This window comes from Triturus cristatus, chromosome 12 (assembly GCF_964204655.1).
Source record: "Triturus cristatus chromosome 12, aTriCri1.1, whole genome shotgun sequence".
Classification (NCBI taxonomy): domain Eukaryota; kingdom Metazoa; phylum Chordata; class Amphibia; order Caudata; family Salamandridae; genus Triturus; species Triturus cristatus.
The window spans coordinates 103,975,936-104,120,114 of record NC_140595.1 but is presented as its reverse complement, the minus strand read 5'-3'; the positions used below and the strand labels follow the sequence as shown (position 1 = coordinate 104,120,114).

The 144,179-nt window shown below is 45.9% G+C and overlaps 2 protein-coding genes across 2 annotated transcripts; both read left to right on the top strand.

Moving 5' to 3' along the window:
- Nucleotides 1–3,947: 3,947 nt before the first annotated feature.
- NDUFA7 (NADH:ubiquinone oxidoreductase subunit A7) lies at nt 3,948–44,829 on the top strand. The gene is made up of 4 exons (XM_085636931.1): nt 3,948–4,056; nt 19,663–19,712; nt 39,454–39,603; nt 41,875–44,829. Exons 1-4 carry the CDS (start codon nt 4,006–4,008, stop codon nt 41,969–41,971), a joined length of 348 nt encoding a protein of 115 aa, XP_085493057.1. The 5' UTR covers nt 3,948–4,005; the 3' UTR covers nt 41,972–44,829.
- A 36,844-nt stretch (nt 44,830–81,673) lies between these two features.
- On the top strand, nt 81,674–118,933 carry LOC146772751 (uncharacterized). The gene is made up of 6 exons (XM_085637437.1): nt 81,674–81,822; nt 94,981–95,103; nt 100,678–101,055; nt 106,232–106,288; nt 112,192–112,340; nt 115,101–118,933. Exons 1-6 carry the CDS (start codon nt 81,717–81,719, stop codon nt 115,134–115,136), a joined length of 849 nt encoding a protein of 282 aa, XP_085493563.1. The 5' UTR covers nt 81,674–81,716; the 3' UTR covers nt 115,137–118,933.
- The last annotated feature ends 25,246 nt before the right edge of the window (nt 118,934–144,179 follow it).

The window sequence follows — 144,179 nt, the reverse complement described above, 5'->3', positions numbered from 1 at the left end:
AGGCCGTGACTGAGGTCAAAGGATGAAAATGTTGAGATGGACCCGGGCTGGAGTCAGTCCGAAGGCTCGGAGGCTGTGACTGACTGGAGGCTACGGGTGCGCTTGGAGGCGGGAAGTGAGTGAATGAGTCTAGGCGGCGAATAATGATGGGAGTTGTGCTCGAGGCTGTAGGTGTGAGTCCAGGACCGTGACTGGGAATATGGTGCCTGTGAGGAAGGTTTGACGTGAGTCAGTCTGTTGTGAAACCGGAGGCTGTGAGCTAAGAAAAAGGGAGACCGCCCTGTTGGCTTTCACAATCACCCACTGAGAGGTGGATCCAGGCCAGACTCCCTGGGTGCTAGCAGGCTGGGAGGGGGAGTCTCCGAGGAGCCTCCTGTCCGGGAGTCAGCAGACACCTTGCCACATCAGACAGGCCCCCGGTCAACTATTCTTAGGGGGAGGGGCCCTCTGGACGAGATGTTTATGAGGGTGGCGTGCTCACGGCCGCTGTGTGAAGGTGAGATGCCATGCCCACAGTGGGTGGGCGAAGTTCTCATGGTCTCTCCAGGGTGAGACGTTGCTCCCTGTGTTAGGCTGCTCTGCTCAGCCCTGCTATGTAGGAGAGAGAAGCTCCGCATTCACGGTTTTGGCGCTAATCGCTCACATGACAACACTGGAAAGATGTCATAGGGAGTTTCTGCAGCGGAAAAAAGCGAAATCCTAGTTGCTCGAGGGCTTCCCTACATCACCCCACGTACGAAGGCCGAGGAAGCCTTCGCTCGCATCAAATTGAGTAATGGTAACACCAGGGCTTTAAGTAGGATGACAAAATGGAGAGAAATTGATGCTGTAAGTTGCGGCACTTCTGACCTAGATGGGAGGCACATGACACCCATGAGCACCCAAGGGAGGGGGTGGCAAATGGCGTGTACATTTCGCGGGCGCTTTGATGTTCGCAGTGGCCGCGCAGCTCACTGAGAACATCAAAGCGCCCGCGAAATGTACACGCAGGCTGCCAAATGGTGCGCGCGCCGCATGCACTGTGTGAAAGTATCAAAGTATCAAAAATTCAGTCAGAAAGTCTCAGTGAGTTAAACACTCGCCACTGAGAAATCTAGTGCTCTGCAGGTCATGCGTTCAAACTTTAGCTAGGTCGACTCAGCCTTTCAGCCTGCTGAGGTCAGTAAAGTGTGTATTATTTAATTGAGTAACAGTCCCGCCTGTTATTTAAAACACTTAGAAACGAGGTATGAAGCACTCTATAGAGTTATTTGTAATATTACCTAGAATATGGTTCTCACTTTCGTTTGGAAATATAATTGTCAATCAATCTGCAACCTGTATCAGGCATATTTCTTTGCCATGTTAATACATATAGGGACATATTTACAATGAAATGCAGGAGCACAGGGCTGCGCCAAATTTGCAATGCCACGCTCCTACATTTCCAAAACGCTGGGATGCACCGTATTAACAATATTGCGCACTCCTGTGTTTTCCCTAGCGCTGGCAGTAAAATTAGCTGCCTAGCGCCAACGCAGGCACCGTTGCACCATAGTGGAAGAGTGTCTGCATTGTAGACAATAATTGTTTATGTGCAGGAAGGGACACCTTTCTACACATGAACAATGATTCATGGTGTTTTGCTCTTTCTATGTGTGCTGCAGTGCAGCACACATAGAAAAGGAAAACCAAGGAGAAATAAATGCATTTCTCCTCATTGCGCCACTCTAACACCTGCTCTTGCATGGCGTAAGTTTTTGGCGCTGCCTCAGATTTATACATACTTGTAATTCTGGGGCAGCGTAAAAAAAATGGGTGTTGCGGTGAAACGCCTACAGCAACACCCATTGCACACCCCTTTCACGCAGTGATGCTTGTAAAAGGGCTGTATTTACAAGGCAGCATTAAGCCACAAAAAGTGGCTTAACGCTGCTTTGTAAATATAGAGAAGGGCATAGCGTCACCAGAACCTCACAAAAATTACGTTCTGGTTGTGCTATCCCTTTGTAAATATAGCCCAAAGTTTACAGGGAACAAATTAAGGGGCATGGCACGCTCCTGCTACATAAATAGTAGTCATTTTACATTTGAAATAACCTTTATTGCAAAAAAAAAAAATACCAAACTGATGTTGCACTATTGTTGCTACATGCATAGTAAGGCGTAGTACTAACCACTTTTGCTCTAACCTAAGTGCATCTTCCACATTTGAAAAGTTGAGTGATGAGCATTTCAGCAGTTTTTCCCGTTGTGTGAATTCGACAGACGAATGTGAAATTAGCTTGCTCTAGGTTCGCCCATGTGTAGATCTACGGCCTGGGGCAACACTCACCTGCTTTATTCCAATAACACCAGCAGCAAACACGGAGATGTGTGCACTATGGCGTAAGGGTCTGCATTGACGCAGGGCAGCATAGAATGCATCAGCGCCGGGAGAGGGCACAGCAGCGCCGCATCGCAGTGGCTATGGCACTGTTCTGCTCTCACCCATTCAAGCAGCGCAGCAACTTTACTTGCTGACTGTGCTGCGTAATTTCTTAGTAAATCTGGGCCTCAATGCCTACAAACACGCAGCGCAGCAATGATGAGATCAATACAAATAAAAACTGGTCTTGCACAGTTTTGTTCTCCTTTCTCGTGTGTTCCAAAGGTTGAAATACCTCATTTAGGCACAGCAACTTTGCAAGAGTTCCTTAGGCACTCACACGAGACATGTTAGCGCATATCTGTCTCTTAAGGGACTTCCAGGAACACCCCTTTCGTTTTTATTATCGAAGGCACCCATGTCAAGCTAAGTTTGTTGTGTTTGAGAGCTACAGAATACTGGAAGAAAATCCGATTCATTTTTAAGACGATGGACTTCATCATGGGTAAAAATGAGGCGGCAGCTCTGAATAAAGTTAGAATCAAATGACAAAGGTGTGCCACTGCTAAGGGAACCCAGTGTGTATTCAGTGCGCTGGAGAGGTGTGGCACGCGAGGGCTCGAAAGTGGTCGATTTAGTCAAAGAGGAAAAGAACCTTCAACGGCTTTGCGGCAAGAGCTGCAACGTGCATCTCCGAAAAGCGAAGGAGGGTCCCACTGCCCCGTCCCCAGCACAGACACGTTCTGCCCTCTACTAAAAAATACATGCAATTAGGGCTAAAGCCCTTAACTTTACTTTAAAAAACACACAAAAGGGTCTTCTGACATTGACCTCCATTGACAGGAGAAACTCTTGGAAGGGACACAGTATGAAACGCACATTTGTTGGTGTGATTTTTACTGTAAATAGTAGTAGCATGGTAATTATAGCTCCTTGAAAGGCAGAACCCCTCACTTTAGAACTGAAGGGCAAACCAGCAGAGGAGCCTGCCTGCGGCGACAACTGTTACTCTCACCAATCACAACAAGTCGTGCCAGGAAGCACCCGCCCCTTCTAGTAATCTAAACAAGAAAAACAAGCCCGGCGCAGCGTGGCGCGCGCACGCGTGGGGGCGGGGGAGCGTTAAAGTGAATGTAATCATTTCGCGGGCGCTTTGAAGTTCGCAGTGGCCGCGCGGCTCACTGAGAACATCAAAGCGCCCGCGAAATGTACAGGCAGGCTGCCAAATGGTGCGCGCGCCCAGCGCACATGCACTGTAGTTGGGGGCCTGGAAAGCACTCGTTTGCACTTCCAAATCCCCGTTTTCTATAGCTCTCGCCAGAGCAGCGCTAAAGCGCTGGCTGAGGCGAGACCTAAAAAAGAATCAGAGGATGGATCCCCCGATTGAAGTCCCAATTGAAGTACGGACAATTTCCGGCGGGAGGCAGCTAAAACAAAGACATTCTTGGCTTTAAAAATCAGGAGTCTCCTTCCTGAATGGGTTCTGTTGACATTTAAGCTACTATTACTCTACCTGCTGGTTTGATTTACCCGTTATAGCTCTCCCATTGGTTCATACCTGCAATAGTCTTTCTTTCATATCTATCGTCCCTGTGCCATTGATATTGCACCAGTCCTTCGTCTGTTGCGATGTTGCCTGGCCGTCCTTGGCATTAAAGATGGCGACGGCCACTAAGTTGATCCAGAGGCTGCGAAATTGGTTTTCAGGGGTGAGAGCTGGCATGACGGGAGTGCAATATGCGGGAGTAGCATGAAGGAACGGGGCATTCATTTTCTAGCGGCAAATTTGCTTTGAAAGCGTTTTGTACCAACCTCTCGTCTTTATCCTCTGTGTCAGGTACCTTTACTCTCTGGATAGCTTTTACCCAGTGGATGGTTTCTTCCTTCATTAGGTCGTTCAGAAAGCTGCGCGCGTGATATTATTTCTATATACTATACACCATCCTTCCGTCATTCGAATTTTGTGAAGTGCCAATTCGTCCCTCACGAACCCGAGTCATGCTACCACCTTTTCTATTCGATCCTTCCCACCTTAAATAGTCTTAATACGGTAGTGCTTTAAATGGTTGTACTGAGCACCGGCACTATTTTATTTTGAGAGGGAGAGTACTTGCACTTCTCAAGAGAGATGTAATACTTTTAATTGGGGAGTACCGACACTTCTCAGAAAGAAGCAGGTACTCTGGTACAAGATACTGCTATTTTTCCATTTCAAGCACTGCTTAAAACGTTTGGCCCTTCGAGTCTCTCTTGCTCTTCGGGCAAGTCTTATCAACTTGCAACTCATAACTTAATAGATCTGGTCTTACATTTTAATCTAGCTCATCTAGTTTGAGTGTCACCACATGAAACGAAAGTTCACTCTTTGAAATGAGGCATCTTCCTAGACCATAGCTGCTCGTCATTTTAGTTCTTCAACAACTCGGCAAAGACGATCACCCATTAAGGTGACGTACCTTTAAGCATAGGCTCACATTGATTGAGTGTTAGTCATAGAAGTACTGTTTTGCTATGGGGTCTTCTTTATAGAGTATAGACTCGTCCAGAGATGGCGTGTCTCTCAGTTTTACATCCTAGATCATATAATCACTTTCTTGTTATTGGGCAATGGTCTCAACATGGTCGGAGGGTTTCTCAGTGGAAATGTTCTCCCACATTGGAGCATATTATAGTAGTATGTACCTAAATGCTTATCTGTCAGACTGTAATGATATGGCACGCCTGGCTAGACCTGTGTGTAAGGAAAGGGGATATGATGTGCAAAGACAAAAAAAGGGGCAGACCCTGTCTCAATGTGTGTAGTAAGGCGTGAGAAGCTTTTGCTTATAATGCACTGGTTTTTAATAGGCATTTTTTGGAAGAATTGCCGGTGGTTAGAACGTGGGGAAGAGTAGGTACATGTGTAAGCATTAAGCAATGTTCTACTTTGCAGGTGCAAACGTGGGGAAGAGTAGTAGCCTGTCGCAATAGGAAACATGGTGGAGATGATGGTGTGGTGGGTAGTTACAATATCTGCTTGAGGGTGCTCTGGGATCTATCGTCACTGTACGAATGGGAAGGGTGGTGCTGGCCACAGATTTAGGTACTTTCCTCTGACTGGCATGTGGTCCTGTTGGTTAAGTGATGTAGCATGACTGGGTGTTGGACGTGGAGGAGTGCTGGGCTGCAAATTCTATGTCAGGACCGGAGGCTCCGATTATGCTTCTCAATCTTTACTAGCAAGCTCACAGCAGCCAATGAAAAACAAAGATAAAACCACGTGACAACCATAGAGTCTCTTCCATAAAAGGTCCCTGTCAGCACATAGAGTCCTCTTTCTTTGCTGCTCCGCAGCCAGTTAAGTACCTTATGCATTTTCTCTTATAATGTGATATTTCTTCAGTGCTAGTTTATTGAAAAGTTCATACGCTGTAATTGTTATTATTACGAAGCGCTGCTTTGTTGCGTGATTTGTTCATTATTAGTGACTAACTATTACGAAGCGCTGCTTTGTTGCGCGATTTGTTCGTTGGTTATTATTAATTGAGTTATTGCTTATTTGAGGCGCTGCCTTTGATGCGCGTTCGCCGTCAGTGCGAGTTGTGTGGACGGAGGTCTTAGCCTCCTCGAGTGTATATGTGGATTACTTTTCATTTTCAGTAGCGCGAAGCGCTGCGGGCGTCTCCGTATCCCGTCGGTGAGTTTGTCTCACGTCATTCGGGTTTGTGGAGCGGGAGGAAGGGGAGCGAGGACGCGCGTCTGCCTGACGCGCAGTCCTCTTTCACTATCTATGCGAGCCTGAGCCAGCGCGCATGCGCGGCGGCCATTTTGCCCGCGAAAATTAGTCGGGCTTAAATCGAACACAGAGCAGTGTGTGTTAACTGTTTAAGACCCGTATTTGTTCCGTTTTTTTCGGCGGAAAAGGCTCGTTTTGGCTCCCCAGACGCCCTTCTGTTTCTACAGTCAGTGGGGCTGTATAATTCAGCATAGGCTTTGCCTAGAGTGGGATTGGTGATTTGTGTTGTGCAAGCCCTCCCTCCCTCCACATCTAAACTTTACCAGTCGGTGTCTTCATTGGTGCCTGTATTGGGGGCTTGCCTGGGGTTACCACTCCCCCTGATCTCCTGTGTGAGAATATTGATTGTGAAATTTGACGATCTTCACAAGTAATCCTCAGGGTCGTTAATTGCTCACTGTGTGGCAACTATGTCTGAATATTATGAAGAGGATTATTATTATTATGATGACGAAGACCCTTCAGGGTCTATGGAATATGACCTCGTTGAGGCATTGGACGCAGGTGTGCAGCAATCTGTCAATTCCGCATTGGTGAGGGCGATCGCGCCATTGAAGCGCCATCTTTGCTCTTACGCAAAGAAGCAAGGCTGGGTCCCATCCTCAGCTTCTCGTCCTACACCTGGGGGTAAGGCAAGAACGAATCCCCATGCTGCAGATTTCGCTAGGCTCGCACGCTCGATGGCGGAGCAGGAGCGTTCTTCTCCTAGGGAAGCGACAATTACCGAGATCTCCCAGGAGGATGATGGCCAAGATACCACACCTGATCCTACTACGGACGAGGAGGAATCTCCGCGCCCTTCCAAGAAAGCACGGAAGGAGAAGCACTCTGGCCCGTCCGCATCACCTAAAGTGCTCACGTTCGAACCAGCGGACATTATCCACCCTAACTCATCTGCCTGGCTACCAGCGCAAGAGGTAGCAGATTATGTTCAAACCCATCTACGTCAAGCATTTGATACGGATGTACGGGCACGACTACGGTCGGAATGCCTGCGACCGGAACTAGCAGATAAGGTGGCGGCTACCCCGGAGGTGGACCCGTCCATGTTGACGTACTTGAAAAAGTACTCAAAAGATCCTAAGAAGGGTTTGGACAGGTCCTGGCGATCCTGCCAGGATAAACTACTAGACGTCATTGGCCCCCTGACCAAGATTCTCGAGATCGGCTTTAGGGCCAAAGAATCCTCCATTGCAATTAGCCCTGATGAATTGATCGGATGGGCACAGCGGGCAGTATGCCAGCTGGGCAATGCTAATTGTGCATTGTCGACGGAACGACGCAGGTCCATTCTACTAAAGTTAGATCCCAGGCTGGCCGAATTATCAACGTCGGAGTCGGGCCCGCTAGCCCAAGGCCTCCTGTTTGGTCAACCCTTTCTCAAGGAGCTCACCAAGTTTGTTGCCACATTTAGTGGGCTTGACAAGGCCCAGGGTTCGTTAAAGCGGGCTTTCCGCCCGGTTTTTGGCAGGGCCGGACGCTTCTGGGGGCGCTCGTTCGGCCGGGGATATAACCAAGGCTCCCAACGTGGACAGCAGAGAGGTGGTTATCAAGACGGCTCGGCCAACACCTCCAATTTTTACCCTTCACGACGTTCCAGGAACAGGTTCCGCAAAGGTGGCAGAATTGGAGGAAACTCCAACAACCAGCATGATGCCGGAAATTCAGGTGAGCCTCATTCCCTTCTCGGAGGTGACATTGGGGGGCAGAGTGGCATATTTTCTAGACAAATGGCGCGAAATTTCGCAAGATGCATGGGTGTTGCAGACGGTGCAGGGGTACAGGCTGGAGATGTACGCCTCCCCTGTGCAACACTCCCGCCCCCCCCCTCTGTATTTTTCCCGACAAGATCAGAACTTTATCACGGCAGAAATCAGTTCCTTGCTGCAAAAGGGCGCAGTGGCGCCCTCCGAACTTCACCCTCACGGTTTCGTGAGTACTGTCTTTCTCGTAGACAAGAAAGGAGGCGGTTCCCGCTTAGTGCTAAACCTCAAAGAATTCAACTCGTGGATTGTTTACAGGCACTTCAAGATGGAAGGGATCCATCTACTGCGCGACCTTCTCCAGGAAGGAGACTGGATGGTCCGTTTGGACCTAAAGGACGCGTACCTCTCCATTCCCGTTTTTCCACCTCACAGGAGGTTCCTGCAGTTTGTCTGGGGGAAGGTGTGCTACGAGTACAAGGTCCTCCCGTTCGGTCTGTCGTCAGCACCGTGGTGCTTCACGAAGCTTCTGAGACCGGTGGTGGAAACTCTCAGGGCCCGGGGAGTCCGCCTCATTATATACCTGGACGACATAATTATTTTGGCATCCTCCCCTCAGACGGTTCAAACGCACCTCAATTGGGCGATCAATCTATTACAGAGCTTGGGGTTCATTGTCAACCCGCAGAAATCAGTGTTAATTCCCTCTCAGTCCATCGAATTTCTGGGGTTTACGATCAATTCAGTGACGTGTCAACTCTTACTGCCGATGACAAAAATCAAGGCGATCAAGAAAGAGTTGCGGTCCATCCTACTCCGGCAGACGACGTCCTTGAGATCTTTAGCCCGCATAGTCGGGCTACTGGCTTCTTCCATCCAAGCGATCTTCCCGGGCCCCCTTCATTATCGGGCCCTTCAGAGGCTCAAGATCCGCCATCTTCGGAAAGGTCTCAGTTATTCAGAACAGATACCTCTCTCAGAGGAGGCGAGACTGGAGATGGATTGGTGGTTAAACCACATGGAGGCCTGGAACGGCCGAGCGCTATTCGGATCGACCCCGGATGTGGTGATCGAATCAGATGCCAGCCGGTGGGGTTGGGGAGCCCGGTGCGGCACGTTGTCCACGGGTGGTCGCTGGTCGCCAGACGAACTTCATTTGCATATCAATTGCCTGGAACTGTTGGCTGGTTCCTTTGCGATCAGATGTCTGTCACCGCAGAAAGCAGATTGTTGTATACTCCTTCGGATGGACAATATCTCGGCGGTGCGCTACGTCAACAAGCTGGGCGGTACCAGGTCGCGGATGTTGGCGGAGATCGCCAAGGACTTCTGGCACTTCTGTCTACAACACAGAATTTCGGTGGTTGCGGAATATCTGCCCGGTTCCAGCAACCAAGTGGCCGATTGGAATTCCCGCCACCTACAGGACTACAGCGATTGGAGGCTGTTGCCCACAGTGTTTCGGCACCTCACCCACCTTTGGGGCCCTTGCCAGATAGACCTTTTTGCGTCTCGACTGAACAAGCAGGTTCCCCAGTTTTTCAGTTGGAGACCGGACCCGGAGGCGTTAGCCACGGATGCATTCCTGCAGGAATGGCCGAAGTCCCTCTGTTACGCGTTTCCCCCGTTTCTCATGATCCCACGGGTTCTAGCACGAACAAGAACCTTTCAGGCGGAACTCATTTTGATCACTCCTCTATGGAGGGCTCAAGCTTGGTTTCCGGTGTTACTGGACATGTGTTGCGAGATTCCGATCCTCCTTCCTCAGTTGCAGAACCTATTGCTGGACCCTCTTCAGAATCCCCATCCTTTGGTGGCCTCGGGCCAACTTCCTCTCGTTGCTTGGCGGGTTTCAGGGACAGGTGGAGTGTCCCGGGCCTTTCGCGAGAAGCTAGTAACTTCATCAAAGAAGCTTGGTCGGCCAATACTCACAAGCGATATGCCTCATCTTGGAAAAGGTGGTGTGATTGGTGCGCTCAACGGGACGTGGATCCCGCTAAGGCGCATGTGTCTTTAATGGTCAACTTTTTGGCTTCTATGGCGTCCTCCGGGTTGGCCTACAGGACGGTCAACAACTTTCGGTCCGCCATATCGGCAGGGCATTTACCTGTAGATGGTAAGCCCATTGGGGAACATCCTTTAGTTTGTAAATTACTGAGGGGAGTCAGGATGGTGAAGCCCCCTTGCCCAAAGTACTCTCATCTGTGGGATGTCTCTCTTGTCCTCCGATTCCTGGAATCCTGGCCAGCCAATAGGTTCTTGTCTCGTAAACAACTCTCAGCTAAGCTGACTATGCTTTTGTGTCTCGTTTCTTGCAAACGGGTTTCTGACGTCCGAGCTCTGGATTTAGCGGGGCGTAGATTTACCCCGGAAGGGGTGTCCTTCACCTTGTCCAGGAGAACGAAGTGTAACGCGACTTCAATCACATACCCGGTTTTTCCTAACAATCCTAAACTGTGCGTGGTGCAATGTATTAAGGATTACGAGGTGAGTACTGAGGAGTTTCGTGCTGATATGCAGGGGCAACTACTTATTGCTTTGCAAAAGCCTTTTCGCCCAGTGACGCCAGCTACCTTATCGCGGTGGATGCGCTGGCTCATGAGCGAGGCAGGGATTGATATCTCCAAGTTTGGGGCTCACTCTGCGCGCGGAGCCATGGCTTCCAAAGCGTTTGTAACGGGTGTGAGCCTAGTGGATATCATGAATGCAGCTGACTGGTCTAATGAAAGTACTTTTAAAACGTTTTACTATAAGCCGATTGTCAATGTTGCTTCAATGGTGGTGGCTCAGCTTTGAACAAGCATAATCGGAGCCTCCGGTCCTGACATAGAATTAAAAATTTGCGAACATTCGTGACAAGAATTTTCAATTCTATTAAGGACAACGGAGGCGAGGATTATCCCGCCCAGAAATACATTGTCTAACGTACTGCTAACGTACTGCTATTTCAAGATTATGATACTGTATGTATTGAATCATGCTATTTTGCATTTCTGTGTATTTTTCCCCACCCAAATCTCGCGTGATGTAATGCTGTTACTTTTACAACCTTAAACGGTTTTTACGGGCTGTTTCCTTTCTTTCAGGAACTGACAACAAGTAAACCTGATTGTGGTCTATCGGCGATGAATCGCTTTGCAGTTTGTTGTTTCGCTCTCAAGCAAGTTATCTGGACCGGGATCCAGTGCGACGTTCGGCCCCGTTGGGCACACAGTTCGTTGGTGGGAGAAGACCCTAGCTGTCGGTGATCCTCAAGAGCAGGTCGTGCATGGACTTATGTACTGTTACAAAGAAAGAGGACTCTATGTGCTGACAGGGACCTTTTATGGAAGAGACTCTATGGTTGTCACGTGGTTTTATCTTTGTTTTTCATTGGCTGCTGTGAGCTTCCTAGTAAAGATTGAGAAGCATAATCCTCGCCTCCGTTGTCCTTAATAGAATTGAAAATTCTTGTCACGAATGTTCGCAAATTTTTAATTGTTCGTGTGCCAGAGAGTGTGATGGATTGAGTTGTCCTTATGAGCATTAGTGCAGTGCTTGTGGAAGGTTGAGAAGGTGTAATATTTTTTGCTTCATGGTTATTGTTGCCTTATTTTGATATTATCCTGTGTGTAAAGAAAGAGGAGGATGACGTGAGCTGGCATGTCTGGTTTGTCCTGTGTAAGGAAAGGGGATATGTCTGAATCCATGGGCTGGGTGAGCATAATGCAGAATGTTAAGTGGAGATGATGTGAGAATGCATGGAATGTTGTTTTCCTATGTGCTGATGAATACTGGGATGTGTTTTACAGTTGGAGGCATAATGGTGATCTAGCAGGACCTATAAGGCTGTGTCTTTCCGAAGTGCCTAAATAAAGAAACATGCATTTTTGGCTACAGGAGTGGCTCCAGACTCTTGTATGAAGATCCTGCCCTCCAAATACAACACAGCAGAGACCAGATCTCTTGCTTGTTCCATCTTGTGCTAATGTGAACCTTTCAAGGTTTGAGGCAATTGCCTTGCCAGTAAATTGAGAGACTTTGTTATTGCCCAGTGACCGGATGGAACAGTGATTTCCTTGAACAAAGGCTGATATTATTTACAGGACTTTGCTTAGGCTAGTGTCGATCAGTGGGCTAGGACAAGACCTTTGTGGCACAAGAGTTAGTCAGGAAAGCACTAGATTGAATGACTCAAGCTACTGCAAGTAGTGTCAGTTCTTTTGAGATGGCACTTCTTCCTGGTGACTGACTGACCATCTCAAGCCATGTTAATGGTGTGCCTTGAAATGATGGTAACCCATTGGAAACCCTATAACCTATTCAAGCAATGATTGGTTGATGCATGGTGTTTCACTGCTCCGGGCCAAACCCACCAGCTTAGGTGAGAAAGGGCAATATCTTGCTTTCCTAATCTGACCATGAGCTGGTGGTTATGATTTGGGGAATGCCCTCTGCTAGGAATGAACAGCAGCTAAGGGTCACAGCCTACTGAGTCATTCTCATCCTTTTTTATTTCTCCATTTAATAATTGGACACCTGTGAAACAATCTCAGTGGTGAAGTTTGAGTCCCAATCAGTCCAAATGAATCGCTTTGTCGTGCTTCCTACTCTTTTTGTTTATTCATGTGGGACTTGATAAACGAGCTGAGCCGTGCAGATTGTGTAAAGGGAAGAATTTGATTCTTTGAATGTAAAGTGTGTTTAAAATAATGGCTAGACCTTCTTTATACTGTCGATGTGACCCACATTTTACGTTCATCGAAATTGTATTGTATTTTACAATGATCTTTAATTAAAATGTAAACTCATTACTCTGCCCTTTCCAATGTTTTTTGTCAGTTGGCATTGGCAGCTAAGGTATATTGAAGATCCAGTGGATGAATGTGACCTGATTCTGACCTTTGTTGAGTGTGTTGATTTTCCATGAACCAAACCCTGAAAATCCTTTTTAAATGGTTCTCATGTCCGTCATCTGCATGGTTACTTCTACTTGGGCAATACATACCTGACTTGTCCTACTAATAATATACTTTTATGTTCTTGCATGGGACTACTTCTTAATAAACTGCTTCTGAAAGGTTAGTTAAGCTGGAAAGGAGTTGGTCAACCAGCCAACTGACTACATGTTAAGAGTTAAACCAACTGCCAAGCCAGTGTTGGCATTTTAACCAACAGTACTTCATATGCTGTGACTTTGGAACACTTAGGGCCTTATTACAAGTTTGGCGGTCTTCCTGCGGTGCCGCCACCACACCGCCCGTAGGAGGACCGACAAAGCCGTGGTGCGTCCGCCGGATTGCAATTGTAATCCATGACGGGCAGTGTTGCAGCAGTCTCACAGCGGTGGGCTGTTAGGCTCATATGAGAGCCTAATATGAACCATACCGTCATGACAGCACGTTCGAGCACTGTGTATTCCACACCGTGCAGGAACTGGGGTGCAATTCCAGGGAAGGGGGCACAACATGTGCCCTCTACATGCACCCACCCCCAGGCGCCCTGTTAGGGCTCCCTTAGTTGCTTCTCCACTGCCCTTTCCATAGCGGGCTCACCGCCATGAAAAGGGCAGTGGACAGGCATTCTCAGAATATGCTCAGCGGTGCCGCAGCAACACCACCAGCATATTTCTACTCCTGACTGCTGTAGGATCCTGGATCCCCCAGTGGACACAGCGGTCCTGTCGTGGTCCAGCCGCCATACTCACAATACTGCAGGCGGGGCCACAGTGTGGGGGTGGATAGAGCGCCACTGTGAGTCTGTCGGTCCTATGGACCGCCGTACTCGTGATGAGGCCCTTACAATGGAGAAACAGCAAAATAAGCCCAAACTGACTATCTGAAGGAGTAACACGTGAGATGGTGCAAACTGCCAGCACTGAAAGTCACATTTCTGGGTCATATCTGATGTGAAATATAGGCAGACATGGAAAAGAGTCAATCAAATAGCATAATCCCTGAAAATTCGGTAGGATTGAGGAATAGTTGGAAACCTCACTTGTAAAAAGGCAGCAGAGCTGAGGGAGGGACTACGCATACCAGATTTGCCTCTGTTAAGTAGGTAGGGCTAGGTCATATTCAGTGATGCTGGGCTAGTGACTATAAATGACAAGCACTGTTTGACATAACCAGTCACTTGTCAAGATCATCTCTGAAATTCTGGCCGGACATGAGTCAGTCATGCCAATCTTGCATTTGAAATGATAATAGGTTTAGGTAGGGCAGAGTAAGTCACTTTCCAAATCACCTCAGAACTGGCTGATTCATCTCCAACACTGCTTCATTACAAGAGGAAAATTATGCAATATTTTTGACACAGTCATAAAACTGTACCTAAATTATATATCTCACTTGTACTTTAAGAAAACCAGGTCAAGTTGAGATCTTGTGGGTCTAGTAATTTTATGAGGTTACCTAACTTTGGCTTCAAGTGGTAATTTGTTGATCTTTGAAGCCCTGATTTTACTGATTTCAGTGCCATCAAATTATCAACTGAGTCCAGTGCTTTTCAGTGTACAGTTTGGTTAGGACTCTTACCTTTATTTCAGTAGAGGATCCTCATTAAACATTTGAGAGGCTTATATCAGCGCTGCAGCTCCTGACACAAAGAGGGTGTAATGAAGCAGAATGGTATTTTACCCAGTTATACTTTTTATGTGGTACTGTTGGAACAGGAGGATCAGGGGTGTAAGGAGCAGATGGCGATCCTGTTATCTGCAATAATTATACCTTTACAGAACTATATATATTTGCATCTTGTCTAATGTATGGACAAAAATCCTTTATAGGGTGTGGTATTTTTAAGTAAAAAACATAGCTTTGCTCCTTTTAACTTATGTTGGGCATCTTTAAATTTCACACACCAATGCCTTTTTAAACTGCTCCCTCTGATATTGCACACTTCTTATAATGTTTTCTTTTTACTTATGTTTCTTGGGGCAATGCTGACGTCTATTAGAACATCCCCCAAAAATTGTTTTGTGACACGTTGGAGCCTATCACTCTTTTCATTTTACTTGAACCAATGGATCTCATGATCCTATTTAGTGAGTCTAACACTTAATATCATGGCTCAAACATTTAGGGCAAATTTCTAAAGCTGAAGCACAGCTCACTCATTGGTTTTTTTCTCCATGGCCAGTTTCTCATATAGGCATTCAGGCTTATCGCCTTTCAGAACAGTCTCATTCATCATGCCATCATGTCTCACTTTGGAGCCCAGTCACTTACTTAGGAAAGCCCTATTGGTTCTGTTTAGGCTCGCATACTGAAGTGCGCCTAACTTCGCAGCGAATCTCCGAGCTTCCAGAGGTACTATTTTGGACGGGTGTTGAAACTTGCTCGCAGTTTGGTATTTTGTACCAAAGGCCAGTGTCGCTTCTTGGATAACAGTCTCCACTTGGGGATTGTCTTATTTTGACCCTTCCTGTTTATGTACAAGAGCACAGCCTCATTCATTGGGGCAACAAAAACCCTGCAGAGATCGAGACCTAATATCAGGGCCCGAGGAGCATCCTATGAGACTGGGCAATCTTAATATTTGGAGTCCATTCTTTCTAATGGATGCAAATCACCATTCTTGGAGCATGGATTCACTCGTGTGATTAGTTGTGTACTGTGGACACAGTCGACCACAGACTCAGTTTTCACCAGTCTGAATGACACCCTTTATTTTAGTTTATTTATTTAAAACATTTGTTAAGCACACTGTGACCAGGCTGGTATCCTGGCGCTGGTGGGGACTCGCGGCGGACAAGAAGGGAGAAAGGCGAAAGCTGCAACTGAGATAATAACAAAAGAGATAAATGGAACAGTAATAAAGTGCTACAATATGAAAAGAAATGACTTTGAGAAGAGCCACGTTTTCAGGGCTTTTCTAGATTGCAGGAGATCCATCAAGGATCTGATGGGAGCAGAAAGCGGATTCCAGATTTGGGTTGCTCTAACTACCTTGTCTGGTCTTCTTGAATTTTGGAATGCACACAAGGTTGGCAGTGGCAGAGCAAAGGCACCTCTCAGGGGAGTATCTTTATAATCTGTTTTGGAGTGGTACTGGTCCACTACCATGGAGGTCTTTAAAAAAAAAAAAAAAAAAATACAGTGATTTGAGAGCTATACACTGTCGTAGCGGAAGCCAGCGTAGGTCTTTCAAGGACATGGAGGCAGATGACCTCCTAAGTCTATTTAAGGCCAAATTGGCAGCAGAGACCTGGGCTTTGTGCGGTCTATTTAGGAGAAAGGATGTGGTCTAACGGCTAAGGCGGCCAACCTTGAAGTTGGGGAACCGGGTTCTAGTCTCGGCAGGGACACTCAACATCCTGTGATTCTGGGCAAATCACTTATTCTCCCCGTTTCCTAACAAAAAAGAAATGAATGTGTCTGTCTGTAACGCAACTGGTGCTCTTATAAAGCACTCTGATACCTTTGGATCTTATTCTCGCTGTATAACCCCCTCCCCTCCCCTCCCCCCCCCCACGACAAAAGAAAGAAACTCGGGTGCTCCTAACAAAATGACATTACAATAATCCACAATCCAACCTGCTCAGAATAACACTTTGAACAATGAGTGTTTTTAGCAGTAGGAGGGAGCAGCGGGAGAATCTTCAGAACACTTCGAACTAGTGAAAAACAAGTGCCAGCAACTTAAGTCACATGTTTCCATGGACAGCTTGTCAAACGTAAACCCATTGGTTACAGACAGCTTCGGAAGATGATAGCTCTACAGCAGAAGGCACAGGCCACAAGTTCGAAGGAATTGGAATTAGGACTTTGCTAGAGGAGTAGCATAAGAGCTCTGTTTTTTCCTGTTAAATTTAAGGAAATTAAGATTGAGCCATCTAATGACATTCATACAGTTATGAAAAGCAGTGACAGATGCCGGTTGGCCGTTGTCTAAGGACAAAATAAATTGTGTGTCATCTACATAATTCATCACTCTGAAATTATGAGAGTGATCAGAGGTCTTACATAGATGTTGGACTAGACTGTACTCAAAGCTGAGCCTTGCGGAACTCCGTAATTCAGATTCTTAAAGTCAGAGCAATAAGGGGAAATTGCCTGAAAGCGATTGAATAGATAAGAACACATCCAATTGTATGCAGTGCCACACACACCGATCAAAACAAGTAGATACATGAGCATATTGCGGTTCACCGTATCAAATGAGGCTGAAAGATCTAAGAGCACCAGTACAGCTGATTAGCCACCTTCAGTCTGCATTCTGAGTTCATCCAGTGCCATAAGCAAGGCAGATTCATTGCCATGATTTGACCTAAAGCCGAATTGCTCTCCCTCAAGGAGAAAATTGTCCTCCACAAATTGAGACAGTTTCCAGCTAACAGAACGTTCCAGTATTTTTACCTGGATAAGGCAAGAGAGCAATTAGTTAATAACAATCCCTGGGGCCAGGTAGGACTTTTTTAGTAAAGGAGTAACTATCGCCTTCTCCCAGGCTAGAGGAACAGTGCCAGATATGAGTGACTGATTGCAGAATTGCTTTAATGGTGGAAAAAATTAATCCCCTTGCTCTTTCCAGACCCTATGGGGCAAAGGGTCGAGAGGACAGCCAGAGGAGGTAGACATTGCAATGTTATAGAAAAGATCCTTCGTTAAGGGATCAAACTACTCCAATTTATGCCCTTACTGAGGGGTATCCTTACTAATAGGGAGGGACCTCAGATCTGGGATCATTTAGCAGATGGGTTAAAGTAAACTAATGGTTTCCAAGATCTTACAGATCTTATCCTCAAATTAGAAAGTTTGTTACAGAGCTCCTGTGAGGAAGTTACTGCTTGGCTCGTGCACTCTGGATTAGACATTACGCAAAATGTCAAAGACCTTTTTAGCTTTATTAGGGCGGCTAGAATAGCATTAGCATAATAACTTGCCTTTACTTGTCCAATCTCTCTTTTGTATTCATGTTTTGAGTTTTTTTAATGTCTTTTTATCTTCTTCTTTATATGTTCAGCGCCACCTCTTTTCAAGTTTCTTACAAGATTGTTTAAGTTGTTTCAGAGATGCGTTCTGTCAATGAGCAGAGTGCCTGCAAGAGGTTTTTAAACTCTTTAAAGGAATAACTGCATCTAGGGTTTTCACAATGCTGTTCTCATATGCATGATAGTTTTCATCCACGGTGGAATCAGGGATGCCTACATTCGGCAGGTAAAAATGGCTGCCATGTAATGGTTTTTAAGTTTGTGCCAGGCTCTGCCAATATGCCATGGTGCCTGTGCAGGTCTAGGGGAGTTGAAATAATCTCTGTGAAGATGGAAGGTAATAAGTACATGATCTGTCCAAAAGGGGAAGGGGGTTCCCTTGGTAACTAGCCCCTCTGTAGCAAAGATCAGATCAAGGGTATTACCACCCTGATGTGTGGGGCCCTGACTAGTTGCTGCAGACCCATAGCATTGCGACATCATTGTAATTCCTTAAAAGCACAGGAGAGATCTCCCTCGGCCCACAAATGAAAATCTCCTAACACTAGAAATCTCGAGTGAGTGAGGGCCAGGTTGGTAATAATCGCAATCAGAGATTGCAAATATCTGCGTTAGTGGCCAGGAGGATGGTAGCAAAGAATGCCAGAGACAATACAACCTTTTTTGGTTGTAGGGGTGAAGACCCGCAATTCAGGGCCAGATGTTTTGTCAAGGGTGAGGGTGGCAGAGTTCCAGCTTTCCCTGAATGTTATCTTAACTTTTCCCCCCCTTCCTGTTAATACAAGGTTTATGGAAGATTTTAAAACCAGGGGGACACGCCGGGCCCAGGTCAACAGCTGAGTTCGGGGGGTGTTCAGGTTTCGGTGATAACCATCACAGTTGTCACTTTGTAACAACAGATTAACCTCTGAAGCATGTTTCACCAGGGATCTGGCGTTGAGTAAGCCACATTTAAGTGAGATAGGCTGCAAAGGCTTCCCAATACCAGGAGGACTCACTATGGAGTCACTGAAGACAGAAGTGGAAATGGGATTGACAGCCTGCTAACCAATGTACAGTAGTTTATTCCTGGAATTCCAGATTCCAGAGCTCGAGGTCTTCCGGGGGTCAATGGGGAAACCGACAGCATGGCTGGTGCTGTGCGTGGACGGACGCAGATGGGCTTGCCTTTTGGCGCGCTGGCGGCTCACCCATTGCCTAGGTTTGCTGCGCGGTCACACCTGCATCTCCTTTAAATTTCAAATCCACCTGGGCGACTAGCCCTTCATCCAAGATGACGGCCACTGGTGTCCTGCTCTAACAGGCAGAAACACTTCAGCACTGACCAACTTTGCCAAGCCAAGTCTAAAAAAAAATGCCGGTTACAATCAAAGTGCAAATTTAAAAAACAATGTATTTGATGGCTAAAAAGAGCTAAAGTGAGCCTGTGCAGAAAACTGCAGTTAGCAGCAGAGTAAAGGTAATATCGATAGCAGCGTTTTACCCTCAGGGGAGCGCGTTATTGATGTTAACAGAATCCATCCAGTTTCAGTTTTCGCTTTCTGGTTAAAATATGTTTTCCCCAAATCGTCATATTGTTCTACTCTGCACCCTGGAATCTTGAGATCTCCAATTCAGAACTAAATTATACTATCACTCTTCTTGACATGCAATTAAAGTTATCAGCAGCATTAGTGAACATGCAACGGCAATAAAGCCACAGGCTAAAAGGCAAGAGTGTATAAGTTAGTTTGTTTTTATAATTGTTAAATACAGAGCTTTACTCGCGACCCACTATCCAGGTAAAATTTTCGAAACATTATTTCCGTAAGTAATGCTGTGATGCAGTTTTCACAAAAAACATTTTGAAAGTATAGTATTACTGCAGTCTTTTTTTTAAAACCAGATTCAATCTAATTCCTTTATGGTGATTTTTTTCTTGCAGCGCGATCTTCAGTCCAAATTACAACTCCGATACACTGAAATATCAAAAAGGTAATTGTTTTCAAACCTCTCTTATTTATGGCTTCCAAATATATGACCTCTTATGCCTAGTGAAGTGGTGATTATTGTGGCAGGAACAGATTCCTTTGATTGGAAACAAGAATTTTGTGAATGTTGTGTTTAATTAAAATTGTTACTTTATACTCCTGTTCATTTCAAAGGTGCTTGAATTGATATCGATTGACATAACTTTTTTGGGGGGAAATCATTGTCCCACTGTCCGAGGCTAGTCAGTTACACTCTACAAAAAGACCTCTTTAGAGTCTTGCTTTGACCGGATAATTATTCATTTTTATGAAAGTTTGGGCTTGCATTTTAAGTGTTCTCTCCAGTTTCCTTGTGGCATAAGAATTTGTGATATTGGACTTTCATTGACTTTGAAGGTTGCCTTTCAAGATCTACTTTTCAGCAGTGGTTTCAACCTTGAATCTTTAAAGGACTGAGGAACGAAGTCTTAAGTTTATTTATTTATTTATTTAGTTATTTTTGAGATTTATACAGCGCGTACAATTGCCCGTAGGCATCTCGGCGCTAGAAACTTTGAATGTATTCCCGAGGTTGAGCCGGTAACTATTCTTGATCAAACAGCCAGGTCTTTATCTTTCTACGGATAACTTAATCTAGCACAAGTCATTAATTAAAAGGAGCATTCTCTTGGAAAGTTTTGGCAAGTATTACGTGGTGAGCCTGCATGTAATTATAAAGTGTAGATTTTTATGATGGTTAAGGGTTAAAATAAGTGGGGGCGGGCGTAACTTTTTTTAAAAGTTGCCTACTTCTGTGATCAGGATTTATATGCTAGGTCACCGTTCCAATAGAAAGAGCGTTTTTGTTTTGCTAATAACTTTGGTGCCTTTTGAAAAATCTTCACAAAACTTGCCCGCAAAAATGTGCTTAATATATTACTTTGTAATATATTACACAACTGTTCTTTGTAAAGAGCTAAAGGTTGACGTGATGCTACAGTTAAGTGTTGTAATTCTATCAAAACGAATGTATAAACACCAAAAAAAACACTGAAATTCACCATTTAATATTTTACTGAGCTGACTAACTTGCGCCACCACCATGTCCAGTTTCTGACCTCACATATCATATCACTCAAGACGTGTTAAATAACAATATCATGTCACTCAGGATATCTCAAATGACATTGATGGCATCCCTGATGACATCATCCAAGCTTCTGCTTCACAAATAGAAATTGTTTAGTACTGGAGACCAGTCTCCTACAGTATGGTAAGAGTTATGTGGTGCACACTTTAGCTACCTATGAAGTTTTAAGTGCAAGCAGTAATTCATTAAAGGAAGGTAGAGACTGAGCGTGAGTAATAGTTGTGCGTTACTGATGGGTTGTGTCTAGACTTAAAGGCTTGTTTAGAAGTTTCTGCATGCTAACATGAAAGAGTTGCCCGTATGAAAAGATTATTGCAAACGTTCAGACCCGTCAGATGATGTAATCTGTGATATGTTCAGTGATATCATCAGTTATGTTTTGTGGATTGTCATCAGTAATGTAATCAATAATATCATTTTACATCTTGAGTGATGTGATAAGGCAAGTCATATTTTTGAAAAGAAGGGGACCCCTTCATAACAAATAGACTTGCTATACGTAGGGACAGACCATATTAGGTAAAGAGAACTATAGCAAGTTTCAATATCACATGTCAAAATATTCTAGGTATATACTCCATGTAACCACCAGTTATACATTACACATAAATCAAAAATACATAATTATTATGAAAAAATATAGTTTTATTTATCCTCAATTTCCATTTTTTATTTTTCTAAATTCATTTTAAGTCATTTGATTGAGAAATATGCAGTGACAATAAATATTAACAAAAGATAACATATGAAATAATTATACTGAAACAAATCATTATATTCATTAAACAATTAAACAATTCAAACAGATGAGAGTGAATATCTAGTTGATGGACAGTTGATGCAGGCAATGCGGTAGATGTGAGCTACGCGCGTTTCGGCAATTCTGCCTTCATCAGGTGACCGTCTATTGCAATATAACTATATGAAATATAAAATAACACGGTGGTTACTATTTCTATATTATAAAAATACCTAGAAAGTTGATCATTTATTCAATCATAAACATAATACCAAATTAAACGGCTAATTTATCTGTTTTTTATCAACAACATTATTCATAAATAATACATTTAATTACATATCATTGATTTCAAGAGATGCATTGATTTTCACTGATGTAGCATTACTTGGTCTTATAGTTTATCTTCAAAAAAACAACTCAAATTATGGTACATTCATCAATCCTATCGTACTGCAGAAAATTATTATTTACATAAAATATATACAAAAATAATTCTAAATATACTAAACTATACTAATTACAATACTAATAAAGAGTGTAAAATTGATAGAATGAAAAAGAAAAAAGAGAGAAAGAGAGAGAACAAGAAGAAGAAGAAAGAACAGGATGAAAAAGATGAATAAAGAAATAGATTTAAAGAAAAAAGTATACATGCACATGGCCCAACAAATACAATGGTTGCAAATGAAAGATAATTCATCAATAATCTATTTAAAGGATCTTAATATCCTACAAAGATATGGACCTAACAAAAAGTTAGTCTGTAGAAGGGAGTTCAGTATCCAATTCTGGAATCAATTCTGAATTTGGTATACATGCAACTGATACTAGAGGCTGTATTCTTATAATTAAGGTATAGTAATGACTGACTTACTTCATAACATACGAGCTTAGTTGAATGAGTGGTAGCGGAATTCCAAGCAGGGTGTTAAATAACTATAAAAACAGTAATTCAATAGAATCAATGTTAGTTCTGTGACCTAGTATCAGGGTAAGTTAAAATACTAGTATCATATGTTGCTACACTTACTAGAAAACTTAAGTTGTAAGATCCTAAGAATTTACGTATGGTTAGACGGCTAAGAATATAATCACAGTATTCTAGTAGTTGTATGTCGATTCAGCTGTATTTTTGATTTATGTGTTATGGATAACTGGTGGTTACATTTAGTATATACCTAGAATATTTTGACATGTGATATTGAAACTTTCTATAGTTCTCTTTACCTAAATAAGGCAAGTCATAATCAGGACATGGCGGGGGCGCAAGTTATAGTTAGCTCAGCAAACAACTGTTAAATTTCAGTATTTTAATTTTAAACATAAGTTTGATATAATAGTACAACATCTACAGTCTCATGTTCTGTCTGAGGCCATGATGGCTTCGGATTGTATGTATTGCAAACTGTTTTCTGTGAAACACAAGTCCTTTAGTGGTGGTTAGCGAAATCATTTGAGGTTGTTTCAAAAGGGTGTGTTTTTTTTTTTTCTTTTTTTTTGAGTAGTGTCTCTTGAGTGTCTGAATATATGACTGCTTTGTTCCTATCGAATGACTGCATTATTATTATTTTTTGTTTGAGCCAGTGAGAGTGTCCTGTGGGAGTCCCCATGTCAATTTTACTTCCTGTTTCAGGAAGTTGTGCTCCATTTCAAGGAATCGTTTTTTTAAAAACTTTGAGCCCTGAGCTTCCTCACAGGCTTAAATAACAAAGGTGTCTTTTTAGGTGTTAGTTACATTTTGGCATTTGTAGGTTCACGTTACATAAAAACCAGTACCGAGGTACCTGTAAAGAGAGACAAACCGAATGTCCTTGTCAAATACAATTAGTTTAATGTGTATATGGGAAGACTCTGTGCTCAACCACTCCTTTGTCTACTCACCGAAACCCAGTGGGCATCCAACACCCCAGGTACAACTACCTCGCATCTTTTATTTTAGTAACTTTTTTGGGTCAAAACTGACTTTAGTAGTTTAGGCATATATGTGATAACGGCAGGTTATTAATTACAAATTATCATATTCTATTTAAGTAATGGAATTTTCCATAAACCAATACAGTTTTTACTCATGCTGCTGTCAAGTCAGTCGCATCCTTAACAACCATTTCTTCCAACACCCTCCCCAAACAAAACACCCTATCAACTGAGGTACATGGGTGGAGTAAAGCCTCATAAGTACATAATGATAGGTGACGAGAGACGTGGGCTGAGGTACTACGTGAAGGGAGGGAGACACCGGCTCATGGCTGATTCAGCAATGGACAACATCATTAGAATTGTAAGGGCTCTCGTATGAATTGGGCATGCACATAACTTCATGCCTCTGGAGAGGTATGTCACCAAGGGGCCCCAAGAGTACTAGAAATGTTTGTAGTTATCTCAAAAGATGTCTGCCATTTGTTTCATCCTAATGGCTTTCCAGGGTCTAACTTGCTATTGAGACCGTGATGGCGCCTCCCTCTTTTTCCCTGCACCCAGGCATAACCACATTATTGCCTTGTCACCCCTAGTTTGGCGCCTAAGGGTGTCCTCCCTCAGTCCTAACAACACAGAGTATAGGGTGTTGGGGATCAGATAGTGTAGGCTATCTTTGATTTGTGTTAGTATCTCAGTCCAGAATGGGTAAATGGTTGGGAAGTGCCACCATTTGTGGCATAAATCCCCCAGCAATCCACAGCCCCTCCAGCAGAGATCTGATGTGTTGGGGAAGATTTATTTTCAGTTTAGTAGGGTACAGTGCCTCCCTCATCCGGATGGTTGAACTTGGAAATATCTCTCCGGAGCTTATGCCATTAAGCTTCCGGGACATCCATCCCAAGAATATTCTCCCAAAAAAAGCAATGTGGCGAGGCTGCGGGGTACATATTGTGATGAGCAGTAGGGAATACAGGAAGGTGATGCAACGCCTAGTATTTACCACCTGCCTACCAAACTGCTAAATAGGGGTAAGCTCTCTAGTGGTGGCTGCTTTGATTTCAGGGTGTAGTACCCAGTGACGTAGCGGTACTGTTCTGAGTATGGAAGGTGAAAGTCTCTGACAGTGCTTGAAGGTGAGGATGTACCAGTTGTGAAAATGGTCATAAATGGTGAGGCATCCCCCTTACCTCCATAAATCAAAGGGTCCAGTTTGAAGGGCTGGAAAAAACGCAGGGTTATAATGAATCGTTGTGATAGGGGAAGGAAAGTTAGTCCACTCTGCCGATCTATTTACTTCATCCCAAATGTAAGCGCTGTTTTGGTGGTGGGACTCTGGTATGTATTGGGGGGAGGATCTGTCTTTGGTTTCCACAACACATCCCATATATATTTCCCCACTACCGCCCTATCCATGTATAACCAGTGTTTATCAGATTTGCGTGGGGACCACTCTGAGATTACTCTCAACTGTTCTGCTTTGTAATACAAGTGGGAATCTGGGCATGCCAAGCCCCAAGAGTCCTCTGGTAATCTTCAGTTTGTAAGGAAGGCGAGCTATGCAGTTCTGCTAAATGAAGCGTGTTACTAGCGACCGGAGTGTCGATATGAATCCACACTCCAAATTTATGGGCAGACCCTCAAAAATGTATAGGCACTTGAGTAGGACTGTCATTTTGATGGCGTGTACGCATCTGAACCAAGAGATATACATGGGTGCCCATCGTTTGAGATCTGCTTTTAATTCTTGTAGAAGTGGCGAGTAGTTAGCTCAATATACGTTTGATATTTTAGGAGTGCGTTTAATCCCTAAGTAGGTGATATCTTTTTTTGCAAATTGAAAAGGGGAGGTGGCTACAAAGGCGTCCATGTCGGGGGGTTAGGTAAGCCTGCTTCCTCCTCGTATAGTCGCAATTCCACTTGTAGAGCTACTAGTGATGGTTGGGGGGGGGGGTGGTAAGTGACAGCAGTATGTCATCTGTGAATAAGGAGATTTTTTGCTCAATTGACCCAAAAGTAAGCCTTCAAATGGAGAGTGACGAGCATAGTTTGGCCTCTAGGGGTTAGATACTAAGGGCGTAAAGCAGTGGGGAGAGGGGGCACGCCTTCCGCGTCTCGCACCCTAATGGAAAAAGCTCAGAGCCCACCCCGTTAACTAAGACTTTTAATCAGGGAAGGTGTAGTTGGCCCGGATCATGGTTTTGAATTGGTTGCAGAAACCAAAGCACCGAAGGGTATGAAATAAAAAGGTCCAGTCCACCCGGTCGAAAGCTTTCTCAGCATTGAGGACCAGCAAAACATTTGGTATCTTTTTTTTCTTGGTGGCTATTTTGACTAGGTGGACCACTCTTCTCAAATTATCATGTATTTGTTCTCCTTTGATAAAGCCCGACTGATCCGGGTGGACCAGATCCGGCATCTGATCATCCAGTCCGGTGGCCAATATCTTTGAGTATAATTTGGCATCCAGATCAAGCAGCGCTATAGGTCTATAAGAGCCGCAGGCTTCAGGATGATTGAGACGAATGCTTCGCTTATGGATGGGGGTGACTTCACTGGTCTCTGCCATAGTATTAAAAAGGGTCGTCAGGTGGATATCAAGTTGGAGCTAAATGTTTTGTAAAATTGGGCTGTCAGCCCGTCCAGTTCCAGGGACTTGTGGAGTTTTAGGGGCAACAATAGCAGCGCAAATGTCGTCTTTGCTAATCGGACCCGCTAGACTCTGGTTTTGGGCGGCTGTCACTTGAGGGAGTTCCTATCTCTATAGGTCAGTTGGGTGTGCTCGTCTGTGGGTGCAATGGTGTATAGCTATTCCTAAAACCTGCCAAAGGTTTGAGCTTTGTCGAAGTCTGAGAGTGCTGGTCCACCAGACTCCCGATTGATCTCCCCAATGTGTTCCCCCTCACACTTGACTCTGAGCTGTCATGCCAATTGTGACCCAACTTTATTGCTGTGTTTATAGATTGTGCGTTTAAGACGTAGAAGTTGAATTCAGTTCTGTTAGTATATATAGTGTTAAACTTTACCCTTAGAGCAGTGACCTTCCATTGTAGAGCTATCCTTGGGTGCTCTTTGTGCCTGTTCTGTCTCAAGCAATTCTGCCTTGAGTGACAGTCTGCCTTATGCCCGTTGTTTATTATGTGCTGAAACCAGTGCAATGTATTTCCCTTTGACTACTGCTTTAAATGTATCCCAATTATTGGAGGGGGTAGTAATCCTGTGGGTTGTTCAGTTGGAAGTATTCTCTGATGGCTTTATGATGATTGTCCCGAGAAGGCGAGTGTGAAAAGAACATATAGTCACGTGTTGCAGGATGGAGGGTCCGCCATGCATCTGTTAGTCTGAGTGAGAGCACCGCTTTTTTCAGGGCTTTGGGGGAATCTCTCTGTGTGAGACCTGTAAGGATGAGTGCTATCCATTCCCAAGTTCCATGTAAAATAAAAATCTCCCATCAGGAAGATCACGCCTTCTGCAAATCCCCCCCACTAGAGATATAAATGTATGTATAAACTGGACTTGATTGCTATTAGGGGCATAAACAGAGGAAAACGTACACATTCAACCACCAATTCGCCCTTTCACCATTACAATTCTCCCTTCTTTATTGGTTTTGCAACCCTCGGGCATGAATTTCAACGAGGTTTGGAAGCATAGGGTCACATCGTTGTCTATGGTGGCAGCAGAGGACTTGTATTTCACGGGGTAGGTCCTATGTCACAACCTATGGTCTTCATCTCTCTTTGAGAGGGTTCACATAACATCGTTGATATAGCAAGTACTTCCATAATTTGAGTTGTTTGGCAGGGGAGTTGAGACCTTAAACGCTCCAAGTAAGTTTAGTGATCGCCATGAGTATTTAGTGTTCCTGAGTGTTAATGCTGGTCTCTGGGCATCGTCCCCTTGGTTTCTCTCTCCCCTCCCCTACAAAGGAAAAAAGGTCACATTGTTTCAATGGCTCCCATCCCCTGCCTCCACCTACCCCACAACGCCATCAAGCGTTTCCCCCCTGTACCAACAAACCAACCAACCTAAACCCCAAAACATAAAAAAATGGGACCACATGTCCCCAATAAAATACAGTAATCATTGAAAAATATGTAGTGTAAGGCGTGGCGGTCAGTAACCACTATTGCAATGTCATTGAAGCCTATTATTGGCCCAATAGGATTACCTGAATGGGGTCTCCAAGCAGAGGTCTTACCATATTGTAGTCTCTAGGAAGATGCCTAGTCTGTCACTGCCCCTGCACAGATCGAGGAGGCTAAACCGGCAGGAAGTAAATTGTCCGGAGTGTGCCGGCATCCACGTAGCTCTGGCTTAGTAACAAGCCTAAAGAGGAAGAAAGGTAGTGTTAATAGTTCCTCGTTTTCTCAGCTGTCACTGTTGTCATTGGGAAACCCAATGCCCGTGTCCATGTTCCCCTGGGAGCTTCCACTCGGGACTTTCATTCCATCCCTGGCGTGTGAGGGTGGGATTCCTATTAGGGCCGCTGCTATCGATAGTTCCTTGAAGTGATGTCTCAAATTCTGTAGATTGAAGTCCAGCCCTAAAGGATAAGTCCAATGGTATTTTATGCCGTCTTATCTCAGTTTGTCTGTGACTGGGCGAAACTGTTGTTGGCAGGCTAGCATTGCAAGGGCAATATTGCGAGGAAAAAAAAGCATGTTGCACTCTGAAACATGATTTCTTCTTTCTTTGTGCCGCTTGACGGATTGTGTATTTTGCCTTAAAGGAAATCAATTTCGCCAAAATGTCTCAAGGGCGCCTTCCACATCTGGTGTCTTGTTGGCCCACCCAATTAATTCTTTCATTTTTGATCTTTACTTGGTTGTCCCCTAGCAGTTCTGTGAACAGACCTGTCGCAAAGGCCTCCAGATCTGGGCTTTCTACCCCTTCTTCCAGGTTTCCGATGTGAATGTTATCGGGCGTGACCTGTTTTCGAGATCTTCACATTTTAAGATTGCTAGGCACTCTTTTGATTTGTGTCTTCTTCAGAGGCATAAAAGCAGCGAGCAGGAGCACTGGGGGCGACCTAACACCAGCAGCCAAAACTCGGGCACCGACAGTGCCTGTCCAGTGCATGATACTTGGGTACCCTTGGCGTGGTGTTGTGTATTTGGCAGAGGACCTATAACTTGGCAGACCAGGGGACGACAACAGGGCGGGGCTTGGAGTACCGCTCCTCAGTTGTGTATGCTGCAGTGACCCTCTGGGGCGAGAGGGGGTCATTTGGATCTTCTGTATGCCGAAAGAGTAGCCTTCTATCAGGGGTCGACTCGAAGACTGTCCTCCCCTGGAACGGAGAGGCAGCTAGTTTGCGAGTGCGTACTGTTGCAGAAATCGGGTCACGGCCGGCTATCCAGTTGCTGTTGTCATCGTCCCCTACTGCCTCGGCACTGACAGAGCTATGTACATGGGGCGATCTTCATTGGCCCCAGTCACATATGTTGGAGGCTGTGCATTCAGAGGCCTCCCTCACTTAATCCGAAGGGGTGCCGGCAACTACTTTGCATGCAGGTGAGTGAACCAGCAGGACAGCGATAGGCCAAAAGCCATCTCTCCACACCTTCCGGGCTCCACTGGGAGCCCCATTAACTCTGGGCTGCCATTTGAGTCACCATCATGTGCCACATGGTGGGCCTGCTATATTGGGGTCAGCCAGTTGACCGGTACTTCGTGTGTGCATGGACCACACATCAACGACTAGCATCAAGGGACTGTAGCCAAATGACATGCACCTCAATCCAAAACCGCTTCTACATAGATATAAGACTGGGTTAATTGGCCGAGTTTTCATCGCCCTGGGAACTGTTGTGCCACCATCGGGAGGCAGGATGGGTGCTCTCCTGCAAGTCACACTCACCGTAGGTCGATTTTAGTGTCTCCCCTTTGCCACAGAGTGTTTTGCCCAGTTACGCAGGTGTATGCTGCTAGAAGGTGCTGTGTCAATGAGGCGCCCCACCGGGAAACCGCGGGCAATTGCACGGTGTGTTGAGGCCTCCGCAAGGGGTCATGACCTCTCTACTGATGCAGTGCTACATTAGGTGACAGAGCGACTGTGCTCCCTGGAGTCTCTTCACCCTACAAGACTATCCCTTCATCTCAGGTGTTGCAGAGTTTCTGGTATATAGGTCGTTCCCTGTACATCGAGACAGGGAGCCCTCCGGTGCGACCATTTCCTCATCCGCCACTCCTCAGCAGGCGTGGTAGGAATCTTCCTCAATCCGATCATCTGGTGACTAATAAGTGGCCTCCGTCATGCCTTCCCCTCAGGACCTGGTATACTGTGTTCAATGGTCTCGGTCAGGCCCATGGGGCCTCTGGGGCCTTGACTTTCTGTGATGCTGCAGCAGAGCTTGTGTGGATCACATCCACTCGGCCATATTTGTTGGCCCATCCTCCCTTTTATTTCTTTAAAAATATTTTTGAGTACCACAGTACTCCTGTGGTACTGCAGTAATCGTCTACTATACTGGTACTGTGTAATCATTCAAACTTCAGCTTGTGGAGTTTGCTTCTCGCAATACCGGGCCTTCCACTCTACTAAATGGGGTCTGCGCTGGATCTCACAGGAATACCACTGTACACACATCATGATAAATCGTTTTTCCCCCTTCTTTTTGGCCCTTGCAAGTTGTCACTCTGTGCCCCCACAGAAGTACCTGGAGGTCGGGTTACCCCCACCCTGCCTCCCTATGTTTTTTTTTTATTTCCAGGACTGAGTCAATGTGTCCTGTAATGACGGGTGCAACATTTCTCTTCATGTTGGGACCAGCTAATCCGATCGTTTGGTTCCATGGGACCGGTACTGCTCCCTGGGAATGAGGGGACTGATAGGGGTAAAAAGATTGCTCTGTGTTTGTAATTTGAGGCACAGTGGGAGGACCTCGATGCTGCTCTGGGACCAACCACCCAGATAGCACTGTGTTAAATGGTAGCGGCAGTTTCAATCGATAACCTTTCAAGTATTTGCCCGGCGGTAATCGCCTCTCATACCACTCGATAATTTACCAATGAAAGAGGCAGGCGCCGGAGACTGGAAGGCAGGAAACAAAGTTTTATTCCGTCGGAGCAGAACACATCAGATCAGACAGCAAGGTATCGTCACGAGGTGCTCTAACTGCATCTCTGAGGCCTGGTCTCTTATACACAGGTTTATTGCTTTATTACATATGGTACATTCTTGTTGAGGCTTTGATGTACGGGAAGACATTCCTTGGAACCCCCACTTCAAGCTCGTTCCCACACATATCTACAGTAGAAGTCCCCACCCCACCCACAGTAGGAGATGGCTATCACGCAGCTGGATATTCTGCCAATTCCCGGGGGTGTGTGCAACCGGCCGGGTCTCAGGGGGTAGGGGCTTTTGATCCACCGTAATCCCTTTGATGTGTTTCCCTTACAGTAGGAGCAATAAACTGCATCCGCAGGGCTAGGTGATGGCCTGGGATCGGTTCGGACAATGGGGCGCAGAGGAAGGGGGGGGGTTTATCAAAGAGAGGCATGACCATGTATGGGATGTCGGTCAGGTGTGGGATGTGGTTCCATGGCAGGGTCGTGCTGAATGAGAGGGTTTATGGCCCGTGTATGAGAGAGCGGGGGCGGCCGGCGCGCGGGGGATGCTCGCAGCGCCAGGGGAAAGCGCTGGCGATCGAGAATGAGCGGGGAGAGAGTGGGGTGCTTAAAATGGCGGCCGTGCATTCGCTGTGCGTGGCGCTGGGGAGTGGCAAGATGGCGCAGATAATGTTCAGTTTGCAAGCTAAATTTCCACAGTCCTCCCTTTTAACATATCTCGCCAGCTTGCCTGGCCGTCATTTATCTTCGTTAACCTTCAGCTATAATATCGTTAATGTCTTTCGTACATTCCTTAAAGATACAGAGTTTTTAGGGCAGGCAGGAGTAATCTGACACATTTGCTTATAGTTACATACAGGTGATAAAGTAGGCGAGGAGGTAGTACATACAGAGTTACATCAGCTGTGCCGCATGTCAGGCCCAGGGACAGGAAGAGGGGAGTTTGTTTGAGCACAAATAGGATACTGTAAAGCAAACAGGATGTTTCTGGCAAAACAAGGGATATTTCATACATTACTTAAGGCCCAGACTTTGTGTGGATCGAAAATAGTCAGTATAGTCATGTACATGGCTGGTGTTGTATGAATGTCACTATACAAAGTTACATTTTCTTAACTTCTCAGTGTACAGTCGGAAGTGATTGATGCAACATCATGAAAACTTGATAGGAAGATAGTTAATATAAAAAGGTGGTTGGGAGAGGATTTTCAACTTTGACATGGGTTCTTCTTTCCAGTGTCCTTTTTTTTTTATAAAGAGCCATCACTGGTAAGCTCTTATTGTTGTTCTTCTTTCGTTGGCACTGTTGAGCACCGGCGGTGGAGCTAAGGTCCAGCTCAAATCCAATTTCTCACGTTGCAGGGTGTGACCATTCACTGTTCTCCGATCACAGCCCCGTTCCTTAACACAGTTCACCATAGGTACTTTGAGACAGGGTACCTGCTTTTTGTTCTTCTGTAGGTAAGTCAGATTCATAATCCATATAAAAGAGGGTGAGAGAGAGAAGGGTGTGACGTGCTTCGGGATGCCGAGGGAAGAGGGGGTGGAGTGGGATCGGATCAAAAAAATGTGGACCAAGGGGAGCAGAATCTTCCACCACTGGGCCCATCAATCGGGCCCGACGGGTTGAGACTTCAGGCACGCTGGTCAGTGAGCAGGGGGGCCTCGATGTAGCCCTTCGCGCTTATCATCCTGAAAATGGTGTCTCGTCTCACGCCCTTTTTGCTTCGTAGCTTCCCCCTTGGTCGATGTCATAGATGTTCCATGGTCTGCAGCCAGGCTGTGCGTCACGTCCGACCCCTCCCTTCCGATGGCAGCACGTTATCTTTAAATGGGTACAAGAAACAAAAATCTTAGAGAGTTGGCAGGGAAGACATTTACATACTTCATCCTCTCTCCCAACCACCGAGTGGTTGCGGACATGCTTTTATCGGTTGCTGTATGATTGGTGTCTATTAACTCTGATGTTAGTGTGTGCGTTACTAATCTATTAATCATTGCTGTGGTGCAAGTTTCTGTGGGTGTCCCTGCCCATCGTCTGGCCCTCTAGGTGCCGATTCCTGCGCCCGATACTGGTTGCAGGAAGCCTGACATCTGTCAACCTTCTAGTCTATTAAAAATTCGAACCGGCTTCTCCGGCAGAGGCTCGTTCGTCTCAACACAAGTTTTGTTAATACATATTTCCTTCCGAGGACTGCTAAGTTTATGAAAAGAAAGTGCGAGGTGCTACTGTCACGGGTTCACGAGTATCCATTTCGGGGAGGAACATAAGCTAAGCATTATTTTTGCTGGCGACAATAGGTAACCCTTTATCAGTTTAGGCGATGTATTATTAGTGAATAAGGTCATCAGCTGTTTCGTTCGAAATACTCTGAGGCGGCTAGTATAGGGCTGGGGTTATCTTGGGAGAACGGGGTGCTTTAGACATTCTATTTCGGGGTAATTGGGCGGGGGTAATTCTGGGCGGTGGAGATGGTGTTGTTAAAGCTCTGAAAAACGGAAACCACTGACATATAGTCCCCGTGATGAGGGCCAAATTGGGAGACATCAGTCGTCTTACCTGTCCTTTCTTTTCTCAGCCAATTAAGCTCAATATTTGTAGAAAGGAGAGGTAGTAACGTGGCAGAATACGGTCGTTTTGTTTCAGTCAATTTGTTCGAACACCACCGTGCTCCAGGCCAATTATACACTTACCGAGGAGGTATGTGTCGTTAATTTATTCAAAAAGAAAAGAGGGTAAGAAGGCTTTTTAGTGAGGGAGGGAGGGAGGGAGAGGGGGAGAGGGAGGGGGAGGGGGAGAGATGTGCATCAAGTAGGCTATTTGGCATACATACAACACAAAACGAGAGAGACATGGGTAAGATAATAGGCCACTTGGTGCACACACAACATGGAGTAGCATGGGTCTGTTCCATGTAAGAAAACACAAGCGGGGAAAAGACATAAATTCGGTGATCACGTACACACAAATGCCGGATAGGGTGTGACAGTACATGCATCAAGCGCAGAAACTTAAGACGGAGACTCAGGGCTACGTTGAGTATCGGGACCTCTCCTTTCCTGTCCTCCTTTCCTATGCATGCTGCGTACTTTCAGTATTTTGTAGTTTATCCTAGGGGGTGTCGGACCCTTTATTCTCCTCCCTTTGATCGATGGGCGAGCACTTCAATCATACAGTGACGCTCTCTTCAAGTGACCTAAGCATGAGATGCACACACATTCATACCGTGTAATCATAGCACACACGCACAATCATGCCATACAGTTTCTCATGTTCTCAATGGTGGTCTGCACTTCACGCACTATCTCACAACGTTTGTCTAAATTTTCCCTGATATTGAACTCGGTGCGGTCCATGTCCACTTCATTCTTCAGTCGGAGCTTCGTCGTGACCTATAGAGGGGAAAAAGAGGGGAGGGGATGTGCAGTATTCAAAGTACCCTAGCGCGCGCAGACACGAAAAAGTTCTACTTACCACGTACCAGGCTAGTCGCAGGAATGGGTGATACCACAGACCTATTATTCTTTTTGTCCGAGACAAAGATGCTCTAATTTATTTCATTTCCTAAATTCGGGTTCCCTTGTCATACATGCATTTCTCAATCGGTCGTGTATTAAGGTGCAAGATACCATACCTTGCGTTCGGCATATACCCTGAGCTATGGTTGACCATTGTTTAACAACTATTGGAAAAAGATAGGTGTGATGGGTACAAATTCCGTTAATCAAAAAAGATTCAGGCAAATGGGGACTGCATTATCTGTTTTCTATTGCTTGGGAGTAACAATCATTTATTCAAAAGAAGAAATCTTTATCAACCTATGTGATTAGTCATGACACTGATTCCGTAATTCTTTCAAGAGGCCCTTTATTTAAAACAATGTCAGTATACAAGATACGGGCCTACAACCGTTCAGGCCGGCCACGGGGTGGGAGGCGTCGAGTGTCATGAGCAACGCTACTACGGCATAAAATCGGTTCCCTTCCCGCCCCTCCCCGACCATCATGTGTGGAAGCATCGCATATATATATATATATATATATATATATATATATATATATATATATATATATATATATATATATATCTTTTTAACACAAATGTCACGTGACTGGGACGCCACAAGGGTTTGTAGGCCTCTCCTACATCGGCGCCATCTTGGGGCGAGGTCGGGCCAGAGTACAGTCTAAGTCTTTCCATGAATTAGCTGTTGGACCAGAATTCCTTTCAGTAGTTCGAGAACTTTCGTTAGCGTCAACTTTGCGTCAGCATGGCGTCACTGCGACCCCCGTAGAAATGCCATGGTTCGTTCTTGGGGCGGGGCAGCAGGCGGGTTCTTCCGCCGACGCTTCGAACCAGTCTTTCTCACTGCACCAAGCGGAGGCAAGGTGGCTGCCGTCCGGGGCAAAGAGCAGTGGCAGCGGTTTGTCCTTACCGGAAGTCCGTGGGAGTCGAGTGTCAAATGACTCCAGCCGATTCTGCAAAGCTGAGGGGAGCATTTTGTCAAGGGTGGGGCCCACGCCCAAGCAGACAAGCTTTCGAGTCCAGAATCACCTCATGGTGGGTTAGGCCTGGATCCGGAGAACCGACCGCCGGAGTCCAACGGCAGCAGCAGTAGCAGCTCTTCGGCACAGCCACCGGGTGGGCCCAGTAGCAGCGACAGCAGTTTGGATGGTATCGCCACCGGGGTGGGTCCCCGATTACTTGGCTGCGGGGGCCCACTCCTCGCGTCGGGCGCTAGTGGCGATCCTGGTGAACCCGTGCTTGGGCGGTCGTCCGGTGGTCGCGTGCAGCGGCAGGGTGCAGCTCAGCTGGCCGGTGAGTCAAAGACGGTTGGGGTGCAGCTTAGCTGGCCGGCGAGTCAAAGACGGTTGGGGTGCCCTCATCTGCTGGCGAGCCTCCACCTGGGGAGGCGGGGGAGGCCCGTCCGCGTCGCCTCCCCCCCGTCAGGGCACCCTAGCCGTTATTGAAGGAAGAAGAGAATGGGAGGATCCACACGACGTGGCAGGGTGCGACTCAGCAGACCGATGAAAAAGACGGCTGGGGCGTCCTCATCTGCTGGTGAGCCTCCACCTGGGGAGGCCCGTCCGCGTCGCCTCCCCCCTGCCAGGGCACCCTAGCCGTTATTGAAGAAAGAAGAAGAGAATAGGAAGATCCGCCTAGCGTGGCAGACTCCGCCTTGGCGCTGTCAGAGTTTTGGCACTTCGTGTAGCCTCCGGCTTATTCGCACAGTCGTCCGCCACTGATGTCAATGGATTTTTGCATGGCTTTTATAGCCCAAAGCCGACTAAAAGAACCGCCCAAAACAGGCCAATGTTGCAATTTCGAGGAAGGAGAGGCGAGGACGGTGTCACGTGGACGTTAAGGCTTTGGGATGGAGGTTGCAGCAGACTGTCATGTAAATAGTTGTTTTAAAACGTGTTTTAACCTGTTTACCCTGTTGGTGTGTTTGTTATATCTTATAAGTTATTAAAATGTTATAACTATACTACTTCGTTGGAGTGTTTGTACATATTTGCAATCTGATGACGAGCACAAGGAGGTTACTGTGCAATCGGAAAAATAACATAGCCCAATTGTGCGCGATCTAGCCCTAGTTTGGTGACGTCGATGGTGGGTGTCAGCAGGCTTCCGTTTGTGCAGGATTTTGTCATGCTTATTGGGCGGGGTGGGCAGTAGGGCAGACATGTTTAGGTAGCGAGAGTAATGGAGTCGGGCTACCTCGTGGCCGTCTCGACCGTGAGCTTGGCTCCTTCCCTTGGTTTCATATGTCCCACAAAGGGCTAACTCCTAGCGTTACTTTAGTTTTTGTAAGGTCAAAAAGGATCCCACCAGTGCCTTTACTATTTTGTCGATTCCTGTTCGTTCATCCTTCGTTAGTCGATTCATTCTGGTGGAATCTTTCTTTCTCATCTCAGGGTCATCCAACGTTATTGCCGACGTTGTGTTCAGTACAGGAGGCTCGGCCGGCGCGGAGGCCGTGAGGACCGAGGCCCCTGTACTGCTTTCGTTCGTGTTTGGGGGTTGTGGGTGTTGCACTATTGATTGGGAGGGTGCGTATGGAGGGGGCATGTAAATGATCGGGGGACCTAATAGTAATTCATCATTCGTTCGCTGTTTAGAGGATAACTCAGGGTAGAGCAAAGAAGGGGTCCTAACAGCGTACTGGCCTGATGTTTCGGGCTCCTGTCTTAGTTTAGTTTCCCTTCTCTCCTTTATTTCTTCTTCTAACTTTCTAGCGGCAAGGTGAGCTGCTTTTCGTAATTCCTTTTCTGCTTTTACTTCTTCCCTCTTTTTCCGTTGTGTTGCTTCTTTGCGCCACATGCCGATACTGTCAAGCATAGTAGGCATCGTCTTATTGCTACGCGGAGCTATTTCTAGCACTTCTATCTTATGGTCGTTGAAGGATCTCATCAGTGGCCACTGACTCTCGGGGTCCTTCTTTGTATATTTATGCCATAGCTTGGTATAAGCTACGGTGACTAGTCCATATTTAGTGAACATGTCCTTATTAGGGGTGCCTTCCAGTGGGGCCGGATGGTCCACCTCTAATAAGCGGTCCGGGCAGAACCAACTACCAATCAGTGGGGAGAAGATAGGCATGACGGGTTTCAATGGGGACAAAAGTCAGCACTACCTATCTTTTCACTGCTTACAAAGACTAGATAGAATATCTCTATTCCTCGTTATTTGTAAGCAGAGAATACCTCCAAAGAACCAATATCGAACAACTAGTGTTCGGACAATCAATCAATCAATGGGGAGATAAAGATAGGCACGACGGGTTACAACGGGGACAAAAGTCTGCGTTACCTACCCTTCACTATTTGCAAAGACTAGACAGAATATTTCTATTCTACGTTATTTGCAAACAGAGAATATCTCAAAGAGCACTATTCTTCAAAACAATCAATGTTCGGACAATCAATCAGTGGGGAGATAAAGATAGGCACGACGGGTTTCAACGGGGACAAAAGTCTGCGTTACCTACCCTTCACTATCTGCAAAGGGAGAGAGAGAGAGTATTTCTACTCCTCCCCGTTTGTAGACAGCGAATATCTCAAAGAGAACAATCAATGAGCACAATCTATGAGCAATACTAGTATTCCAAAGCTTCAAACAATCAATCAATTATTTCGCAATTTGTCGTGTATCACGACCTTACCCGGACCGCGTGGACAGTTTCTCGTCTTCCGCCTCCAGCGCCCGATCGTCCTCTACTCTCCGTATTTGCCGCGGCACTCCTGATGGTTCCCAGTCAGGACCGTAGATCACTCGAGAGAGGTCTGCTCGGAACCAGTGAAGTTCGGATGATCGGCTGCCAGACGAGGGTCTATTGGGCAGGAGCTCTCCCGATCGTTGCAGTCGTTCACTCTGTCGTCGGGACCTCTCCCACTGGATCCACGTGTCGCTGATGGGCCCCACGTTTGGGACGCCAATTGTTAAATGGTAGCGGCAGTTTCAATCGATAACCTTTCAAGTATTTGCCCGGCGGTAATCGCCTCTCATACCACTCGATAATTTACCAATGAAAGAGGCAGGCGCCGGAGACTGGAAGGCAGGAAACAAAGTTTTATTCCGTCGGAGCAGAACACATCAGATCAGACAGCAAGGTATCGTCACGAGGTGCTCTAACTGCATCTCTGAGACCTGGTCTCTTATACACAGGTTTATTGCTTTATTACATATGGTACATTCTTGTTGAGGCTTTGATGTACGGGAAGACATTCCTTGGAACCCCCACTTCAAGCTCGTTCCCACACATATCTACAGTAGAAGTCCCCACCCCACCCACAGTAGGAGATGGCTATCACGCAGCTGGATATTCCGCCAATTCCCGGGGGTGTGTGCAACCGGCCGGGTCTCAGGGGGTAGGGGCTTTTGATCCACCGTAATCCCTTTGATGTGGGGTGTTTCCCTTACAGTAGGAGCAATAAACTGCATCCACAGGGCTAGGTGATGGCCTGGGATCGGTTCGGACAATGGGGCGCAGAGGAAGGGGGTGTTTATCAAAGAGAGGCATGACCATGTATGGGATGTCGGTCAGGTGTGGGATGTGGTTCCATGGCAGGGTCGTGCTGAATGAGAGGGTTTATGGCCCGTGTATGAGAGAGCGGGGGCGGCCGGCGCGCGGGGGATGCTCGCAGCGCCAGGGGAAAGCGCTGGCGATCGAGAATGAGCGGGGAGAGAGTGGGGTGCTTAAAATGGCGGCCGTGCATTCGCTGTGCGTGGCGCTGGGGAGTGGCAAGATGGCGCAGATAATGTTCAGTTTGCAAGCTAAATTTCCACAACTGTATTTAGTTTCTTAATTTCTTTAACAGCTGAACAGATTTAAACCAAATCACAAAAAGTGAACTTTTTTTTTAGTGAAGATACTGCTTTCTGCCAGACTTGGTGTCAATCTGTTCAGCAGTTTTTTTTTCTGTATTGTGTCCTAAAATTCCTATGGGAAATTGCATAGAAGACGCTTTTGGACCCCACATTTTTTTCGTGCACTGATAAATGGATCCCCCGAAGCTTTCCAGAAAAGATCTTGGGTAGATGAACTTTTATTTGGGAAAGTTTTGTGAAGATTCGTTATACTGTGCCAAAGTTATTAGCTAAACAAAAGACGCTCTTCTTTGCAAACTCTGACCTAACTATAAATACACAGTGGTGACCGTCTCAGTATTCAATTCTGAAATGTAGTTTATTCTGCTCTCTCTATCAAACTCAGGCAAAGAATGAATTTAGTGTTGTGCATTCCTAAGCCGTGAGCACAAAACCGTGACAATGGCACATGTCGAGAAATAAGTGGGATAGACATTATAAAAAGCTTAGCAGTGTCTTTACATTATTTTGCTAAATATTTGTGATTTGTATTTCGTTTTGTTTATGCTTTGCAGAACTCAGCCTCCACCAAAGCTGCCACTCGGCCCCAGCCATAAGATTGCAGACAATTATTACTGTACACGCGATGGACGTCGGGAAATGTACCCTCCAGTGATCATAATGTCACCTCACAAAGTTATCACTTCAGGAACCCAAGCTGAGAGGTAGGGGTTCTCTTCGTCTTTCATACAAAATGTTAAATGGTGAGTGGATTGCAGTTATAGGCTAAACTACCTTTTAGTTTATATCAAGCTACCAAAATGGGGGGGGGGGGGGAAATCTGTCTGTCTGTCTGACTGTCTGACTGTCTCTCGGTCACTCGCCGGGGAGAGAAATCCCTGAGCCTCCCGCCAGGGCCTGAATCGAGGCCTTAATCCCGATGCTAGCGGGATACTTGCAGTGGATCCATTATTGTGGACCTCTGGTTTTGTATCTATTTTTCTATCATTTCACATCGCGCACTTAAGCAGGAGCATTTGTTAGTAGGTCCTGAGGAATGCCGCGACACCTCTGAGGAGGGTCTTGGGCAGAAACATGTCAACCTACTACTCTGAGAAAATCCAACGGACGTAACCACGCCCGTCTGGTTTATCGCTTGGTTTCAATTCTGACCCAAGGATGCATTAATAAATCCTCTTGTGTACCTTGAAGCCAGTTTAAGATCACATTCTTTGCACTCACGCCCTGCGTTCCCTCACCATTTTACGCTCGTTAGAAAGGTATTTATTATACCTCCTGAAAACATCCCGTAGCACCTCCCTTTAGTGAGGGGGTTATAGCCCACACCGTGACTAGGCATTACGGTGCGAGGAGGTTCCCTATGATGAAGCATGCCAACCTTTGGTGGGGGAGGGAATTCGTCCTTAAAAGGGAATACCCCACATTTCGGCATACCAATTCTCTCTATTAATACTCTATTATTTTCCTTCTCCTCTCTTCATTAGACCCAGGAGTTTACTTTGTGGTTATTATATGTATTTGGAGAGAACTCCTGGCCCTCCTTTTTGTGTGTTTTTAGCCTGAAATTTACACCCGAGTGAGAGCACCAGAAACCTGAAGCAAAGATGTTTGCTGCAACATTGTCTACCCTGGCAAGCTGGGCAATCTCTATTTTCGACAACAAGGCCAAGCTCTCCCCATGGTACTTTAAACCCGTATTCCCACTCAGTTCCCTGGTAAGGAGTGTTATACTGGGCTCCAAAAATGCCAAGTTATCAAGTTTATCTTGTACTTCTCATTTGCCTTGTTTCATCTTGCTAGCGTCTGTCTGCTGGCTCAAGAAAGTGAGTGCAGGCCTGCAGCTAGCATGGTCCATACTTTTACAGCTCATTGATCGCGGAGAGACAAACAAAACCGAACTGGTCTGGATTCCTCTATAAATACCTGTGATTGGTCATTCTGAAGAAAGCATGGTGAAATTAGAAGCCTAGCTAAATTCCTGTTACAAGGGCTGAAATGAACCTCGTTTAGTGCTCAAGGTGATGAAGATGAGCCTATCGATGTGTCATATCTGTGAAAATAAAAGCTTTCATTAGCACTTTTTTTCATGTTTGTTCTTAGTAAGGCTGAGTAATCTCTGTTGTGTACGCATGAAGTTTCATCAACAGGCTAGCTCAAAAAGTGCATTGTGTGCACACATTAGTTTAAAAGGTGCACCAAAACAGATATATTGATGTTAATAGTCCTATGAAATCAGTGGATTTTTATCCCTCTCTGGGATCAAAGAGTGGTGGGCGAACACTTTCTCCCGCCTCATCCTGCTCTAAAAACCACATTGCTGTTCTTGTTTCTTTTGTACCTCTGATTGCTCCTTTTCCTGGCTCAACCGTCTTCCCAAATGAAGCGTTACAAAGCAGCTGTGCTAAGTGAATGCCCTCCATGGCCACTTTGTTTACTCTCCTGGTTTTGGGCATATGGAGGCTTTTAGGGTGTAAAATATAGGTTTCACGTAAAGGGAAGGAGGTGGACAGAACTGTGAGGAAGATGTAAATGTCCGAGAACACAATGTAATTTCTTTGATTAGGACAGAGGTCTCTAACCAGGGTGCACAAGGTCAGATTTGTGCAATATTGTCATGATAATATGTGGCTATTTAAACATTTTCTATTCAGATTGTGTTGCCAGATTTCATATACATCCTCGAAATGCGACAGTCCACAAGCAATGAAAGGACAATGCATAAGTTGGGGAGGATCTCGAATGTGGAGAGCAGTCATGGTCAAAGATTGGTAGTTTTCTTTGACTAGAGTTGCTGAATGGATGGAATGGATTTCAGTCATTAACTTGATTGGTTTGGTGGAAGACTTCTCTGTTCTGGGAGGAAATTATTCAAAATAAATTACGAAGTGTATACGAAATTCTCCATTTGTCACCTCTAATATCTTTTCCATTTTCACTGTGGTTACTTTCTAATTGTAACTTCATTTTCTCTACAGCACCGACACTGCAGTTGCAAAAAGTGAAAAGAAGCCAGTCATACCAGGAATACCGCCCCGAAAATGGGAACTGTCCAAGGATGAACCATATTTGTGAATTGGACATTTTTGGACGTGTCTTCCAAATTAACAGCATTGCATAGCAGAGAAAACAACTGTTCTCTACATTTTGACCTTTACACTTTGTGTAGAAATGTCATTTGAAAAACACATAATCACTAAAAATAATATATAATACAATTTTTACGAGTTATGTTTTTTCGCTCTTTTCTCTCTTGTTTTGGCAAAGTCAGTACTTTGTAAACCATAGTTCTCATTTCCTATGAATGGAGAATTTATGAGAAACCTATAGGACTTCATGTTGAATAGTAAAATCAACCTCAACATATCATTTCGCTGTTATTTACATGTGGTTACAATGTGGCTTCTTATTCACTGAATTGTGAAACCTGTATGTCTGTTCTTAAGAGTTGATCACTATTTATTTTTGTGTAGTGTTACTAAATATGTTTTTGCCTAAATGGGCTTGATGAGGTATGTCTTGCTGCTTCAGGGGCTTTTCAGACATTTGGGTAGGTGATTGTGATGGTCCAAGGTACATGCAGTCATCGAGAGTTCGCGACTCCACTGGGCTTGCAGCACTCCATTTGGGGGAGAAAAAGAAAAAAATGAGCACTCAATTTGCAAAGCGAACAACATTGTAAACCTACATGCTGCCACTACATGCGGTCAAAAGGGACTATGTCTCAACCCACATATGGAGAAAATGAGCACTCCGTTTGCAAAACTGAACAACATTGTTAATGTATGCCACCACAAACAAAATAAAAAGCTAACCTGCACTGATTCCTCATTCCATCCTATGGGATTGCTCCAAAATCCATTTAAGTATCACCTCACTAAGTGTATCCTGCTGGTACCTCCAAGTCTCTCAGAGATTCTACAGATCAACTTAACTGTGTCAAATGAAGGTCAAGGAAGGAAGGAAGGGTGTCGGCCTCTGTTGGGGCCTTATGTAGGTAGCATAACATTTACCACTTCATAAATACCGAATTTTACCGATTCGGTATTTATGAAGTGGTAAATGCTATGTAGGTAATCAGTATGTAAAAATTACCGAAATCGGAATTGGTCGGTAATTTAGAATCGGTATTTACCGATTCGGTAATGGTAACTGGCATCCCATTGATTCCTATGGGCCAGGAGGCCCATAGGAATCAATGGGAAGCCAGTTACCATTACCGAATCGGTAAATACTGATTCGGTAATGGGGGGAGCACAATCAAGGGTGGCAGGGTGTCAGTGACACCCTGTTGCACCCCTGATTCCTGCATGTGTGCACATGTGGCACACATACATGGTCTGCCACATTGCACACTTCTAAGTGCCAAAAAATGCTTTTTCTAAGCCATTCGTCATTTACCACCAACTTTTAGTTGGTGGTAAATAACGAATCCACACAACACCCACACACTCCCCCTACATCTCATTTCAGGATTCGGTATTTACCGACTCGGTAAAATTACCGATTCGGTAATTTTACCGATTCGGTACATTACCGAATCCTGAAATGTCCCCCCTACATACCAAAAGCCTGTATACCGGTCGGTAACGGGATTTTTACCGAAAATCGGCCGTTACCGACCGGTATTAGGCTATCTACATATGGCCCTTGGTCTTTAAACTTTCCTCTGGTCCTATTATTGTGCTTACAGGGCGTTGTTCACGCCACATTTGATGCTAATAACATCAGTGTGTGTGTGCGCAGCATTACAAAAATTTGGAAATTGAATGAAACCAGGCTGACATCAGGTGTCAGTCTTTACATGGTGATAGATGGAAATGAAATTGAGCTCCGAATTCAAAGATTTTAATGGCAGACAGCTTGGAAAGTAGAGTCCTGCTCTGATAAAGTGACTAGCATAAAATGGAATTGAATCCGGACATGCTGCTTAAGAAGGTTTTTGTAGCAAGTGGAGGAGACAATCGGAGAAGACTTGAGATACATGCAGCTTGACTGGGAGCACCACAACGGAGACTAGAGCAGCTCTGGGAACTGGCTACAGGCTAAAGTCAGTAATTGCAACTTGTAGCTCATTCAAAGAAGCACCCATCAGCTTCATCGAGTTTCCCAGGCTCATCCCAAGTGTAAATTCATCCCAATTTAACCACAAGTACAACCGGCTCTTTCACTGATGCACCTATAAATTATTATTGCTGAAGGCAGTCCAAGTACACCAGGGGAAAGTTACTATGGTAAGACAATGTTTTCCTTCAAATAGCACCATCTATCGTTTGATTGTTACTGAACACCAGTGTCTCACTTCCTTTTAGAAGAGACAAACTCTGTGCAGACAGCTTGTTCCATGAACTAATAAACTACTTTTTGACCTTCGCGCCATAACTAGCGATCTGTCTCATTTCTACAGAAAGGAGACCGGGGATCTTGCTGTGAGTCCTTATGAAGACCTCCCATACTGTTGTCAAGCAAGCTCTGAGCTCGAAACGTGTCAACAATACACCCCAGGGGATGTAAATGACATAGAGGACTTTTCTGTAACCGTGGGACCCCAAAAAACGTTTAACTGCACACAAGGACTTCCAGCTTGAATCCTCGTCTTTTTCCAGATTTTGTACTTTTGAGTCTTGATGAACTCTGTATGTCTTCTGATAATTTAACAAGCAAATCTTCACAGGCTTATTTCAGGAATCTATGCATTTAATGTACTTGACGTCTATGCTTTAACTACCATGCTTTAATCACCCCAAACCTTTGCATTTTTATTATGAGAATACTAACCATATGAAGAATGGGTGCCTTTCACAAAAAGCAAGCTGTGAGATGTCTCTTATGCACAATTTGTTATTTGGCAACTTGAATAACTCTGTGGCAGTTGAACTCTGCCATTTGCTTTTTAATGAATTCATGTAATACAGTAATCCATGTTGTTCTAACGCAAGCTGTGTGGTGTCTCTTAAGTACTATTGCTTACTTGGTATCTGTAGTAGTAGTAGATATTTATTTAGCGCGTATATCACCCTTAGGTCTCGTAGCGCTTTGCCAACACAGGAAACTCAAAGGGAGAAAGCCGAGATTAAAATAACCATGTTTTAAGATCTTTCCGCAATTTTGTATGGTTAGTTTCCTGGCGAAGTCGTAGCGGCAGTGAGTTCCATAGTTCCGGTGTAGTTTTAGAGAAGGACCGGTCCCCATTTTTTACAGTCCTACAGTAGTACCTTTGTGGCAGTTGAACTCTGCAATTTGCTTTTTAATGAATTATTGTATTATGGTGATCGATGTTGTTCTTATGTCTCCTGTCATGAAATGTTATTAATTATATTAGAAAGCAATTGGGAGTCGAAGTACTGAGGACACCTGTGCGAAAGATATGTTCAAGTAATTGGCATTTGGGAAGTTCTTTCTTTATTTATTTAATTGACTATCTCATTCTTAATGGGTAAACCTGTCTTTCAAGATTTCTTAAGTGGGCTGTATCAGCACAGCAACTTGGGAAATACAGTACTGTATTGAGCTTCGCTCCACTACTACTCGGCTTCACAATGCTACTTTTCCAACTTCCTCCACTATCTCCACTGGGTCAATTCACTAGAAATGCCAACTCATCAACTTCCACACCCACCCAGAGCAATTGCCCCACTCCTGCAACTTCAACCAAATGGTGGCTCTCATTGTGCCGCTGCCATATGCACAGAGAACATTGAGTGTAGGCCTACTTTACACTTTGGCTAAAGAACATGCAACCCTCTTAATCAGGCGGCAATGTCTCGTAGCTAGACCAAAGATGTTAGATATTCGATTAGTGAGCTCTAGAGATAATAGTAGTTCTTCATGTAGAATGAAAGCATATTAGCAAGCTGCAAAAAGGATGCAGGCATATCCCTTATTAAAGGCAGCTGTAAGCTGTAGGAGAGTAGGATCTGCACTTGTGTTGCCCCCACTTTTTTTCTGATGTATACACTGGTTTCTGGCTATAGTCTGGCTGGGTCCCTGCTAATCAGGGCCCCAGTCTAACTGATCACTCTAAAACAACTTGGTGTGCATATTAGATGCACTAGTGATTGGATACTGTGGTACCTTATGAGCCCCTAGTATATGGTACCTTATGAGCCCCTAGTATATGGTACCTTAGGTACCTAGGGCATTGGTACTTCACAGGCCTACCAGGGGCTGCAGCATGTATTATGCCACCCCTGGGAAGCATTCACAATCTGAAACCACAGGCCTGCTACTGCAGCCTGTGTGAGGTAGTGTTAGCACTCCTCACTGAGGTATAGGTTCCTATATCTCACCATACACACACATATAAACCTATCAGTCACCCCTATGGTAGGCCCTATCAATCCCAAGGGCAGGGTGCTTGGTTTACTATGTGAGGGGGTGCTTCTGCCTGAGCAGGACCCCTCTGCAGCTGGCAGAGTCTATTCTCTGCTGCTGTTTGTGGATGTGGTTAAAACATATACTCTTAAGTGCATTATAACCTCGCGGTAAATGCTAACTTTGGAATGACTGCATCAAAACATGTCGTGTTTGGTGTCAAACAACTTGGAATCCTACCCCCACACCAGTAACTGGTGGGGGAGTAGGATCCCACCCTTTTAGAGGGGACGACATGTACCCACTGTACTACACGGTAGAAATTTTTCAGAGCCCTGGCATCACAAAATGGATGCCACCAGCACAGACACCGGGCTGCCCTCCTGCTGCTGACCGAAACTCGCAGTGGAGGGAGCCCAACAAAGGGTTTCCTGTCACAGGGAGGTGTCACCACCTCCCAGACAGGATTTGGGGCCTCATGTAGGTAGCTAAATACCGGTCGGTAACGGCCGAAATTCGGTAAATATGCCGTTACCGACCGGTATTTAGTCAAGTGAGATGTAGGAGGCCAAAAACGAGTTTTCGGTAAATATGAAGCGGTAAATACCGATTCATAATTACCGATTTCTAAAATACAGATTCATATTTACCGAATACATATTTACCGAATCGGTAAATATGAAGTGGTAAAACTGAAAAAGACATGTAGGTAAATTCGGTAATTAAGAAATCCATGAAATTCGGTAATTAAGAGTCGGTAATTAACACTGATTGAAAGCAGGTGGTAAGCATCAACAGTGCATATAAGCAATCCCAAAATGCAACAGCATGGACAACATGGCCGCTCTGTATGTCATTGCAAGGCACCTACGTCTACAGGCAGCAGGTCTGAGGATATGGAGACGGGAGGAACGCATCTACAGACAGCGCATCACACTCTTCCAACTGACTGACGCAGAGATACATGAAAGGTACAGGCTACACCCACAAACCATCATGGACCTGATAAGGGACCTGCACCCACTCCTGGACCAGCCAACAAGAAGGGCACATGCCATACCACCACATGTGCAGGTGCTCTGCAGCCTACATCTACTGGCATCTGGCAGTTACCAGGGGGTGATAGCCGCGGTGGGCGGTGTATCCCAGAGTTGCCTGTCCCGTTTCTTCAGGAAGTTCCTGGATGCCATGATGCAGAGAATGCACCACTACATCAGCTTCCCAAACACACAGGCTGAACTGCAGAAAACTAAAACTGACTTTTATCACATGGCATAGTTCCCCCATGTCATTGGCTGTATTGATGGCACACACATCCCAATCTGCCCACCAGCTGCCACTGAGCACATCTACAGGAACAGAAAGTCCACCCACTCCATCAATGTGCAGGTAATCTGCGATGCAGGGAACATCATCACTGATATTGTTGCGAAGTTTCCTGGTAGCACCCACGACTCCTACATCTTCCAGAACAGTGGGATCTACATAAGAGTGCTTGCCGGAGAATTTGGAGAGGGATACCTGCTAGGTAAGTAACAGTGACGCCCCATGAAACCTGCAAATCATAGTGTATTGAGGCATGTGACTGATGGTTCCCTTTTACTCACCTAGGCGACAGTGCATATGCCTGCCGGTCATTCATCCTCACTCCCTACCTACACCCATCAACCCAGAGTGAGAGACGATATAATGTGGCACATAAATCTACACGCAATGTGGTGGAGCGCACGTTTGGACTACTGAAAAGCAGGTTCCGCTGCCTCCACAAGAGCGGAGGCGCACGCCAGTACACACCCATCATCTGCTGCAAGATCATTGCCACTTGTGCAATGCTGCAAAACCTTGCCACGAAGAGAGGTACAGAGGTGGAACTAACAGATTTTGAGGACAATGAGGATGAGTCAGGCCAGCCAGAGGCCAACGCAGCTGGAGTGCCAACTGCAATAGATGGGAGAGAGAGACGGGCAGAGATCACATGCAACTATTTCTGAGTAAGTAAGGGGACACAGCCAGTTGTTGGATGTCATGACGTAGTTTAATAATGCGCCACTACGCCATTACAACAAGATCAAGCCAATCTGGCAACATTGCATATTTACAAGGAGTAAGTCCAGGGTTACGTCACCCATTAGGAATTGGCTACGCAGGGCTGCATCAATGTTTGTGCACACGCGCTGCAGTGTGGGATGGCACGGATTGAGCATCCTCACTACTGCCAACCCCAAGCCGCCTGCTGCTCCTGCGTGTATCTGGGACGGGGGGTGTGATGCTGCTCCTGCTGCTGAAGTCGATGCTCTCCGCAGCATCCCCTGCAGCAGTTGTGGCTGCCTGACTTGTTAATAGCACCTCAAGTGCACTTGTGACCTGCACCATCCCCCGAGACACGTCGCTGCAGCAGTGTGTCAGGCCCTCCTGCATCGACGCAGAGCGCCGGCAGAGTAGAGAAGTGGCAGTTGCCAGACGGTTGAGTGCCCTGGTGTGACTGTCCCTCCTCTGCCGTTCCCGGCGCCGTGCATCTCTGTCAGCATCTAATTTGCTGCACAACAGCTGGATTGAGTGGGACATGTCCCGAATGCCCGCTGCCATTTCACCCATCCCCACTGCCATTGTGCTGATGTTCTTGTCCATGTTGACAAAAGTTGATTTCATGCCCCGTATATGCCTCTGGACTGACATAACTGCCTTTGTTTGCAGGTGCTGTTGCTTTAACATGTTGCCCTCGAGCCCCGAGAAGACCCCATGGCTGTCAATGTTTGCTGGTGGACTCTGCACACGCGACCTGCGGCGCCGTCTTGCACCCGTGTGTTCTACCTGTGAGGTGTAGGGCACAGTGGCATGGCTCCCATCCTGGGGCATAGTATTTTGCTCCGGGCCCCTGCTGTCGTCAGACGAGGTGTCTAAGGCTCGCAGCCTGGCGGCAGCATGCCTCCTCGACCTCACACATGCAGGCGGTGATGTGGCCGGTGACTCAAACATGAGTGGCGATGCTGGCACTGGGTGAGGTGATGCTGGCTCTGGGTGAGGGGATGCTGGCTCTGGTTGAGGTGAGGCTGGCTCTGGTTGAGGTGAGGCTGGCTCTGGTTGAGGTGAGGCTGCCTGTGGTAGTGGTGAGGCTGCCTGTGGTAGTGGTGCGGCTGCCTGTGGCAATGCTCCCTGGGGTGAACTTGTGCTGGCCAGAGCTGATCTGTCTGGCCGGTGTGCCCTCTCTCCTGCAGCATGTCCTGTCCTGCGCGATGTCACATCTGTGGACAGAAATGCAACATCAGCTCAGTGTACCTGAAGGGCTGCATTGCAAGCATCACAATAAATTCATGTAACACTCTCACATTGTCCTCTGCCTGCTTTTGGCTAATGTGTGTACCATGCATTGTTGTCCTGTGCTATTTACTTCATGGTTGGGGGTTCCCTGACTACATCTCCCAGAATGCATTGCCTGTCTGCACTAACACATGGACTGGAGTGGGATACTCATTTCACAATGGGGGATGTGGGATAGGGGTAGGGGGGGCTACATTGCTGTGCATTCGTCTTACCTTGTTGGGTGGCGGCTCTGGCAGAGCTGTCGGCATCCCCAAGCCCCACGACGCTCTTGTGCTCTATTGTGGCCTCCACCAGCTCCTCGAGTTCGGTGAGGGCAGGTGCCCTGTTGGTTCCACCTCCAGTCTGGCTGGCCTCCTTCTGGATTTCCCCCATCTTCCTCTTGGTTACAATCCTCAGGTCATACCAGCGCTTTTTGAGTACCTCTATGTCCCTGTGGGTCACTCCCACAGCATTGACCTGCGCCTGGATACCCAGCCATATATTGCGCTTTTCTGACTCCGGCACTTGCAGGGACTGCCTCCCAAACAGCTTCTGGTGCTGCTTCACCACCTCCTCCACCAGCACCTGGAGTTCCTTGGGGCTGAATTTCATCTTCCTCCTCCTTTCCCCTCCATCTCTCAGTGTCCTCTGCGTGGACATGATGATTTTGTGCTGCACAAACAGGCACTGGCTCCCTGCCTCTCCTCTGCACTCCAAGCCTCTCCAGAGTCTGTTAATTGTGTGCACCTGCCTGGGTGTGGCCACTTCCTGGTTGGGTGGGGTGTGGTTGCACAGGATTGGCTGTTTCATCCAGTCATGTGATTTTTTTCCCGATTCGGTAAATACCGATTCGGTATTTACCGAATCGGTAAATACCACCTCGGTATTTACCGATTCGGTAAATTCCGATTCTTGAATACCGAATGTTACCGATTCGGTAAATATTACCGAATTATTACCTACATATAACTTACCGATTCTTAAATACCGGTTCGGTATTTAAGAATCTGTAATTTTTATTTACCTACATGAGGCCCTTAGTGTATTGGAGCTGGGTGGGTGCACTCTTAGAGTGCTTTGAAGTCCTGCACTGGGGGAGCAGTAGGCTCCTCTGTGCATATGCCAGCTCAAACCGGTTCAGGGGCTACCTGCACCTGCTCTGGCGCGAAACTGGACAAAGGGAAGTGGGTGTAACCACCCACTACCCTGACCCTCCTAGAGGAGTGGTCATAGAGCTAGTCCCTCCCATCTTTTCACTATAAGATACCACACATTGCCAATGCAATTCAGATTACACCTGGACGACGCTCTACATAGAAGAATCCTGGCCCTTCGACGTTCCACTATCTCTGGAAGACTGAAGAATCTCCCTTGGAGTCAAGGAGTGACTCCCCTGCTTGGCAGGCACTAAAACTCTTCGACAACGGTTGCAAACTTTACTGCTCCCGCCGGAGCCCGAAGTCCCTGCGTCCCCTGAAGCGGATTTCCTGACCTATCGACGGCCATTTTGAGTCCCCAGCGAAGCTGTGGCATCTGGACCCCACGAGTGATGAGGAACAGCAATACCAGGGAACCATGCACTGATTTCGAGTGCAAGCCCTAATCTACGTCCAACGAAGTTGTGCTTTGGACCACTTGTTGTCCAAGTCCCGAGCAGGTCTAGTACCGAAAATCAGCGGCCTACCCCGTCCCGAGTGACCATGGGCTGTTGGTAAACTTTTCCTGCAAAGGCGTCTTCGCGGTTGCTTGCCCGTTGGCTAGTAACTCACCTGAAGACTTCCACATCGACTTCAAGGGCTCACCTGGTTGCTCTGGGCCTGCCCTCACTTACCCTCGCTGGGTAAGTCCATCAGACCTTGCTGGTCTGCACCATTGCCAATCTTCACTCTACACGAAACTTGCAGTTGCCAAGGCTTGTTGGCTCCAATCCGGGTGCCGACACCGTCATCAGCTGCAGACGTCGTGGGAACCTCCGAAGCCAGCTGCTGGTCATCTTCGATCCCTCCTGGTCCTCGTGAGCGAAGAGACAAAACACCATCATCGACCTGAAGAGACGCGACAGCTGTGGTCATCCATCTTGCTGGCCACCGGTCACTGGCAAGTGACTTTGAACTCTGTCCCCTCAATTTCTAGGTCTTCTGCAACTCCAATCCATCTTCGGATTCAAGCGGACACCTCTCCAGTCGTCACAAGCAGCAAGTCTTCAAGGATCTCCATTGAAAACAGCATCGCGACCCGACACCAAAGGACACCTATGCACCCGGCTTCCCTGGGTGAGGTAACTCATGCACTCCGGTGCCCAAGTGTGTGTTGGCTCTCGAAATACTTACCCTGTAAGTTACTTGCTTGTTGACTTTTGCGAAGTGCCCTAGAACTGTAAAATACAAACCGCGACATTTGCCATTGAAACGTATTGAAAACCCGCGTGTGTGTTTAGACACTGCACGCGCCTCCTGTGGGCTGATTACTTACCTGCTAACACTGCAGAAGTGAAGCCCCAGCGATTCCCAAGGCCCTAGGCCTCTTCATTTTGCAAGTCGAGTTTGCTACACCTTTTTTTTAGTATATGGTCTGGTACGCCCCTAGGGCTACAGCCATATTTGTGCTTAATTTGTTGAGAACTGTTGATCTTTTGAATGTTTACCTGGCTCTAATCTCATAAAGAAATTAGTAGAGTATATTTAGAAATAAATACATATATATTTGATATATATACCTGTGTGGTGTCTTTTCATTTGGTAATTCAAGAGATTATAAGGTAAAACAAGCTGCTTTACATTCCTCAGAGACTTAGCCTGAAGGCTGCTCTCTACAGCTACGACTAGGATAGCTTTCTTTAAAAGGTTGTCTTTAAACCTATCTACCAAGAGTCGAATTGGACTGGTGCAAGGTGGCCACTATAACTAGTGACCAGCATATGCCAGGCCAACTTCTCACATTGGTGGGCAGCGTGTGGGATCCAGCTTGCCATTGTTCTACCAGAAAATCTCTATTTGAATTACTAACTGAAAACCACTAAAGGTACTCAAGGTACATATAAAGTCAAGCTAGTATCAATAAGTTCTACTGAACTTAGAGCTGTTTGTGAAGGGACAAGCACAGCCTTGATACAGCTCAAGCTAGGTCCAGTAGGCCTCAACTAGTGTAGGTAGTACAACACTGCACAACACTAGTATGTCTCACCAAGGTGGAGCCAGTGGGTCCACCCCATCTCAGTACGAAGATATAGCCTACACTGAACTGAAGGCCTTATGCTTTGAAAGACAACTGAGGGTGGGCAGGAGTCCCTCATCACAACACCTGATATATCTGTTAGTAGCAGATGACCTGAGACAAGCTCTAGGAGCAAGTGGGTCTGCATCAGGGGGGGGTTCAAACATAGTCTCTGGGTGTGATGATGAAAATCAAAATGACCTGGAGTCTTTGGTTGAAGGGCCAGACCCAGAAGGGTCTGAAAAGAACAGAGGAATTCTCCCTAAGAGAACTGACAAAGTGAGAGGAAGGCCTAGGTCCCTTTCAGGGGACTCTGACCATTCATACCACTCTGGAAGAGAATCTGTTCACCAGAGGAACTCCAACTTTCCCAGGGAGTCCTACTCTGAAAGAAGGTTCAAGATGCTCCAGTATGAGGAAGCTAGGCTTGCCCTCAGAACCAAGCAATTGGCCTTAGATAGGGAAGCCTTCGAGCTCCAAAGAGCTTCTAAGAAGGAGGGGTTAGATACCCCTGGTGGCAGCAACAGTGTCCCTAGAGGCAGAGATTACATGCCAGATCATAGGAACCTGTCCAAGGTTGTTCCTCCCTACCAGAGTGGGGATGATATCCACAAATGGCTAACTGCTATGGAGAGGGCCTGTAAAGTTCAACAGGTCCCCCAGAAACAGTGGGCAGCAATCTTGTGGCTCTCCTTTTCAGACAAAGGGAGAGACAAGCTCCTCACTGTTAGAGAAGAGAATGCTGATGATTATGAAGCCCTGAAGAGTGCTTTAATAGATGGGTTTGGCTTAACCACTGAACAGTACAGGTTGAAGTTCAGAGACACCCAGAGAGCACAGACTCAGAATTGGTCTGACTTTGTTGATTGTGCAACCAAGGCTCTAGAAGGTTGGCTGGTGGGTAGTAGAGTAACTGATTTTAAGGGATTGTATAATCTTATAATGAGAGAACAGATCCTTAACTGCCAGAACCAGTTGTTGCATCAGTACCTGGTGGACTCTGATCTGACCTCTCCCCAAGAATTGGGAAAGAAGGCAGACAAATGGGTCAGAACCAGGGTGAGGCAGAAAAACCAGAACCAAGGTGGTGACACTAAGAAGCAAGATCCTAAAGGCTCAGAGAAAGGTGGGGATAAATCTAAAGATCAGAAGTCTTCACAAGGGCCCCAAAAATCTACAACTGGTGGGGAGTCACAATCTGCAAAGGGAAAAGGCCAAAATAAGCCCTGGTGCAAATTCTGTAAACAGAAAGGGCACTGGACTTCTGACTGTACAAAGTCCAAAGACCAAACCACCACCACTCCAGCCCCTAAGGCAACTGTTCCCCCCTAGTGCAGCAAGTGGTGGAGGTAATACTCAGAATAAGGGTGTAGTAGGGTTGACCCTGGGTTCTGATGTGGACTCTGGCCTAGTCGGAGTACCAACACAGGCAATGCTAGTTTGTGAGGGAGACCTTGATATGTCCTTCCTAGTGAGCCCCAGTAATCTGGGCAAATACAAACAGCAGCCTATCATAAATGACAAACAGGCTTTGGCATTTAGGGACAAAGGTGCTAGTGTCACCATGGTGGCAGAGGACCTAGTGGACCCTACACAGGTCATCCTGGGTGAAATGTACCAGGTAACCAATGCAAGCAACACTGTTGGACCCGGCCTCGTGGCGTGGCCCTTACCCCCGTGGATTGTGCCCGTTACCCGCCCCGGCCTTCACGGGCCACCCTTCTGAACTGCACTGAGACCCCTCATCCTGAGCTGCACGAGGTCGCGTACCCCTCGCGGCTCCGCCATCTTGTTGGCCTCCACGTGACACTGTGCACCAGACAGTGCCACCCCGCTCAACCCGGCCCCGACCCCAGCGAAGCCCCGACATCGAGGCACCACGAACTGGCCAGGGGGTGCCGCAGGAACCATTCATCGCCCCTGGCGGAGGACAGTATCGATGGGACCCCCAACTGTCCTCCCCTCTCTAGGTGTGATCGCCCTCCACCTCTCGTGGGCCTGGCGCCTTTCATGCTGGGCGTCTGGCCACCTCCACCCGGCTCCTCCGCCCCCACCGGGCGCCTGGGTCCGGACATCAAAGGGCTCCAGACCTATATCTGGGGCGACCCCGCCACAGACCGGCAGTTGTATCCCGGAGTCGAGAGCCCTGCTGATTGAATCGCGGCTGACCCCACGGAGAAGAACTTTTGTCGGAACCATCACGAGCCCTGCTGACTGCGTCGCGGCTCCTTCTTGTGAACACCTTGAAGCCACCCGGAACATCGGAGCCCTGCTGACGCTGTCGCGGCCCAACCTCGCTGAAGCCTCCCTCGGAGCCCTGCTGACGACGTCGCGGCTCGAGCTGAGCATAAACCATCTTGAGAGCCCTGCTGATTTGATCGCGGCCCTCCACGAACCATACGCCAGAGCCCCGCTGACGCCGTCGCGGCTCGACCCCTCCGAGATCCGGAGGCCCTCCAGCTTGAGGATAAGAACTGGGCCCCAGGTACCCTCGTACCGCACCCCTGCTAAAGACTGTCCCGCTACCCCTACCCTTCCAAAGAGACACTAAGACTTTTGGTGGATCCCTCGATCCCGTCGTGTAAATATTGACCTCGTAACCTTTTTATTGCTGATAAAGAATTGCTTGTCTTGAGACAACCTCCTCGAGTCCTGTGTGGTGGTGTTACTGTGCTAGTACGTGATAGGAGAAGGATCTCTCAGGAGACTTCTCGGCTGCGCTCGGCTACTTCGTACAGAGGGAGGGCCCCCCCTTGGTGGTCTCGCCGACTCCTCGGGGTCCGCCTTCCAACAAACACCAGGACCAACCATAGCCTGGCAGTTGTGAATTTCTCCTGGGGAGGGGTAACTGGCCTCAAAAAGGTAGTGTCAGTGCAGACCTCCCTGTCGAATGTTTGTTGGGCAATGATCTGGAGACTTCAGCCTGGTCTGAAGTAGAATTATGGACTCATGCTGAGATGTTGGGCATACCTGCAGAGGTATTTGCTGTGACCAGGTCACAAGCCAAAATGCATAAAGCTGAACCAGCTCTGGATCCTGAAACTATGGACCAGGTGCTACCCAAGAGGAGGAGCAGTAGGGTTAAGGCTGGGCCTTCCCCTCTGTCTCAGATCTCCGATTCCCCTCCTGAGGGAGGAGAAGCAGAGCCTGAAGAAGGAACTGCCCCAGATGAACTTGGGCCTGGTCAGGTTGAGTTCTTGGGGGCAGGGGGACCTTCCAGGGAAGATCTGAGCAAAGAGCAACACAACAGTGCTGCCCCACTCTTGAACCCCTCAGACAGCTGGAGGCTGCTGGGAGTGCTAGTGGATCCCATAAGGTTTTTTGGGATGAGGGGCTCCTATATTCTGAGGCTAGAGATCCTACCCCTGGAGCCACCAGGAGGTTGGTAATTCCTCAGACGTTTAGGGGGTTCCTCTTGACCCTAGCACATGATATCCCATTGGCAGGACACTTGGGCCAAAACAAGACCTGGGACAGGCTTGTACCACATTTTCATTGGCCACACATGTCTGAAGACACAAAGGAGTTTTGTCGCTCCTGTGTCACTTGTCAAGCCAGTGGCAAGACAGGTGGCACCACAAAGGCCCCCCTGATACCACTACCAGTGGTGGGGGTTCCCTTTGAAAGGGTAGGGATTGACATTGTTGGTCCCCTTGACCCACCAACAGCATCTGGGCACAGATTTATACTGGTGGTAGTGGATCATGCCACCAGGTATCCAGAAGCTATACCCCTAAGGACTACCACAGCTCCTGTGGTAGCAAGAGCCCTCATTGGAGTTTTCTCCAGAGTGGGTTTCCCAAAGGAGGTCATCTCTGACAGAGGTTCTAACTTTATGTCAGGATATCTAACTGCAATGTGGAAGGAGTGTGGTGTAAACTACAAATTCACTACTCCCCATCACCCACAATGCAATGGGTTAGTTGAGAGATTCAACAAAACCCAAAAGGGAATGATTAAAGGACTCCCAGAGAAGCTTAGGCGAAAATGGAACCTTTTACTTCCCTGCCTTCTGTATGCATACAGGGAGGTTCCTCAGAAGGGGGTTGGCTACAGACCTTTTGAACTTCTGTTTGGGCACCCTGTTAGAGGACCATTATGTCTGGTGAAGGAGGGATGGGAGTTACTTCTCAAACCTCCCAAACAAGATGTAGTGGACTATGTACTTGGTCTCCGCTCCAGGATGGCTGAGTACATGAAGAAGGCCAGTAAAAACCTTGAGGCAAGCCAAGAACTCTAAAAAGCTTGGCATGACCAAAAGGCTGTCTTGACTGTTTACCAGCCAGGCCAGAAAGTGTGGGTGTTGGAGCCTGTGGCCCCAGCAGCTCTCCAGGACAAATGGAGTGGAGTGGACCCCATACAATTGTTGAAAAGAAGGGAGAGGTCACCTACTTGGTAGATCTTGGCACTCCATGTCAACAGACTTAAGGCATATGCGGACAGGGCTGACATGAGTTTGCTCATGGCAACTGATGAGGACCAGGAGGAGGAGAGTGACCCTCTCCCTGACCTGCTCTCACAGAACCCTGAAGATGGGTCAGTTGATGGTGTTGCTTTGGCAAGCAGCCTCACTGAACATCAACAAACTGAATGTAGACAAGTGCTACAGCAGTTTAGACATATGTTTAGCCTGACCCCAAGTCAGACTTCCTGATGCACCCATGAGGTGGACACTGGAGACAGTCTGCCTGTAAAGAGTAAAATCTACAGGCAACCTGACCATGTCAGGGACTGTATCAGGACTGAAGTCCAGAAAATGTTGGAACTAGGTGTTATTGAGCCCTCAGATAGCCCTTGGGCTAGCCCAGTAGTCCTTGTCCCAAAAACCTCACACCCAGGGCGGTAAGAAAGAGATGAGGTTTTGTGTTGACTACAGGGGCCTCAATGCAGTCACCAGGACTGATGCCTACCCAATACCAAGGGCAGATGAACTAATAGACACTTTGGCCTCAGCCAAGTATCTCAGTACATTTGACCTTACAGCAGGCTATTGGCAAATCAAGTTAGCTGATGATGCCAAGGCTAAAACAGCATTTTCGACCCCTGGTGGGCACTATCACTTTGTGGTAATGCCCTTTGGTTTGAAGAATGCACCTGCCACATTTCAGAGGTCGGTGAATAAAGTTCTGACTGGTATGGAAACCTATTACTCAGCATATCTTGATGATATTGCTGTCTATAGTTCCACCTGGCAGGATCACCTGGTCCACCTCAGGAATGTACTGGAGGCCCTGCAGAAAGCAGGCCTCACTATCAAGGCCACTAAGTGCCAGATAGGGCAGAGTCAGGTTGTGTACCTGGGCCACCTTGATAAACAGAAGGCTGACCCCTAGAGAGAAACGTTGGTCAGTCATTGAGAGGGAGGCCTTTGCTGTGGTGTGGGCCCTGAAGAAGCTGAGGCCATACTTGTTTGGCACTCACTTCATAGTTCAGACTGACCATAAGCCCCTCCTATGGCTCAAACAGATGAAAGGTGACAATCCTAAACTGCTCAGGTGGTCCATTTCCCTACAGGGGATGGACTATACAGTGGAACATAGACCTGGGACCCAACATGCCAATGCAGATGGACTCACAAGGTATTTCCACTTAGAACATGAAGACTCAACTGGTCAAGGTTAGTTTAATGTCCCTGCGGTTGGGGGGCGGGGTTGTGTAGGAGAGTAGGATCTGCACTTGTGTTGCCCCCACTTTTTTTCTGATGTATACACTGGTTTCTGGCTATAGTCTGGCTGGGTCCCTGCTAATCAGGGCCCCAGTCTAACTGATCTCTCTAAAACAACTTGGTGTGCATATTAGATGCACTAGTGATTGGATACTGTGGTACCTTATGAGCCCCTAGTATATGGTACCTAGGGCATTGGTACTTCACAGGCCTACCAGGGGCTGCAGCATGTATTATTCCACCCCTGGGAAGCATTCACAATCTGACACCACAGGCCTGCTACTACAGCCTGTGTGAGGTAGTGTTAGCACTCCTCACTGAGGTATAGGTTCCTATATCTCACCATACACACACATATAAACCTATCAGTCACCCCTATGGTAGGCCCTATCAATCCCAAGGGCAGGGTGCTTGGTTTACTATGTAAGGGGGTGCTTCTGCCTGAGCAGGACACCTCAGCAGCTGGCAGAGTCTATTCTCTGCTGCTGTTTGTGGATGCGGTTAAACCATATACTCTTAAGTGCATTATAACCTCGCGGTAAATGCTAACTTTGGAGTGGCTGCATCAAAACATGTTGTGTTTGGTGTCACACAACTTGGAATCCTACCCCCACACCAGTAACTGGTGTGGGAGTAGGATCCCACCCTTCTAGAGGGGACGACATGTACCCACTGTACTACACGGTAGAAATCTTTCAGAGCCCTGGCATCACAAAATGGATGCCACCAGCACAGACACCGGACTGCCCTCCTGCTGCTGACCGAAACTCGCAGTGGAGGGAGCCCAACAAAGGGTTACCTGTCACAGGGAGGTGTCACCACCTCCCAGACAGGATTTAGTGTATTGGAGCTGGGTGGGTGCACTCTTAGAGTGCTTTGAAGTCCTGCACTGGGGGAGCAGTAGGCACCTCTGTGCATATGCCAGCTCAAACCGGTTCAGGGGCTACTTGCCCCTGCTCTGGTGCGAAACTGGACAAAGGGAAGTGGGTGTAATGAGGTTCTGGACTTTTAAGAGTCCAGAGGTGTCAGGGAAACAACACCCAAAGACCCCTGAGTTCCTTCCTGTCTCGGTGCACAAATAAACAGAGACGCGGGTTTCTCGATGGTGGCGTCAGAGACCAAGATTTATTTACTGCAGGGACACAGAAGTCATAGGAACCACACAGAGGCAGAATCTACGAGACTGTTCAAATTGCATTAAGTGGGTTGTTCTTTAAATACACGAAAAATGTCTTTAGGCAACATTACACGAATATTTCTCATGCCCAACCCGGTATCCCAAACAAACAGTAAATAGACATCAAACAATAATTAGTCGTAGGTTTTCGGTATTCGATCAGGTCCCCTTGTCAGTTTTCCATTCTTTGCCCGATCCTCCCCATCATAAAAATCGTAACCTCCCCATTGTAAAAGCCCAGAAGGAGAGGAGCAGAGCCAGGTGCAAAGGATTGAAAAGTAGGATAAGAGGCGTTTATGGATCATAAACGGGCATGTCTACCGTCTTCGGCCTTTCAGTCAGGACACGAGAACCAGTATAGCAGGACTGGCCTCAGGCAAGGGAGGCAGCTTGATTCTGCCTAGTCATGCAGCGTCAGCCTTTCTCGGGGCTCGAGCTTACGTATCCTTAACAAGGTGATTCTGCCGGGGTCATCACCCGTTCATTGACTATGTGAGGGCAAGAAACAAAATGGATGCCGTAACTAAAATGGATGCCATGACTTAACAACAGAATGCCCTATTTCTCAGTGAATTCATGCTAGTTGCGCAGCGAAAACACTGTCATGCATATAATGGATCATTTACGGTTCATTGGTACCAAAATCGTGTCAGTACTACGATACCGAATACACGGGTTCGGATCGCTACAGAACCTCAGACCGTCCTTTTGCCCTTACATAGGCAATAACTTACTCTATGTCAGAGTCCATTTCTATGTTCATCAGGTCACTGATATGTTGCTGAAGCATTACTCTATCCCGTGGCGTATCTCTAAAAATAGGTGGTCTTCTTACGCATGTCGAAACACAAAGGCTACATAAGGCAGGACCACACTGAACAATGAGACAGCACGAAAATAAAAATGCCAACGCAACACCAGTGACTATCAGAACCTTCCATCCCCACGCAGATAACAGACTCCAGAGCCATCCCATTAATGACCAGTCACCTTCCTCTACATGAATAGAGTCAGAGATTTTGTGTAACTTAGAGATGGCCTTGTATACCGTTGGCGCATTATCTGGGATAAAAACACAGCAACTCGATTGGATCATCTTACATACTCCACCTCGATCTGCAAGTAACACATCAAGGACCATACGGTTCTGTAACGTCATGAGGCGATCCGCTTGAAGCTCAGCTGTCAGGTTACTAAGGGCACCCGCAGTTTCGGTGATAGTGGATTCAACTACCCGTGTTAGTTGACGTAAGTTTCTACTGTTGGCCATAGGCCCCCAGAATGGAAGGAAACCTTTGAAGAAGTCTCCTGCTTCTTGGCCGGCAGTATCTTAAAACACCTCTCACAACTCTAGTTTTGTGATAGTCCGGTGCAGCAGTGTATGTCGGAGGTAACAGTTGAGCAATATAACATGAGCCTGAGAAGTCAGCAGGCAGCCATGTGTATGCTCTGTCTTTGCAAACAAAATAGGTACCCTTAGCAGCTAAAAATGCAGGGGAAGACTGTGACGGGAAAACGTATGTTTCGATACAGTCACTCTTCCCTAGTCGAGCTTTCGGATTCCTCCCATTTCCTTGCAAACAGACCTGACCTTGGTGGGGTACGACCCAGATCGGAGTCGAGCTTTTACGTTTGTTCTCACCCAAAGTAATGCCATATTCCGTAACATTCCAACCCATGTAAACTCGCAATTCATCCTTGGGAATGAACGGAGTGTTATTGACATCTCTAACCATGTCAGTGATTCCTTTTACCAAGGCTCTATTAGCGGAGTTATGCCTAGTGGAACGCGGAGGTCGTGGAGGATAGGTCTCTAGGGCATAAGCGAACATGGTCTGAAATGCCCAGAATGATCCATTATAACTAAAGGGCAGAACTAGATAAGGGATGCCCTTGTCCATGGTATGTGGTATCAAGCCACACACCCAGCAGTTTGTTGTGTTTACCACTAGTTGACGTTGGTGCAAGAGCTGAATGAAAGTGTTATTTATAAACTCAGAGCGTCGAGCTTGCTCGTGGGCAGGAAAAGGATGGAAAGAATGAAGAGAAACAACAGTCGGAGAAACGGGAACGTGGGGAGATACTGTAGATGTAACAGGTGTAAAGATCAACTGAATACCAAAAATAATTCCGCCTACCAAAGTTATAAAAACAATCAGAAGTGTCAGAGCACATTGCATTAGAAAACATTTGCTATACAATATGTCATATAGTTTTGTCTTGTGCACATTTATGACGTTAACCCGTCGCAGTTCAGGAAGCTCCATCTTCTACAACCGTTCGCAACGGATGGTTTGTACCTGTTAAAAATTGCCTCTGTCTACTCTGGGAGTTCCCAAAGTAAACAGAAGAAACCGACCTTGTGTCTGGTTCCCTGCAAATTAAAACAAGGCACACGTTACGACCCTACGGTAACCCAGACGGCAAGGTGAGAGAGCAATGAAAACAAAAAGATAAAAGTTTAGAATAAACTTCCTGACTGAATGGAATGTGATAAGATAAAAACAGTTTTCAAACAGAAAGGTAATTATGCAATGTCATTAGTTCATAGCATGAGAACGTAGATTATATCTGTACTTCCCGGGTCTTGTCTGATCTTGAAACAGCTGGTCTACAGGTGCAGAAATGTTCGACTCCACAGGTGACAAATGTTTACTTTGTACAACACTCTGTCCAGGGTTCAAAAGAGCGGTTCCTGCTGAGGTGTCAGAGTTCTGCGTTTCAGTTCGTGGGTCCGTTATGTACTCTGCATCACTGAAAGGGATGAGCCTAGGAACAGGTTCTGTCTCGGATACACCAAATCCCTGTCTAACCCAGTTGTCATAGGGGAGTGGGAGAGGGACACGCTTCGTATGGCTAGCGTGCACCCAATTCTTCCTTCCAGCTAGGCGTACAGCAGTTCTCGTTGTTAGGAGCACCTGGAACGGGCCCACGAATCTTGGCTGGAGGTTCCGGGTTCGCTCAAAATTCCGCACCACCACTTGGTCGCTTGGTTTCAACGTGTGGCCTGGACTCTCTGGCAGTTTAGGCAAGGATTCAAATACCTGTTGATGAATAAGGCTTAGTTTAGCAGTCAGGTCATAAAGATAATCAATCAACATTGGATATTCGATCTGTTTGAATTCCTTTGGCCTAGGGACTCCCCAAACATTAGCAGGACGACCGAACACAATCTCATATGGGCTAAGCCCTACTCGAGAGTGTACAGTCGCTCTGGTGGACAGTAGAGCTAAAGGCAGTGCATCTGGCCAAGATAGACCAGTGGAAGCTTGAATTTTAGCAAGTTTCGGGTACCATTGTACCCTTCAACCAAACCTGCTGACTGTGGGTGATTCGCACTGTGGAATTTCTGAGCGATACCCAGACCCGTACACACACTCTTCATGACTTTCCCTACAAACTCACTTCCATTGTCCGACCAAACAATCCGTGGCATACCATACCTGGGGAAGTATTCTTTGAGGAGGATTTTGGCAGTGGACATAGCAGTGTTATCCTTTAATGGATATGCCTCAATCCATCTTGAAAAGGCACAGACTACCACTAGGACATATTTAAGATTGTTACACCTGTCCATGTGGATAAAATCCAACTGAATCACTTCAAAGGGACAAGAAGGGGGAGCAAAATGACCAGTTGGGGTTGGGGTTCCCTTGCCAGGATTATGCATCAGGCATATCATGCAGTTTTTCACCACTCTTTCCGCACACTTAGTAATTCCATCATTCTTCCATACTGGAGCTAACATTTTACAGATCCCTTTCGAACTGATGTGCGCCGTTCCATGCGCCATCGTGACTACTGCGAGTACATACGCATCAGGTAACATCCAACGCTGCTGTTCAGACAAATCAACCCAACATCCACTTGAATCCATTTTACCCGTTTTCTCCTTCCATTCATTCTTCTCATTTTCAGTTGCTTCATTCTGGATTGCCTTCACACTTTCAATAGTATTCTCACACATCCCTGATTCAGCAATCCATCTTGCAGACGATGCAACGTACATTCGGCTCGTCATGTTCTTGGCCGTTTCTTTGGCGACCTCATCAGCGAACGCATTCCCACGGCCAACATCATCCGTAATCTTTCGATGTGCACTGCACTTCACAATCGCAACTTCATTCGGTAAGGTCAGAGATTCCAACAGGTCATTGACTAACTGTCCATGTTGGATCTTAGTCCCATGGGACGTGAGAAAACCTCTTTCTTTCCACAGACATCCAAAGCTATGTGCTACGCCGAAGACGTATTGGCTATCAGTAAACACATTCACTCTCTTTCCCTCAGCTAAAACACACGCTCTTCTTAATGCAATTAATTCTGCAGCTTGGGCAGAATTCTGACTTACTCTTGCAGTCTCAACAATCGTACTCAAAGTCGTAACTGCATACGCGGCCGTCACATCACCATTCTGTAGTTTAAAACATGACCCATCGACATATAAAGTGCCGTCTGGATCTAGTAACGGAGTGTCTTTTAAATCAATCCTACCTTTTGTCTCTTCCTCAGTTCTAAAACAACAATCATGGGGCTCTGAATCACTCGACTCTTGAGTAGTCGGCAACAGCGTTGCTGGATTCAATATGTTGCATCGCTTGATCTGAATGTGACTTGCCAAAAGCGTCAGCTCATAGCCTGATAGTCTAGCACTGGTGAGGTGCTGAGTTTTCGTTCGATTCATGAGTGTATCCACAGCATGTGGAACCATGACTACTAACATGTTGTTCATGACTAGTCCAGCAGACTGTCGAATAGACACTGCAGCTGCTGCTGTAGCTCTCAAACAACTTGGCAATGCTCTGGCTACCGGATCTAATGTGGATGAGAAATATGCACAAGGCCGCTGTTTGTCACCAAATTGTTGCGTTAAAACACTCAACGCACAACCTTCTCTTTCATGAACATATAAAGTAAACGGCTTACTGTAGTCAGGAGTACCCAACACAGGGGCTGAACACAGCGCATCACGTAAGTCGGAGAAGCTCTGTTGACATTCATCAGACCATGGCAAAGGGCTCGGAACACCTTTTCCAGTCAGGGCTACCAATGGTTTTGCCATGAGAGAAAAATTTGGGATCCATTGCCTGCAGTATGACGTAATACCCAAAAACGCACGCACTTCTCTCTGTGTGCTTGGTACAGTCATCTGCTAAATTGCTTTGATTCTCTCTGGGGTCAACCTTCTTCCCTCCTTTGACAAAAGATGACCTAAGTAGGTCACTTCTTGGCAACAATATTGCAGTTTAGAAGGTGAAACCTTATGATGCAAGTCAGACAAATGACGTAATAAAGAAATTGTAGCTATTTTGCAAGTTTCCTTGTCATCAGCAGCCAGTAAAAGATCATCTACATATTGGATCAGAGCAACACCAGGAGGAAGTACAAGAGCATCTAATTGACTCTTCAATGCTTGGCTGTAAATTGAAGGGCTCTCACAATAACCTTGTGGAGCGCGTTTGAATCTGAAACTGCGACCTCCTAAGGAGAAACCAAAAATGTCTCTACTTTCCTCGGCTATCGGAATGCTGAAAAATGCATTCTTCAAATCGATCACTGTGAACCATGAGGCTGAGGTAGGAATCAACGTTAATAATGCAGTGATATCTGGTACCACAGGAAACTGCGGAATCACTATTTTGTTAACTTCTCTGAGGTCAATCACAAATCTGTAGATTGGAGGTTTGGTCGGGTCAGTGCGTTTCAAAATCGGCAGAACAGGACTATTACAGACATTTCCTCTAGTTTCCTCTATCACATCTTTCTGTATTAAGTCTTTCACAATCAGCAAAAGTGCACGTTCACCTTCATTCGAAATCCGATACTGTGGGATTCGTGGGAATCTAACATTCGCTTTCAGACTTACCACATAAGGGGGAATTTCCAAGAGGCCTACATCGTTAGGACCAGTCGCCCAAAGAGTATCAGGGAGAGAACGCAGCTCCGGTGGGAGCTTATCCATCGACATATACATTGGAGAGATGACTCTTTTGCCTAATGTGAGCTGTACTCCTGAAGGAGAACAGTACAGTGTCGCATGCAGGCGTTTCAACAGATCTAAACCAAGCAAATTCTCATTACAACCGGTTGTTAGGATAAGGGGTGCTTCTAGTTCGCATGGCCCAACAGAAATTGATAAAGGACTAGAAACAGGATTGTGAACAGGGGCGCCTGAGAAACCTACTGAAGTGTTCGTTAAGCCAGACAAAGGTGCGCCAGGGAGTTTCGCATGCATAATTGAACTTTTTGCCGCACCAGTATCCAAGAGAAACGGTTCGACCACGCCTGATGTAACTACTGCTACATAAGGTCCACTCTGATCAACTGGAACTGATACTACTCCCTCTCTTTGCCTGTGGCTGTCCTAGTACTCGCTTCTCTGAATCTCTTCATTATGATCATAATAATCTTCAACATGATACTGTGGAGATCTACCCGGTTGCGCAGGTTGTACATTTCGCTGACCGAAATAATTTGATGAGCGACCGGCCTGTGGTGTCATTGTACCACGTCCTCTACCTCTAGGAGCTTGCATAAACCCAACATTACCTCTCTGAGCTGGGACACCACTAGTCTGTGCGTGCAGTACCGGACACTCATTCTTATAATGACCCTCCTTTTTACAATAGGCACACTGATTCCATGCTAACTGTTGTCGGGAAAAACCATAATTAAATCTTTGGGGCGTCCCTTGCTGGAATTGTGGCTCGTGCTGAAACTGGGGTCGCTGCTGTGAATCTGACTGATTCGAGCGAGGCGGATACGCCTGTTGTAATAGTACTTTAGTCTTCAAATCTTTCGTTTTCTTTTCTGACTTTTCCTTCTCTTCTTTCTCTCTATTCTCGTAATACTGAGCAGTTGCAAGTATTTGTGCTGTTGTCGACACTGCCCATGCACTTTCAGAATCCTTTAACTTGTTACTAAGCTCAGGTAGTAAATTAAACACGAACTTGTCGACAAATAACCTCTGGCCTCCCTCAGTACTCATATCTTGCCCACTGTGGTCTACGAAGGTCTCTTCAAATCTAGTGAAGAAGTCAGAGACGCTTTCGTCCTTCTTTTGCTTGCATGCCGATAGTTTATCCCAATTAACTCGTAACGCTGGCATCAGTGTTTTCATCAGATTAATTATTCTGCCAGGTAAGGCAGCAATCAGAGGTTCAGGTTTAGCACCGCCAACTTGTTGCGCATCTGCTGCTACAATAGCTGGCCAATCACCTCCTAGGGCGACTGGGTGGTTCTCTTGCCGAATCTTGGCCCATATAGGCTGTGGCACTACATTGCCAAATAACATTTCAATGTCTGCCAAATTCATGACACACGCTTGAACTGTCTGTGTTAACTCTTTATAATAACCAGCAGGATGTTTACGCGGGTCCGGCAGCGCTTGTTTTACTGCTAATACTTCGGCCCGCTTCCAAGGGATGTGTATCCACACTATCTGGAATTGTGCCGGGGCAGCTGCAATACCATTAGCCCCATCAGCTTGAACTGCTTCGCGCCATATCGGTGGAACTTCCCTCATCGGATATTGACCTCGTCTTTTCCTAGTAATCGGTGAACCATCAGGATCCCTTGTCGCTCGAAGAGGGGAATCATCCCTATAAGCTAAAATCAGTTCTATCGCTTCCCTTACTTCTGAACCTATCACCATTCCTGCGGCAAATTTCTGCTGAACATTTATCAGATCAGAGGGGACGGAATCTAAGTCATCATCTTCCCATTCCTCACGCACAAGAGAACACATCACGTCAAAAACATAACGTTAAGTTGGTTCATTCCATTGCATAAAGGTATCTAACACTCTTCGTGCATCATACTTCGCAGCTTTCGACATCCACCTAAGAGCTGTCAAATCTAACATTTCTCGTTCCTGAGGACCAGGAAGCTGGCTACGTCTCTGTATAGAGTCAGAAACGGGGGTCCCAATTAAAGACCTGTAGAGAGGAGTTAAGATATTAGTTACAGAGTCGGTTATTTTCCGACGAACGGAAAGCGGAGTCAGAATGTTCACAGGGTTCGTGAACAGGGCAGCTGGAGCAGATGAAATAGTACGGGTGGGAGTAGCAGGTAAAGCAGTTTGCGAAACGACAGGCAAAGGCGGAACAGGCGACCCAGGAAGAGGGGGTGCCGAAGGAACATTAACCACGGGAAGGACAGGAGCTGGAATCAAAGGAAGTGGAGCAACTATTCCAGGCTGACCAGCAGCTGGCTGTACAACAGGTAGTAACTGTGGTGCTGTAATACCCTGTGCATACGGTGGAGGTGAAATCAACAGGTAAGACAACAGAGGATCCTTTTCGTGGTCCTCTATCGGCTTAGTAGGACAAGATGGCAATACAGGGTAACATTTATCAATTGCCAAATTATATTTTCTATTCGCCATCTCCATTGCTTTCTCAGTCTCGTTGACATGCAGCTGCCTAGCAGACTCCATTAAAGTCAACCCTTTCTCTTTCTGTTCTTTCTTCGTCTTCCTAATTTCTCTCTGTTTGGCTTCTTTACGCCATACGCGAAAAGAATCAAACATTGCCGGCCGGGCTTTTCTTTTAAACAACTTCACTTCTAGATTGTCTAGAATTTCGCTTTCGAAGCTACCATGCGGTGGCCAACTAAGGACACCATCTTTTCTGGTATAACGGACCCATACTTCATTATACGCAATAGGACCTACACCATGTTTACAATAGAGCTCATATGTAGGAGTTCCAATCGGAGGAACCGAACACGAATCCTCCAACCGGGAATCCCCGTTGCAACGTAACCAGGACAGGAAACAATTACTACTGTTAGTCATGACAAACAAAGACAAATTCCAACCAAAATGCGCAGAGAACTTAGGCCTACCAAAATGAACCAATACCAAAACAAAGATTATCTAAACAAGAGCGACCAATGATAATCTACGAATTAAACCAAAGCAACAAAGAACAACCAAACTGAGCGTAACCCACTTAATACTTAACTGAAATGTGGAAGACGTCACCAAGGAGAACCCGTCTACGTCTCGCCGTACTAAGGTCTGCACCTCGGGTCCAAGACAGGGCGACAGTCAGGGCAGCGGTCCTCTGTAGCCGTCTGGGAACGGGAACCCTCGTGGAAGAGATCGTCGGGCCACTTTTACGACATGCAGGGATCGATGAAGCGGGGTACCTCCCTCCGGAATCTTCACACGAAACTCCTCGAACTTTTCAGGCTTTGGACCGGTACCGGATGACGTCGCCCAACGTTGGGCGCCAATTTGAGGTTCTGGACTTTTAAGAGTCCAGAGGTGTCAGGGAAACAACACCCAAAGACCCCTGAGTTCCTTCCTGTCTCGGTGCACAAATAAACAGAGACGCGGGTTTCTCGATGGTGGCGTCAGAGACCAAGATTTATTTACTGCAGGGACACAGAAGTCATAGGAACCACACAGAGGCAGAATCTACGAGACTGTTCAAATTGCATTAAGTGGGTTGTTCTTTAAATACACGAAAAATGTCTTTAGGCAACATTACACGAATATTTCTCATGCCCAACCCGGTATCCCAAACAAACAGTAAATAGACATCAAACAATAATTAGTCGTAGGTTTTCGGTATTCGATCAGGTCCCCTTGTCAGTTTTCCATTCTTTGCCCGATCCTCCCCATCATAAAAATCGTAACCTCCCGATTGTAAAAGCCCAGAAGGAGAGGAGCAGAGCCAGGTGCAAAGGATTGAAAAGTAGGATAAGATGCGTTTATGGATCATAAACGGGCATGGCTACCGTCTTCGGCCTTTCAGTCAGGACACGAGAACCAGTATAGCAGGACTGGCCTCAGGCAAGGGAGGCAGCTTGATTCTGCCTAGTCATGCAGCATCAGCCTTTCTCGGGGCTCGAGCTTACGTATCCTTAACAAGGTGATTCTGCCGGGGTCATCGCCCGTTCATTGACTATGTGAGGGCAAGAAACAAAATGGATGCCGTAACTAAAATGGATGCCATGACTTAACAACAGAATGCCCTATTTCTCAGTGAATTCATGCTAGTTGCGCAGCGAAAACACTGTCATGCATATAATGGATCATTTACGGTTCATTGGTACCAAAATCGTGTCAGTACTACGATACCGAATACACGGGTTCGGATCGCTACAGAAACTCAGTAACCACCCACTACCCTGACCCTCCTAGAGGAGTGGTCATAGAGCTAGTCCCTCCCATCTTTTCACTATAAGATACCACACATTGCCAATGCAATTCAGATTACACCTGGACGACGCTCTATATAGAAGAATCCTGGCCCTTCGACGTTCCACTATCTCTGGAAGACTGAAGAATCTCCCTTGGAGTCAAGGAGTGACTCCCCTGCTTGGCAGGCACTAAAACTCTTCGACAACGGTTGCAAACTTTACCGCTCTCGCCGGAGCCCGAAGTCCCTGCGTCCCCTGAAGCGGATTTCCTGACCTCTCGACAGCCATTTTGAGTCCCCAGCGAAGCTGTGGCATCTGGACCCCACGAGTGACGAGGAACAGCAATACCAGGGAACCGTGCACTGATTTCGAGTGCAAGCCCTAATCTACGTCCAACGAAGTTGTGCTTTGGACCACTTGTTGTCCAAGTCCCGAGCAGGTCTAGTACCAAAAATCAGCGGCCTACCCCGTCCCGAGTGACCGTGGGCTGTTGGTAAACTTTTCCTGCAAAGGCGTCTTCGTGGTTGCTTGCCCGTAAGCTAGTAACTCACCTGAAGACTTCCACATCGACTTCAAGGGCTCGCCTGGTTGCTCTAGGCCTGCCCTCACTTACCCTCGTGGGTAAGTCGATCAGACCTTGCTGGTCTGCACCATTGCCAATCTTCACTCTACACGAGACTTGCAGTTGCCAAGGCTTGTTGGCTCCAATCCGGGTGCCAACACCGTCATCAGCTGCAGACGTCGTGGGAACCTCCGAAGCCAGCTGCTGGTCATCTTCGATCCCTCCTGGTTCTCGTGAGCGAAGAGACAAAATACCATCATTGACCTGAAGAGACGCGACAGCTGTGGTCATCCATCTTGCTGGCCACCGGTCACTGGCAAGTGACTTTGAACTCTGTCCCCTCAATTTCTAGGTCTTCTGCAACTCCAATCCATCTTCGGATTCCAGCGGACACCTCTCCAGTCGTCACAAGCAGCAAGTCTTCAAGGATCTCCATTGAAAACAGCATCGCGACCCGACACCAAAGGACACCTATGCACCCGGCTTCCCTGGGTGAGGTAACTCATGCACTCCGGTGCCCAAGTGTGTGTTGGCTCTCAAAATACTTACCCTGTAAGTTGCTTGCTTGTTGACTTTTGCGAAGTGCCCTAGAACTGTAAAATACAAACCGCGACATTTGCCATTGAAACGTATTGAAAACCCACGTGTGTGTTTAGACACTGCACGCGCCTCCTGTGGGCTGATTACTTACCTGCTAACACTGCAGAAGTGAAGCCCCAGCGATTCCCAAGGCCCTAGGCCTCTTCATTTTGCAAGTCGAGTTTGTTACACCATTTTTTTAGTATATGGTCTGGTACGCCCCTAGGGCTACAGCCATATTTGTGCTTAATTTATTGAGAACTGTTGATCTTTTGAATGTTTACCTGGCTCTAATCTCATAAAGAGATTAGTAGAGTATATTTAGAAATAAATACATATATATTTGATATATATACCTGTGTGGTGTCTTTTCATTTGATAATTCAAGAGATTATAAGGTAAAACAAGCTGCTTTACATTCCTCAGAGACTTAGCCTGAAGGCTGCTCTCCACAGCTACCACTAGGATAGCTTTCTTTAAAAGGTTGTCTTTAAACCTATCTACCAAGAATCGAATTGGACTGGTGCAAGGTGGCCACTATAACTAGTGACCAGCATATGCCAGGCCAACTTCTCACATAAGCCAATCTAGACCCTGGCCTTATTTGGGGTAGTGGATCTAATAACAGGTGCTTCACTTGGCTTACTCAGCTCATCTGTCCACTGCTGCTTGATAGTGGTTGCTAGGACTTGATCAAGATAGCACAATATTTCTATTCAATATGCTGCTTTGGTCATTAATAATTAGGGCTCCCTGTTTTCCATTTCCATATTTGAAAGTGCTTTGATATGCATTAATGAAGAAAAAGAGTTTTGGTGAGATAAAGTATTTGCCCAAGAACACAGTTTACGCAGGAAAGCAATTTATCCAGGTTTTTACCTCTGGGCATTTTTCTGTAGTTTGGAAATCTAGAGCAAACTCGACCTGAAGGCTGAGCGATTTGCATAAGCACCAATTACATTACACAAGGTCATCACATTCAATTGTTTTTTAGGCATAGAGAGACTAAGGGGTCGATTACGATGTTGTTCAGAAAGCATTCCGACCGAATCGGTCTCGGAATGGATTCCGACTGAATCAGATTCGAGGAGTCCAACCGACCAATTACGATGGTTCTGAATACAATTCGGACGGACTCTCATTGACTTCAATGAGAGCCTGTGTTCCGACCGAATATACAGGCTCCCATTGAAGAAAGGAGTGACTGGGGAAAATCGTGCACCCTGTGGCGGGCACCCCTTGGTGCCTGACACACTGTGCATGGCCTGAAAGGGGGGCCCCTTAGGTACCCCCACAGGCCCCATTCGGAAGGCTCCGGGTAAACGGGGGGGGCTGCTACGGGCCCTCAAAGTCAGATTCTGACAGCCGATCCATGTCGGACCAACGGATTCGGAAAGGCTGTCTGAATCTGACATCGTAATCGCTCAGTTGGAAACGCAGTCCGTAGACCTCTACGAGTCGGCTCCGAACGACTTGGTTCCTCCAAATGCCTTCCGGAACTGACTCGGAAAGTCTGATTGCTTTCCACACATCGTAATCGGGCGTTCGGATAGTTTTCCGATTCGGTTGGAAAGACAGATTCTGAATCCGATTCGGAGCCTTTCCGGACGACATCTTAATCGACCCCAAAGTAATTTGCCCAGTGTAGGAAGCTGGCTCTATATATGGTATTCCACAAGGTGGTTATACCGTGCACAGAGTCCAGAGATTCCCCTAGAAGTGTACAGGGCTCAATGTAAACCCAAAGTGCTCTGTTAGTGGTAGTGTGGGCGAGCAGCCTTAGGCCTAACGCAGAGGAGTGTAAGACATTTATTGTACACACATTGACCAATAACTGACACACGACACTAAAAGAAGATCCAGACCAATTTTATAAAAATACGCTTTTTTGAGTTTTATTTTAAGATCAAGAACTTCGCAAAAAGATTACTGCATTTTTCAGGAAAAATACTTTAGTCTTTCAAAAGTCGGCACTCAGTGCAATTTCAAACAGTTCTATGTTAACTTTTTTCGTTTTAAATGTCTTTTATTGGCATTTTGTTCAAACATAGGACCTGTAACCAGTCCATACATAATTTTGTAACTACATCATTTTTTCACACATGTTGATTATCTGAGTATCTTACATTTCAAACCTGTGTTCCTATGTCTAATCCAATCTAAAACTATAATCAGCTTTGTTTCTTCTTATTTCGTACAGAACATCCCCCCCACCCACCCAACTCAGCCCCTTCGACCCTACGTCATATTACCACTAGAATCCTTGCTTAGATCACGTACTGTTATTCATATCTCAACTACATTCCGTCTCAAGGTTTTCACTCTAATTTATGGAATGTCGCTTCTATGAGGTAGTCGCATTGGGTGTTGTTATTGCTGTTTGCATGTTTTTAATGTCTTCTAGTTTTCCGTCGTGTCTTACCCTTTTCTAGTTTTTCGTCATGTCTTACCCTATTCATACGTATTGCGTCTGCTGTCGCCCATCACACCAATCACTCAACCACATCTTTATACGGGGTGAGTGGGGGCTCTTCCATGATATTGCGATTCGTCGCTTCGCCAATATAAGTCCCAACATTGCCAATCTCCTACTTAACTTTTTATTTTTGGGGGTGGGTAGTAGGCTCAGTAACATTGTTCTCATTTCTTGGGGGACTGTCCATCCTGTGACCCTACCTAATTTTTCTAAGATTTCGGTCCAATAGATTACTATGACCGGACAGTGCCTCACCACATGCTAGAAAGTCCGCCTTCTGACCTCTGCAGCGAGGGCATTCAGCCTCACTCTTTTTTTGTTTAGGCCACCAAAATAGTTCGATCATCAATTTATTTAGTGTTTTAAAGAAATAAGTAGGGAGATCATGAAACGAATGCTGGAATACATATAGGCACTGTGGCAAAATGATCATTTTTGCAATTGTGATTTTACCCATGAGCGACAATGGTAGACCCTGCCAGAAGCGCACCAAGCCCCTCACTCCTTCCACTACACCTATATTAAGTGCACGGTGAGTCCGCCAGCCTGATTCCCAGATATTAGGGTTCAGTTATCGCCCAAGGGAGTCCCACGGCATTCGGTGATTCCCGTGGCTCCTTGGCTAATCAGCCTGTTGGTAGCAATATTGATTTGTTAGGGTTTGTTCACAATCCAGACCGTTCACTGAACATGCTCAATATATCTAATAATTTAGGGACCGCTTGGGTTGGTTGCCGAGTGTATATTAGCGTGTCGTCCGCGTACATAGAGACCACATGATTAGTGTCCCCTAGTTTAATCCCCCAGTTATCCAATTGTTTTCATAGAGATTCTGCTAGTGGTTCTATTGCCGCCGCAAAGAGAAGCGGCGACAAGGGACACCCCTGTCTGGTGCCCCACTGTAATGCGGAGGCCCGCAAAATCAATCCCCCCCCACGCAGCCGGGCCTGAGGGGTTGTGTATAATAATTGCAACCATCTAATAAATCCCTTACCTATCCCATCACCCTCAATGTTGCCCACAGAAATGACCAGTCTGCCAAATTAAATGCTTTTTCTATGTCGAATAGCGCATGGGCACATTCTTCAGTTTCTATGGATGGGGAGTGCCCCACATATGCTAGTCGGTGCAAGTTGTCAGTAGTGTTAAGTTTGGGGATAAACCCAAACTGATCAGAATGTATCAAAGCCAGCATGCAAGGCAGAAGTCTATTCGCTAGCACCCCACTCAAAATTTTCATATGTAGGTTTAAGAGAGAAATCGGCCTATAGGAGCTTGGTTGTCTCAGATTCCTATCTGGTTTAGGGATCATAATCACTATAGCCTCTCTTATCGAGGCCGGAAGAGTTTGCAGCTGCAGCGCCTCATTGTACACTTCCAGTAAATGGTTAACCAATATTGGTGCAGATGTTTTATAAAACTCGGATGGAAACCCATCACTACCTGGACTTTTGGCTGGTTTTAGCTTTTTAATAGTTTCTAGTATCTCCTCTTTAGTAATCAGGGCATCTAGTCTCGCGCTCTTCTCCTGGTCTAATTGGGAGAGACCTAGTGTGCTTAAAAAATCTTCTATTACCGCCAATGCGGGGATTCGCCTTGCGTATACTCCCGCCATGTGCTCTGTCAGAACTTACAGTATAGCCGTCGGATTGTAAACCACTGTCCCATCGTTTGTCTCCATTTGTTCTATGGGTGATGTTGGCATTTAATTCCTGAATACTTTAGCTAGTAGAGCTCCTGACTTATCACCTTCCATGTGTAAGCGTTGCGTATATGTTACCTAATTACATTTCTCTAGGCGGCTTAGAGATTCCAACAAATCTTTTCGGATAGTGCTCCACTCCTCGGTACGTTGAGGATGTGTATGCAGCTGTGGTTCTACTATGTGCTTAATTTGAGCCAGTGCTTTCCGGTGCTCAGCACCGGCACTTTATTGTCACCTCCGGGGCTCTGACCGTCTGCCACATGGTGGCGTTGTCCTGCTAATTTCGGTATGAACACAACAACAGCGTTTTATTTGTTCAACTTACATTAACAATGACTAATACCTGCCTCCCAAGCAATTCTTCTGGATTTGGGGGCCTGGAATAGTCTGACTTGTCACACTTGTAGGAGTGTGAAGGTTAGTAGCTGTGTATGTACTGTCATTGGCAGCGCTGGGATGGATTATGTGAGGTGCAAGCTGCAGTGGCTTCCCGACGAGAGCCCCGGCACTTATCCTTTTACAAATTAAGCACTGGTTCTACTTCCTCTAACCTTTTCTCCTGGGACCGTATGTCTCTCTCAAGCTGTTGTCGGACCCCGTATGTGGTTTTTATAAATACTCTCCTAATCACTGCCTTCATTGCAACTCATTCTGTTGCCCTTCAAAATATCTAGCGATCTCCTCTGTGACTGTCTTAGTAAAGGGGGGATCTGATAGTGCTTCCGCCCGTAACCTCCATGTGGGAATTCCTGGTCTTGGGCATCGAACACCAAATGTCAGTAGTTCTGGTGAGTGGTCTGAAAGGTACCTAGGTAAGTAGGTTTTATCTAATATGTCCGGGGTCAAATCACTTTATATAAACATTGGTCCAGTCGACTAAATGTATTTGTCGCCTGCATATGGCAGGAGAAGGAACATTTAACTGGGTTTCTCACTCTCCATATGTCCCATAGATCCATACCTGTTAGAACGTCTCTAAGGGCTCCAGCCATTTTCAGTTTGGTATTTTGTCTAGGGGGTTCTCTGTCTAAGGGTCCGTCGAGGACACGGTTAACATCTCCCATCATAATTACTACTGCTCCTAAATAGGGGGACGCTGCAGCCAGTGCGGCCGGAAAGAAGTCTGGGCAATCAGTATTAGGGGCCTACACATTGATAAGACCTACCTCTCGTCCATTTAGTCTAGCGTGTTGAATCACATAACGTCCATCTGGGTACGATGCATGATGAAGGTACTGGAATGGAACCCCAGGGGCTATCCAGATAAGGGCCTTCCTGGCAAACCCTGAGTAGAACGTGGCATACATGTGTCCCCTCCATCTGTGCTTTATGCATGTTTTGTGTCCCCCCAAATATGAGTTTCCTGCAGGCATGCTATTGAAATTTGATAACGTTTTAGATAAGCAAACACTTGCCTCCTTTTTTCATACGTTGCTATCCCCTTTACATTCCAAGTGAGTAATTTCATCACGGGGGAAATCATACCAACCATGTGTTGGAAAACTCTTGTTGCTGCGAATAGTCTTCCTGTGACACAGATAGATACTGTAATGTAGGGGCAATCGTCCCATGCTGAGTCCCCTCCCATTTCACATTAAACTCCAACAACCCACAACATGTCCCTTCCTCCCCCGTCCTCTTGGGCAGTGGTACAAGTCCCATTCCCCTGCAATAGAGTTCTTGGATCCAGTTCCCCCGCCCCAATCCCCCCTCCAATTTTCCTTTGAAACAATAATCATCCACATTATAAATACCCAGAACATTGGGTTACCTTTCTTCCGGCGTTTTACAATATAATTGTAATAGTCCAAGCAGCGAGTGCTTTGCTAGATACAGGGAGTATATACTAGGTTGAGTATTCCATAATACATATAACCTATGCTCTTATCTCTCTTAGGATTTATCTGAGTTCTTGGTGTACAGGTTCCAGTTCGATTATTGGACCACGCGTTGTCCTGCTACGAGGCAGTAGACAGAGGGAGGGTGTCCTGTGTGGCTGTATCTGTGTCGGAGGAAGGGGTCCACCATTTGTAGCAGTCTGTCGGAGCCCACCAGGATCCTGCCCGTGCTGGACGACCCCTTCTTCGATGTTTGTGTGTGTAGTCTGTCTTGATTCCTTCTAACTTCTGGGATTTATGTCCGCCTTTGCCCTCCAGAGTCTTCCACTCGTTGTGGGTCATTCCGATTCGCAGACACCAACCAGTCTGATGCCTCTGGTGCTGAAAAAAAGAACAGAGCCCTGCCATTGTGTTCGATCCGTAGTTTAGCCGGGAACAGGAGATTGTATTTCATCCCAGTTTCCCAGAAGCCTTCTCTTGACTGCCAGATATGTTCTCCTTTGGTCTTGTACTCTTTGAGTGTAGTCTGGATAACATCCCTATCTTGATAGTTCAAGAAGTGCGCTATAATGGCTCGTGGTGGGGCTCCCGGACCAGGGGGTGGGACTGATGCTCTATGGGCTCTCTCAATATTGATAAACTTGTAAAGTCTCTTAGGGGCTAACACCCTAGTTATCCATTCTTCCAAAAATTGTTCTGCTGAGGGTCCCTCTGCCCGTTCTGAAAAGCCCACATATCTAAGGTTGTTTATTCTGGAACGCCCTTCTTGAACCTCCGTGTGATCATCAAGTGCAACCACTCTTTTCTGTAGATCCATGACTGTGTCACGGAGAGACCGGACCTCAGTTTGCGCTCCTCCACGTTTTGTTCATTTGTGGCGACCCTGTTCGCTAATTTCCTCAGATCACATCTCAACAGATTGACATCAATGGCTAGCGCATCTATCTTATTTACCATATCACTTTTGGTTGACTGGATGGCCAACATAATGTCCGCCAGGGAAGGCTCTGGTATTGCCTGGTTCGCAACCTCCCCTCTTGTTCTCCTATAGTTCTTATTTGGTCATCTGTTTCTTGGGGGCAGGATTGTACATAGTTAGATATCTTGTTAGCTTGCAGTCGGTTACCTTTATCTTTGACCATGGTGGCGTGTGGTTGTCCTCGTGTTTTCCGCTTGAATGTTTTCACACAACGAGCTGGGATCTCTCTTTCAATCTCAGGTCAATCCCCCAAGTTCTATGTTAACTTATAGATGAAAACAACAATGTGGTTGCACGGGTAAGTACCCAACTTACAGTTCCATTCTTCGGGGTTTAAGGTCAGCAAAGGGCAAGGTTCAGGTAAGCACAAATTCTGCACCACCAGCGTCACAGGGGCGGGAGAGTGTAGAGGTCAAATTCGAAGATAGGCCCAATGCGTTTCAATGGAGACTGGGGGAGCTTGAAGCCATGCTGCTTGCAGGTAAGTAAATCTGTTGCAGGGGTTAGAGCAAGCATGGGAGGGGGCCACAAGGCAGCACCAAAATACATTACCAGTGGCACAGAGGGGGCAGGGTAAAAATACAGCATCGGGCGCCCAATGCTTTTCAATGGGAAATTTGTTTGGAAAGACAGGCTGCAGGCTTCAAACTGGAGACTGCACGAAGAAAACCAGCGACAGCAGAGGTAAGGTGGGATGCTGTAGGTCATAGGGACACCGTTGATCGAGCTCGCCAAGGCCCAGGGGCTGCGGGTGCAGGGGTGTCCTTTGATGTTGGGTTTTCTTACCAGAGCCGGTCATGGTCGGGGGAGCCATCAGATTCACACGGCAGGTTTTGTCGCGTTGCCCAGGAGGGGTCAGCCATCATTGGATTTGGGATCAGGATCTGTGGGGAACCTTTCTGGATCTGTAGGCCACCAGGACATGGGCTGACGTCGTCGGCTGCAGAATGGTCAGGACACGCGTTTCAGGATGGTACTGGAGTCCTTTGTGTTGGTTTCTGGTGGACAGAGCCGCTGTCCTCTGAGTTCTGGTCTTTCTCAAAGGCAGGCAGTCATCCCAGGGGTTGTGGAGGTCACTGGCTGCAGGACAGAGGAAGTTATTTCGCAGGGTCTTTGAAGCTGCAGACAGGCTGGTGGGGCTTAGGCCAAGTCAGTGGGCGTCGGCAGTATTATCTGCGCTTCTTTGTGCTTCTTAGGTCAGCAGGAACTATTTTCAGGGTCTGGGGGAGCCACCTAAATACTAGATTTAAAGTGCTTTTTAAGGGAGTGACAGGTAGGGCCAATAGGCACCTTATCTGGGTTGTCTACACCCTCAATTATGCCGCCCTCCTGTGGGATGGGGCATAGTCCTAGCCCTGATTAGAGGAGTCCTCCCATCTTCAAGATGGTGGGGGCTGGAAGATGTGCTTCACCTTGCCTCCTACACCTTGGGGGAGGAGTTGGCAGAGGTGAGCACACCTATTCTTCCTAGTTTTTCCCGCCCAAAATGGAGGTCTAAACTGGGGGCTGCCATCTGCTGCTAGCAGCAGAGGTTGGGGGTCACATTACAAAGCCAGAAGTCCTTTGAAGCTTCCCTCTATAGCTCTCTGCCCATACTGGGGTAGAAGGTGTGACACCTCTGCCAAGGATTTGCTTCGTTTCTGGTCACAGAGAGCGGGGGATTTGCTTTGTTTATGGTCTCAGAGAGCGGGGGCTCTCGACCCAGGGATCCAGAAACTTGTCTGGTGGTGGCAGGCTGCCTAAAGTCAGTCTGTGACCACACCAGGATTGGTAGGGTTTCGGGGGCACCTCTGAGTGCATGTTTCAATAAATCCCACACGGGCATCAGTGTGGGTTTATTGAGAGGAGTAGTTTCGGACGAAACACTCTATGTGTTCAGAGAAGCCATCATGGTGCTGTGCAACTCAAGTTGTCAAGGCTCCAGTCCATGTACTCTTTATGGCTTCCCTGGCACTTACAATATCTAAGAATAGACTTAAATATTGTTGGGGCATATCTGCTCATGCAGTTTGACCCACACCTGTGATAGTGCACCCTGCCCTAGGACTGTAAGGCCTGCTAGAGGGGTGACTTACCTATATCTTAGGTGGTGCTATTTGGCATGGCACACAGGCAATGTGCCATGTCGATGATTTTGTCTGCACCAGGGCATGCATGCTGCAGTGGCAGTCTGTGTGGCCTAGGTGAGGGGTACCTAGGGGACCCTCTTCGGTCCCAATGGACTAGGTACCATATACTAGGGACTTGCAGGAGCCTGAAGCACCAATTGTAGAACAGCTTTCAGGATAGAACACTGGCACTGGGAACCTGGACAGCAGGGACCCAGTATTCTACAGTCAAAGTTGCATCAAAAGCCAGGCAAAATGTGTCTGCGTGTGGGGGTGGTAGGTACTACAACAGAACTCCATTTCCTCACACCCAGAATTGCAGGATGATGAACCGATGCCAAGACTCAAACCTGGTTCCCCAGTCGGCAACTCTGACAGTAACACCACATCCTGAGTAGAGGGAGCAGGCAGAAGCAACAGGACCGCTTGGCTCGTTATGGACTCGAGGTTCCAACAGGACCTCGAGCTCAGCCAGAGCCAGGCTTCAAACTTGAGCCTAGCTCGAGCTTTCAGTGGCCTGCCTACTTCTACATTCCACCTCGTCTACCTTCTTGATCAGCTGTGTTTCAATGAGTAGGGTTGCCACTTGTCCGGTTTTTTTTTTTTTACCGGCATGGCCAATATTTTAATGTCCAGCAGGTACAAAAATTAGGAAAATTACCTAAAGCTGGTATTTCTTTGCCCTTATTAGTACATACTTAAAACAGTCATTATAAGAAGAATGCACTTTAAATGTATTCTATAGCTTCTTTATTGACCTCTGCCAAAAAAAGTAAACAAAGACAGAAAGGCCATGTTAAAAATCAAAATAGACCTATTTATTTAAATATCATCTCCTGACCTTTGCAGAAACTTAAATCGTGAACAAATGGCTTGTATTTTTCTCTGGGGAAGGTGACAATGCTAACAGTGAGCCTTTCCTCTCAGGTTGTAGTCATTAGGGATGTATCCTCACCTCTTGAAAGTCAACTTGAAAGCATTCGAGTAATTGTTAGTGGACGTAAAAACATATGAGAACTTGAAGTGGCATATATAAATACCGCTCAGGGTGCCAGCTCCAGGTGCCCCAGTGCGGTTTAGTGAAAATAGCTTGCCAAATTGTATTTGCGCCTATATGCCATTACGTAATAATGGAGAAACGGGAGGTATTAAAATATCGGGAAACTTGATTTTGTACATTGACTTGTTTTAAATGTGACAATTTCGCTAATTGAGCGAAAGCTGAATCAAAAATCTAAATTGTATTTTTAAAATACAGCGCCATCTGATAAAACCATGAATTATGGCTTTATGGCAATATACTTAATGGAGGTCAAGATTCTGGATGAAAACGGGTCGAGGACCAGAAAGTAATTGATAGTAAAGATATGAATGGTGCTTCCGACGTGCGTGGTGCTCCCGAGCAGGTCAGCACATCGGAAGCCTCCGAAGACAGAAAGCACTGATCTTACATTAGACATACATAAACAAAATGAACCGTCTCTAAAATTTACAACTCAACTATTGTCATGTTCGGACTACATCCAGATTTGACTAGTATTTATTTTTCTTTGATATGCTGATTGTTGGTGCCGTATAGATTTATTTTTAAACCCGCATTGTTATTACCAGCAAGAATAAAAACTCCCTTTCAAGATGGCCGAACCCGTTCTGGCTTCTAATGGGCGTGTCCTTCGGCGACCTATCCAGGCGTCTTTCGTTCATTTCCAAGGAGGCTTGTCCTTCCCAAGCCAATGACTCTCGTCTCTGTCCATGCTGTGTGCCTGCTGCTGTATTACTTCGGACTGTATGCGGTGCACCATGTGCAGGCTAGTGCAGCGCGGACTCCTGCTGTTCTTGGTGATGCGGTTGGCGCAAGGTAAGTACTGCTTCGTCCCCGTGACCTTGGGAATGAGGCTGGCTATAACAATCTAATTAATTCTGTATATTGCCACGTGCTTTGTTTCTCTGGATTGCATGCGTTACTTTAAATGGAACCATAGAAGGGCAGGTACTCACTATTTAGAGTACCTGTTTGCAGTCTCCAATAGGATACATTTTGATTAGCTTGGAGACTTGGTTTACACCAGAGTAATTAAAATGCTGTGTAGAGAGCAGTGATCGAAGTGTATTCAAATAAGTATGGGAACTGTGCTGCTGCTTCTAATGGGGAAAGAGGTCAAAGCTGTGGCTAATAAACGAATGTTTTGGCCTTTCACTGTCCGGTAGCTACATATAAAATAATGCCCAGCTAAAAGAAAAGTTAATTTAAAATAAAAAGCGGTTACTCAGTGTAGTGCATTATAAAGCCTATATTAGTTGATGCACTTCAGAGGTCTGTGTGTAAGCATAGAACCACAGAATTAAATCTTGGTTTGTGAATTGGAGAATAGTTACTTGTGTATTTTTAGTGCAATGAGGTCACAGCCTGCGACAGAAAGCACTGTGAATATGAAGTCATTATTTTAAACTTGCATTATACACAGTATAAGATAGACTGCTGCAAAGTACGCAAAAGATAAAATTGTGCTTTCAAATATAGATTTTAGTAATACCCAGACTGTACATAATGCATTTTGTTTACATGACTGTCCCTTCAACATCTCATCAGGGGTAGTAGGCGGTATTTAAATACAATTAAAAGCACACACTTTACAGCTTAGTTGTATACTCTTTGCACTACCGCTCAAAAAGAATAATTCTTTGTCATTGCAAAGCTTTGAGTGATTCGATCAATTAAAGCCAGTACCGGCTCCCAAGCATCCCTACTTTTGCACATTACTATTTAAGTTTGCAAATTTACTCATTGTGCACATTTTAATTTCTTTCAGGCCAGCAGTCACCCTGGCAGAAAGGCTTGTTTAGCTGTCTGCCTGGCCTTGGTTTCACAGCTCCGGAGACCCATTGAATGACACTTGGCTCAAGCATTTGAACTATTGGAATTAACCAACTGTCCTGGTTGTCTTTTTACATAAAGTAGGGGAACATATTTTCATAGATAAAAAAGGATGGGCGCGTCGTGCCCCTTTGATCCCACCCACTTTGACCTCTTGTGGAGAGTGATGCCAACTTCATAACCCATCTATAATACCATAAAAGCTTGAGGGGGGCTAGCTGATCAAATGATAGGTCAGCCATCCACTAAAAGATCCAGGGGATTGTAGAACATATGCGATAATTTCTCCACGCTCCTTTGGTTTAAACATATCTAAAACATTGTCATATTAGATGTACTGGAAATGCCGCTGTATTTACCTGCTTAGTGATGTTATTTTGGCTTTGAGGGATTGAAAAGATATTTCAGATTCTGAACATTTCAATCAAAAAGTCCTTTGTGCATGACTTATAATCACCGGTCCTCACCTGCCCCAGGAGATACGTAGCTTTTGCTATATTCTGCTATGTTCTTTGGCAGATTCCTTGCGTGAAAAAAGGTGCAACCAGTGATTCTGCCATAATTTAATGATATGCACAAAATATATTTAAGTGCATATTGTTTAGAAAACCTTCTTTTGAATACTATGCTGGTTTTGATATGGCCCTTTCAGGACATTCACAACAACATGTTCCTCTTTGACGTTCCAGTGTTTATTTTGGTCTCTATATCAAATACAAGAAAATATTGTTAAAAAAAAGTGGAAAATAAATATTTTCCTCTGTATATCTTGAGCTAGGTAAATCAGCCTTCCCACAATAACTTTGTATGCATCAATAAAAAAGGAGGATGCTTATAGTTGTATATTATTACAACGAGGTAAACCTGTTCGAAAAGTACGAGGAAAATTGAAAAATGTCCATCAGTGGGATTGTTGGAAATGACCCTTTTTGCTGTTACCCCAAACTTTTTACCTTCCCTCTCCTATTTTCTCTGACCTCGTTTTTGTTCGGTTAATGACTGGGTACTTTACTACTGCTAACCAGTGCTAAAGTGTATGTGTTCTCGCCCTAAAACATGGTAGTATTGGCTATTTCCCAATTGGCATATTTTTTAAAAAAAAATAGTTTTTATTCGTCAATAAACACACAGATTGCAGGCCCCTGAAATCCCAGAGGTACCTGCCGAAGCCTTACAAACATAATATCATTGACGTTTGACATTCGTAAAATACTTGAAGATGCACTTCATATGAAAAACAGACCCCCGACCCCCCCCAACTCCCGGATCCCCCCTGACTGCACCAAACCATGACCAACAAGCAACATCCTGTATGAGTATAGACTAGACAGTTCCGACCCCGGGCCCAGATTAAGCCCTTCCTCCCCAGGGGAACTAAAGGGACTCCTCTTCCCGCTCCTCCGGGACTGGCTCCAGGGGGATACCCCTGTAATCTGCCCAACGCTTCCATATCTTATAATGTTTACGTGGACACCCCCTGGCTGCAAATATGGGGAGCTCCAAACCCATGCTAAAGTCCAGACCCCTCTTCCACTCGTTCAGAGAGGGAGCCACCGGAGCCTTCCATGCCCGGGCGACATCCCTCTTGGCCAGCGTGAGGCCCAACAGTAGCAGGTGCCTCTTATATATGTTTCCTCCAATATCAGCCATGACGTGCAGGAGTGTCAGCTTAGGGTCTGCGGGAAGATCCCAGCCCAGCACCTCGGATAGGCAGGATAGCACCTCTCTCCAAAAACGGGATAATGAAACACAGAGCCATACCGTGTGAAAGAAGGAGCCCTCCTCCCGCCCACATCGGAGACACTCCGGAGATGCGATTAGTCCCGCCCGCCACAGCCTCCTATGTGTAAAATAAACCCTGTGCAAGTTTTTTAATTGAATAAGGCGTAGTCGAATAGCTATGGTTGCCCCCCGGGGCGAGGCCAGCACCTCCATCCAGTCCGTCTCATCGAGGGGACCAACATCTCCCTCCCATTTCCCCTTTAGATACTGGAGCGAGGAGGAGCTGTGAATGACGAGCGTTCTGTATATCTTGGAAATGTTTTGCTCTTTGAGGTCCCCCATGAAGAGCTTTGCTTCCACAGGGCTAAACTCGGCTATGGAATCCAAACCCGCTAAGCTGGGGGAGAGTGCATGGCGGAATTGAAGGTATCTATAGAACTGTGTCCGGGGCATGCTGAATTCTTGTTGTAGATCTTGAAAGGACTTCAAGGCGCACCCCCGTATCACATCGCCTATGGTGGAGATGCCTATCCGATCCCACCCCTCAAACCCGGACAGGGCCGCCATCTGTGGTAGTCGCCCATTGTGCCACAGGGGGGTTTCCCGCGTGAGCACGTTCCACCACCCAATTCGTGTCAGAGCCTGGCGCCATATCTGCAAAACTACCTGTGCCGCCGGTGGCAACCGTGCCCGATACGGGGCGGAGTATAGCAGGGTATGTAGTGTGTGTGGGGCCATAAGTCGCTGTTCCACCGCGTAAGCCAGATCCCACCTATCCCTATACCACCACTCGTTCAGGACCAGCAGGTGGGACGCCTTGTAGTAGGAAAGCATATCTGACGTGGCCAACCCCCCTCGTAGGTTGATAGGAAACACGTCCGCAGGGCCACCCGAACCGCCCCACCCTCCCACAGGAACTGACCCAGGGTCGAGTTCACCCGACGGAACCAGCCCGGTGGAATCATATACGGATGATTCTGTAGCTGGTACAGAAGACGGGGAAGGGCCACCATCTTAAAGATCGCGGACCGACCGAAAATGGTGAGCGGCATGCGGGCCCACAATTTGATGTCTTGGCAAATACGATCCCACACGGGCACCACATTACTCTCCCAGGAAACCGCCGTGGTAGTTGATAAGAACACCCCTAAATACTTGAGTCCCCCCCGCCGCTATCTGCACCGTGGAGGCTCACCCCTGCAACTGAGTCGGACCCCCTAATACCCACAGGGTAGACTTCCGGGGATTCATGAAAAGACCCGAAGTCTCTCCAAAGAGCTGCATAATACGGAGTAGCCGGGGCCCCGTGCGGTCAAGATCTGTTAGAAAAAATAAAACGTCGTCCGCATTGAGAGCTATGCGATCGAATAGTCCATTCTCCCACTCAAAGCCGGAGATTTGCGCGTCTATCCGCACCCAGGCTGCCAAAGGCTCCATGGCCAGGGCAAACAGATAAGGGGACAGGGGGCACCCCTGGTGTGTTCCATGTTGTACGGGGAAAGTCATTGAGGTCGCCCCCGCTACCCTGACCGAGGCCGTAAGCTCCGTGTATAGAAGCCGCACGTAGGATATGAACCGCGGACCAAAATTCAAACGTTTCAGCAGCAGGAACGGATATCGCCAGCTAAGGGAGTCAAATGCCCGATCCATATCCGCCAACAACAGGGCTGCTGGAACCCCCAACCGCTGCACCTCGGCGATCGCAACGTGAGCCCGCCGAATGTTATGCCGCGTTGCGCGGGATGGCATAAAACCCGCCTGGTCCGGATGAACCAAAGAGGTGATGTATGGCAAGAGGCGGTTAGCCAGGGCTTTCGCCAAGATTTTTGCCTCCACGTTAAGGATGGAAATTGGACGATACGAGGCGTGTTCCCCCGGGGGTCTGCCTGGCTTGTGGAACACCACAATTTCCGCATGCCTCCAATCCCGAGGTAGCCACCCACAGTCCCGAGCCTCCTCCACCACCGCCGTGTAATGTGGACCTAATTGGAAGAAATACTTCTTGAAAAACTCACTCTGGAACCCATTTGGGCCCGGGGCCTTGCCTGGGTTGAGGCCACCCAGCGCCTCCCCGAATTCCTCCACCGTAAACGGGAGATCCAGTTTAGTCCGCACCGCCTCTGATAGAGCCGTGATAGGGTGATCACATAAAAACCGCTCTACTTCCGTTTCCGTGAGACATTCACTGGGGCTATATAGGCCTGCATAGTATGTAGCGAAACTATTGGCGAGCGCACCCGGATCCGCATGAGGTGTGCCCTCCGGGTCTACGATCCCCGGGAGATCCTGGGTATGATATACAACTTGACACAACCTGTGCAGCATCGCACCTGATTTATCCCCCCATTGGTATACTCGACTCCTGGTGGCTAACCAGGCCTGGCGTGCCTCGTCGAGCAAGAGAGAACCGTACGTCTGCTGTGCGTAGAGTAGCTGCCGGTGAGACACCTCACCCCCATCCTCCCGGCCCTTGTGCTCCAATTCCGCGACTTCGGCCTCTGCTTGAACCAGCCCCTATTGGCGCTTGCGGCGGGCCGCTGCGCAGTATGAGATATAGTAGTAGTGTCGGCTTCCACGCCTCCCACAACATGTCTGCCTCGGACACGGATCCCACATTCAGTGTCAAGTATTGATCTAATGCCGTAGTCATATGTGCCCTATAGTCATTTTGTTGCAGGTGCCACACCGAGAGCCGCCAACGAAATGGCCGCCCCGCGCCCCCCATCCGTAGGACAGCAGACACTGAGGAATGATCCAAAAGCCCTCGCGGAAGAATCTCCGCTTCCTCCAATCGGGACACTGCGGCCCCAGAGAGTAAAATGTAGTCGAGGCGGGAGAAGGAGCCATGTACTGCCGACAGGTAAGTGTATTCACGGGCAGTACTGTGGCTGCGCCGCCGAGCATCCACCCATGCTAGGCCACCGACCAGTGCATTGAGTTTCGTAAGCCCACCCTCCCCTCGCCCCCGGACTGTCGGTCTCTTGAGAGATCCATCACATCATTCCAGTCCCCCCCTATAATCTCCAGAACATCTGGGATGTCCGCCCAGAGCGCCATGAGTTGTTCAGCAAATGTCCAGGACGGGGGGGGGGGGGGGGGCGTACACACTACCAAAAACTACCTGTTCCGCCCCTATCTGCCCCAGAGCGAATATATATCTCCCATGTGTGTCTGCCCAAGTCCGATGATGCGTGAATGGGACCCGTTTGTGTACCAATATGCCTACGCCCCTGGAGCCCTGAACAAACCCTGAGTGAAACACTTGTGTGTAGCCATAGCGCTGGAGGCATAGGACTTTCGTCCCCAACAGGTGCGTCTCCTGTAAGAGCAGTACATCAGCAGCGGCCCTCTTCGCATATTACAGGATAGCCCCCCTCTTGATCTTGTCCAGGGCGCCCCGGACATTCCAGCTGAACACTTTTATTGTGGCTAATCGCCCACTGGCCCCCCCCGAGAATCTGCCGCCATGGGAGGTATGACAATAATATGGTAGCAACGAAGAGACTCCGAAGTCTCTCTGCCCATTCCCAGCTCTGTACAAAAGTGCAGTCAACACCCAACCTAAAACCCCGACTAACCAACACACCCCCCAACCCCGCCTCCCCCACCCCATACCTCACAAACACTGAAGTACCTGTCGCGGTGAGAGACATCCTAAGGCCCCAACCGTGGACCTCAGGAGTTCCCAACCAATGGATCTCCAACTTGTCTCCCACAACTAAAACACAGAATCCCCACCCACAACCTGCTACGGTGGTATCTGCCCTTCACGCCATTCTCCGGGGCCTAGGCAACCCCACGCCCAAAGGAAGATGAAGCAGCCGAAGGCTAGCCCATGAGGCAAAGCAAACATAACTCGAGCCCAGGGAACTCCCGGGCCCTCAGGACCCAGATGGCGGACGACCAGTCACCAGGCCAGCCCCACGCTGGGCCCCCCCGGACTTATTGCGACGGCGGGATCTGGGACGCCATTGTCTCTTTGATAATCCCTGCGAATTGTTTCCTGACGTCTCATTCTGGGACGAGTCCGATTCCCTACCAGGGGGTGTATGAGGACGCAGCTTTACTGTCTCATCCGTCCATTTGAATACTTCCTCCGGCGAATCAAAGAACAACGTACGGGACTCATAGACAACCCTCAGGCGAGCTGGATAGAGAAGAGCGTAGGAGAGATGACCATCGGAGAGATGAAGTTCTCGCAGCCGAGCCTTGGCCGCCAGGAAAGACTGGCGCTACTGTTGGACCATGCGCTTGTAATCCGGGAAGACGAGGATGCGGGAGTTTTCAAAGTGAAGAGGCTCGTTCTCTCTGGCTTGGCGGAGAATGACATCCCTGTCATGATAATTAAGGATTCTAGCGATGACTGGCCGCAGACGGGCACCCGCTGGCGGCTTCTGGATAAGTGCCCAGTGCGCCCGCTCCACCACGAAGCAGCGGGACAGCAACTCAGGCGGGTCATGGTAGTGACAAACAGCCTATTTCATTTTCCACTACTGTGAGACCTAGTCCTTTTGTGGGCTAGCATTGGGAATTCCCGTATATACTTTTAAGTGGTAAATCCTGTCCAGAAAGGAGTAGCTTTCTAATGTTCGGTATGTTTAGAATGGTAATGATAAATCCTCCTTACTTTAGAAAGTTGATATTTCTCTGTGCTTGGACTGGACCTCTGTGAGAAGAACTGTTGTGCTACTTAAAGGACTCAACTTAAAGGACTCAACTGGACTGCTTTTCTGGAAGGGCTGCTGCCTGCTTGTTGCCCTGCGACTCCCTGACTCCACTGAAGGAGAGCTGAACTCTGCCTTCCATCCAAAGTGATATTCAAGGGCTTGCTGCCTTTTCTACTGTTTTCTGAAGTCTCAGGGACACAAAATGCTTTCTGAAATTCTGTTGTGATGCTGGGCTCTGCCTTCTGCGGGTCCAGCCCTTGCCTGAGGTGCCTCTCCAGTTCTGGACCTTGGAATTGAGTGCTACAGCTGTCATTCTACAAAATCGACACATCTCCTCCCTGCGTGTAGCAGAACCGGCACATCGACCAAGTTGCTGGGATAAAAAGGGCACATCGCCTCAGAATATGCGCTTTACCTTTAGAGATCGATGCATCGGACATGATGTCGCCACCGCTGCAGCTTGGTGAGATCGACGCATCACCTCAACTGCATGGCAGATTCCAGCGCATAGCTCGATGCCTCTCGACTCTGGCACCCATCTTCACTCCTGGGGCTGCGGGGCTTGACATCGACGCATTTCGTTGCTTGCAACCAGGAAAGGTACTGCGTGGGTCCTGTAGCCAGTTGGCGCTCTATCGCATTCAGCCCAAACTTTGACTTTGTACCAGTCCAGAGCGACCTAAAGTAACCTTTTTAGAAGCTACTTGTTTCTAAGCGCTTTACTGCATTTATTCTCTTAAGGTTCAATATCTTGATTAAGGCTTAATTTATTTTTGGTTGGTATTATTTTGTTTATAATATAATAATCTGTTTTATAAACCTGAGTGGAGTCCTTTTGTGGTGCATTCATTTTGTTACTGTGTTTGTGTTTTGCACAAATACTTTTCACATTGCCTCTTTAGATAAGCCTGACTGCTCTGTGCCAATCAACCAGAGGGTGAGCACAGGTTATCTTTTAGCATGAACCTATCCTACCCTGACTAGAGTGGTGCTCCCTGCCTGGATGCATACATCAGCCAACCAGGAATCCCATTTCTAATTAGGGCGCACAAACGCCTGAAGGGAAAAGGTTAGTTAATGCTCTGTTTTACTATTATATGTCGCCAAATACACCCTAATGCCAAATACATTGTGGGAACTTTAACATTACTCATGTAAAACACTACACCAAATTCACTTAAACCCTACCACAAATGGCATTGGCTTCCCCAATCTGATTCTGCTCATTTCATGAACTTGAATGTTGTTTAGAATTAAAGTTGTATACTTTGTGTTGTCTGTGCCGTATCAAATTTAAAAAATCATTTAAACTAGAAGAATCTTATGTGTATATTATATGCATATGATTAAGTCCTCAGCAGATATGCTTTTCTTAGAAAACATTGTCAATCCATGCCTCCTCCTACAGAGAGCTGTGAAAATAACAATGTTAATTACTGGAAGATTTACTTAATTTCAAAAGGATTAAACCTGCTTTAGTAGTGAACGCATGAACGTACTCTATTGTAGTGAAGGTTTTGCGTTCTGCCTTTCTACTGACTCAATTGTGTTCTGGTCCTTTAAAGCAGATGCTGAGGTTTAATTCATGAGATCCCAGATAAGTGTGTTATAAACCCCAGGCATTTACAGACAGGTGTGGTGTAGTAAAAGTCCTCACCTGCAGCAGAATTTCACTGTGGTAAGGAGGGTAAAATGCCATCACCTCTTACCTACATGCCATTTCAGAGGCACCAAGCAAAACAGGTTCTCGCCTGTTGTGCTGTTTTATAGTTTATTGGGTCGGAAAAGAGTGAACTTTGTATCATATGGACTCCTATCTTGAACAAATTTAGTGACTGATCACTGGTTCTCAACTACAGCCTTGTCCCTTAGTTTGCGCCCCTTTTTGGTTTATAAAAGCACCTAAGGCAAAGAAGAGAGCTAGTGAATGATTTAACATTGAATATACGTTTAGGTGAAGTATTACAAAATCTTAATTTAGGTGTAAAAAAACCAGGAAGTCACTGAAAAAAACAAAGATTCAAGTGACTGTATGGTTAGGTATGGCAATATCTTACATTAAAAACCCAAGAACTTAACTGAAAAAAGCAAAGCTTGAAGTGGCATTCTATTTAGGTGAAAATGCCGGTTACCATTTTAACTCTAAAAATCACTGGAATTTACCAGTTATAAATAATAGTAGTAGCATATATTGCACATGCACTGCTTATGACCTTATATATTACATCATTCATGATATGTCCTATGACATCATTGATAACTTCACTGATGACATTTGAAATTACATCATTCACAGCAACACTGTGCATGGCAAGTGCACAAGCTACAGTTCCTTGAGTTAAATATAACCGGTTAATTTTATTGGTTTATGAGTTTTAAATGGTATTTTTAACTGATATTTTCACCCAACTATAATATCACTTTAACCTTTATTTTTTCAGTGATATATACACACACACATCTTATAGTTGTTTCGCCTAGCCGTTTATATCCATTGCTCTGTTGATGTGTCTATCACATATTTTTTCCACCCATTACAGCTATTGCAGCATGGAGAAGCGAATCAGCCCAGTTCAGTTGTTGGCCACTTCATTTTGATTTCTGCACTTTCAGAGGGAATGCAGCCACATACAAAGAAGGTCTGGGCCTGGGACTCCTAGGGCACAAAAAATGTGTCTGATATATTCTCCCCCAACAATAAAGTTTTACAATAACCCTGATGCTGGAAGCTGGCTTTATATGTAGTGTACCAAAATGAGGTATACTATGTAGAAAGTGCAGATGACCCTTCTTGGCTTACAGGGCTTAAATTAATTGTTGCAAATGCTCTCTTTTCTGGTAGTGTTGGCGAGCAGTTTAGGCTTATCAGAGCGTAGTGTTAGGCATTTGTTGTACATGCAGAGTCAATGAATGAGACAGACACTCAAGAAGAAACTCGTGACAAATTTAGACAAATTTTAGACACCAAGATCATTGGAATCGGGTGGGTACTTTAGACGTTATCAAATTTTACAGTAAAAATAGCGGAAAATGACAGCTGACAAATTTGAGGTATGAGCCTAGAATGCATAAAATTATCCTATGGGAGCAACATTCAATGCTTAGAAACACTTACAGACGACTTAGAGTACTGTTCTTCTGGACTTAAGGTAAGTAGAGGCCAAAGTCCAAGAAAGCACTAAGAGTTCAAGTTTACCTGCCCTGGGGTGTCCTTATGCAGAGGTGCTTTATGTGGCAGAAGCCTCGAATGTTACCTGTTAAAGTCAATGGCAAAAGTACCTGTAAGAAAAAAGGCTGCAAGGGGGCACTGGGGGACTAGTCCGGCAGAACCAATGGGGGGGCTCAGCTCTTTAGGATCTCAGGAACACAGAGACACTGTTGGTTTGTGTGAGCCCGGGCTGGGGAGCTCAGGTGCAGAGGTGTTCTGTCCAGCAGGGCGGTTTGAGTTAGAGGCTCTCCCTTTTCTTGGTGTTCCTGCAGAAGCGGGAAAAGAAACACAGCAGGGCTGCTCTGATGAGCTTGAATCTCTGAGTCCTTCGACATGCAGGTAGGTTTTATCGGTGGTGGTGTTCTGACAGAACATAAACAAGCCTTGGTGCTTGCAACTGGCTCCGGTACAACGGGTATTGGTGCAGGGTGGCTCCTGGGGGTCCTGGCGACTCCAAACTTGGCAGTGAGACAGATCTGACCTCCTGGAGCACGAGGACTTCTTGCTGGGGTGCTGTTTTCTCAGTGGGCCCTGTGTTCGACAGAACGGTGTACTGGGCAGCTGCAGTCGGTGCCTGCTGATGCAGGGGAGTGACTCCTCCACTCCAAGGGAGATGCTGCGGGTCGAGGAAGTGCTGAACAGACCTCGATTGGTTTTGGGAGGCTGTTCTGCTTCTGTACAAGTTTGGTGTCGGTGATTGTTGGAAGAGCAGCAGTCAGGCAGGGGTTTGTGCCAAGGTAGATGCTATTCCTCAATTCTCACATCTTTGGCTCTTCTTTGTCTCTCCTCTGGCAGAAAATCTGGTTACTGGTATCGGGGGGGGGGGGGGGGGGAGGGAGGGCACCTAAATACTAATCTTAGCGACATTAAGGTGATTGAGGGTAGTAGCCAATGGGCTACTTACCTATGGGCTCACTACACCCCTTATATCACCCGTTCCTGTGGGGAGTGAGCATAACCCTGTCCCAGAGTTCCTAATTCCACCAAAAACAAAATGGTGGTGCAACATGCCTACTGCATAGTTAATTTCCTGCTTTTCCTGATGCAAAATGAGCCTAAGGACAGGAGGTGGCATTCTCCAGGGCTGGAGGAAGCTGGGGTCCCCTATCAAAGGCAGCAAAGGAGTTGAAGCCTCTGGCCTTGAGATGCTAATCTCACTAGCCATCCTGCTGGAGGAGGTGTGAACACCTTCGTCCGCAGCAGGCATTGTTTCTGACCTCTGAGAGCTTGGGCTTTCCCTGGCAGGGGATCAGAAACGCATCTGTGGTGGCAGGCTGGAAGAGTCCGGTCAGCCAGCAAACTATGAGACTAGGAAAGTTTCAGGGGGCACCTCTAAGGTGCCCTCTGGGTACATGTCATAATAAATCTAGTACTGATATCAGTACAGATTTATTAAGACAAGGTGTTTAATATCAAACATCAGTATTTTCAGTGAAGCCATCATGTAGCTGGGTAACTCGTGGTGGCCAGTGCCCAGCACATGCCTTAAGATGGCTTCCTTGAGCCCTTGCAATATCTAGTAATAGAACTAGACATCACAGGGGCATACCTGCTCCTGCAGATATGTCCTCACATTTACTATAACACACCCTACCTTAGGGCTCTAAGACCTGCAGTAAAGGGTGACTTGCATATAGTTCATGCAATGCACTTTGGCATGCCACAGGGTGAGTGTGCCATGTCATGTTTTCACCATTTCACGCAGCCTGCAATTGCAGTCTGCATGTCATTTGTGTGCTGGTCCCTCAGGGTTACATAGGACATGCTACAGCCCTTAAGGACTCTCTTTAGTACCCATGTCCTAGGTAGCAGGGGTACCATTTACTAGAGACTTATTGGGGTGCTAAAGTCTTTGCCTATTGGATTACAATTAGGCTTTAACTAGTTTTAGCGGAAAGATCACTGGCACTGAGGTCTGGTTAACCGGCCTCAGTGCACTGTCAGAGTTGAAAACCATCATTTAGTAGTCAAAAATGGGGCAAAAAGTGGGGGAATTCAGGAAGGACCTCAAGGCCTGGCTCTTCGACTGAACCGCATATCAACCTCCCATCTCCCTTCCAGCGCCTTGAGACCCTTATGGGTGAGTAGTCGCACTTTATAAGAAACCTGATTGATTGATCGAACAGATGAAACAAAATTCCAGTTTCCTGCACATGAGAAAATAAATTGGCAAAAGAAAAAAGGGCTGGTAGCCATCACCAGAAATATTTGCTTTCCCAATGCTTGTATAACTGTAGACGATGACTATATATATATTGACTTTAGGCACATTGCATCTTTGAAAAGTAAGGGGGAAGGGAGCATAGAGGTGATGACTAGGCTCTGAAAGGACTGTGTAGCAAATACAGTAGAGAAGCGTCTTCCATCCTGCAGCTTTCAAAAGTAGTTAATCTAATTTCACCAATTTGCTGTGCCTCAAAAGAAAAGCTCTAAAAAGATTTTATATTCACAAGTGATTATTTCTGTGAAATATTATGTTGCCTAACAGAAAGAGAAGAATAATGTTTGCATTTTTTAACTAAATGAACATGTGTTTTCATAAAGGGTCCTCTGAAGCATCTTGTAGTTTGAAGCAACATGTGTGTGGAAATGGAGACTGCATCCCGCTGTTATGGAAATGCGATGGAGATGAGGACTGTCTGGATGGTGGGGATGAATCCGACTGTGGTAAGTTAACAAAACCAGCGCTGTACCTTGGTTTTTATTTCATTACCGGAGTACTATGTCTCTCATTTCAGGACACACATCTTTCCTGTTTCTTTCATTTTGTATTTTTTAGCTGTAAGGTGTAGGCGATATGAATTCATATCTTGTTTTATTTCTTAGATTGCTGTGCTTTCCACACAAAATGAGGCACAATAAGAATAACAGTAGAGTTCATAATAGAAACTTGATTTTTTCATTCACTTTACCTCTGAAGAGACTGTATTTACATGAGTGAGACATGCAATATACTTCCTATTGGTAGATTTCTCCCAAAAGTATATATTCGGTTATTGTAACTTTTTTTTTAAAAATAGTTTTTTTACATTGGTTCATCTTTATACGCTGAAGAGATTTTTGCAAGTAAAAGAATTTCAACTTGCTCAAAGATAAGATTATTGCAGGGTTGACTATGAGGTGTGTTGGGTTTCGCCCAGGTAGATCAACTGAGATTACTCTGTGTATACCAATCAGGATTTAATGATACAAAGATGACCACACCAGACTGATCAAGCTAGTAAAAAAAGCTGCACCAACTTCTCGTCCTAAAAACTCTTGTCCATAGAGTGCTGCAAGATGACATTACTACGACATATCTAATGGCACAAGGGCTTTCTACTAGGCACATACAAGAAATAAACAACAGCAAGGAACTCCGTGGAGTGTTTTAGCTAAGCTGTGAAAAATGCAGAATGCAAAAAGCACACTACAGTTCCCAAAATAAGGTCTAAATGAAAGAGATTGGTGCTTAAAGAAACTGGCACTTGGCGTAATTCAAAGCCTTAGCTTGGAAGAACACTGCCTTACATTTGAAATAGACTAAATATCTTGCCATTGGACTCTGATTCCGTATTCCAGTTATGCAAGTGAGCACTTAAGGGAGACCTATTGCATTTGTACCTTGCTTTAAATTTGGGATCTAGAAGGAGAAACTATGTCTGTGGGAATGTATATTCTGGAACGAGCACTGACAGGAAATCGGAGAGCTCCTGGAGGGCAGTGATAACATTGCCGTAAAAACATTGGTTTAAAGCCCGTCTGCCGGATGAACCCTTATTGTTCAATCCGCCTAAGGTCTGTAGAGTGGCTGGTAGATCGATGCATGTGTGTTGGTGCATAGGTGGATAAAGGACAGGTGTGGGTGGGGGAATTAATATGTGGTGTAGATGGATGGATTCATGGGTGTTGGTGGATTAGTGTGCGAGGATAGACAGACAGATTAAACCACAGTGATGGCAGATGGTGGTGGTGATGATGATGATGATGATGATGATGATGGTGGCAGGTGGGTGGATGCATGGTTGTTGCTGGATGGATAGATACAATTGTGGGTTGGTTAGTTGTGTGGGTGTGTGTGGCCCTGTATTTCGGATGTTTGCTCTTTTTATCCCGCATGCTTAGGATGTCCTTGTGCCAACCCTGCCTCAGGAACAGAAGCAGAGATTTCAGACTTCTCCCCATAAAACATTCTCTGCGGAAAAGACTGACCCGAATAGTTGCTGCTTCATCTGTCAGGAGGCTGCAAGTTGCTAGATGCTATCACCAGAGTAGCATGATTTACCCCTCCAAAAAGTATACACTGCAGAAAGTGTGCTTTTTCATTGAACTTAATGGCCACTGCACAGTTACACATACACTGCACCCGTCCATGAATCAGAAGCTGAAGTTCTCTTTACAGTAGTGCCTGACCTTAAAGTGGCTTCTGTGAGGACACCAACATCTTCAACGTCATGCACCAATAGTATGATTAAATTAACTGGCTAATTGTAGGATGTGGGTTACTGTTTGAGGGAGGTGAAGCCCTTCTCAAGTGGTAACCACAAGTCCTGTCAGGGTGAAGTCGCAAGCAAACCTCGCATTAACCTGTGCTTAACCCTCTGGTAGCTTGGCACAAAGCAGTCAGGCTTATCTTAGCAGCAATGTGTGAAGTATTTATGCAGCACTTCAAAAAGTAATAAAGCGTAAACACACCACAAGAAAAAACCCACCCACTTTAGAGAAATAGAGTAAAATGTAATAAATTATTTATGACTAAATTGACAAAATCCAATCAGTAGAACCGAAGATATGTAATTTTAAAGATTTAGTTGAAAATAGTGCCTAAAAGCACAAAGTGCTACCTGTGGTTATCTGGTCGTGCCGTACTGCGACAAAGTAACAAGTTCAGGCTGACGGCGATGAAGCGTCGGCTGGTTACAGGGGCCAAGTTATGCCTGCTGAACAAAGTACATTATATTCGGGTTGCAAGGTCCCATGTAGAAGATGCGTTGTGTAGCGGTGGTTCCGATGGACTGCGGGGCATCGGCGTGCGGCAGCGGTTCCATGGGGCTGCAGTGCGACCAGATGCACCGAGATGTGTCGCACAGTGGCGGTTCCGAATAGCTGTGGGGCTGCGATACGAAGACTTGCATCGAATTGTGCCACGCATTGGCAAGATGCGTCAAGAGTGGCGGGTTCCAAGGAGCTTCGGGGCGATTGAGTCACACAGCTACTAGGACTGCAGCTGGGCTAGCAGAGCGCTTTCAAGCCCACGTCCAAGGGTCCAGAACAGGGGTGGCACCACTTGGGAGACAAGAATCACAGCAGATAAAGTCCAGGTGCTGGGTTCAAGATGGTTGGAGCCTTTTCTGTGACTGAGGCTCTGATCAGGAGGCCAGCCAACTACCTCTTGGAGTCACTCTAGGGGTCCTGGGTTCAAGATGCAGGCCCAGTCCTTCTTTATCAGGCAGCAGAGTATCAGTTCTCCTTGCAGAGCAACACAACAATCCTTATGAGTCTTCCATGGGTCCAATGTACTGAAGAGTTGGGTCTTATGGTGCATTATTTATACCTGGTGCCCACATTGAAGTAGGAGAAGGTTTTGGAGGTTTCCAACTCTACAGATGCTTGGAATTTCCTGCCTCTCTGCCATGGCCCCATCATGTCTTGGGGTCATAAAATACTACTATTAAACTTTTTGAGTGTGCGCTAAGGCAGAGCCTTTCTGTTGTGAAAATGTGGTGGGTGACAGCTCTGCCCCCCTATCAAGTCAGAGATGGCCTATCCTGTCAACACCTATTCCCCCTTTGTCTCACTGTCTGGGTGCAATACTCAAAGATCATCTGCACGTTACACCTAGCCATGTGACCCAGGATACAGGCACCAAATGATTAGGACAAAGTGCCAACTACCTAAAAGCAGCATTTTTGGAATTCTGACTTGATATCGGACTTTACCATTAAAGAGGGTTTTAGATTGCATTTCTCTAGATACCAAACTCCACATTCCTACCTGCTCCTAATTGAAAGCGATCACTTATTACATGTAATAAGGTAATCCAGTGTAAATGTAATAAGGTAATCCAGTGGTATCCTATGGGAGATGTAGGCTTTGCCTTAGTGAAAAACAAATGTAAGAGTTATTCACCACCAGGACATGTCAATGTTAACAACAAAAAAAACATGGTCAACCTCTTAAATACACTACACCCTACCCTAAGGGTGAATTGTATATATTAAAAGGGAAGGTCTAGTTCTGGCAAAAGGTTTATTTTGCTTTGTCGACTTGGCAGTTTAAAACTGCACACACCGGCTGCATTAGCAGGCATGAGAAATGTTTAAGAAAAGACTACTTAAGTGGGTGGCACAATTAGTGCTGTAGGCCCACCAGTAGCATTTAATTTATAGGCCCTGGGTACATATAGTACTACTTTACTAGGAAATAGGTAATTAAGTATGTCAAATGGGTGTAAGCCAATTTTACCTTGCCTAAAAGAGAGTGCACAACCACTTTAGCATGGTTAGCAGTGGTAAAGTGTGCAGAGTCCTAAAGCCAGCAAAAACAGCAGACTGGAAGGCAAAAGTTTAGGGAAAACCACACCAAGGATGTCAGGTCTAACAGTAATGATATGGAAAAAAGGTGTCGCTGTAGCTAAACACTACAAAGCATGCTTGTGTTTGGTGCAAAGCTTACAATTCTATATAGAATGCTGACCACATATTTTAATGTGAACAGTTTGACTTGATTGGTACTAAATCCTGATTAAAGCGAAATTATTTTTTAATGTTCCAACTCCAGTTGCCTGCAAATAAGGCTGCACCTAGGCAATATTTTATGTTTTTTTTAATATTAAGTTTTGTATAAATATTGAGAAAAGCAGCTAAAGCTTGTATTTCTTTAAAACATAAACCAAAAATAGCAAATACTGGAAGAAATCGCATCAAAAGAAAATACTGTAAGTCCATACGCTTCCTAAACGATTATTAATACAAACCGATACAGAGTGCCATGTCATAGATGTTAGGAATTTACAGAAAATTCTATTTAAGTAAGCAGCTCATAGCAACCAGCTCAGGAACATAGAGAATCTCAAAACATGCCCAAAATGGCAGGCATTTTTTAGCTGAGAAAGGTGGCAACATTACCTGCAAAGCTTAGTTGTTTACTCTCTAAATCCAAATCCTGAATCCTCGCTTCCGCTTTTTCCAGCAGCATCAGTTTACACAAAATTTACGGCAAAGATTAACTGGATTGGGAGACCGCAAGCACAGATTACTGCTCCCTTCCTAGTGCATTTATTGGTTCTGTGATGTCCTGAGACTAGTCATCAGTGCATAAAGTCCTATGGACATGATTAAATTAGGCAAGATTGCTTGAAGGTCTATGATCATCATCTGTACCATGACAAATACCGCTTCTAGCACTCTCCCACCGCCAGGTCACAAAGCACTCCGATTTCCATTGGATCCTGAAATTTATTTTCAGAGTGTGGTTAGAAGAATGTTAGATGAGGCATATCTCTTGCTCGTGATAGTGATTCTTTTTAAAAACAATAAAGTGTTTGTCCATTCGATCTTCACAGTGAAGGTGGGTTCGAAGACTTTGCTGCTTTTCCGCTGTGCGTGCAATCCATATGTTGTTAAGGATTCAGGGTCTCTCTGTTTTATGACTCTGATTGGTTCTTGAAAGATGACAGCGGAAGGTTGTGCCACTTGCAGTGTTACTACCCGAAAATGTAAAGCTTATTAAGAATAGCTAAGAGATCAGTCAGGGCTTGCTCACATTGCCCAAAACATAAACACTGTAGAAAACACAAGATATTTTGGGAGCACCGGACATCTGTTCTCATGAAGACTTAACATATAGTAAAGCGGTATATTAGATTTGTCGAGGGATCATTTGGGCTTTGGCGATGCATTCCTTTTGTATTCGCTTTGGGATCCTACAGAATCCTACTTGAATGATGTTGTTGACATCTGTGGATGTTAAGCATTTCTAATTTGATATTGTAGACCCATGAACTATTCCTTAATGGCCGGGCCCTTTAGTGCATTTAAATTTTAAGAACCATTTGTGCTACATTTTCACTTTCTATCTTCTATACAGCAACTTGGCTAAGCAAGATCTGGCTTTAGTTACCATTTTCATCCGTATATTTGCTAAAAAGACTTTTTAAATTCTGAATTTTGTGAGATTACAGATTCTGCATACGTGATTGAGGCAATGTGATGCTTATAATTGAAGTTCTACAAGTGAATACTTTATATTTCTGCCTTTCAGGATACATCACTTGTAGTTCTGCGGATTTCAACTGCAGCAATTCTCAATGTGTTCCCAAAGGATTAGTTTGTGATGGCAATGATGATTGTGGGGACCTTAGCGACGAAGCCAGCTGCCAGCGCCCCACTTGTGAGTCGCAAGAAGTTTTCTGCAGCTCTGATAACGTTTGCCTGCCAAGCAGCACAGTCTGCGATGGACAAAAGGACTGTCCGGATGGATCAGACGAAACTGAAGAAAAATGCCACCCCGCCAGAGTCGCTCCCAGTAATTGTTCGGACTCTGACTTCCATTGTTCATCTACTCACTGCATACCCCAATCCTGGTTATGTGATGGGCACCCGGACTGTGAGGACAGAAGCGATGAGAGGCATTGTGGTGGTATGTATTGCTATCTACCTTAATTGTGCGTCTTTTCACGTTCTTTCTTTGGCATTCCTGACAGACGAGACCAGGGTGTGCTAATTCCCAGTTTTACTCTTGTATGAGGAAACCTGATGAGTGAAATCAAGTGATGAGTGACTCTGGCACATTGTAAACATCTTTGATATGAACATATGTGGCCTGCGGCAGCTGGTCTTATTGCGAATGATGGGTTTGTGAGCCGCCTTCGCGATTTAAATATTAGCTTCCCGACTGATTCAGATATTGGTGCACTCTACTCTTGTAAAAAAATTGACATATTAATATAAAATGAGCAATGTTACAATGGAGAGGAGTGTTCTGGAGAAAGGCTGGAGATCATTGAGCAGTGTTGATGACTGGGGCTGGTGATGGCTTTATTCATTCGCAGAATACGAGGGTTTCCAATTATTTTCGGAACAAGTCAATGTTTAAGTTAACACTTTACAGAAAGAAATTTCACATTTCTTGGCACTTTCGGAGAAAAATCGACCCAAGGCCTCCTTTCATTAAAGAATTGTTTTTTTAGATGCCGGTTGGCAGTGAGCATTTTGGAAACTAAAGTATCCTGGGCGAAAGAATGCAAGTAGAATATTGGCTGGGTCGATGTGTCTTTAAAGCCTCTGAGCTGTCACCAGGCCAGACTCTCACACGAGGAGACCGGCATGGGGAGACTCTTTCACGTAGTGACCAAAATACAAATCAGAACGTGGAACCTATTGAATTAAGGAGGGGTTTGATTGACAACCAACACGGAGCATATATATTTTGCTGTATTGGGAGAATTAGCTATTTGATTCCCCACGCCACAGGATTATTGTGGCCTGGAATTATCGCCAAAATAGGAATTACTCTCAGTATTATTGTTCAGCCGTGAACAAGTCGCATGTATAAAACTACAGAGTCGACGAAACACGTGTTGGCATATGACCATCCCACTGGAATAAAGACAAAGAGAGAAAAAGAGAAAAAAACTCGACTGATTGGATTAATTTTTGTGTTGTGAATAACATGGGGAAATAACCACAGTTTGAATATAACGTGTGCTAGGGTGTCTAAGTATTGTATCGTGTTGTTTTTGCTACAACTATTCGGGGAGGCTGGTGGTTCTCCCTTACCCTTTAGCACCGTCTAAAATTAGCATCTCACCTGTTTATATTTGGAGTGAAATTACCTTTGGCGCCTAGACCCTATTACCCATACCACCTAGACCTTTCCTAACCTGTCACCAGGCCAGTTCTATGTGCTTTGTCAAAGCATCAAACCAGCACAGAGCAAAAGAGCCATCAGCGGGGGTCTATAGAAATCCGGTATCATCAGTATTCATGAGCCAGATCCCTTTTACGGAACCATGCGGCTAGGTATGATAGGAGATGGAGTCTCACAAGGAACAGCAGATGAGCAACGTTGTATTTGCTTCTACAAAAATTGAAGCTTAAGTATACTGCTACAATTATCTAACCTGAGACCCATTTTCTAATACCCTTAATCTAGTATCTCAGATATTGTATCTTTTGATATCTGTATAATTATAATGATTTTTGTTTTTAGAAATCTGAGAAGTTAACATTACATAATAATTTATTGTGTGGCCATAATTTGATTTCTTTATTCCTCTTTTTTATGATGCACCGTTTATATATTTACATGTACTTCTCAATCAAAATAAATACAAATAATACCCTTAATCTGGAGAATTCGGTGGGAGAGGTTCGGCTTGATAATGAAGAATGCAAATACAAGTCGAGTTCCTCGCTCACCGTTTCCTCTTTATATTCGTTTGGATTTCTAGGTGAATGAGGGGATCTATAGCATGGTGTGCTCTTTTTAATTGTTTCCGATAATAAGTGGTTAAGAGACTTTCGTTAAGTTTACCTTGAAAGGAGAAAAGCGTTGAGAAGGTCTCTGTGTTTCGTTGTGGCCGGAATACATCAAGTGGAAGGAGAATAGTGTATCGAGTGCCAAACAGATATGCGTTATCTCACTAGATCCATATAAGTGCAGTAGGCTTTATTCAGAAGAAAGTCATGCTTGTGAATAGATCCAAGCTATGGTTAACTCTCCTGTCAAATGGTCTCGATGCCACTCTTGTTAGATTCTTAGCCTATCTCCATACTGACTTGAAAGCTCGGGTACGTATTGGTATGGGCGGAGAGGTATCGGGAGCCATTAAGATAGGGAGGGGGGTGAGACAGGGGTGCGTTTTAGCACCCCTGCTGTTTATCATTTATATTAATGGCCTGTCCAACTGTTTAAAGAAAGCTACCCCCGATGTCCCAATCATTTTAGGAAATCCCTTGCCCGTACTTTTATATGCAGACGACGCTGTCCTTTTGGCACGTACACCAAACGCCTTACGTCTGCTTGTACATAGTTTTGTAAATTTTATGGAGGGACTGGATTTGAAAGTTAATTTTAAAAAGTCTTTTATTATGCCTTGTGGGCCGGGCAAAAGGAAACTCGGCACTATTCAAATTGGAACAGATAAACTCGAATCTGTCCATAAGTTCCCTTATCTGGGGTTGGTTTTCGCTGCGAACGGCTCCTGGAGTGGGCATGTGGCCCACGCCACGAGCAAGTTCTCGAAAGCCAACAACTCCGTCCTGAGTCTCCCACGCCCTAAGAAAATCGGCGCCACTAAAGCTATTGTTCAAATTTTTAAATTACAGTGTTCCCCTGTTGCTACGTATGGAGCCGAAGTTTGGGGATCGGCCAGCAGCATTGGTATTCAAAGAGAGGAAAACCGTTTTTGCAGGAAACTGCTGGGAGCACCAATTTCCTCTTCCAATTTCATCTGTCATAACGAACTTAACCTCCCATTCATAAACGACTTTATTAAAGCAAGACCAGCACTCTTCTGGATCAGAATCTGGAGGAATGAGGCTGCTGCCCTTACGCAAAACATCATTAGGGACTGCCTCAATAGTGATAATGGCATACAGATCCCCTGGTTTAAAGAAGTTTTTAAAATATTTAATGAAATTGGAAGAGGTATTTTGTTTACTGAGCCAACGGCTATTGAACCAAAGGACAAACATGAGGTTCAAAAGGCACTCTATGCACTTTATCGTAATGAACGGCTTGGAATTGAACTACAGAAATCAGGGGTCAAAAAATACATTGGTAATGGTCTCTGTATGCAAATCATGCCACCCTACCTATCACTGCCTATGTCAAATTGGGAACGATCTCTACTGTTTCGTCTAAGGGCAGGAACTGTTAAATTTCTGCTCTCTTTTCCTCTGGGGTATCAACACCATACTGTCCTTACCCCCTGCCCCTGTGACGGTACAAGCACTCAAGATGATTTGCACTTTCTGTTTTTCTGTAAATATTATGTGAGATATACCAAATGGCTTTTAACCCCATATTTTAGAAAGCTCAGACCTCTTACACTTCAGGAATCCTACATGCTGCTGCTCACCCTGGACAATGATGAACTGACATTTCGCACTAGCACTTTTCTAAGACTAGCCATACGTGCACGCAAGACTATGGAAAGTCCTTGTAATCAGATTCAGTCAAAAAATACTACTGCTAAAACCTTATAAGTTAATGGAATTTACTGTCTAACCTCTGTATGAATTGCTTTGTTACTATGAAATGTAAATTATTTAACTGTTTTGTATTATGTGTATGTATATGTTCTTTGATGTGTCGGTTCTTTTATGAATTTTAACAAATTCGAATAAAGGTCTTTTGAACTTGAACTTGAAGTCATGCTTATCCTGTAGTACATTGGTAGTGTTGGCTTCCTGGAGACATGGCATTCGAATGAGGAAAATTCACAGGTTTTCCACATGTTAAACTCTTCACGCTCACTATAAACAATCGTGCAGAATAATTAAGAATGTCATTTTCTTAATTTCAGTAGAAACTTTAAGACTGTTGGTCAATTGGAGATTTCTTCTAAATAGTTTCATTTGAATCTATCAGTGAGTACTAGATTCATACAATGAGTAACAAATTCTTTTTTTGTTGTTGGATAGGACATCAAGGGACTGTTATAATAACTACTCTAGTGGTTAACATATTTGTTATTAGCAGTGGCAAAGGCAGTAGGTCTGGCCTACGAAAACCGGTGTAATGGATACACTTTTCAAATATTTTTGTTGGAAGCATATGCCACAAAATAAAATGAAGAAAACTAGACACCACTTAAAACACTTTAAATTAAAAAATAAAAAACTCTTGCATATAACTTTATTAGAACTGTCTGAGTGCTTCCTAGCAGGCAGCTATACTTGGAATAGGTATAGACATCGCATTTTTTAGTTTTAATGCACATCACAGGAAAATATGTATTTCATTGGCTTACAGGTATTGCACTTGGCTTTGAATTACAGTAGACTGAAGACCTAGTTTAAATACAAAATTATCAGCAAAACAGCAAAAGTAAGGATAAGAGAGTAAAGTAAAAAAGCAGTGGCATTGATTAGTCTCACCAACCGTGGCACACTAGCGCACATGTGATCAATGAAAATAGAACTAATCACAGGCAAAAGAGCAAGTGGCGAATTGGACTGACTAATCACTCCATCCTGTATGCTGTACGTTGAGGTGGGCGCAAACCACAAGAGAATGTCGGTTGACAGATTGATGGATAAAGAGGGTTAAAGAAAACCCCTTCGATGTATGCATATAAACATGTATTTTTTTAATTTGCTTTTCTTTCATTGCATGAGGCTGGTAAACAGTGCTTAATTTGAGCCGGTGCTTTCCTGTGCTCAGCACCGGCACTTAATTGGTTTCCGGTGCTCAGCACTGGCACCTAACTGTCACCACCATAATTGGAACAGTTTACCACATGGTGGCGCTGCTCATCTAATTTAGAGTTGACCAGAACAACGGTTGTTTATGAATACAATATAAATTAAAATAGTGCTAATGCCCGCCTCCCCAGCCATTCCTTTAGCTTTGGAGACCTGGAATAATCTGAACTGTCGCATTTACATGCGAGAGAGATGGTTAGTAGTTGTTTTGGCAGCGATGACAAGGGCAATGGGTGGTGCAAGATGCAGTGGCCTCCTGTTCAGAGCCCTGGCACTTAATATTTTACAAATTAAGCACTGCTCGTAAAACAACTTAAGCTGTTTCTAGGCCAGAATTAAAATGCATCTCTTTCTGATCTGCATTTCTTTTTTTTTTCTTGTAGGAAGTTTAGTTACTTGTGGTGGTGATAATTTCTTGTACTGGGCAATTGCTGTACCAGGTAGGTTGATATATTTTGCTTTTAAATGTCTTTGTTTATATTCCTACAGAAAAATTATCAAGCATTTGTTTTTAACAAAAAGAACCACTTTACAACTCCTTTTCAATTCAGGTCTGAATGTTCAGTCCCTTCGACTTTAAACAATATTTCATTGTGACAGTAGGGTCTTTCACAAACCAAAGGTGCCATATCTAGTGGCAGCTTCTTCATCCTTACCAGCGTCACTGTAGTGCCCAGGGCAAATAACATAACATTTGTATTTGTAAAGCGCACGTTCACCCCAGCAACGGGGCATCTTGGCGCTGAAATAACAGATGTATATTATTACCCAACTCAATGGTACTCATTTTATCGACCTCAAATGGATGAAAGGCTGAGTGGACCCGCCGGTATTTGAACCTGTGACCATGAGGTCAAACACAGGCCCCTGCAGTGGATGCATTAGTCCACTGAGCCACCAGACCCGGTTTCATCAGTTGGCAGCTCTCCTTTCCTGACAGATACAGGCATTGGAGGGCACGGGCGTAGCTGCAGGCCTTTGCCAGCAATTCCTCCATTAGGATGTCCAATTTTAAAATATAGTTGGAATTAGGGCCTTGTCGTAAAGAGAAGAAGATATAACTCCAGGGTAGCTTAGGTAGTATTTATTAAGATGGTAAGATCAAGAGTAGAAGTACAGGGAGCCCCACCAGGAGAAGACTACCTGCTGCTCGGCCCATACACCAACTGACCCTCTCACCCATCCAACATCCCACAGCATCTCCCCACACCAACATTCCACACCACACTCACACTGGCTGAGCAGCAGGTATAACAGGTCTATAATGTCAAACATCTGGGCGAAGTTATTCTTTCAAGTCTGAAATAATTATCTTTGAAAAACAGAGGAGGCTGTAGGGCAACTCGAGGAATATGGACTGCCTAGTCTGGAAGCAATATTGTGCCAAATTCTTGTGAACTTATGGGTGGCTTTAATCATCGCATACTTTCCATTGTAGGTAGCATAGAGCATTCATGTCCAACAAGCTTTCATCTGAGAGTCTAGTGATACAGCTAAAGGTCTGTGAGGCTGAACCTTCCTTCAAAAGAGATTGTCTTTCATGACCAGCTTATTGTGGCTTCCAAACTCTGAAAACATGACTCGTAAATCAGTGATGACTTGTTTGTTGACGTAAATCCGAATAGCTTCATAAAGAATTGATCGTAGGCCAAGCGGTCATCTAATTGCTCTTTTATTGGAGCAGATCTAGAACATTTGGAGAAGCACAAGTACATTCTCCTCCTTAAATGTATTCTTACTGATTTGGACCAAACTCTAAAAATGTTTGGAAATCGTTATTCCTTAAGGTGTAAGATGTGTTAATTGTTTGAAGAAAGTAATTATTCTTTCTGTGCTATAATGTTTTGATTTCTTGTCATGATGGCGTTCCCAAATGTATGTAGAACTGCACATAGGCGGCATCATATCATCAGAATATCTTGTTGTTGCCAGACAAAATGATGATTGCTTCCAGATTCCTAATGCTAATGGCTGTATATGTGTAGTCGGATGTTCCCATGACATCTTGGCATCCAGGATCAAGCACCATCATCAAATCAGGCTGGTGCTAGCATGGCCCACATCCCGCTCCAAGGAGTTTGAGATTGTGATGGAGAGCTGTGCCTCCTAACCCTGCCTCCTGAACCTGATTCAGGCCAAGACTTTAGTGAGCATCTGCAGGGTCACCTATATGTGAAGCACATATTCACGGTCATGCCTGGCTTTTAATCAGGTGCTCAAGCTCTGAAATATGATAGTTATTGGTTAGACCCTGTAATCAAATTCTTTATTCCTCATGATTTTACAGGTGTTTTTAGTTGTATCAGAAACCCTAGACTATGCAGATTTGTGTTCCAAAACTACACATTCTGCAGGTAGGCTGGTCTTTGGTACCAAACTTTACAAAATCATCACTTCTGTGCTGAGCATGCTTAAATTACTTTCTGTTGAAGGCAGAAGCATATTTAAATTAGCCTGCATAGTCCCTAAAGCTCTTCACTCTATTAAATTGTACAAGAATTAATAGACCTAACCATAACTTATCACGGTCCAAATGCTTTAGTATAATCTCCATGCATGCCCATTGGCATCTGGTGGTTATGATGTCTGGTCATTGAGCAGTAATACTCTGCTTATGGTCTCCAGTGCAGTGTTCCGGCTCATCTTTCTGACATTCCCACCTAAGTTAGGGGAGCGTATATGATTTAAACACCACAGTATCCTCTGAAGCTGTGTGTGGCGGTGGCAGGCACTTCCCTTTAGAACCCCTTGATGGGCAAGTCCTGAATAGCAGCATTTGCCTGGCACCAAATTTTCATCTGCATTATTAGTTTACTTTGAGACCATAGTACAGAAGCCTGAGGTGTAACAAGGGTACTTTAGTAGGAAAGGTTTCGTTGCAAGCTGCAGTTGAGAATGGACCGTATAGAAGCAGAATGCATGTCGCAATATGATGGAAAATAAAGCAGATTATTCTGCAATATTCTACACTGTCAGAGTAAACGTTGAGTTATTAATACATTTGTGATAAACTAATGTACCGTGCTGAGTGAATAGACTTCTTTCAAGTGAACGCATACAGTAGTGAATACAAACACCATTTGTGTTAATATGTTAGACTAAATATTTAATTGATGCAATCAAGTTCCTAATGCATTTCACATTATTTCCCTTTTGCCATTTTATCTTCTCACTGTTCCAACAAGGGTATTGATATTGTTCTCCAGAGTTACAGTATTAAAGACTGTTCTATGAGCATTGCTGTAAAAATAAAGTTGCCCATTTTTTAAACTCATCTCCGTCTGTGATGGGTATCCCAGCAAAATTAATTGGGATTCATTGAATAGGTTCAAAATTAACATGGTCTGACAATATTGCAATATCTTTGTCCTCTCATTCCCCAATTTCTGGCATAACGATCTAAGATGCATCCAGTTTACCCACTAGCTGTGATGCACATCTATAAAAATTTGATGGAATTTGTTACTTGATTTTATTAAAAAATGTCGGCGTTCTGTACAGTAACCACTTAGTAAAAAATGCATTCTGTAAAAATGTGCTCCTTCAAGCACAGTAAATTTAAAGCAGTTAATTGTATTCCATATCTAAGATAGTTAAGTTCCCGGCTGCCTGCCAGATATTAGCCATTCTTGGAAATGCGTTGGTCTCCTTTGTCATCAAACTTAAGTTTCTTAATCTTACTGATCTGTTTGTAGTTGTCTGTATACGATCTTCAACTAATGTCGATCTCCTTGTTACTAATTTCTGATCTATGTCCTTTAAGAAGTACAAAATTTGATTGTAACAAATCTAAAATTTTGTTCAATATTCGCCTATAATTTCTATGCATCCTTTTTTAAAAAGTCCACCTAGGTAGAATAATATAGCCTTATAGCCCGCCATAGCGGGCTATACCGGCTATTTAAAGGCCCGCTGCAGCGTTAAAGGCCCGAGCCGAAGGCGAGGGACTTTAACAAAAGCAGCGGGACTTTAATAGCGGTATAGCCCTGCTACGAAGGGCTATAAGGCTATTGGAACATTCTGCCACTAGAGGGCAGAAGGTTCTAACAAATTAAACAAAGGCTTCTCTAAGCTCGAGGAGATTTAAATCCCCTCGAGCTTCGAGAGGCTTTTGTAAAACATTGGAATGTTGCTCTGCGGGCTTTTACCGGCCCGTAGAAGCATGGAGCACTCCATTATCTACAATGGAGTGCTCCACATTCCAATGTTCTAATATCCATTCAATCATTGCAATAAATGACTTTCTAGGAGGGGCTATTCTAGTGTGACATCGTTCAACCGAATGGTAACTTTGAGACGTGTAACAGAGTAATGTCTCAACATTTGCTCTTTCCTTCTTCAGCCCATAACATTATTTTGTACCAAACATTTTTGGTGATCTAGTCAAACGCAGAAAGTATATAATTTTCTATTGCTATAGCATCTTGCACATAAAATCATTATCTAATATCTTGTGTATGAACTGTATGTTACAAAAGCGGTAGGAAAAATGTGCTAAATAATATTGTTGCACATCTGGTAAGGCTAGTCCCCCCCCCCCCTCCCTTTGTTGGTTTATAAAGTATATTCAGTGGCAGTTTAGTTGTTTTATTGGCTCAAACAAATGTAGATAACAGCCCCTGAATTTTTCTAAAAAACAAAATGGTGTGCAAACAACATGGAAGTGCAGCATACAAAAAGTTAGAGGTAAAACAGACATTCTAATCAGAGCTATTTTACCTATATTTGAGAGGTGAAGGGGGCTGATCTCTATATGATCTGATATATCAATGGTGTCTAATTTAACTCTAATAAATCATCCCCATTCATGGTTGTTTATATTCCCAAATACCTATTTGGCTTTGATTTAAACAATGGCTGTAGCGCTGGAACTAAAGTGTCTGTAGTGCAGTTGCATATCAAAATCTCGGTTTTCGCCTCATTTATCTTCTATTCTCCCATCTCCTTAAATTGTGAAAAGATATTAAAAACTCTTTGCTGAATTTCCAGTTCTAGTCTTAAAAAGAGCATGATCTCATTAGCATTCAACATACTTTTAGACATTTTGTCAATGGGGGCTTTAATTAACATGTAATTTCTTAAAGCGAAGGCAAGAAGTTCAACAAAGAAAGCAAATAAAATGGATTCCTTCCTAATTTCCCGCTTGACTTTGCAAGAGCAGACATCTATACAGTTCACAATTAGTCCAGCCCTCGAACCTTCATAGAGGTTGGAGAATACCCTAATAAGTTACGGAGGGAAACCAAATACTTTAAAAATAAGAACAGGCTTTCCCAATTTACAAAATCAAATGTCTTTTCGGCATCCTATTAAAATAACGCTGGAAATTGTTTACTATAAAAAAATATACAATGCCCCAATTTAGTAATTCGTATTAGTGTAATATTGTCTACCAGCTATAAAACCATTTTGATCTTTATTAACTGACCCCCAGCTTGATCCATTCTGTTGACTAGCAAATGGACTCAGTTCTTGTAGCGATCTGAAATGTCTTTAATGATGCACTTAAATTGTATTTAGATGCCATCCATGCCAGTTGTTAATCATTGCAGAGCAAGGGGAATCACTACACAGTTACTAGACCAACAGACCAACTAGTCCCACAGTCAACTGTGGTAAGTAAAGCGGTAATGCTCTAGCCAGTTCTCTTCTTCAGATGGTACAGAGAATGAAAGCAAAGGTTGATGTCATCTGTTGTCACATTGGATGGAACCAGATTTTGCAGAAAGGCATTAGTATTTTTACTTCCAACCTAAGTGGCTTCACTCTAAATATTTGAGAAGGCAAGAGTATTTAGGACTATTGCAGTGTAGGACATGTATGGTTCAATCAGCAACATCCCTTCAATGCGTCAAATTTGCTGTTCAACATTTTATAAGGGATGATTTTATTGTGATTGCAGTGTATCGGCATTTCATGGTGTTCATTTACATTTCGTGGTATTAAGTGTTCCACCCATTCAAGGAATAGCAATTAGATGCATGAGTGTAGAGGCTGGAACAGAAGGCTTCAGACATAGACTATGTTTTCGGTAAAATCTGGAGGTTAGTTAGCCTCCTGACTCTCCTGTCTTTTTTTGGTTTCCAGCTTAATAATCGCACTTGCAGCCTGAAAGTTACTATTGAACTTGCATCCCATTACGTTGGGCGGCCTTACGTGAATCCTGACTAAATTGTAATATTAGTTCCTTTTTACTGTAGTTTTACAATTTATTTATGTTAAGTTAACTTATATTTATGCACATAGTCGTTGTTTTCTTGAAACTGAATCGTTATTTCTAATAAGTTCATGGCTAAACAATTATCTATTGATCAAAATGCATTTTATCTGGTTTCCTTCGCAGTTCTCTCAAGTCTTGCCATAGCTTTTTGGGTCGTAATATGCTGCAAAACAAAAACAAAGTGGAGTTTTCTAAACTCGGATTTGCTGGAAACATCCAAGAAATGCTTCATGCCAGAATGGAAGCGAAAACAAACTAACTCCACCTACACGGTGAGATGCTTTACGAACTGTACCTCCCCTGAATTCACTTGATTTTCAAATATGCAATAAACCTGGTTTTCTCTGAAATTCTGTTTTACCTCCTGAAAAGACTCACAAAGAAGGGTCTTTACCATAATATTTATCAAGGCGAGCCCTTCCAGGTGTACCTGGTGGTTCCTTGATAAAAAGCCAAATGTATCCTTTTACAAACTGCATAGAAGGTAATTATTCACTTGAGATGTCTTTAACAAAACCTATTTGATAAACACTTCTAAATGTTTGTTCTTGTTAAAAGCTTCTGCTTGTTTGATTGGGAAAGAGTTGGACTGACTTAGATGAAACCCTCTTATAAAAGGTGATTCAAGACCAAAGGAAATGAGAAGGTAAGGCCATTGCTATTCCTGTTGTAAGTGAGGGATGGCCTTTTCTGGACACTTTACGTGGGTGATCTGTACTTGATCCCGCCGACGCCAGAGCTCAATTAATGCAACAATCCAGTGCAGCAAGAGGAGATGATCAAATACAGAATTTGGCCGCAGGGGACTATCAAACTGAGCTGTTTTAGCAGAGATTAATAACCCCGCCAGAAGGATGAGAATTTGCTTTTCGTCCATGGTGTCAGCCTGCTCCACTTGCTTCAGTCTTCGATGATAACCTGACAGGTAAAAATGTAGATAAAGATATCATTGAAGCTTTTAACTTTAAGTAGGAGTTGTGGATTGTCTGCTTTGGAATTAAGGGAGGCCAAAGTTTCATTGAAGGGCCAGTAATGACTGTTTTCAATTGTAGAGACTGGAAGAGTAAGAGTCAATACTTTGTAAATGCTGCGCAAATCTAAGTGAACAAGATGAGCGGTACTGTCGCTTTTGATCTTGAGTTCATGAAGAGAGTTTCCGGAAATGTTTTTGATGTTTTGAAGGCCTGTTGCATATGATAGAGCAGTAGATTTAAATAAAAAGTTTAAGGCTAGCAGTTTCACAGAACAAAGATTTCTTCTTAATTTCTTTGAGCGTGGGTATTACTCTGAGTTATAATTGATGTACTTGTCACATTTGTTTATTGGTGTTATCTTTTTTATTTGCCTAATTCGTTAATGCAGATTTACAGGTATCTAAAGGAAATTAATACACGGGTATTAACAACATATGTTGGGAACACAGCCTGAAGCATGCTGCTGTGCTGATAATTTATATGATCTGCCTGCTAAGTTCAGAATGCAAAGTTCAACCAAGGTTGAGGTTAGGTAGGTGTTTGCAAAAATCACAGATCCCTTTAGCACTGGTTATTGTTTCTGTACCTCTTGTCATAAGCGTGGTCTGTGGGGTGATCAGGGAATGTTTCGTTTTGGAACACTTTTCCCACTAAACCCGTAACATTCCTAGTTTGCCAGCATCCTCCAAACACATATTTGAATATTTGTCTTCTATGAACCTTCTCTCACGCATTCCAGTATCGTAGTCCTCGGCTATGTCATCTACGCATTGTAACTTGTTTTGACTCTTGTCTGAATTGCCACAAATAAGGTGGCGTTAAACTCCTTAGATGCTTCTTCATCAGCCATGACCTCAAGCGTTGCTACCATCTCTATTTCCAGCTGAAGAAGAATAAAAGTTGTACTTGCTGCTATATTAGCTCCTACTTTCAATTAAATCCACAGGCTTCCTTCACAAAGATTAACAAAAAGCCATTGCATCTGGCTGCGATATGTGTTTGGTGAGTTAGCATTGTCAATACAAAAATATACTTGGCCCACGGACCCTCTATAATAGCCCTGTATGTTAAAAATGGGCCACTCACCATACTTCATACAACTCAGAACTAAAAATGGACCGTGGATCACATATGTAGTCATTATTTGACCCACCCCAATATGCAGAAATGTTTTCTACGCATCAATTTGCGACTTGAATAATGCTAAGAACAGCTTGCAACCAAGGTCAAATATATCTTTAAGGATTTCCATTCAGTGTTCAGTCTAAAAATGATTCATCCGTCTCACAAATTTGAATCTGTGATTTCTGATTTACCGTTTGTAAAACTAATATCACTGAGTTCATATTTCCTTTATAAACCTAATTGGGAGGAACAAAATATTTTGTTTTCCAAGGTTTTGGACCACTTTTGTTTCTAACGAAATATTTAGAGGAAAACCTATTTAATAATCTTTTATATAAACGTTTGTAGTCTCATTATAATTGTTGGACACGGTTTTACTTGCTGCTCAGCCAGTGCGAGTGTGGTGTGGAATGTGGGTGCGTGGTGAGGCTGTGGAATGTTGGATGAGTGAGTGTCAGTTGGTGTATGGGCTGAGCAGCAGGAAGGCTGCTCCTGGTGGGGCTGTATGTACTTTTACTTTTGATCTTACCATCTTAATAAATACTTCTTAAGCTACCCTGGAAGTTGGATCTTCATTCATTTACAACAGAGACACATGACGTTTCTTCCTCATTTGCAAGTGGATTTTCAAATATTCTCTTTCTGGGACACCATTCCTGTTGAATGAATTGTCCGTGATTGAGTACAAAGGTGGTATTCAGAAACTTGGGTGCCTTTAGCATCGCGAGTTGGAAACTATGTAGAAGCTGGTTCCTTTGCTTCCTAGGAGTTTGAGTTTTCTCATCGTTTTGTTGAAGTTATTCACATGAAATGAGACATCAGCGAATCTTCCTGATCATTTGGAATTTTTGATGGATGACTATTAAGCATGTTCATTTTAGGATTATTTCTAATATATGTTTCTCCTGTGTCTTTTTTTTTCTTCTTCTGCAGCTGACAGACCTAACCAGTGTGGACGATGTTGTCTGAAGTAATGCACTGATCAATGAGGCATTGAGAGACAAAAATGCAGTGAAGGTGCCCACACTAAAGACAATGCTTTACCTGGAAGTACTTGAAGGGAATTGATGACTTGTGGTTACATTTTGTTTTACAAAAGCACATTATCTAATCATTTGGTGGTGGTAAATTGAACGCTCACTAAATGCAAATGTTTTCTTTCAACATTGCTATACAAAAATATTTATTTTCCTTACAATTTGATTTCCTGTAAATAATTGTGCTCAAGTCACATAAAAAAAGCATTTCTCCTTTAATACAGACTGAAGGTTTGTTACAGATTAACAGTACCTTCAAGTCCCTGGGGCTGTTGTAAATATGTATGTTACAAAGAGTATTTTTTATTATAAATCGCCTTTACCCTCGGCATGTTTCATCCATTTCCAGGTCTTGTTCACCTTCACCTTGTTCTGACCATTTTGTGGTCTTTTGGCTTCTCGTCGGGTGTAGCAGATCATCTTTGCCGCTATTCCTCTTCTTTAGGTTCTGCTTGGAGTCGTTGGCAGATCCAGAACGCTATGTTGGTGTGCGTCACTGGAAAGTGGCCAATCTAGTGTGAGGTTTTTATCGTTTTTCACTCCCAGTCACACCAAAGATGACCAAAGTCCTAAATGAGGTAGACCGCAATGATGCAAAATGGTCGTACCTTGCTGGTCATGGGTAAAGAGTAAAGTTGAGACAGGCATCTCACAGCTCCAGCAAACATTGAGCAAAATCTCCACATATCTCTCCTCCAAGCTATTGTTACTTCTTCAATAGACAAATGCACTGATTTGTATTTATTTGTTCTTCTATATCAAAGGATTTTGGTTCCAAGGGCTATTGTAGTTCTCCACGTTGACCCGGCAGGAGACGGTCAATTATACAAAACCAAAATAAAATCAGCCTCCGCTCTATACATTTTAAAACGAAGACCAAGTGCCTTTGGTCTTCAAACTTAAACACAGTTGAGGCCTTCAGAGAGGAGACACACTAGTTGCATTATCGTGACTAGCGATGCAAGGGCTCAGCGAACAGTCCCACCATTAGACACTCCTCCACATGCAGCAGCTTTGCTTACACGATACAAGTAACACACCCCTGAGTAGGTTAACATTGAGTAACACCATGAGTTTAAACGACCTATTACATCTTATGCCATTTCCATGCTCATTCAACGCTCTCTGCCAACTTTTCAGAACCTCTAGAATAACAACTGGCCTTCCATTACAGTAGTTTTTGTGGATAACATTTTCAGAATGATTGAGCTGGCCTCCTTCCAAAATCATGAATCAAAGTGGGCCTATTAATGGGTATGGCTTACCTGTTTGTAGCCAAACCCAATGAGTCATAAACGTTCATTAATACAAGAACGGCTAGAGTTTCTCGCTGAGCGCTTGGTCTTATCGGCTTTCACGACCATGGTGTACTTTCCTTTAGTCACCAGAAACCCTGACATTTAGGTCACATGCTAAGAATAACTTTTCACAACCTTCAATTTATAAAAGCGCCTGGTGAAAATAAATGTTTTCATCCCAATACAAGACCAGCTGGGCTTCTAAGGCGCTTCTTTTCTTCATGGTTAGGAGACGAGCTCTGTCCTTGTTCAGCTGCTTACATTGCATTCTTCTGAAATGCAGAACATTATAACTGAATAGATTGGTGTATCCGAGAATCAATCAACCCCAAATTTCGGTATTTCACATTAAAATCTTCAGTTGTGAAGACATATCTGTTTTTCCTTGTACGCTTCCGTAGAGCTGCTCCAGCGAGTCTCTTCATTGATGTTTTAGGTCCCTCTCCATGAAACACTAAAAACGGTCCTCCGTCTGCGTCAGAGTTGTGCATCATGTTGAAGCTCATGGCCCTAAAGTCATCCAATAAATTTAATCCAACTTTGCTAAACGAAAATGGCTATTGCTAACTTTTCCGTAGACGCAGCTGAGGCCTGGAGAATCGCATAAGCTCACCCACATGCACGCTGTAACCGTCGCTGCTTTGCAGGTCAAGCCAATCATTTTGTGACACTACTGTAAAATGCTGCACTTCCTGCAGTTCCCAAATTCCAGAGTCAATCTGGTTATGCAGCGCAAGTTCTCAAACTGGGGGTGTTTGCTGATACAATTTTCTGAGTAATAGTACACCAATGGATCGTAGTGACTGTAACTGAAGCACTCTATACATGTATTACAATTTTTCCAGTTGACAAGCTTTCCAATTTCCCAATGCTGCAAACATTATCAACATCAAACATCATCTGCCACTTGAATTTCCTGTATAAAAGAAAAAAGTTTCTGCAAGTGGTGTTTATTGTGAAAAATATTATTCATGGGATAAGTTTTTTTTTTTTTTCTTTTATAAAAATATCTAGCCAAAATAAAAAAATAGGCAAAGTTTTTAAAAACAAACTTTAGAATTGGCAAAAGCACCTAAGCAGACTCAGCACCTAAGCAGACTCTCCCCACCCATATTTAACCTATTAAGTAAAACTGTTTAACACAGTGGTCACTTACTATGCTCCCCTATTCAACAGTTTCCGAAAATGGTATACTTTGGACTAACTGACAGCACTGAAGTTTCTGACATGAGGTGGTGGCTCTGTGTTTTGCAGGTGCGCTTTGGTACAGCACTAAGTTGGTAAAGCTCTGACATATGGCGTAGGTGTACCAGGAAATGCTTCACTCACCTTTTCCTGAACAGTCACATTACTGCTGTATTGAATGAATCAACCAGGAACAAAGTCTTCAGAAATAGGAAATACGCATACGTTAATTTACTTTACCAAAAGTGTCACTGAATTTTTCTGTTATTGATTTGGATAGCGTTCATTCATGTCTCCACAGACATGTCTTGTACTTGTACTGTCAATGGCTGCTTGTAAAACACATGGTGCTAATATAGTTTCTTGGGATCCACCCTCCAGGTACAGAAAGTGTTACTGGCCTTTCATTCTTTAGTTTTTGGGGGGGGGGGGTTTCAACAGAAATTACCTTTTTGTAACTATTGATTATATGTATGGGTTGTTTGCACTTAATGCACTGCTTTCTTCATGTGTAGTTTTTAATTTATTAGCGTATTATAGCACTTAATAGTAAAGGTAAAATAAATCTATCAACAGTGGACAGATTTGACTAATTTAATAGACTTTGGCTCTTTATATTAAAATGTTGCATTTAAAATGAAGTTAAGCGACTATAAAGAATGACATGCTTTTAGCTGTGACCTGCATTTTGTTCTCGAGTTTTTTTATATAAAAATATCTTGATTTTTGTTAGAAATGGATTAAAAAAATCTGTTGGGGAAGACTTTGTCAGATACTAATATATGAATAAAGAAACATTATTTTCTAAGTTTTTGAAAAATTCTTACTTGCTGAATTGAGTTTTTGTTAATGACTTTCAATATCACGAATTGTTTTAAGGGAAGTTTTTGGAATATATGAACTTATTTGGCTGATCACAGTTGTAAAGATCTATTCATTGGGGGAGACTTTCTTGTAAGACTGTGATTTGGATAAATTCATCAAACACCAATGGTGGCACTTGCGAAAAATTGTAAATTTATTTAATGTTGCTATTATTTCTTCAATAAATAGGAACCATGCATAACTGATTATCTGCATTGTAGTAGGTCACGGAAACTCTTTAAAACAGTATTGAGGTGTTGTTAATAGGCAGTGTGAGTCATAGATATTTTTGTTACGTTGCTTAGAGATCTATTTTCTAGATTACTGTTGTAAAAATATTTCTTCTTCATAAATTTTATAACATTAAAAAGGCCCTGATTCATTTCCTTTCCCTCGCCTCATCTCTTCTATTTCTTAAAGGTACAAGCAGTACTGCAGATGGTAATTCCTTTGTTTAAACCATATTTAATTATAATGTTATTTCAATTTGTATAGTATCTCTCATGGTGGCACAAGGAACCGTGTGGAAACACAATGGCAGTAAAATCTGTGTAGTGTCAAATTTACATTAAATTAGATGTATACCTGTTGTTTGGTTTCCTCAGCAAAGGGATTGTATCATATGAATATGTGGGGGAAGCAAACACTAATTTCTCAAGTTATATTGCATTGTGGTAATGGCATCCCATTTAACCTTTGCCCTGTAGTAATAAATTGATAAATATACATTTATTAGACCAGTTCCTCAGCAGCATTTGTATTGGGCCACAATCATTTTCATGAATGTATGCCTGGCCAGTGAAAACAAACGTGACCCAATAAAACATGTTATTTGCATCAAGTGTACTAATTAACACACATTTACACTTGTATTACTATAGTACAAATATCAGATGAAATGTTATTAATGAAGTACAGGCTAAGATGTGCAGAATGTATTCATGATACTTTGGGCTAGGACTCCTTCCTAATTAATGATGATTGGTAAATTGAATAGGAAAAGAAATACTTTCTAATATTTCAGTAGGTAAATATTCTGTGTTTTGTAATGTAAAATCAACTTGTCCCTTCAGCACTGCATTATGCAGCCTTAAAGCATCACCCTTCATTAAAAAAAAGCTTTGTTAATATCTAACAGAGTAGCCTTAAATATGGACCGCTCTGTAGCTACCTCTTATTACGGTGTTTCAGCCTTTATAATGTGAAAGGTGAAGTACTTATTCAGGCACATTCACTTGTTACCAAGGTGACATTTTGTAAATGCAACCTTTGAATAATTTTGCATTAATCTGAAGTCAAACAAACCATAACTTTTACTTCTGATAAACTCTTCTGTATAAACTGTAGTAAAAGCAATAAATTATTCTAAAATTGAAACTGTTCTTTTCATTCGGCTGATGTGCAGAGGTGTCTCCTTAACTGTGGCTGGATTGCAGAAATATATTCTTCACCAGTTCTAGTGATTTAAGATTCATAGACCTTCCTTCAATTCAAGGAAAATATTATTCCTCTGCAGTGTTATCTTAAATGGGTTAATCTTATAACTCCCATCACACTGCACCATGGAAAACGTGTTGCTCTTGGTAAATTGTATTGTATATGGCGAAGAAGCAGAAATATATAATAGTAATTATAATAGTTAGCTGCTTAGGCATGATTTCTGCACACATTCATAGTTTGCTCTCATCCTCTTTAAAGCTCCACTTGTCCGCCTACTTCAGGAAAGCCGGCAGCTTCAATAGATTTTAATAGTCATCCTCCTACTGGAAAAATACTTGGGGCCAGAGTATGAGTTTGGCGGTGTGGGAGCGGGGCCACACGCTATGGCCCCACTCCAACACTGCCAAACTCCACCGCTGCCCGGCAGTCTGGATTACAATTTGTAATCCGGACGGGCGGTCCTGTGGCGGCTGGTCCACGGCGCTGCATTTTGAAGGCTCATAGGAGAGCTTTAGAAAGGCAGCGCCGTTGAACCACCACAGTGCATTCCAGCATGCCATGGACTGCAATGCTCATGCTGTGCATGACCTGGAGGTGCAGAAAGACAGGTGGGCCCACCATGTGCCCCTCTGCATGCACCCCGTGCACAGAGGCATCAGGGGGCCCTGTGGGTACCAACACCATGAAACTCATAATATGCTTGCCGGTGAAGCATATTGTGGTCTAAGACTGCCAGGGATCGCAGATTTTCTGTACTTCTGATGAAATATGGTCAATAAATCCATAAAAAACAAAACCTTATTGGTGGTGAAGTATGGTATATTTTTCCTATGCATTTCAAAACTCAGGTTTGTGACACTGTTGCATGGAACCTCTTCAAAGGCTACACAGGCTGGAATCAGTCATTTCTGCATGGCCAATGTTCTAAATATCCTCTGAGAACACAATTTTCAATGTAAAATTAATATTAGTGTTCCAAATGGATACCCATCTTTTAAAGAGCGGAATGCTAGTACTGCAACATGATATAAAGTTGATATTTTTCATGTGTTTCATCAGCAGATCTTTGCCAGCCTGACAGTTGGTGTGTGTTGCCCAGTGTACTTTTCTTTTCACGGTTTTCACTCTTCCTGCATTCCACGATTTCTTGGACCAATTCCTTTCTTCTTTTGTCTACTTCAATTTTCCACCTAATGTCCTCTCCCAAAAAACGAAAAATAAGATGTGATGATCATCAAATAATAACATTCTCACCATATAAGTTCCTATCCAAACATGTGACACACGACCATCAAGTGGGTAACAGTGTCAAGTTCCATACCCATCTTTGCATTCATAATTCTATCTGTTGCTCCCTTGACATTTTCATAATTCTGAATTTCCTCATGTCAAATTTTAACATTCTCTTAATTGATTTAAACAAGCGGCATCTAAAAGGGCTGATAGAAATTCTACTTACATTATAGATAGGAGCGCAACGGGGAGTCCAGTAGGAATAGGTTTATTGTATAAATATTAAAGAATAGCACGTCGGAATCAATGTCTTAACCCCTTCCCTGCTCATGACGGAACCGTTCCGTCATGAGCCACGGTTGGCGTGTGCTCATGACGGAACGGTTCCGTCATGACAATCCTGTTGGCGGCCGCTCCGCCTGCGCGGCGCTGTTTCCCCGCCTGTGCGAGGGGACAACGCAAATGGGCGGAGTCATGACGGAACCGTTCCGTCATGAGCACAGCTCAACTGTGGCTCATGACGGAGCGGCTCCGTCATGAGCACAGGCCCGCCGCGCTGCCCCCCTGCCCCCCCCCCCCAGCGCTGCAGCGGAATGTCCGCAGCAGCGAAGGGGTTAAAGAATAGGCTTGTTGCAAATTCACCCAAATACTCCATTTTAAAGTTTATTTGGATGAATACTTAGCAGGTGCATTCCTTTTATTGTTTGTTCGTGGGTGGACTTTCTACTTTGGGTAATATAATTGCAAACATATCTGTTATTCAATTCTATTCAAAGCATTCATAGAAGTGAAGGAGGCAAACTCTGAATTGGGGGTCATCGCTTACACCTCACTTTCAGTGCTGCACAAATGTGGATGCTTGTTTTGTCAGTGCGCATGTGCGTTGCTGCACCAGTCTATCCCTTTGAGAGTACCATCTGCAGCCACACCTGTTCTCTCTTCTATGAAGGTGGACAGATACAAAAGATGTGTATATTTTTACTGATCACAAGTATCTTCCAAACTAAGACTCTCTTCCTGAATCCTGTCTGTGCTGAAACTGTAGCTGATTATCAAATAATTCACTTCTCTAGTGCACAGCCACAAATAGGTTTCATGCTCCATTTTCTGATTACATATAGAAGAATGAAGTATTGGAAAAACATCTGAAGGTAAGATGCTTAATTTAGACTAAGAGGAAGCTAATTTTATAGCTGCCAAAATAAGAATAAGTTCACCCACCAATAGGGTTCTTTATACCCTAGGGATACCAAGAAACTGGGCTTGTGGGTGTTTGAATCTGCAAAGAGTGGATGGTATGGGCTGTGAATAGCGCCTGATCTGTGTGTCTCAGTTAAATATGGATCTCAAGCTGAGTCCTTGCCTGCTGCCACACTGGGCTGCAGCCCAACCTCTATCTAAGGAAATTAAAAATGATTGCTGGTAGCCGCCTTGCTCCTTCTACGTTCTTGCTTCACCGCCTAACCACAGCCACTGGTACTTAGTTTATTCACTGCAGCAGGCGTTTAGTAAACACTTTATGTGCAGTGTTCGAGGCCGAGGGTCACCTTTGGGGAGTAAGGAAGCAGCCAAAATGAAGGAACTGTGAAGATATGGGAAACTGGCAATTTGTAATAGTAGGGATTAGTTCTGGTGATAATGGGTACATATTGTGGTATTCTTAAGTATCCTGCTTGCTTCTGTTGAGGTGTGGTGTAGGCCGGTTGGGTGCAGTGACTTGAATGCTGGTATCTTCTGAGATTCACAGCCCGCTAGTTGGAATATTGGTGAGGACTACCGAGGCATCCCATCAGAGGTCGGTATGCTGAGTACCATGGAACTTGGTAATAGCAGCCCTTGTTATTTAATCTGGCTAAAAGACAAAAGTGGTGTATACCATGCTATGTAAAAAAGGTATTCTTGCTATCACTGTGCCATCAATTAGTTGGGGGAATAGTACACAAACTGGGTAATAATGCACATAATTCATTCCTTGGTATTTGATATAAATAAATAGAAGAATATCATTCTCCTCTCACCACCAATGTTGGATTTCTCCTTTTATTATACGTGTGTAGTGCTACCAGTTCTTACTTCTACATCGTCTAGGGTGAATGTAACTTCAAGTAAAGGGTTGACAATATTTCCCTTCCATCCCCTTTTAATCTAATCTTTTTTTCTGCAGGCTCAGTATTTTAATAGCGCCTTACCACTTGTACCCAGGATTCTGGATACACACTACACAATACTTGTTTCCCTTTTCTCTTATTATTTCAGGACCTATTGCTAGTAGAAACCTGCATATTTCCCAGTGCCTGAGGGCAGTGTTTTAGTCAAGCCATTTGTACTTCACCAACAGTGTGCCATTTTGATTGTACATCAGCTGGTGCAGAAATGTTATCATGTGGCCATCAGAAAACTTTAAATCTGCCATAGACCACACCAGTTACAATGAACGTCGTTCTCTGATGCAAATTCAAAGGCTCTACTGCTTCAATCAAAAGGATGTCAAAAAGGCCACCACCCGGCTGGCCAGGACAATCCAGGTGGGCAACCAAAGTAGTGGAACTGAGACACCTTCAGAATATCAAGCGGGTCTTTAAAACATTTTTTTTTTTTTAAACATTTTTTTATTATTTTCAAAGCAACCATACAATACAATTGCTCAACGCCCTCCATCCCCCATCGGAGAGTTTATACGAAACCGTGACATCAAGTGTACAAAAGAAAAGTCACCCATCCTGCGGGTCTTTAAAACATTTATACTACTGCGTGATGTGTCAATCATCCGAACATGACCAGACTTTAATTCGTGAGAAATTTTGAGGATACTCGAGAATTTGTATCATTATATTACGAAAGAAAGCTGGTGTGACACAGCCCCTGTAAGAAATGCACCTTTGAAGTAATCACTGCATTGTTGAAAGATTGGATTTCTGCGTACAGGTGACTGAGAGGAAATGCAATCGACATGGAGAGACATGTTCATTTCAAAGATATCTCCTACGGTAGAGTTAACAATAGATGAGAGGTGTTATACAAAACATCTTAGGATAGCAGTTTATTTGGTAAATTTAATATACATTAATTGTTTTCTGTGACAGGCATTTAAGGCATCTTTAAAACTTGAAAATACTCCGAGCTGGAACACCAACTCTTTTCTAGATCTCACACTAAGTTTATCCTGGTAAGGGATCAGTACAGACCTATTGCAAGGAGAAGACAATAAGCTAATACCTGCTTCCAAGATAGTAATGTTAATCTCTTCTTTTCCACCAAGAGATATGCTACTTGTTTTTTTCCTTTAGTTTTCTCTTTTTCACATTTTTGTTTAGTGTTTGGTCCTGACCCCTTTCCCTTTAGACTCATCCTTCCGTCACGGTATTCTTAAAGTTCTAGTGATGGTTGTATGGGCAAGAGGGGCCATGGGGTCAATGCTTTTTTCTTTTTTTTTTTTTAAACTTATTTTTTATTAATCACTACTTCCAGCTTATCCATAACAAGGACATACATGTACATTTTCAACATGTATAGTCATCGTACATCCAAAACTTCGAACATGACATCTCACTGTCTTGCTCGATCTCACTGCCCGTGAGCCGCGTTACTCTCATTTTGAGCAGCAGTACATTTTTTGGTAACCGTAGGGTCGGCATCCTAAAACAACAATATAATAACACTATAACCAAAATAGGGAATCTAAATTCATCCCTCATACAACTCCCGCCCCCTCCCCCTTGGCAGCGAAAGGCAGGCGACGCAGTACCTCTAGTATAGAACATGTGGCGGTGCACTTGTGACTTGTTTATGGTTCATGTTGCGAGAGGGCACGTGTGGTGGCGTTGCCTTGGCTGGTGATAAGGTGGGCCCAACGTGTGGTGAACTATGCATGCTCTCATTCTCACTCGTTGCCATGGACCCTTCAGTCAACATTTGTCCCCATTCCAAGAGATCACTCTCTGCATTCTCATCGGACTGTACTGCTCTGAGGTGGCAATCCTCAGCTATCCCCCCACTTCCGCAAATCATCCCTCAATTTTTCCCATTTGGGCGGTGCTGGATGTATCCACTGGATCGCTATCCGCCGTTTCGCCAGGACCAGTCCTAATGACGCAATCTTTTAGCGCATCCTAGTCCCCTTCCTGGGTGTCGGAAGTACGCCCAGGATACAGCGTTCTATAGAGATGTCAACTTGAAACTGCCTTTGCTGTACTAAGGGACAGCACCACCTGGTTCCAAAACTGTTGTAGGCCCGGACAATACCAAGTCATATGCGGGAACCTGGTGGGGTCCATGCCACATCGCGGACACACAGAAGACAGCCCTCGGGTGAACTGCGCTCGTCTGTGTGGTCAGGTGTGTCCGGTGAAGGTAATAAAACTATTAGCTTGAACCATGCATTACTTGTAGCCTCTGCTACCTGCGCCAAAGCTCTCCTCCACTCGCCGTCTGTCAATGGGATGGGCAGGTCGTTGTCCCATCTTGCCCTGATCATGTCGAGGTTCGATCCCTGGTCCTCCTTTAATGTCTTGTATATGCGTGAGATAAGCCCTCAACTAGAACCTGGGTCTATCAATGTTACCAATGTACAGGACTCTTTACGTTCATCAGGAAATGTTGTCCACATCTCTCGCACAGTGCGTGAAATTTTGGCATACTGTAAAAATTTCCCTGGCAGCACCTGAAACCAGTCCTGAGGTTCTTGAAAGGTCATGAACGTACCGTTCTGGTATAGATCTCCCACGGTCTCACAAGCCCTCTCGTACCACTTCGAAATGTCCATGACCTCCTGAATATTCTGGAAAACCCTCAGCCACCGCAGAGGTAGTACACTAGCATATGGGGCCTTTCGGACCACCAAGGTCACTGCTTGCTCCTAAATGTTTGTAACCCACCAAATTATGTGTGGGCAATCTTTAGGGACCCTAGAGCCCATCATTAGGAACTGCTGTAGTTGCGTCCCCTCATTCTATCGTCCTAATAGGTCCGTCTCAATCGTGCGCTCCCCCATGCACCATTGTGCGGCTTATTGCAGCAGGCCAGCCATATAGTAGAGGCTTAGGTCTGGTAGCCCTAGCCCCCCCCCCCCCCCCCCCCCCCGTCCAGGTCTAGTTTGTGTATCCAGCTTGGCTTTACTCTGCTTTCCAGCCCAGACCAGGGAAGTCAGGAGACCCTTCAATGTTGTGAACGTAGACTTGGGGATTTTGCCAAAGGAGTTCTGAAGTACGTAGAGGCAGCGAGGAAAAAGTACCATCTTTGATACCGCCACTCTCCCCATAACCGACAGTGGTAACCTGTTCCAAAACGTTACTGATGCCCGCCGTCCATCGAGGACCCTCCCCATGTTCAATTTATATTGGGACTCCGGCTGATGAGCAATCTGCATTCCGAGGTACCGGAAGCAATCTCACTTCCAATCCATGCCAACTACAGTTAGATCATGAGCTGCCCCCCGTGCCAATGCAGCAAACAGGAACAATATTGTTTTCTGGCAATTGATGCGGAGGCCAGAAGAATCCCCAAAGGAGTTCAGTATTTCCCGAGCCGCTGGAATCGCCCCTTCCGGCTCGCACTCCTAAAGGAGAGCATCATCTGCATACATGGAGACCACATGTGTACGACCGTCTACCTCTATACCCCATGGTTCCCTGCGCAATGGAACCACCAAAGTCTCCATGGCCAGAGCAAATAGTAGCGGGGATAATAGTCACCCCTGCCTTGTGCCCCTCCCAATCTCTATAATGTCCGATACATGCCTCCCAGTCCACCAGTTTGTGGTATAGCAGTTTGACCCAGGCTAAGTACTCACTTCCAAACCCCATTCTCCCCAGTACTTCCCACAGGTAGTCCCACCAGAGAGTATCAAAGGCTTTTTCAATATCCAGGGCGACTACTGCCGCCCTGAGGTCCGTGTCTGCTACAGAGTGCAGAACATGTGATAATCTACGCAGGTTCATGAGAGTTCCTCTCCCTGGCTTGAATCTGCATTGGTCCTTGTGCACCAACGAGTTCACAACTCTGTGCAGTCTTCGAGCCAGAGATTTGGCCAGTAGTTTGGTGTCAACTCCCAGCATGGACAAGGGCGTATATGCAGCAAGGTCCTCGGGGTCTCTGTCAGGCATGGGGAGCATGACAATCTGAGCCTCACGCATGGAATGATTCCAGCCTGCTTAGCCTCCTGCAGCGTATCCAACAGACGTGGAAGAATTACATCGGCATATGCCTGATAAAGTTCAACAGGTAGACCGTCTGGACATGGCATCTTATACCTGGCCATCCCCCGCAGAGCTTCCTAGAGGTCCTCCAGCTGGGGTGCTGCCTCCAGTTCCACCCGCTGTTCATCCAAAAGCCGTGGCAGTGGAACCCCTCGAAGGAAGTCTCCCCATCTGAGCTCTCATCACCCGACCGGTCCCCTTCTCTATGCAGTAACTGCCGGTATTCCCTACGGGTCAAGCAATCCAGTCTATCCCAAGTCTCCCCCGCCACGCGCTGTGCCTGTAAGAGTGCATCTAAACGTTGATCCATCACGCGCCCCTCGTGTTGTAGCCTAGCCAATGCGTCTATCGCCCCACTCAGTTCCGCCTCTAATCGCTTTCTGGTGCCCCCCACCCTGGACAGGCAGTCCCTTCTAGTGACCACTTTGAACGTATCCCACTCATTACTTCTGGTTCTGGTAGTCGACCAGTTCTCATCAAAGTAATCTAGTATGGTTTTTACGAGTTCTTCTCTGAATACTTGATCTTTGAGCGCATGTGATTGCAATCGCCACTGGGGCATGGTCTGACAGAAAGCGGCCCAGTACCGTGGCCCCACCCACATTAACATACAACTCATGGGAGAGCAAAAACCTGCCGAGCCTACCGTGTATTGCCGTTCTTTATGGTGCGTTTCACACCATATATCCACACACTGGAGCCTTTCCATCACCCCTCTCAGGGCTCCTGACATATTCGGCTTAGTGTGGTGTTTGGGGGGGGGGGGGGGGGTAACCTGTCTAGGGTACCATCTAGCACACAATTGAAGTCACCCGCTGTGAGAAGTTGACCTGGTATATGATGTTCACTAGTTAAAGTGACCACCTTGTACCATGCCAAGCAACCCTTATGGTGTGGTTGTAAGTCAACCTTTTCGGACTAGCTGCCCTAGTGGTAGCGTAGGCTAAGCAGTCTTTGAGGCTAAACTCGTGATGCGTGTTAAGCCAGCTGTTTTACCAAATGCAACCCCCTTTTATACCAATGAAAGGACACCACACAGATATATATTCAAAATATATATGTATTTATTTCTCAAAGTAACCCCTAGTCTCTTTATGAGCACAGGAGCACAAATCGTCAAACAAGATTATCACAGAATACACAGAAGTTGCACTTTATATGGATAGGCCCTGGTGGCCACTCGAACCATATACTAAAATAGTGGTATAAGTACCACGAACAGAAAAGGGAAAAGGCCTAAGGCCTCTAGAATCGCTGGGCCTACAAGGAGCTAACGTTAGTTAGTGACCAGGAGGTCCACGGGTGGCGTGTGCAGAGCAAATAGTCACACGCGTGCTCCCATAGGTTTCAATGGGTGCGTAAAAAGTACAAAGTTACTGCAAAGGAGATCTTCCGGGTTGACTAGGAACTTAAGATTTGGAACACAGGCACTAGAGATGTATTACTACACATGGGCACCGGAGTACCAGCTTTACCTCACCCACAGGAAGCGGGTGCATAGGCCTCAAAGTGCGTCGGGTTTCTTCTATCTGTTCCGTTGAGCCTGGGACAAAGATGCTGCAGGCGGTCGGTCCGGGAGAGATGCGGTGGATCCAAGGGTGGATCGGAGTTGCAGAAGACCTGAAAGCAGAGGGGACAGTGTTCACAGTCACTAGCCAGTGACCGGCGTGGCACCAGGTAGGTACCAGGCAATGTCGGGTGCAAACAGGTGATGAGGGGTAGCTTGTCTCCGCAGCCACGTGGTCCCTGAAGGTCGACGACGTCCAGGAGTCGGCTCACGAGCTGTCCCACGCAGGCTCTCGCTGTCGGCGGTGTCGGTGACTTGGTCGAAGCAAACAAGCCTTGGCAAAAGCAATTGTAGGAGGATTCGGAAATCAGCTGTTGGTTCTGACCAGCAAGGTCAGAGGGATTGCTCCTTTGGAGAGGAGCAAGGGCCAGTCTGGAGCAACCAGACCAGCGGTGTATTTCTTGAAGTTCGTCGCCAAGATGGCTACTAGCCAGCGGGCCAGCAACCGGTTAGGCACGTCGAGTGGCAAAATGCAGAAGGGCCCCACGCAGATCGTGGAGATGCTGGAGGGCTCACCTTTGGTGCAGATGCTGCTCGGGTGTTGGGCTTCTCAGATCCCAAAGCACAACTTGGAGGGAGCCTCGGTTGTTGCACTTGTCAGCTTGTCGTAGTCGATCCAAGATGGCTGGCTCCACGTGTCTCGGTGCCTCCACGGGTCTCCTCTTTTCAGGGACTGTGGATCGGGCGGTGAGAGGTCTGGAGGTCCAGGTCTTGTCAGTCTCTGGGCTCGGGCTCCGGCGGGAGGCGGCGGCAAAGCAGACGTTGATTCGCTGGATGGTGCTTGCGTTAGCAAGGTGGTCACTCCCTGACCACAGGGGAGATTGGCTTCAGTCCTCTGTGCAGCAGAGCGTCGAAGTTCCCGTCTTCTTCTTAGTGTTAAGTTGATTCCAGGATGTCTGAAGTCTTAGGACACAGCTCCTACCTTTAAGCGGATTCTAGGGGCCGGACTACCTGCTAGGTCCCTCCCTATGGGTGGGACCAGGAAGGGGGGTGGTTACACCCCCAATCCTTTGTCCAGCTCGCCCCAGGCCCGGGACTGGTGTGCCCCAGGACCGGTTTGAACTGGCATATGCACCGAGGCTCCTTGTGAGCCACAGGCATGTCTGGTTTCTTTCAAGCCCTACCTGACCAATACACAAAATCCTGTCTGGGGTGGTGCACGCACCTCCCCTGGCAGGAAACCCTTTGTCCACACCTCCCAAGCTGGAAGGACTCCCAGCAGCAGGAGGGCAGACTTGTGTCTGTGGTGGCAGCATCCATTTTGTGGAGCTGAGGCTATGTCTGATTTTACCCGGGTTTCAGGTACTGTACATGTCGTGTCCCTCTAGAAGGGTGGAATGCTAACCCCGTCGCCAGAATTGGCGAGGGGTTAGTATTCCAATTCGTATGACACCTTACTCGACATGTTTTGATAAAGCCAAACCAAAGATAGCATTTAACCGCGAGGTTCATAATGCACTTAAGAGTATATGGTATGACGATATCTGGAAACAGTAGAAGGAAGTTGTTCCGACCACTGCAGACAGGCTCAGCTCATGCCAGAGCACCATCTCACATGGAACCAAGCACTCTGCCTTCAGGATTGTTAAGGCCTGCCATAGGAGTGACTTATAGGTTACCAGGTGTCCCATTTAAGGTTAGGTATAGGTATACTACACCTAAGTAAGAGGTGATTACACCAACTTACCCCAGCTGAGTGATCAGCCAGTTGTGTCAAATTGTTAGGCCAAGCCTGGGGTGGCATAATACATGCTTCAGCCCTTGGCAGGCCTTGGGTACACCAATGCCCTGGGTACCTAGTGTACACTGGTACAGGGGCTGACAGGGTGATCCACTTCCAATTGGTTATGCACCTAGGGTGCATAGTTTTAATTTAGTAGAGAGAACAGCAGGCTGGGGGTCTGATTGGCAGGCCCACAGCCTCAATATGTCAAAAACCAGTGAAGCAAAAAGCAAAAATTTGGGGTGACCATAGGATAGCAGACCCTACTCTCCTACACAACCCCCCCCAAACGCTGGGACATTAAACTAGCCTTGACCAGTCTCGTCTTCATGTCCTAAGTGGAAGTACCTGGAGAGACCATCTGCATTCCCATGGTCAGTACCTGGCCGGTGCTCCACTGTAAAGTCCATCCCCTGTAGGGAAATGGACCACCTAAGCAGTTTGGGGTTTTCACCCTTCATCTGATTTAGCCACAAGAGGGGCTTATGGTCGGTCTGAATCTTGAAGTGAGTGCCAAACAAGTATGGCCTCAGCTTCTTCAGGGCCCACACCACAGCAAAGGCCTCCCTCTCAATAGCTGACCAATTCTTCTCTCTGGGGGTCAACCTTCTGCTAATAAAAGCAATGGGTTGGTCTTGACCATCTACATTAAGTTGTGACAGCACAGCTCCCACACCCAACTCAGAAGCATCTGTTTGGACAATAAACTCTTTGGAGTAGTCAGGACTTTTCAGGATAGGTGCAGAGCACATGGCCTCCTTCAGGTCATCAAATGCCTTTTGACAGCTTACTGTCCACTGAACCTTTTGGGGCATCTTCTTGGATGTCAGATCATTAAGAGGAGTCACAATGGACCCATAGTTCTTAACAAACTTCCTGTAGTACCCAGTCAAGCCCAAGAAAGCTCGAACTTGAGTCTGGGTGGTTGGAGGGGACCAGTCCTTGATGGATTGTATCTTACTCTCCAGTGGTTGAACTTGGCCTCCACCTACAAGGTGGCCCAAATATACAACCTTACTCTGCCCTATCTGGCACTTTGTAGCCTTGATAGTGAGGCCTGCCCTTTGCAGAGCCTCAAGAGCCTTCTTCAGGTGGATCAGGTGATCCTCCCAGGTGGAGCTAAAGACAGCAATGTCATCAAGATATGCTGCGCAAAAGTCATCCAACCCAGTAAGGACTTGGTTCACCAGCCTTTGGAAGGTGGCAGGTGCATTCTTCAGACCAAAGGGCATCACCACAAACTGGTAGTGCCCACCTGGGGTTGAGAATGCTGTTTTGGCCTTAGACTCCTCAGCTAATCTGATTTGCCAATAGCCAGCTGTTAAGTCAAATGTGCTCAAAAACTTTGCAGAAGCTAGTTTGTCTATGAGCTCATCTGCCCTTGGAATAGGGTGTGCATCTGTCCTGGTGACAGCATTGAGTCCTCTGTAATCCACACAGAACCTCATCTCTCTCTTGCCATCTTTGGTGTGAGGTTTGGGGACCAGAACCACTGGGCTAGCCCAGGGGCTCTCTGAGGGTTCAATGACACCTAATTCCAGCATTTTATGTACCTCAGCCTTTATACAGTCCCTGACGTGGTCAGGTTGTCTGTAAAGCTTGTTCTTTACAGGCAGACTGTCACCAGTGTCCACCACATGGGTACACCAGTCAGTTTGACTAGGTATCAAGGAAAACATATGTGAAAATGATTGTAGAACCTGTCTACATTCAGTCTGCTGATGGGCAGTGAGGTTGCCTCCAAGGGTCACTCCTTCAACTGTGCCATCTTCAGGGTTCTGAGACAACAGGTCGGGGAGAGGGTCACTCTCTTCCTCCTGTCCCTTATCTGTAGCCATGAGCAAGCCCATGTCTGCCCTGTCAACATATGCTTTAAGCCTGTTAACATGGAGTACCCTGTGGGGACTCCTGGGAGTTCCTAGGTCGACCAAGTAGGTGACCTCTCCCTTTTCCAGGATTGTATGGGGTCCAGACCATTTGTCTTGGAGTGCTGCTGGGGCCACTGGCTCCAACACCCATACCTTCTGTCCTGGCTGAAACTCAACCAAGACAGCCTTTTGGTCATGCCAAGCTTTCTGTAAGGCCTGGCTTGCCTCAAGGTTTTTGGATGCCTTCTCCATATACTCAGCCATCCTGGAGCGGAGACCAAGTACATAGTCCACTATGTCTAGCTTAGGCTTTTTGAGAGGTAACTCCCAGCCTTCCTTCACCAAACACAGTGGGCCTCTCACAGGGTGCCCAAACAACAATTCAAAGGGGCTGTAGCCAACTCCTTTTTGTGGGACCTCTCTGTAAGCAAACAGAAGGCAGGGTAGAAGGATGTCCCATCTTCGCCTGAGCTTTTCAGGTAATCCTTTGATCATACCCTTTAGGGTCTTGTTGAATCTCTCAACAAGCCCATTGCATTGTGGGTGATAAGGGGTGGTGAACTTGTAGTTGACACCACATTCCTTCCACATAGCTGTCAAGTATCCTGACATAAAGTTGGTACCTCTGTCAGATACTACCTCCTTAGGAAACCCCACTCTGGAGAATACTCCCAGCAGGGCCCTGGCCACAACAGGTGCTGTAGTGGTCCTAAGGGGAATTGCCTCTGGATACCTGGTGGCATGATCCACTACCACCAGTATAAATCTGTGCCCAGATGCAGTGGGAGGATCCATGGGACCCACTATGTCTATTCCCACTCTTTCAAAGGGGACCCCCACCACAGGTAGTGGTATTAGGGGGGCCTTTGTTGTGCCACCTGACTTGCCACTGGCTTGGCAGGTAACACAGGAGCGACAAAACTCCTTTGTATCTTCATTCATGTGAGGCCAGTGAAAGTGAGGGACAAGTCTGTCCCAGGTCTTGTTCTGGCCTAAGTGTCCTGCTAAAGGAATGTCATGGGCCAAGGTAAGAAGGAAGCCCCTAAATTGCAGAGGTATAACCAACCTCCTGGTAGCACCAGGCTTGGGGTCTCTAGCCTCTGAATAAAGGAGCCCTTCATCCCAATACACTTTATGGGTACCTTGAGCATTCCCAGCAGCCTCAGCAGCAGCCAGCTGTCTGAGGGGTTCAAGAGAGGGACAGGATAACTGAGCCTGCCTCAAGTCAGCCCTTGAAGGTCCCCCTGTCCCCAGAAACTCAACCTGATCAGGTTCAAGCTCTTCAGGGACAGTTCCTTCAGGGTCCTCTAGATCAGCTTCCTGGGAAGGCTGATCATCACTCTGAGGCAGGGGGGGAAGGCACAGCCTTGACCCTCCTGTTCTTCTTGGTAGGTGCTTGGTCCATTGTTCCAGGATCCAAGACCTGAGGTTCAGTGAGGCACTTTTTGGCCTGTGACCTGGTCACAGCAAGGACATGTGATGATATACCTAACATCTCTGCATGAGTCCTGTACTCCACTTCTGACCATAGAGAACTCTCTAGGTCATTGCCCAACAAACATTCTACTGGGAGGTCTGCACTAACCACAACCCTTTTGAGGCCAGTTACCCCTCCCCATGAGAAGTTAACAACTGCCACACTATGTGAAGTAGTGGCATTGCTGGCATTGGTCACCAGGTAGTTCTCACCTGGTATGTACTGTCCAGGGTCCACAAAGCCTGGTGTCACCATAGTGACACTGGCACATGTGTCCCTGTAGGCTTGAGCCACTTTGTCATTAATTAAAGGAGTCTGTCTGTACTTGCCCAGGTTACTGGGGCTCACAGTCAGGGACAAATCAATGTCCCCATCACAGATCAAGACTGCCTGTGTCAGGGTTCTGTCTAAGTCAGAATCTCCTTCAGTTCCCATAGTGATTCCCACTACACCCTTTGTCTGGGGACCAACACTGCTAACAGTAGTACTGGGAGCAGGTGCCTTAGGGGCAACAGTGTTGGGGGCTCCACCCTTTTTGCAATCACTAGTCCAGTGAGTTGTATTTTTGCAATGATTGCACCAGGGTTTCTTTTGACCTTCTTTCTTCTTTTTGGACTGTTGTTGGGACCCACCCTCCTTAGCAGTAGTTTGGGGCCCTGTTGAAGACTTCTGGTCTTTAGGTTTCTGATCTCCACCCTTTTGGTCTGTTTTCTTCTGATCACCCCCTTGGCCCTGGTTCTGGTTCTTTTGCTTAACCCTGGTTCTGACCCATTTGTCTGCCTTCTTTCCCAATTCTTGGGGAGAGGTCAGATCAGAGTCAACCAAGTGTTGATGCAGTTGCTGGTTTTGACAGTTATTTAAAATCTGTTCTCTCATCATCAAATTATACAATCCTGTAAAATCAGATACCTTACTTCCCAGCAACCAACCCTCCAAAGCCTTAGTGGCACATTCAACATATTCAGACCAGTCCTGAGTCTGTGTCTTTTGGGTGTCTCTGAACATTAACCTGTACTGTTCAGTGGTTAAGCCTAACCCATCTACCAGAACACTCTTCAGGACTCTGTAATTTCTGACATCCTCTTCTCTAACAGTGAGGAGTCTGTCTCTGCCTCTTCCTTCAAAGGAGAGCCAGAGGATTGCTGCCCACTGGTCTTCAGGAACCTGCTGTACTTTGCAGGCTCTCTCAAGAGCAGTTATCCATTTGTGGATGTCATCCCCACTTTTGTAGGGGGGCACAACCTTAGACAGGTTCCTATTGTCAAAGACCCTATCTTTGTCCTTAGGGACAATGCTGCCACCAGTGGGTATAGACCCACTCTCTCTAGGTTGCCTAGCCTTGTTCAGTTTTTCTTCCATCAGGGCTACTTCTAGCTCCTGCTTCCTGATCCTCAGCTGGGCTTCCTGCATTCTGGCCTCATGTTCCCTCCTCTGAGGGGTGGTCATCCTTTTCCTGGAGTGACCTTGAGAGCCTCTAGAGCCATGAGAAGCATTGGAGTCACCTGAGCGATTCCTTTGCCTCCCAAGCCCTGTGTTAAGTCCACTGGGGAGATCCAATGGGGTGAACCCATTGTCAGTCCCCAATAGCCTTAGTTTAGCTGGGCCAAGTATAATACTTGGCACTGGGCTAGTTCTCCCTTCATCATCACTACTTTCTGTATCCTCACCACTTTCCTCCCCTGTAGTATGGTTCTCATCTAAGGGATGGCTATTGGAACTGGGTACCTCTGTAGCATCTTCAGAAGGGGGGCCTCCTGTTCCTGACCCTAAGGGGGCTAACTGGGAAGCTTTCCTGAGTTCTCTCTGATTCTCATCATTCTGTAAGAGTTCTCTGAGCTCAGCAGAGGTAGGGTTCTTGGGCTGTTTAAGGCCTCTAAGAGTTGCCAAATGCCTGAGCTCATTCTGATTAAGGGTAGCAAAGCTGGATGGTGCCCTCTGGGGGTCACTCTCAACAGAGATGGGTACAGTGGACCCCTCTGCCCCGGCCATTGCTCTTAAGTGTGGGTGGATGTGCTGCAATCTACCTACACTTGGGTTTACCTACTAAACCTATCTAGTAGTTGTAGTCAGGGTGTGCTACTCCCTTTGCTCTACAACAACTAAGTTCAGTAGAACTTATGTATATCTAATCTTGTTTTATATGTACCTACAGGTACCTATGTGATCTTTCAATTGGTAACCAAGAGATTACAATGGTAAAACACAGCAAGCTCAAATCCAACCGCTGCTCACCAATGTGAGAAGTTGGCCTGGTATATGATGTTCACTAGTTAAAGTGACCACCTTGTACCATGCCAAGCAACCCTTATGGTGTGGTTGTAAGTCAACCTTTTCGGACTAGCTGCCCTAGTGGTAGCGTAGGCTAAGCAGTCTTTGAGGCTAATCTTGTGATGCGTGTTAAGCCAGCTGTTTTACCAAATGCAACCCCCTTTTATACCAATGAAAGGACACCACACAGATATATATTCAAAATATATATGTATTTATTTCTCAAAGTAACCCCTAGTCTCTTTATGAGCACAGGAGCACAAATCGTCAAACAAGATTATCACAGAATACACAGAAGTTGCACTTTATATGGATAGGCCCTGGTGGCCACTCGAACCATATACTAAAATAGTGGTATAAGTACCACAAACAGAAAAGGGAAAAGGCCTAAGGCCTCTAGAATCGCTGGGCCTACAAGGAGCTAACGTTAGTTAGTGACCAGGAGGTCCACGGGTGGCGTGTGCAGAGCAAATAGTCACACGCGTGCTCCCATAGGTTTCAATGGGTGCGTAAAAAGTACAAAGTTACTGCAAAGGAGATCTTCCGGGTTGACTAGGAACTTAAGATTTGGAACACAGGCACTAGAGATGTATTACTACACATGGGCACCGGAGTACCAGCTTTACCTCACCCACAGGAAGCGGGTGCATAGGCCTCAAAGTGCGTCGGGTTTCTTCTATCTGTTCCGTTGAGCCTGGGACAAAGATGCTGCAGGCGGTCGGTCCGGGAGAGATGCGGTGGATCCAAGGGTGGATCGGAGTTGCAGAAGACCTGAAAGCAGAGGGGACAGTGTTCACAGTCACTAGCCAGTGACCGGCGTGGCACCAGGTAGGTACCAGGCAATGTCGGGTGCAAACAGGTGATGAGGGGTAGCTTGTCTCCGCAGCCACGTGGTCCCTGAAGGTCGACGACGTCCAGGAGTCCGCTCACGAGCTGTCCCACGCAGGCTCTCGCTGTCGGCGGTGTCGGTGACTTGGTCGAAGCAAACAAGCCTTGGCAAAAGCAATTGTAGGAGGATTCGGAAATCAGCTGTTGGTTCTGACCAGCAAGGTCAGAGGGATTGCTCCTTTGGAGAGGAGCAAGGGCCAGTCTGGAGCAACCAGACCAGCGGTGTATTTCTTGAAGTTCGTCGCCAAGATGGCTACTAGCCAGCGGGCCAGCAACCGGTTAGGCACGTCGAGTGGCAAAATGCAGAAGGGCCCCACGCAGATCGTGGAGATGCTGGAGGGCTCACCTTTGGTGCAGATGCTGCTCGGGTGTTGGGCTTCTCAGATCCCAAAGCACAACTTGGAGGGAGCCTCGGTTGTTGCACTTGTCAGCTTGTCATAGTCGATCCAAGATGGCTGGCTCCACGTGTCTCGGTGCCTCCACGGGTCTCCTCTTTTCAGGGACTGTGGATCGGGCGGTGAGAGGTCTGGAGGTCCAGGTCTTGTCAGTCTCTGGGCTCGGGCTCCGGCGGGAGGCGGCGGCAAAGCAGACGTTGATTCGCTGGATGGTGCTTGCGTTAGCAAGGTGGTCACTCCCTGACCACAGGGGAGATTGGCTTCAGTCCTCTGTGCAGCAGAGCGTCGAAGTTCCCGTCTTCTTCTTCGTGTTAAGTTGATTCCAGGATGTCTGAAGTCTTAGGACACAGCTCCTACCTTTAAGCGGATTCTAGGGGCCGGACTACCTGCTAGGTCCCTCCCTATGGGTGGGACCAGGAAGGGGGGTGGTTACACCCCCAATCCTTTGTCCAGCTCGCCCCAGGCCCGGGACTGGTGTGCCCCAGGACCGGTTTGAACTGGCATATGCACCGAGGCTCCTTGTGAGCCACAGGCATGTCTGGTTTCTTTCAAGCCCTACCTGACCAATACACAAAATCCTGTCTGGGGTGGTGCACGCACCTCCCCTGGCAGGAAACCCTTTGTCCACACCTCCCAAGCTGGAAGGACTCCCAGCAGCAGGAGGGCAGACTTGTGTCTGTGGTGGCAGCATCCATTTTGTGGAGCTGAGGCTATGTCTGATTTTACCCGGGTTTCAGGTACTGTACATGTCGTGTCCCTCTAGAAGGGTGGAATGCTAACCCCGTCGCCAGAATTGGCGAGGGGTTAGTATTCCAATTCGTATGACACCTTACTCGACATGTTTTGATAAAGCCAAACCAAAGATAGCATTTAACCGCGAGGTTCATAATGCACTTAAGAGTATATGGTATGACGATATCTGGAAACAGTAGAAGGAAGTTGTTCCGACCACTGCAGACAGGCTCAGCTCATGCCAGAGCACCATCTCACATGGAACCAAGCACTCTGCCTTCAGGATTGTTAAGGCCTGCCATAGGAGTGACTTATAGGTTACCAGGTGTCCCATTTAAGGTTAGGTATAGGTATACTACACCTAAGTAAGAGGTGATTACACCAACTTACCCCAGCTGAGTGATCAGCCAGTTGTGTCAAATTGTTAGGCCAAGCCTGGGGTGGCATAATACATGCTTCAGCCCTTGGCAGGCCTTGGGTACACCAATGCCCTGGGTACCTAGTGTACACTGGTACAGGGGCTGACAGGGTGATCCACTTCCAATTGGTTATGCACCTAGGGTGCATAGTTTTAATTTAGTAGAGAGAACAGCAGGCTGGGGGTCTGATTGGCAGGCCCACAGCCTCAATATGTCAAAAACCAGTGAAGCAAAAAGCAAAAATTTGGGGTGACCATAGGATAGCAGACCCTACTCTCCTACACCCGCCCATACAACTGGTATCCCAATGTATGGTAGTAACTGATTCTCTAGCTCACCAAAGAAATCCGCGTCATCTGGGTTGGGGGCATAAACATTCACCAGACATACCATCCATACCGCCATGCACTATTACGTATCTACCCACTACATCAGCTTCATAGCTGCGGAGCTTCAACGAGGCCTGTGGAGCTATCCATATAGCTACCCCCGGGCATAGGAAGAGAACGTGGATGCGAACAAATGTCCCCTCCAATTTTTGTGGAGTTTCTGTATTTCAGTGCCTTGTAGGTTAGTCTCCTGTAACAGCCACCTGTGTGCCCTGCCGCCGCAAATATGTCTGCACTTGATAACACTTTACAAAAGAGTTTAGCCCTCTCACATTCCGTGTTATAATTTTATAGTGCCCCATGACCAACAATTATCACCAGTCTCAACCTGTTTGTTACCATCCTGCCTTCCGCTGCCGTCGCTGCCAAACACCCCCATAACTTGAACATTAGAAACCTCCAACCCCCCGGGCAGACACTGTTTTAAACCAACGTGCATCCCCATATGGTCCCCAAACATCACCCCCCACTTCAATTATACACTTTAAGTACAATAACCCAATATCTATCTGTACAATAACAAATGCAAACAATAACAAAAAAACACACACACACACTCCATTCAGACATCATGTCACTCACAGCAGCACAACCAATACCCACGGACACTTCTGCTATCCCCACTATCGGGACAAAAGGGTTGTGCCCCGCCAATGCGGCGTACGTTAGCCGAGCCACCCTAGCCCAATCTACAATCACTCCCATGCACACCTTAATCACTCATAATCAATCACCCCGATATTTTAGGTCCCCAGTCAAACAATATCTCCCCCAAAAGAAGGAGATAGAACGAAAGATTAGAGATTAAGAGAATAATAGAAATACAGAAGTAAGGAGAGAGGGGAATAAAAGGAAAGAGCGGACACAGAAAGGGGGGCAAGAGACGGCGCCCACCCGCACCATTTGCATTGACCATCTGAAGCCCCCACACATGTATAAGGAGAGGAGAAAGTAGGGGGGGGGAAGGAAGAAAGTGACCCCCTCTTATTCCAAACCCACGCACCCGAAGGGGGTGAAGGCACCTATCGCGTCTCAACAATACCCATATCTGGGTTACTCTGTTCTCCGCTATGTCTACTTTTCAAGTGTTCATGCAGGATCCGTTTGCTGCAGTGTCTTCAACGACTTTGCCCATGCTTGTGTCCGAACCTGTGGCCGTCACCACCTCGACCAGAGCTCTGGCTGCACCTTGTTCAGCTGTTGCATTTCCAGGTCTATCCTGGGGGTTCCCCTACCCTCTCCCCCTGAGTCAGCCCCCTCCAGTTCCAAGGACCCATCCTGCTGCACCACCACCCTCTGTATTGACCTGGAGCTTTTTCTGGATTTTCCAGAGCGGCTTCTGCCAGTTCCACCCTGAGGTTTCACAGAGTATCTCGCCTCCACTCGACCCCCTCGCAGCACCCTTCCTTCACCATGGACCGCCAACCAGTCCCATACCTCCTCCAGTGTTGTAAAAAAGTGTGTGCGATCAGCATGAAGAACTTTCAACTTTGCTGGGTAGAGAAGCATGTACTGAAGGTTCATGGCTCGCAGTTTTCACTTGACTCCAAGGAAGGATGCCCTCTGCTGCTGAACCATGCGGGTGTAATTCGGGAAAATGCAAATTTTCTCGTTTTCGAACGACTGATCCCCCACCTGTCGTGCCGCCCTAAAGATACTGTCCCTATCTCTATAGTTGAGGATCCTGTTGATGAGGGTCCTGGGCAGAGCCCCCGGTGGCAGTGGCGCAACGATCGCCCGGTGTGCATGCTCTATGATGAAGACACAGGAAGCTCAGCTGTAGGCAGCGCCTCCCCGATCCATTTTTCTAGGAAGCGGTCTGGATCCCTCCCTTCGGCCCTCTCTGGGAAACCAACAAAGTGCAGGTTACATCTGCGGGATCTTCCTTCCTCATCCTCCGCCCGGCGCTCCAAGGATATTGTTTTTTGTGAAAGCTCAGTAAATGTCACCTTCAGGGTCGAGACCTCCTCCCGCAACTCACTAACCGTTTGCTCCGTGGCCAGTGAACGCTCTGCAACCGTGCAGAGATCTGCCCTCAACAGTCCCACATCTTGGGAGACTGCGTCTATTTTTTTTTCCTGCACCTTTGCGCTGGAGGTAAAATAGCAGCCAAGATTTGAGATCCCGTGGGCTCGGGTTACGTTGCACCTTACCCCATCGAGATCCCGGGCATCCTAACAGTCTTTGGGGGCACACCATGGGCTGTAAACTGGTCCCTCCTCGTTTGCTGGGCAGCCTTCGGTAGACGATTCTTGCACATTGCTAGGTATGCAGCTTGGTGTGTCATTGGTCCCCAGCTCTGGCACACCTCCACCAATACACAGTGTGCAGGTCGCATCACCTGTCGCGCATGTGTGGGAGCACCAAGCTGTTGTGTGAAATGACTTTGCACCCAGAATGACGGAGACCCGCCTACGCATCCCAGCAGTGGCAGGCAGTCACCGACTACTAATAATGAGGCGCTTCGAGGCAGACAAAGTCTTCAGGGCCAGTTAATGCCTCACATGTGACACCTGTATCCCTCTCATGGGCTCATCCGTGACCTGTCTGGGGGCCCAGTATTCCAGTTCCTACACGTTTTCCTTCTCTGTCTGTCAAGTGCATCCAGCCTTTTAGCACCCTAGTGGCACCACCTCATCTCCATGCAGGATTGGAGGCTCGACCTCCGATCCCTCGTGTCGTCTGGTTCGAGTGTCACCACGGGTCCTGGTATTGTTCATGCTTCCAGCGCTCCAGTACAGGGTGGTGCAATCGGACGCAGTAGGGCCAGGATCCCCCAGGATCCCCGCCTGGGGGGCCGGCACCTCAATCTAAGCCCCACGCGCCCACAGGTGGGGGGATAGGCAAGCGGTAGCAGGCAGGCCCCAATCCACGGACCTCACTTCGGGTGTATGGTGCCCACCCATGGCCTGCAGCAGTCAGCAGAGGTGATTGCAGTCTCCTATAAAGCAGGCTAGCAGAAGGGAGACTGGGATTAAAGCAATCGTTGATGTTCTGGCTCACCTCCGGGGCTGCGTCCAGGTGCCGGATCTGCTCTCCACCAACGGGCCTCAAGGCTGCCGGGGAGGCCTTAACAATCCCTCAGGGGCGCCCAACTCCCCGGCTTAAAAATCTCATCCGGTACCAGGGCTCCTCTCGGGCCTGGTCTGCGCTACGCCTGCGCAGGCTGTAATGCAGGATCCACTTCCACAAAGCCAGGGGAGGTCCCGACAGGGCCCCCGCAGTCCACCTCCAGTCGAACCCCAGGCTCACCTCTTCGTCTGTAATCAGGCGCTGCGGCCACTGCTAGGAAGGCTCCGATCTCTGGCCCACCGGTTCCCCCCCCCGGGGCAGAGCTCCCCACAGGCTCGCTCCTCACCACACCAGCGGCCTAGAGCGTACGCCGTAGCCGCATACGCGTTACAACAAACAAATGATGGACGGAATGCTGACAATGCAGACATTCTCCCCCAGTCAAGAGATCTGGGTTAAATCCATCGTTCTTTTGCCCACTACGCCACCCCAGTTCAGACATGGCCATATGCAAATCAGTCTTGACCCTGTGCCTCATGGGAACAGTCCAGCCCGAACTGCCAAGCCATGTCTTCCCTGGACCGGAATCAAGCATCCTAGGACCGGTTTCTGGCTATCAGCCGTCATCAGCCAGGATAGCTTGACTCCAGTGGCGTAGTGAGCACGGGTCCCACGTCTGGGAATACCCATCCCACTTAGGGCGAAAAGCGTTACAACAAACAAATGATGGACGGAATGCTGACAATGCAGACATTCTCCCCCAGTCAAGAGATCTGGGTTAAATCCATCGTTCTTTTGCCCACTACGCCACCCCAGTTCAGACATGGCCATATGCAAATCAGTCTTGACCCTGTGCCTCATGGGAACAGTCCAGCCCGAACTGCCAAGCCATGTCTTCCCTGGACCGGAATCAAGCATCCTAGGACCGGTTTCTGGCTATCAGCCAGGATAGCTTGACTCCAGTGGCGTAGTGAGCACGGGTCCCACGTCTGGGAATACCCATCCCACTTAGGACGAAAAGCGTTACAACAAACAAATGATGGACGGAATGCTGACAATGCAGACATTCTCCCCCAGTCAAGAGATCTGGGTTAAATCCATCGTTCTTTTGCCCACTACGCCACCCCAGTTCAGACATGGCCATATGCAAATCAGTCTTGACCCTGTGCCTCATGGGAACAGTCCAGCCCGAACTGCCAAGCCATGTCTTCCCTGGACCGGAATCAAGCATCCTAGGACCGGTTTCTGGCTATCAGCCGTCATCAGCCAGGATAGCTTGACTCCAGTGGCGTAGTGAGCACGGGTCCCACGTCTGGGAATACCCATCCCACTTAGGGCGAAAAGCGTTACAACAAACAAATGATGGACGGAATGCTGACAATGCAGACATTCTCCCCCAGTCAAGAGATCTGGGTTAAATCCATCGTTCTTTTGCCCACTACGCCACCCCAGTTCAGACATGGCCATATGCAAATCAGTCTTGACCCTGTGCCTCATGGGAACAGTCCAGCCCGAACTGCCAAGCCATGTCTTCCCTGGACCGGAATCAAGCATCCTAGGACCGGTTTCTGGCTATCAGCCGTCATCAGCCAGGATAGCTTGACTCCAGTGGCGTAGTGAGCACGGGTCCCACGTCTGGGAATACCCATCCCACTTAGGGCGAAAAGCGTTACAACAAACAAATGATGGACGGAATGCTGACAATGCAGACATTCTCCCCCAGTCAAGAGATCTGGGTTAAATCCATCGTTCTTTTGCCCACTACGCCACCCCAGTTCAGACATGGCCATATGCAAATCAGTCTTGACCCTGTGCCTCATGGGAACAGTCCAGCCCGAACTGCCAAGCCATGTCTTCCCTGGACCGGAATCAAGCATCCTAGGACCGGTTTCTGGCTATCAGCCGTCATCAGCCAGGATAGCTTGACTCCAGTGGCGTAGTGAGCACGGGTCCCACGTCTGGAAATACCCATCCCACTTAGGGCGAAAAGCGTTACAACAAACAAATGATGGACGGAATGCTG

Bases quoted from the DNA above. Each gene is read 5' to 3' on its own strand.
- LOC146772751 (XM_085637437.1), top strand. From the start codon at position 81,717: ATGCTGTGTGCCTGCTGCTGTATTACTTCGGACTGTATGCGGTGCACC. The intron at 81,823-94,980 runs GTAAGTACTGCT...GTTTTCATAAAG, and splicing joins GGTGATGCGGTTGGCGCAAG to GGTCCTCTGAAGCATCTTGT. The intron at 106,289-112,191 runs GTAGGTTGATAT...TTTCCTTCGCAG, and splicing joins CTGGGCAATTGCTGTACCAG to TTCTCTCAAGTCTTGCCATA.
- NDUFA7 (XM_085636931.1), top strand. From the start codon at position 4,006: ATGGCGACGGCCACTAAGTTGATCCAGAGGCTGCGAAATTGGTTTTCA. The intron at 19,713-39,453 runs GTAATTGTTTTC...TATGCTTTGCAG, and splicing joins TACACTGAAATATCAAAAAG to AACTCAGCCTCCACCAAAGC. The intron at 39,604-41,874 runs GTAGGGGTTCTC...TTTTCTCTACAG, and splicing joins TCAGGAACCCAAGCTGAGAG to CACCGACACTGCAGTTGCAA.